Here is a 144,179-nt window from a genome sequence, read left to right as displayed (position 1 = left end):
CTGTTCCCTAATTTGCATTTGCCTTTTAGACCAAATGGATAATGATAATAATTTCTGAAATGTTAGAATTTACCACCATGGTGAAGCTTGATTTCCACACCAGTTCTAATGAATTGAATCATTCAGTTCCTCTAGAATTATTATTATTTGTTGTTTTTTTTTAATTAACGTTGTCCAGAAGGGCCTCTAACTTCTCAGAATTCAAAAGTCAAGATGAGTTAGTTTTCATTGGTCAGAAATAATATGTAGTGGACATTTTGCTCCCTGATTTTGAAGGATATATATCTTACAATTATGCCCACAGATTCAAAATTATACCCTCATAAATGCTTCCTAAAATTTCTTCATTATTTTTGTTTTAAATCCTGTCATTTATGTCTTAAATGAATATCCATGACAAAATTAATATCCATCTAATAAAAAGAATGAAGAATTTTTTGAAAAATATTGTATTTTTTTCTCACTCTTTCTTCATATTTGTTGTAAGGGCAGTGCTCATTACAACTGTTTCTAATTATCTTAATGAAAATGATTAATTAGAATGTAAAATTTAGAAAATATTCTGCTCCATGGGAAGCAACATTTTAAAACTAAGTATAAAAGTCCCCTCTATATTCTCCAGTTCAGCTCCAAAACTAGTTGTAAATTGTCTTTGGTGGGGATACTCTTCACATGGCCAGTGGGAGCAGAAGCCACCTGTTCCAGCTCTCCTGGCCCACTGAAAGTCTGTTCAGCTGCAGTGATTTATCCCAATCCATTGCTGTGGTGGTTTTCTACTTCCAGTAGAACATCTATCAAAAGAAGAGACATAATTTGCAAGCCTGTGTTTTACAGGATTTCCAATTTTTTTTTTCTTAAAGTTATCAATTTCACAGGGCAATCCTTTTCATCTATTCTGTGTCCTACAATAAAGAAAGAAAACTCACTCAGAGCAAAACACCACAGAACAAAGCAGAGTATGCCTCATCTCTCAATCTTTCCATAACTGGCAAGACAGGATTACTAGGCAGTTTCACCAAAGCAGACTACAAAGTCCCAAGTTTTAAAATTCTTACAATTTGCTTTACCTCAGAAGAGCCATGTCACCCCAGCCAGTTTGTTCTGCAGCAGGTCCTGGAAAGGAGAGAGCTTCATCCTCCAAGCACGCAGGTTCTAGTCATCACAGACTGCTCTATAGTTCTGCCCATCATTGTAATGGTAACAAAGGACAGAACATTAGTGCCCAAAAAATGTATATAACATACACACTTTGTTCTTTCTCATTGTGCCCCTCCTCTGTTATATGAGAAGATATGTCTGCAACCATGAAAGTAAATACAGAAACATATAGGGTTATGTCTAGACATAGCACTATGTCCAGTAAATGTAAGAACTTTCTGTCTTGTATATCCTCCTCGAATTTGTTTTCCAGTGTGTTCAAGTCTTTGTAAGCTTCAATGACAAGTGATTGATTTGATTCAAGGTGCTTAATTTGAGGCCAGAATGAGTCATCTGTCTCTCCCCATCCTACTCCTTTTGTTTTTTTATTTTTTAAGCCTTGCTGGGAAGAAAAAGAACATGCTTTAATTCTTCTCTGATCTAAGTAAAATGTTCAGAGATCTCTGGCAAACAATAAGTCATAAAGCAGGCACAGTAATTCAAACAGTAATCTATGGGCATATATATCATCCTGCAGCGGTACATTAATCATTACTCTTAAAGACAGCACAAGAGTGATGAAGTTTTTTCAATTGTGTCTATTGCAACTCAGCTATACTTGTGTTTTTAATCTGTGCCATTACATCAAAAGGTAATAACTGTATTTTAATCTGGAAATCTTTCCTATCCCCTTCCCAAGTATGATTGGAAAGAATGATAAGCAAGGAGAGGTGACTTCTGAATTCAGCAAGTATGTGAAGGCACAAACACTGGCATGCACACAGGAAAGTTTTCTACGGAATGTAATATTAACATTGCCTCTAAAAGAGAAATTCATTCGGGTCACTGAAGATAAAACTTTCTATAAAGAGAGAGAGAGAGAACAGACAGGCAAGAGGTGTTTTAGGCCAGTTGCAATCCTGAAATCGATTGCATCTTCTGTCACTGCACTGTACCTGGTTCAATATACTTCAGTAAGAAAAGGTTCAACTGTTAGGGAGGGATGTTAAAAAAGGAATAAAGAAAAAAGGAAAAAAAAAAAAAAAAGGATAGTAGCTGGGCTGATGAAACACCCTTCATATTCAGAGACATCCAAAAATGATTCAAAAATAATAATATTGTATTAATGCAAGCAAATATAAAACATGCCAGCCTTTCCATATTTATGGCAACTTATATATTGCTTTGAAAGCAGGATTCATCTCAAGAAAAAGTGTCAGCCCTGACAAAAAGGTCTTCCCCAAATTTCTTTAAGAAGTTTATTTCAGAAAGTAGAACCTGTATTAAGGTTTTATTAGAAGGACACCATGTCTAATTAGAGTTACTTGTGGATATTTGATGCATTTTTTGTACCATCTTATTAGTTGCAGTCATGCCTCAGCCCAAGTCTGCAAGACACACAGATAGATATTTTTCTAGACCAAAGAAAGACAAAAATGTAATCCCTAAAGAATGTATGGAAGGACCAAGAGATACTTTAGTGTTTTTTGTTTGTTTGTTTGTTTGTTTGTTTGTTTTTCAGTGCAAGCCTGGCTGAGCTTGAAGGAAAGAGAGAAAAATGGTACTTACTATGATCAATGAGATGCTTACTAATGAAAACAAGCCAGGAGAACCTGGTCCACATTAAGCACAAGTATGGACAGACCGCATACTACCCATCACACTATCCATCCCTAATACCCTCTGTGTAAGCCAGGATCTACACAGTGGTTCTAGATACAGATAAGCCATCTTGCCACATGTAAAATTCCCCATATATGTAAGTTCAGCAAATGCTCTTGGATATATTCCTCAAGAGATTTCCATCATGAGAGACTTGAGATGTTTGACAGTGCCACGTCCACAAGAGCAGCAACCACAGCACGAGACCAGGCTGAAAGGCCAGCACATCTTTAGCCCAGGCTAAGGGGAAGATGAAGGTGCCCACCCAGCCACTCATTCTCTCTGGGGGACAAAACAGGATGAGAAATGTCATTAGTCAAAATTAGAGACAGTAGGATTGCTTACCAATTACCACCAAAGCAGGCATGACTTTTGGAAAAATAATTTAACTTACTGTCAATTAAATTAGGTTTGGGTAGTGAGAACCAAATATTGAAACACCTTTCCACCTCCCTCTCCCAGGCTCAATTTCTCTCCTTCAATTCTGACTCCTCTGCCCACCCTGAGCACGGGGTGGAGGTGGGGGGGATGGTCAGTACCTAGCAGCCTCTCTCTGCATCTCTTTTCCTCTTACGTTTTTGCTCTGCTTCAGCACTGGCTCTCCACAGGCTGCAGTGAATACCTGCTCTGGCACCTGGAGCACACCCTCATGTCTTCTTCGTCCTCCTCCTCCTCCATTTACAACTCCTCCTTCACCCTCTCATACTTTCATTTCCCCTTCTTCTTCCTCTTCCTCTTCCTCTTCTTCCCCTTCCCCCTCCCTTCTCTGACCTAGGGGTTCCCTCTGCTGTTTCTTACTATTTTAATTCCCTCCTCTGCCTCAGTGGCATTTTTTGCCATTTCTTAAATTCATTTTCACAGAGGCACCACCAGCCTTGCTGATGGGCTCACCTCTGGCCTGAGCTGGAGCTAAAGCTGGCATGGGACAGCCATGGGTCTCTGCCCACAGGTCGCCCCCGTAGTCACCCCATTGCCAAAACCCTGCCACTAACATCCAATACAAAATTCCCCTCAGACCTCAGAAGACCTAATCTTTACCCTGAAGACTCTCTTTTGAAATAGGGTAAATATCTCTGAAGGGTTTGGAGCGTTTTGTTTGTTTGCCCGATTGTTTTAAAAGGGAGGAAGGAAATAGACAAGGTAAATGCAGAAGTCCCGTTAAATCACAGGAAATCTCTCCTTTGTGGTTTACACTAGGGGCAGATATGGCTTGCCAAGGAATTCACCAATTACTGATGACAACCATCATCTTCTTATCACATCCTTCACTGTGGTTGGTGTCACCTCTTAGAGTTCTTTGTTCCTCACAAGTACAGTTTTAGGGTTCAGAAGTTGCTCTCTCATCTCAACTGTATGGAGGTAAAGATTTACAGGCCTTAGTTGCAAAAGGTGTGGACAAACATAACTCCTTTGTTATAAGCCAGTATTTGGTACAATCAAACACAACAAAATGTTGACCCTGGGGAATGCTGAGCTGGTTTTTACACCCTCCCAAGGCTTTTGTGGCAGGATAGAAATGAGGCCCATGTTGCAAGCACAGTCAGTATAGCAAATCACTTAGAGGTGTGCCGTGCTTCTAACTTATCGTGCAAACCCTTATACCCTGGCAGGTTTCACCTAAGCCACCTGCTATAGGTGACAAGCCAAGCCATTGCTCCTCAGCCCTCTGTTTCTGAAGAAAACATCCACAATGGAAAGCATAACAGGGAAATAGGCCAAAAGCTGTGGTAAGGGTATAACCAACACAGAAGGATTTTTTTTTCACTTTTTTTTAGGGAGGGGGTGCAAGACTAACAGGTCCTCACTCTTTGAAGGGCCTACAATCAAGCTAATCTTTTGGATTAGCACTACAACGTTGGAACTCTTGTTACTTGATTATATTTCTAAAATAAAATCTGAACTAGGGTTTAACTTGTTCTTAACAGTTCTTGCAGGTCTTTTCCAGTTCTAATGCTCATGAATCTAGAAGGGTAGTTAATCTTTAATTAAAAGAAATAATACTTTTAAAACTGTCAATAATGTGCTCTGCACAAGTGCAAGCTCAGCAGTCTCACAATAAATTAGAGTATGCTAAAGCTCACAGCTGTTAACTGACATCCACACCCAAAAAAAAAAAAATCATCTGGGTTTCATGTTCTCTATCAGTAAAATATTACAGGTATATAACTAGTACACTTCCTCTCCAGACTAGTAGCTATGGGAACATAGCCAATTTTTCTATCACTCTTAGCTATGATCTCTGGCATTTCAGGGGGGTGATACTTTGCTGATTTGAGCAGCTGCTGTGCAGAGTACCTTGAGGCCATCAGTTGTCAATGGCCTGCACAGTGCAGCATCAATTCCTGCAAAGTGCATTGTCAGGAATCTACTTCATTACATGATCTCTTTGCAGGAAGGACTATGCTTCCCTAAATGAGTCAAGGCAGACTCTGTGATAAAAGGTAGATGGCTAATTATCCATAGAAATATTCCAGCTGGAGTCTGGAGTTTACTGGCATGCAGGACAGTTTCATGGGGAATTTATGTTGTGTATTTCTAACCAAAGTTTTTGTTTCTTGGTGGGGAATTTCCCCTCTGGAAGGAAATGCTTGTCTCCACTGCAGCCAGAAGTGTGACTGCCATGTAGAAATAGCTGTGGCAGCAAAAGACAAGGTGAGGTACACAACACCAATGGCATAGACCTTGACAAAAGGCAGTCTCTTGAGTACTCATCCACATTCCCATCAGTTTTGTGATCATCCTGTGCTTCAAAGCTGTTCTGCAAGACTGATACTACAGGAAACAGATGAGCTGACAAGAAATCGCATCCCTCAGGCCATGTGAATGTGCACACTCCTGTTTCCTCAACCCCATGAAAAGGCAGGGCCCACAGAGATGGTAAGCATGGCAAAACACCATAGGGAAAAGACACTCTCTGAAGTAGGGAAGACCCAGGCTCTTTGTAAAGCACAGCTTTACGGTGTCCATGGAAGAAATCCTGCACATTAATTAGCTAGCCAACAAATTCTGCACAAGCTGAAGCTTCTGAACAGATGCAGCTCCATACAGTGTTCAGTGCTGTTGGCGGATCTCAAGGTGACACTGCCAGATCCTGACAGTGAAATATCTCCACCAAATATCTCCACCAAATATCTGCACCAAATTTTCAGCTTTTTAATTATGCCACTTACTATTTTGAACCCTTCTTTAGTCAACTTTTTCCAATCCCCAGCAATATTCACACGCTTGCTGAGGTCACTGGAGAGTGTTGCAATTTCAAGTCAGGAGAAAAAAAGTATATATTTCTATAATCTCTCTTCAGAGCAAAGTCTCTTACAACCTAGGTTGTGCACCTCAGAGCTTTCTTCACAGTCTCTTCAACCTAAAACCATCTTCCCTCAGACGAGACAGCCTAAGCTTCATTTGGCACACTAGATTAGTTGTTCTGGTGGTACAGGGACAGAATACTAAAAAGCCTGAAATGTGTGCACTCCAGAGGCATTAAAGGGTGTGTGCCACAAAACCAGCAACGATACAAAACTCGTGGGGTTTGGGGTTTTGTCATAGGCACTGAGTTCCTACAGAAGCTTTGATCCTTCAAAAAGCTTGCTAAGGTGAAAATATCTTCTGGGCTACCTCTCATTTTATCTCAATAGAAAAATTCCCAGCTGTCTTTTGAAACTGGCAGAAATTCATTTACACGGGGGAAATAGTAGGTTTCTCACTGCTTTGATATTTGAAGTAAAAAAGCTGCCATTTTAGGGATAATTCAGGTAGCTTAAACTACAGAGAACACCAACACTGTCTACAATGCTTAACCTAGCATCATCCCAGTGGAAAATTCCCAGAGCCATACAGCCACTGGAGCAGGACAAAATGCATTTGAGTCTTTTACTGGCACAGAAATCGATTCTATTGTGAACCAGAAGTCTGTTCTAGAAAAGTTCAATTTAAAAAAAGCCTTTTAGGGTTTACTTCCTTTTTAACTGCAATAACAAGAAAAGACAGTTCAAAAATGTTTCATGTTCAGAAAGAACTAGCACTCTTTGGGTCATCAATAGCAGGTGATGGGAAAGTCAAAATTAAAAAAAAAAAAAAAAAGAAACAAAAGAAACAATCAAGAAAAAAATTGGAATCAAGAAAAAAATTATAAAAATATTTGATGAGATCAGTTTCATAAAATTTCTCAGAAATTAGAAAGCCTCAATGAGGCTTTATCAATTTCAGCTGGTAATTTCCGGGACAATTTCTATGTTCGAGTCATGTAAGCTTTATTCACTAATAAAACTATTGATAGTGATCTATCTTCTCACTTGAATAATCACTCAGATAATCACTCCTGCTAGCGCAAAACAAATGTAAAAATGCACCCAAACCAAGACAGCAGCAGAGAAATCTGAAGTTGCACTAGTGAGTATTGCTATAATTGGCAGTCTAAGAAAGGGAAAAATCAAGTTTTGCCTAGAGTCCTTACTGACACAAGTAGACCCTCAAAGCATCCTTATTTTCTCACATATAGAAGAGGTGTAATACATAGCTGGTTACAAATACATTATAACTCTCAGGAAATTCCTCTACTCTTGTTATTTATGCAAATGGCATTCAAATTTCTCTGTAAGCTCTTTTTTCTTTATTTCTTACAATGGAATTTCAAAAATTCTTTTTCCAATCACCTGCACATATCTGAACTAGATTAGAGACATTTGCTAAAATTTTGTCAATCAGATCTGCTTCATTGAAGCCCATGGAGCTAACCCATATTCCAGCAACATCCATCATACATGGAACTGCAACAAACTACTTTGCTGTCACATACAAATTATTTTTACGTGTTCTCCCTGAATAGGAAAATAGCACAAAAATGCAAAATAGCACAATATCACAAAGAAGAAAAGTGGAACACCACCACCCAGATTAGGTCAAGTCATTTATCCTCCCATTTTACTTCAGCAAATGTTTTCACATAAAGGAAAGAGGGTCAGATAAAATGTTATTCTAATTTCCCACCTGAGTCATTCCATCAGTAGTGTCCACAAACTCCCCTTGCCCCTATTCTTCTGCTTCATAATTTATAGTCTTGCAGTAAAACCCCAGATGGAACGATTTTATTGTAATCAATCATCTTCCACAATTACATCCTTAAACACTCTCCTTTAGTTCTGTTATTTTTGGTCTCCTCTGAATTATTGGCTAACAAGTCTGTAAGAATTATACTTTGTGAAGTTTAGATATGGAAATTATTTACACATGAATATAACAAATATATTACCAATTCTGTTGTCCCTTGAATGCTTAGTCATGCAGCCAAATGGAAATTTCACAGAAGTCTATCTGCTACCCCTTTACTATAGGGAAGAGGTCCTCAGGATATTAGCATTTATTGGTTAGAACCTCCTTTCAAGCACCTAGTCCCCCTTTGCAGAGCAGTCTGCTGCTTCCTGCCATCCACCCAAACACAGGAAAATTTTAGGTATACAGGTATATATATATATATATATGTATATATATATATATATTTATAAGATTCCATTTGTAGGGCTAGATTAAATTTCACCCTCACAAGGCTGGCAGACAAGTGGACAGACTTGCTCAGGAGTGCAGTGTCTTTCCACCTTTTCCCTCCAAAGAGAATCCATTCTCTCATCTCAAGTACATGAAGCTAGAGACACCTTCTGCCTAGCCCAGCATTTATCCAAATCTTGGCCAACTGATGCCTTCACAGCCTGCTGAGCACAATGCGGTTTGCTGATGGAGAAGTACCCAATGCAAGTAACATCCTAAATTCTCCAGTAGCACGGCTGGGCATGGCACATGGGCAGGGGCTACAAAGTTTTGAGCTCAATGGACTCAAGAGCAGATTGAAAGTGGTTTATTCCAGCAGATAGTATAGTTCAGTGCCTAGCAGGTACTGAGGATGCTCACCTTTAACCTTGAACATGTGCATGGGAATTCAGAGGCCCCTGGTGTCAGCTTGCTAGGAAGTGTCCAGGCAGGGAAAAGGGCCCTGCAGATCCTGTAGGGAGAACGCGTGTACTTTGTCCACCCAGAGCCAAAAGATGGATACTGGTTTTCCTCTTGTTCCTTTTGACTGTAGTCATTCACTGAACAAACTGAATGTTGTCTCTTTGTCTCTCTCCGATACTTCATTTAAATCAGTCGTTCAGCCTATCCAGCAGGAAAGAAGAGCAAAGGTGGATTAGAGTTAGAATCACATTCACAGTACTAATAATGAAAAAAACAAATATCTTTTTTTTCCTGGAGTAAAATTCATATAATTCAGAAAGCGTCCCCACTCACCACACCATGTTCACCATGTTGCAAAGCCTGTTTTAAAAAATATAACAAAAATAAGGAAGTAATTAAGCAAGCTAGCCAAAATTTTACTGATCTAGATTTATTACCTGATAACAAATCTAAGAATGTGCTTCTAGTAAACACCAAAACATGTGTCTAATTAAACCTGAACTAATTTATTTGAAACTTACTGCTGATCAAAGAATCTTGAAATATGAAAATTTTACCCCATTCAAACAAGAAAGGAATGCTGTATTCCCACAACAACGTGGCTAGTCCAGAAACTGGCCACATACATGCAAAATTAATCCAGGGAGTAATTCTGAAACTAAATCCTGCCCAGTTGAATCTGATGTCAGAACTAGTATTTGTTTCAGCTTTTGTTTTGGTTTGTTTTGGTTTTTTTTGAATACAATAACTTCTGCTAATAAGGTCAGTTATCATTCAAGCAAAATAAAAAATTTCTGGCGAAGTATTTCTCAAGTGGGAAAAAAATCAACTACTAATCAATGCGGAAAATAGGTTTCTTGGAAAAAGTCTGGAATAAGGTTTTTGCTATGTCTGAGCTGTAAAATCTCAGTTCATTTTCTGAAGCTACTTTTTGTATTTATTTAAGAATACAAAATCTGATATAAAAATGAAGAATGCTTTTGTTCCATAGAAAAGGAAACTTTTGACTGACTGAAATAAATAACAACAATAACACCAAACAAATGCTCAGCATCTTCAGTGGTGTGAAATTTTCATGTGTGATTACTCTGTTCTGAACCAGAATACTGTTCTGGGTTTTGCACAGAGGAAATAGAGCATAACTTTATCCCATACCACATAATTTTAGATCAGTATTTTCCCTATGAGTTTGGCCAGCAGCTGAAGACAACGTATGGAAGTTATATCAGGGCAAACACAATACTGGTGCCTCACTGGTGTACACTCCCAGCAGCATAGATATGTGACCAAGGAGAACTCTGTAGGATAAACATTTCATGAATACATCCATTTTCAACAACTTGATATAAGAAGAGATATTTTCCTAACAAGGGTTAGATACACAGATACACCTCACATGCTTTGATTCACAGAGATGCATTTCACATCCAGAGCAACACAAAACAGTCAAAGGATATTGGTCCCGCTTATTTGAGTTATGGTCCCTGACGGTTGTGTAATATTTTTCACAGATAACTTGCTGCAAAACCATCAAAATGTTTTGGAACTACAACCATTTTCACCCATAGAAATAAATACTTTCTACTTTTTTCAAACACTGCCAAGTAGCAACCCAGAATTGAGATTGTAACCTGTCATATCCGTGCCAGTCCAACAGAGAAGCAACCTAAAGATCTAAAAAGAATGTGAAGTTTCATTTGCCACAGCAAATGAACAGAGCCTCTAAATGCAGCATAGGAAATGGAGATGGACTTCAGTCCTAACAGATTGTAGCGGTATGGAAACTATAGATGTGGGAGGCACCTTCTGTCCAGTGGCCAAATTCCTGGCTCACACCGGAGTGATGCCTGATGCTTGTGATGGATTGATGGCTTAATTTAGCTGCACCTAGCTAGGAGCATGCCCCTTCTCACAGCATAGGCTTTTCTTTTTTTCTGCACCAAATTATGCCTGGGGGGTTTCCCTCATTGTTTGCAAATTTGAGGGATACACTGCAGGGCATAATGATCACTCATATCACTAAATCACTCATGTCCACTTCACGATTTCCGGTCCAGGTTATCCAGACTCCATCTGATCCTTAGCTATAGTAAACCCTGGATTTTCACATAGTCTAATGTAATTAGACCAAATTTAAAACACGGTAATTACAGTAGAGGTCTGGCACAGACTTTGAGAAGATTGTTTAAAGATAGCTTTACATCTCCCTTGTCTCTTTTTAATCAAAGCTCCGCTGGAGCAGAAAATCTGTATTCCTAGCTGTAAGAAAGGCTGTGAAGGACCATGCTCCTTATCTTGCAAATGTCATTACTTGGGTGGCAAAGAAGGATGCCTGTTAAATCTCACAGGCTACAAGGGAACCAGGGAAGAAGTGTTTGGAATGACAAGCACATCCACCATTTCCTAGAGGCACAGCACTGTCATCAGAGACTGATTAGCTCCTATTCATAATATATTCCATCAGGACTTGAGGGAAAGTGTGCTTTCCAAGAGAGTACAGCACAGGAATACCACTATTTTAGTCTGCCACTAAAGACAGCTCAACACGCACCCCACCATTTCAGAAAACAAGCTGAACAAAAGGCTGAAGAAAGAAACACACCAGTAATTCTTTCTGGATGAATACATTGCTATTTTGCCTGGAAGAGGTACATGTATTCACAATACAGACTCTTCCTCTGCTGGGGTCACCCAGATCAAAGGGCCCGCAGGCTATACCAAGTGCTCTGTAGCTGGAGCTACAGGTCATCTGGCACGGTCACAGGAGGTGAGAACAGTCCAAGACACCGTGCAGTCCTCTTTCCCCAAAGCATGACCCAAGTGATTTGTTAATCCAGAGGCTGGGTAACGGTTTGTGACTTACAGGTTTACTATTCTTTAATAATAAGAAGGAAAGACCACAGATTAAAAAACTCCTTGGTCTCCACACTTACATTCCTGTGCTGAAGCTGCCAAATGCAGTGATGACTTCTGCAGTTTAGGAATTGGGTTTGCTGGGGGAGCAGAGTGGGATTACTTGCTTCAGTCCGTGAATCATAGCAAACACAGCACTGTCCTCAGGAACTGTGACCAAGCAGGGACAGAAATGTACCTGTGAGCCAGAAGATTCAATCCCAGTCTCACAGAAGTCAGCAGAGGGTTGGCAGTGACTTCAACACAGCCAGGATTTCACCCAGGAGGAGCAGGAGTTTGTATCACAACTCCCTCCTGCCAAACCAGCCACACTCCCTGTGCACGCCAACAGCCACCGATTTCTTGTACTGATCCAAGACAAAGTTGTTGTTCTCCTGAGCACAATCAGCACCACGTGGTAAAACGGCCCTGTGCCACAAAGCCAGTGCTGAACAGATACACGTCCCACTTGGTGGGGAGTGACACAACCTCACATTTCAATCGTAAGAACAGAGCCTTGTCAGCATAACAACAGCAATGCACAAGGTACAGAGGAGAGCAGAATAAGGAAGAAAGCTCAGAGATTAAAAGAATGGAGATGAGAACAGCCTCACAGTTAAACAGTTTACTTTTCAAAGGCAACACAAGGACAAAACGCTTTGTGCGAGGAGAAAATTAGTTTCCAAGGTGTGTGCTCTCCACAAAGAGTCAAGTTAATTATTCAAAGCAGAAGCCCATGAATTCTCACAATTTAGTCATTCTGTTCTGACACATTCAGGCCCAGTGAACTGCTTCTTATCACTAAGACTTTGATAATTACCTTAGACATATCAAATAAACTTTCTGGAGAATTCAGTAGTAAGCAGGTATGACATCCTAATAGGGGTTTTATTAGGCATTTCTCTGCATGGTAATGTATTAGCAATCACTGTGACATTTTCTGCTCTGAGGGGTTTTGGCCTTGCTCATTTTTTACACTTGCTGGGAAATAAATTTATTCACGGCAAAGATCTAATCCACTACAAGACTCTGTTTACCCTGGTTTCTAAAGTAGCCGGTCTCTCAGAATTAATGAGAAGTGACATATACATCATAGAAGAAAACACAGTGTCTTCAGCCTGGCATGACTGAATAGCAATGATCTCTGCTAGGTCTGCAAACAGAGGAAAAGCATTCCTTACTGTCTTGGTCCTCACATCACAGCTGACATCAGCACATGAGAGCAGAAGAGATTTCTGCTTCCTCCTTCCCAACCAAGACAAAACTCCAAAAGATGGAAGAACCATCTACTAACCTTTACAGATAGTGCATAGTGCTCCCTAACTTCAGAATAACACCCAACACACCTCCCCCCCACCAAAAAAAAAAAAAAAAGTAAAATGTTAGCTGTATGATGTGACTTTCAGGGCTTTACTTACTCTTCTGTCTGTGAATTACAGCAAAGTTAACTTTGTACTGGTTACAGAGCAACTTATGAAGAACCCAGAGGTTTTTTTTAGATGACTCACAATCTGGTAGTGCACTGATGCAGAGTTTTTGCTTAGCATTTTGCAAAGTCTTTCTTACAACTGGACATAAAAAGAGTGAATGTGCCCCACAATTTTTGAAAAGACAGCTTTCTCTGGAATAGGAATTTCTCTTTGGAATTTGGAATGTCCTGAACAATACATCTTTATCTTCTCACTTCATGAAGGAGAGATTTTCTTCAAAAGATATAGTTGACTTGGCAGAATGACAATGCCCAAATATTATTGTCTAACACTTGTACATTGCCAGTGGGCAATCAGGAAGGTCTTGAGCAATTTTGTCCCTCGTTGTTCCTTCACTGTAGTTCATATGAAATGAAGCAAACTCATAGCCCTAATACCATTTTGCCATTCAAATAATACTGCTCACATGGAAGATTTTCAGATATTCTTTTCTGAGGTTTTGACTGAAATTTCACTCATAAACTTGTACCTTGCAGAAAGATAATCCTAACAAAGTCATTATAAAGTCATTATAATGTTTTTGTCATTATAATGACAAACAACAATCAAAGTCATAATGGTTTTGGTATTCATTGCAATGACACCTTTTCCTAAATTTACAACACTAATGGTGTCTCTCAAGGCACTTCCATGTTAACTTTACAGAAGCTGTCCAAACTGGATGCCATATGTGTTCAACTGTGTTTTCATGAATGGTAAGGATTGAGTTAGTCTTATTGTACTCACCCTTCATGATAACCTTAATTGCTGTTGTGAACAGACTTGTTCTAGGAAACTTTAGATCACATTATTGTCAACCCCTACCATCTCATGTGCAAATTAATTTATTTCATCTTCTACTATTCATTTTGTCTTTCCCAGCTTCTTTCCTTGTTGCCCCGTTTGTTTAGAAACTATCCCTTCCAGGTGAAGGGCAAGAAATGCACGCTGTCAAGAGATTGCAACAAAAAGCGATCCAGAATTAACAACTGGAAAGTATTTGGAAATCTCACTGTGGAGAGAGACTGTCACAGAAAATATTCTTTCTCCTGTGCCTTGCAAAATGGAGGATACAGGTACAGCTTCTAGTTTTGGAGTATTTGCATTGAATAATGCCCTCAAAAACTTTTGACTTTTTTCCTCCAGTATTCTGGTCCCATACCATATATGAAGAATATTTAGAATGCAATTAATTTTATTAATTAGCTACTTTTGTTAAGGTGTTGTTGCACCTCCACTAAAAAAAAAAAAAAAAAAAAAAAAAAAAAAAGCAGCCGTTAGTTCACACAAATACTTGGAAGTTAAGCCATGGTTGTTCTAACTAGATATATTGCAACTCTGAACTCCTCGAAATTGCAAGACCCTTACTCATTTCTTTCTTATTCAAGCCAGATCCATAAACAAATTACCAGCAATGAATCTGCAGAAAAATATACTCTGGAAATTGTGGTGCAAGGGGAAATAGATCATGCTGATGTCTTAAATGTCTAAAATAAGTAACAGAAGATAAGTAATAAAATAAGTAAGATAAGTACAGACTTGGAAATCAAAAAAAAAAATGCTAAATTGCAATATATGAGAGAGAACACTGCATTTGCTTTACTAGTACTAAAGAAAGGCCATATTTTCCAACTTTTATGACAGGGAACAGTAGATTTCTCATGTTTTCTTCAAGAACTAGGGATGAAACTTCATTTTAATAATGGTCTTGATAGAACAATAGCTGACAACAATTAGGCTACGAAGGCCCTGAAAGTGGAAACTCTCTGCTATGCGAACTGATACAGCATTGTTTCCTTGGAAACTAGCAGTCAGGGAATACATCTGTCTTGGTTCTGCCTTTCTATCTTGTCTGAAAGTTCCCTAGGAAAAGGGCCATCCTTTTAGTGTTTGTATATTCAGCAGCTCAGGAATAATGGGCACACGATTACAATTGTGATAGCAAAATAAATAACAGCAACACTGTTAATCAGGTGCACAGTGCACTATTTCCATTTGTTAATGGCTGAAAATATTTAGTTCTATAGGTATTCTTACATCACCAAATACAAGGCTATCTCATCTTTTCTTTTTATGATTGCCTTTGTAGGATCACCTGCTCAGTACTCCTAGGTTACTAAGTGTCAGTTATTCTAAAATTCCAATACAAATAAATATGGATCATTTCGGGTCAGATTGTGTTAATCTGTTGACCAGAATCATGCTGTGATCAAGATTTTCTTCCTTTAAAACAGGACTACCTATGATCTCTGTAATATAATCTGAATATCGGGCACTGAGGTCACCTTGATGCTTAGAGTTATCTTACCTTAAGTGAGCAGTCCCATATTGTATAGGTTCAACAGGGCAAAGTTAAAGCAATAATCCTGTATTTGAAAAGTGAGTGACGGAAAGTATAAAATGCTAATTAACTTGTCTATCTCTGCTGCTGACATGGCTTTGTTTAGCACTCAGTCTTAAGAAAAATATCAGACATCAGTGGGTACCCATCCAGGTGCTCTGCACTTAGAGAAAAAAATATAATATTTTTATAAATAATGATACTTTCAAGACAAAAAAAAAAGCTTTCAAGTAGGTTGTACTGTGTGGGAACAGTCAAATTTATACATAAAACTCAAATTTCTAGTGGTTAGCACCAAATAATATTTATTAGATAACCTCATGTTAAAACTGGCAGTGGCAGTGCGTTTTGGCAGAGTGTGAGGCTAATGTCTGTAATTAGGGCTTAACAAAGCTCTGTGAAGTACTTAGTTTGACAATTTTCATGAAAGTAGATGTACTGGCTTGATTATTTGTTCCTGTTTGTTTATGTACTTACTTATTGCCATGTATTAAAGGTTATGGAGTGCCTTTCCCTCTCTTCTACTTGTATGGCGTTTAAGAATGGGATGCAAGGCCATTTTTAACACAAAGCACTGCTTCAGTTTGTGGAAGGTTTGGCAGGTCTTTGCTATGAAGGTTCTGACATTGATACAATTTAGTACATCTATTTTTACATAAATACCATTAAAAGTTTGTAAAGAGGCAAAAGGAGCAAGCTCTGTCTCATAAGGAGCAAGGCAAGGTATATTGGCGACATTGAACTATGGCATGTCCAGAAAGTAAGTCCCCAGTCCTTCTCTGTCCTCCATAAAATACAAAGTCTGGCTCCTCATTTCAAGTGCTCTGAGTCTCACCTCATTAAGTGTGTTATAGACTATACGTTTGTAAGGCATGCAGTACAGGACACCCTCCAGCAGTCTGATCCTGCAGTGCACCTAGAAGTGCCCTTGGAAAGAAGGCAGTCCATAGCTAGGCCATTTACCCTAGGAGGGCAATAAAAATACCTTTCATTTCAACCTGCCTGGCCTTATACTTATATGCTAAAAGAGATATTCAGTTCCTTTGCTCCTTGCTGCTATGTCCAACAAAAGCATGTGTTAAGGCATGATGCCAGGGAATATCTGCCAGTCTAAAGAAAAAAGGGTTATCTGGGATAATGAACAATACTTGTGGACGTACAACATATGGAGGTTGAGAAGAAAAGTGAAGGATCAGATCCATGGAGGTAGTGAAATAATAGATATCTTCAGAAATCTCACCATATGTGATTTTCCCAAGGTAACACAGGAAGTTTCGTAACACAGCAAGAACTGAATTTTGATTTCCCAAGTCCTGAATTATCACTCAGCCACTGAATTTTAATGATTTTTAAATGATCCTTACATAGACTAGATTCAAACCACTGACTCAAAAGTGAAAATTTCTTAATCACATTACTCTAGGGTTACCTCATGAGTGGTCTCCTGAGTCATCCAGTATATACAAAGATATTTAGGAAAAGCAAATTACCTGTGGATATTGCTGTACAATAAAAGCCTTCTCATCTGCACCTACAAAATTACATAGTAAAATCTATGTACTGTAACCTGGTAGGGTTTCTCTTGACCAATATATTTTCTGCTGCGGATGATAAAAGGAAGCTTTCTCAACAGAATAATTCTTCCTCTGGCACTGCAGTACTTGATAATGGAAATGAGAGAATCTGTAAAAACACTCTGATCTTGGAGAGTCCAAAGTAAAAGCAGAAGCTTCTCTGAAACTGAAAAAAAATAAAGAATAAAAATAAAAATTGAAAGAGCAGAAGAGCATGAAACGACAAATAAACAAAAAGAAAAAAAAAAGTTCTTATTTGAGCATTTACTGTTCAAAGTAAATTACCCTGACTTATTCATAGCACAGCGAGACTGTAATATTATAAAACACTTGACTGTAATCAAAGGGCAACAGGATTAGCAGTTGTTTGTAATAATTTTATTTTACACTATAATAGTCATGACAAGTCTAGGATGTTTTTTATTCTGAGCATAAAATGAAATCTTATTACATTCTGCTACATACTGCAAACACAGAAGAATATATTATGGATCTTGAAAAGTGCTAATAAAAATGTTCTTTATACTACAGAACTGATAAAAACAAAATAGGGAATCTAATCCTGTGTAATGAGTACACACACAAAATCTCTGTTAACATTGATTGGGGTTTTGCCTGAGTAAAGACAGAAAGTTAGAGTCACAATTTGCACTTTTCAAGCAGCTGACAGATCTATGGTTATAGAAGATATTCACTTTTCACCTAGAAAAGACTAAGATGTATTTTCTTCTGATGTGGTGACCAAACATCTGCTTAAAGCTCTACGTGCACCCTTTCTGTCTGTCAGCAGGTGAACTGATGAAATAAGACTTAGAATTTTCAGATATCTTGATGAGTGCTTACTTGCCATTATGTTTTTAGGAAATAATTAATCTCTTCTTGGGTTCAAGTACTGCTTCAAACAGTTCAAGGAAGCTCAAAAGCACAATCACCTTGGGAAAATAGTAGAAAACAGATATTCTGCGCTATCCTTGCACAGGTTCAGCAGAAGACCTCTGTCTCCATCTTGGGGACTGCTATCTTCAGCTAGGTTCTGGAATGTGCAATTTGTTTTATTAACAATCGCCACTTATTAGACTCATTAGAAATCACATAAATAATGGTGTCAACTTTCACTGCACTCCTTTACTCTGAGTAATCGCTGAGCAGCACCTGGTAGCAGGCATAAGGCAAATTTAAAAGACCACAATCAAAACAAAGCTAAAAGTCTTCCACAGCTGAAACTCTTGGGGAATGTGGAGTAAAATAGTGTATAAGACAAGAAGGACTTTGTGAACGCATGGCACATGAGCAAGTGCAATTCAGACTAACTGTAAAGTAATCATAGAATCATAGAATGGTTTGGGTTGGAAGGGACCTTAAAGATCATCTAGTTCCAACCCCCCTGCCATGGACAGGGACCCCTCCCACTAAATAAGGTTGGCCAAGGCCCCATCCAACCCGGCCTTGAACACCTCCAGGGAAGGGGCATCCACAGCTTCTCTTGGAAACATTTTCCAGGGCCTCACTACCCTTACTGTGAAGAATTTCTTTCTAATGTCTAATATAAATCCATCCTCTTTTAGTTTAAGACCATTCCCCCTTGTCCTACCACTATCTACCTGAGTAAAGACTCCCTCCCTTTTTATAAAACTCCTTTAGGTATTGAAAGCTCACAATGAGGTCTCCCCAGAACCTTCTTTTCTCCAGGCCAAACATCCCTGGCTCTCTCAGTCTGTCTTCATAGGAGAGGTGCTCCAGCCCTTTGATCATCTTTGTAGCCCTCCTCTGGACCATCTCTAACAGCCCCACATCTTTCTTGTGCTGGGGGCATCAAACCTGGACGCAGTACTCCAAATGGAGCCTCACAAGGGCACAGTAGAAGGGGACAATCACTTCTCTTGACCTTCTGGCCACCCCTCTGTTGATGCAGCCTAGGACACAGTTGGCCTTCTGGGGTGCAGGCACCCACTTCTGGCTCATGTTAAGCCTTTTGTCCACCAGAACCCACAAGTCCTTCTCTGCAGGGCTTCTCTCAATGAGTTCTTCTCCCACTCTTTGCTCATGTCTGGGATTACCCTGACCCAGGTGCAGCACCTTGCACTTGGATCTGTTGAACCTCATGCAGTTCACACAGGCCCATTTCTCCAGCCTGTCCAGGTCCTTTTGGATGGCAGCCTTCTTTGGTATCAACCGCACCACTCAGCTTGGTGTTGTCTGCAAACTTGCTGAGGGTGCACTCAATACCATCATCTATGTCATTGACGTATTGTAAAGCACCAGTCCCAAGACAGACCTGTGAGGGACACTGCTCGTCACCAGTCTCCTCCTGGACATAGAGCCATTGACCACAACTCTCTGGGTGCAGCCATCGAGCCAATTCCTTATCCACCAGATGGTCCACCCTTCAAATATATATGTTTCCAATTTAGAGATTAGGATGTCATGTGGAACTGTGTCAAAGGCCTTACAGAAGTCAAAGTAGATGACATCATTCAGTCTTCACTTGTCAACTAATGTAGTCACTCCATCACAGAAGGCCACCAGATTGGTCAAGCATGATTTACCCTTGGGGAAGCCATGTTGGCCGTCTCGGATCACCGGCTTGTCTTGCCTTAACATTGCTTCCTGGAGGATCTGTTCCATGATCTTGCCAGGCACAGAGGTGAGGCTCACCAGTCTGTAGTTCCCTGGGTCCTCCTTTCTGCCCCTTTTAAAAATGGGAGTGATGTTTCCCTTTTTCCAGTCACCGGGGACTTCACCTGACTTCCATGATTTTTCAAATATGATGGAGAGTGGCTTGGCGACTACATCAGCCAACTCCCTCAGGACCCTGGGATGCATGTCATCAGGGCCCTTGTAGTTGTTAGGTTGCATCAGGAGGACCCAAACTTGCTCTTTGCTTACAGTGGGAGGGACTCTGCTCCCCCAGCCCCCACCTAGGGGTTTGGGGACTTGAGGGATATGGGAAGCCTGACCATTAGTGAAGACCAAGGAACGAAGTTGTTAAGTACCTCTGCCTTCTCCACATCTGTCATAACCGGTTCTCCATCTTCATTTGTCAGAGGCACTACACTTTCCCTAGATTTTCTTTTGCAGCCAATGTACCTGTTGAACCCCTTCTTGTTATTCTTTGCATCCCTGGTCAACTTTAGTTCTGTCAGTGTCTTGGCTTTCCTGATTCCATCCCTGCACGTCCAGGTAGCATTTCTGTACTATTCCCAGGACACATGGCCCCATTTCCAATGTCTGTGCATTTTCTTCTTTTGTCTAAGTTTGACCAGCAGGTCCTTGTTCAGCCATGGAGTTTTCCTACCTTCCCTGCTTGATATTTTTATATATGGGGATAGAGAGCTCTTGTGCTTTAAGAAAAAATCTCCAACAAAAACAAATCTCCAAGAAAATGACTTTGACCACTGCGTTCATGCATTCACACAAAGACACTATCCAGCATTTGCAAAAGACATAGGAAAAAAGATAGAATGGATTGCATCCCAGTTGAGAAGGCATTCAATCCCCAGTCGAACTGCATGCATCATGGATGAGGCAAACAAAAACAACCAAATTCAGGTGAACATCTCAGAGAAAAAATGGACAGTGATGAAGCAGAAGAATTATGTAAATGAAGTGTTTATTTGCTTGAAAATGGATAAAAGTACACTGGCCAGTGAGGTGCCAGAAGTGGGTGGTATCAGCACTGAAAGGAAAGCTACAACCCATGGACAGTAAAATTGATGAAACTGAGGCTCCATGGTAGATCTATCGTGTTTACTAAAGGACTTAATTTATCTATCTTCAGATCGCATAATTATAGCACCAAGGTAGAAGGCACCTATCCTTCTTTCTACACTAAACATTAAAATACTAGCAATAGGGACTTTTTGGCCTTAAGAGGAGCAGAATCTTATTAGCATGTGACAAAAACAACTGATGATGACTTTGCCCAGTCTCAAAAGAGTACTGAAACGCACAAAAATAGACCTGGTCTGTTATCATTCACAACACGCAACACCATGAAGACTTCCCTTACTGTAAGGAAACTTTACATTAACTAACCAACATTTAATTAATTAATTTTATATTAATTGTATTTATAATATTAATTAAGAGATTAATTAATAAAAAGTGAGTTTGATTTGTTACACCTAGCAAGTAAAAAAGGCAACTAGCTCAGTGGGGGGAAAAAGTGAACTCTTTCCTCTGTACAGACACAACAGGAGCAAAATTAAGAGCACAATGAAGTTTTCCACTATCTACAGCAGAGAAGCCTGGGACAAGGTATCCAGTACAGGATGAGACACCCCAAGATCAGCACACAATAATGCAAGAATGAGTGTAGTTACAGATATCTGACAGCAAAAATGCTGGTGCCTCACAAGAGATCAGTGGTTTATATTTTAAGGATCTGGACTTCTGTTTTAGGTTCATTGCATTCCCTATAGAGGATTTAAAGAAAAACAGATGCCACTTCCTTACAACTAGATGCTTCCCTATTTTAATATCAGGGCTAAAACTGTGAACTGGGTAAGAGTAAAATGAGCCCATTGTTTCACTAAGCAGAGCCTATCTGTGTTGTGAATCAGAGTCATTGGTCCATGTACTTTTATAGCGTGGCTGAAAAATAAAATCTGGTGGCAATACTTTCTTGTAGTGTAGTGTCAATAATGCAAATACAGAGAAAGTGTGTTGTGCTACTTATGTGCATAACACATGCCTAACCATCACAATCACTGGAGGAAACACTCCATGGAACAAATAAGCTGTGCAGTCTGCATGAAGGTTTTCTTTCTTACAGGAATATGTGCATGCTGGTATACTTGTTGCTCTGTCAATGACACTCTTCACATGTAATTTCTCACCCAGAAGAATATACTATATTTATGGAAAAGTAATAAGAAATGTGCAATACATTTGTGGATTATGTTATGAGGTCCATAAATACTTTTTTTCTTCTAACATTCTTTAGACCAATTTCTTTAATTTTAGAAGATTTTGGAAATATGAAAAAGACTGACTACAGTGCAGGAAAATATGGAGAACAGGTGCTTTACCAAAACTAATTCCAATAGCACACAAGTAGTATTTTCGCAGTTTTTCTACCTGATGTAGTTAAAGTAGTGACGGCAATCACAAAGGTACAAATTAGCAGGTAAAGTCCATTAAAGAACACTTCAGTTGGTCTAGAGGTTGTAATAGTGCACAAAACCTATAAGGATTAAAATCCAGTCTGATGGATGAAAATTTTGACAATACCACAGGATATCTGGGAGGGAGAACTGGTTAGGTAACAAGAAACTTTTTTTTTTTTTCACTAAAATAAACAGGTTTTTTTAGTTAGCAATAATCAAAATTACATTATGCAGCAAATATATTGTTGATCACTACCACCAACATTTTTCAGTGTTCAGGTATGGAATAAAGGTTAAATTCCTTATATTTTGAGTTGCAATTTTGTTGCCAAATGTAAAATATTTAACTATTAAACCTGTCATTATTCTCCTGCTGTTCTGGTCTGATTAGTTCTTATAATATTAAATAGCAATTCATTTTATCCCTCCACATCACAAATCCAGCTGAAGGAGATAAGTGGCTGATAAAAGATTTCTGAGAACAGTTATAAATGATTCACTTTACAAGAATAATAAAGCAGATATGCAGAGCTGAGTAAACCCTCCATACATTGCATGTAACTAATTTAGTTAGAAACCTTCAGCAAATTACATTCAATAATCTTCACTGTCAACCTGCTGTTCCCCAAACTTTTAAGCAGAAACTTAACTCTGAAATGCAAATGTTTAATTAGTTTTTAATACTGAGGTTTATTTTTACTAAACTTGGTCATCTGTCTCTATTATTTTCTCCATTTTTTATAGTTAACAAGTAATTGCCATTTCAGGAGATTTCTTTCTCCTTCTTTCTGCTTTGCATTTATGCAGACTTCAGTAGAATTGATGTTCCTCTATTGTAAGCTTAGCCCTATGCCATGCTGATGTCCTCCCAGAGTCAGCACACTCCTCCTCTAGGAGGACCCACTACAGGGACACTTTTTAGGGACTCACCAACAGTCTTTTTCTCTTGGGACAAATGTGGAAAGCTTGAGGGCTGAGGTGTGAGGGAGGAAGCTGGTACTAAGCTGAATCTACAGGACATCATTTACATACATATGTAAGTGAAAGGCAATGTATCATGCTTTGTTTTGATGTAAATAACTGATTGCAGAGAATAGGAACCATTGACGTAAGAATTTAGACATTTTACAGCTCTTAGATCTCAGTTGTGATGCACATTCTGTCCTGGAGGGGAAAAAAAAGTAGCAACCCACAACTTTGGTAACTGAACAGCAACAGTCTCTGTGTTTGGTTCTTATGCCGCGCTGAAAATAGGGCTCAAATTTAATAATAATATTAGAAACACTTTTCCATACTATATGTATTTTGCCTCCTTTCTGTATCTAAGGAATGTGATACATCTGAAAAGTTCAGAAAAAAAAAATTGTTTCTTTTTCCCTAGGCCAGCAAGTAAATGAAAACATTTGAAGTAATTTCTTTCTTCCATTAAATTTGGTCTAAATAGTAAAAATATCACAGCATTACTTATTGAATTGTTTTATAACACAGTGTAGCTCATCATCAGGCAGATGATGTCATGGCCTGTGTCCAAGTAATTACACTTAGAAGATTTGATTTTTAATGATGCAAACATTATGCATGGTACATGGGACTTCATCTCCTAAACCTAGAGTCTGAGATCAGACAGCCACAAAGTTTTCTCTCATCTCTCCCTTGCCTTCTTGTTCTGTGACTGTCAGAGTGGATTTGTCTAAAACCCACTGGCTTAAGTAGCCTGGGCAGGCTAGTAGAAGAGCTCTCCATGCTATAAGATCACCCAAATGCTCCCGGGGCAATTTGGAGGACCGTAATTCAGTTATTTTGGATGAATGCAAGCAAAATCCTCCAGCAGCCCTTTCCACCTGCTTCTGACAACCAGAAGAAAGATCTTACAGTCTTTAAAACACATAAATCCTCCTCTTGAAATGCTCAGACACCACAGCAACCAGGACAGACAGGTAGACTCAGACAGTTGCGTATTGTTAGAGGGGAAATGTGGGAGATGGACAGGCTATGTCCCACCAAAGCTCTTGGCCCCACAATAGCCTTGTTCTGTTGCCATCAGATGTAGCTATTGCTGTGGTCACAGGAGCTGACCCAATTAAGAGAGCAAAGGATTTGCAGAGAGTGCATGGAATACAAAGCACTGGACTCCGCTGTCTCTGTCTTTAAGGGAATGTTATTACAGTGTCACAAGCAGCACCTGTTTTGGCTTAGCCCCTCAGTACACAATTGGAATATGTTGAAAGTAAAAGAAAAGTAACCATTAATAGGTAAATGCATCATAATGAGTAATTGTTTGCCAAGTGTGTAATTTAGATACCAAGTTGGAGCCATGAAAAATCTGTAGTAGAGCGATGATCTGACAGAGTTTAGCATAGGAATAGGTCATATGCTTGTTTTTTTCCATTAGGAAGGAAGAATTACTACCCCCTTTGTTCTGAACGTGCACCAAATATAAGATCACCCCCCTTTCAAACCAAGCTTGGTTAAGAGATGAAAAAGATTTATCTTCCACCATGTAAAAGTGATCCTCAGCACAGTAGCCAGTTGCCACAGGCATGGCATAGAAAAGAAACTGTATGCAAAAATGAGTTGGTGGCCTGAGTCCAGTTGCATTAGAAAGATGCCCTTCTCAGAACCGGGTGTGTTTGGCACTTGCTGTCAATCTCACTGGACAAGTTGACAAGGCCAGGGAGGGTGAATAACTGCACCACTCCCAGTAGCAATCCCTTCAGGTCTAAACAGAGCTTGCCCCACACTGACCACTCACCTTGTGTTGCAGTTCAATCAGTAACTTCAGCTTCAAATCATGTCAATTCAGCAGTGTCTCCAATAACAGCAATATGCACATGCTGGGCAGGGGAGCTTTATCATGCTTGATTTCAAGAAGTCAAACCCCTGTCATGTCTTAAAGGCAGCAAAGTCCACAGGCAAGTCCCCAGACGGGGGCTAAGGAAGGGACAGACCCCTCCCATTTCCTTGGGTGACAGAGCAACCACGTCTGTTCCCCAGCATCTCTTCCACAGGACCTGCAAAGGCAGAACTGAAAGGTGAGTTTTGAGACTTGTCATTCTTAAACAGAACAAATTAAATCACCTCTCAAGTGGTCATTTCTGGAGTCCTACACTCTGTTGAGTGACAGGCCCTCCTGCACTATAGTCATAATTATTAACCTTGAGGATCACGTACTCAAAAAGGAATTTTCAACTGATAATATTTTTTGCAAAGAATGAGTGGGTGATGAAGCTGGATTTGCTGCTCTGAATACTGATTGTTCAAGAAGAAAATTGGAAGTTCACTCTTAGTACTGCTTATGAGAAACTGACTTAAAATGATATTTTTACAAAGAAGTTCTGTAATTTCTAGATTCCTGAACTGGTGGCACTTTTAAGCAGCCCTACTACCACAGGGTTGTTTCCCAGCTCCAACACTTTCAGCTTTCTCAGACTGTGCACTCCAAAAACAAAGATAGGAGGCAAATTCAATCCAAACTCAAGGCCATTATAATAGCAAAAGAAGCTGGCTTTTAAACACTTATCTTATACAAGGATGTCTGAGAAGACATTTGTTGTCCTTATAGTCATATAGTGCTGAATGGATTGAAGAATAAACTTTCGCTCTTTGCCCTTTCAATCACTTCTCTTTTAATGCAACAATCATCATAAACACAGGGAACATTTTATGGGGGTTCCTGATATATGACATTTAATATCCCACAAACATGTTATCACAAAGGAGTTTATGGAGCAATGCATTATGTTCCTGAACTGCACTGACTTGCAAGTATACATACCAGCCCTGTTGTGAAAAGAGCAAGGCTATCATGAATTTTTGTACTACTGGCATTTAATCTGCAGTGATTTACTGAGTGAAGGTATATTTGTCAGGACACTGAGCCCACGCTCCGTTCCTTTGTTGAGTTGCCTCATGGGACCTTTCAAATCCTTTGCTCGCACATGTCAATAAGAAAGGAGCAAGAAGATTAAACATCTGTCTTTACGCTTTTTCCTTTCAGGTATTCAGTTTTTCAAAAAAGGACATGAAAAAAAGTCTCATACAGTACATATCTTGCAAAGGAAAGGTAAGATAATGGAATTCATATGTCACAAGAGAAAAAAAAATATATATAGATATAGATATATTTTTTAACTGCTAAATATCCCTAGATGGCATTGAATTAATTTTTTTAGCAAAGATCCTCGGTGCTTTGCAGGAATTGGATCTTTGTTAGTGTCACACTAAAGTAGCACCACATAGAAACAAGATTATTTTATTATTATTATTATTGTTATTGTTATCGTTATTAGTATTTTATTTTATTTTTTCCCAATGCAAAGGATGAAGCAGACAAAGTACGATCCTTTATGGAACATTAGGCCTCAATTTCTACCATGATCTCTGGTGATGTAATTCAACTTTAGGCTATGAGTTTGCAGCTAGCCTTTATCTTTGCATACAATCATAGACACAAAAGATAAAAAGATTTCTAAAAATCTCCCTGAGATAGAGAACATTAAGGAACATTAACTATATGAATTTTGCACTACAGAACAGGCACTCTAAGAATAGCCCCACCCACCTGCCTACATTTCCTGCAAATACTGTACCAGACTAGTACTCATTCCCGGAAGTTAACTTACGTGATGTTGACTGTGTGTAGAGGGATACTGAAAGAAAGGTGGATAGGAGTCATGTAAAGAAGTTCAGATAAGCTGGCAAGATTTCCAACAATGATTTGAGGTCTCAAGGATTAGGCTTGGGTTGCTAAGCTAACTTTATAGACCTAACAGTAAAATTATTAGCTAAATTCACTGAAGTTCAACAGCAACTAGCAATGTAAGTTGATGGAGGAAAATTAACTTTGCTTTCATGTTTAGACACAAATCTAACAACAGAGCTGCAACCAGATCCCTTGGTTGCAAGGAACAAATTCCAAGTACCAGATGGACACAAACCTCAGTGACCCAGGGGGATTTCTATATTCCCAGTTAATGCCCATATTTTTTGACCTGGGCCTGCCTCTGTTGTTGAATAGCCAACATGGTGAAGATGTGAAATGGAGAAGTGCTAAATTTGACCTTTTATGATAACGACTTCTGGTGATAAGAACCCTGCTTCTCTTCTCAAATTATTTCCAAAGGAAATGAACAGGTTCAAAGCCTTACATTATTGAACTTTAATTAGGAGACTAGTTTGCATACATTTTAAATGTTAATCACTGTTCAGTGAGCTGGTGAACTTTGATGGGTCACAACATGCTCACCACTGGAATAGTTTGTAGCTCTCACTGCCTATTGGAACTGATGCCAAGTCAGAAGCCAAATAGAATAGGACATGCGTGGACAGCATAGCATCCTCTTCAGAAGTACGGAATCATTACAGAGGTAGAGGTATGAAGCAGATTTGAATTGAGCTGATTTGAAAATGACTTCTTTCTGAACTGTGCTCTGCTGTCTAGGTTTATTCATAGGCATTATCTGCTGGCTATAATTTCAGACACTAGTTTTAAAATGGTAAGTTGCAGCAGATAAACAATACAGAAAATATATTTGCTATGTTATGCAAACAATGAGTAGAAATACAGATAATGCAACTCAAATTATGGAGTAAAAAGTGAAGAAAATCTGTATCAGAATAATAATTTATAGACAGCTTCCATTGTTCTCACCTGTTTTTATTTTTAAAAAGCAAAATAGCATTTCAAGGGATATGTTTCTACATTCTAATTCAGCCAGGCTGATGAGGAAGGACAAACACTTGAAAAGTGCTGTTACACAAAGTGCTTGAAGATAGAAATTATTTCCTTAAAGTGTTTAATCATGCTTTCCAAAACCACTTCCTCTGGTGACCTAATCACATAAATCATAGTAAAAGGTTAAAGACGAAGTTCAATTGCACCAAATTATGTGTGATGGTTTCTCTGAAATGGATTACTTTGTATTAAAGAGTGAACTCATTCCAAATAACCATGTTCTTTCTACGGCCTCTGGACTGAAAGTTCATACTTTGTCACACACTTGTATGGATGGACTTTTTACCTCCTCAAAACTATGCTATGTGGGAAAATAACAACCACTCACATACCAACTTTGTTCTAGAAAGGAATTGCTTTACTACTGCCTTAGTCCATGCAGTGAAAATGTTAAGTGCGACTGATCTCTCCAGAATTTCCTTTAAACTCCACAAGTTTGATAGCGAGGGAAAGTAAAGCATAGAGAAAAAACAGGAGAGCATGTAGATGGGAAATGACCGCACCCCTAGACCTGAGTGTTATTTTCTTCCTCTCATCCCCCAGAGATGTTTCTATTTAAACTTCTTATTCTGATGTATTATTTGGGTGACATCATGGTTTTTACTGGGTTCAAGTTTGAAAAGCCAAGGCCGCCATGTTTCCAAGAACTGGTGAAAGCCACCAAATTGTGCTGGCTGTATGTGGTACTGAAGAAATGTCAGTCCAACTGCCCTCTCTGAAAACTAATGAATTGCTCTGTCTGGGGAGCAAACATGGAAAAGATGCCATTCACTTTGATTTTGCCAACACAGTAAAAAACAAATGGCACAGTAAGGCAGAGCTGTCAAAGGAGTTACACTGCCCCTACATTTAATGGCAGCAGCAACACAAGCTTGAAGAGTCTTTCATTGAAAACATCTTAAAAGATACTGGGTATGAGCCAGAGGTTTTGGCCACTGCAGAGTAGGTGGCAGGCAGTCAAAAATGTGGCAGAAATTGTGTGATACAATGGCAGAAATACATCATATACATGCATCTTCTATAAGATCACCCCTAAGAATGGCTTAATAATCTTACTAGTCAAAATATAATCTCTTGATTACAGGTCCATTCAGTCCAAGAACACTGGATAGGATTCAAATCCCTGAAAATATCTCTAATTTCAGATTCTCCTCTCATCAACTAATCAGCAGTTTATCAATTCAGATAATGGTGTACACTTTAAAAAAGGGTACCCCTTATATGTACTCTTTAAAGAAGTCCACATATCTTAATGTACACTTTAAACAACCAAGGCCAGTTTAAAACATTAAGTAGTACTTTTTGATAGCAAATTTCCCTGAATTTTGGGAAAATCAGTATCAGATATTTGCAATATATAGGAAAAGAAATACAGAATAACAAAATTGTCAGGCCCAATTTTAGCTGAAATTTTCTCCATTCAAACAACACAGAGGAGCTCCAGTACATGTGAAAATCAAGCCAACACACTGGCAGGCAACCAGATCTTTTCTGGTAGCCTCCTAATTACAAAGTAGTTTCAGTAGAACACTGTAATTATTAACAGTTAATTAGGACTTTATAATGTAGCTTTGATAGCACTACTTGAACTTAATTATGAAAGAGGTAACAGGCTTGTTCCCACAATAAAGAAAGTAAATACATCATTACAGAGGAAATCATATCAAGAAATACAATAAATCTAATTGTCATTCAGATGGTAAAATTAATACCAAAGGTAACAAAGGTCATACCAGATTAATAGTATTTTTAAAATCTATCACGTCTAATACAATACTTGAACTGAAAAGGTGGTCACAAAATATGCCACTATTCCAGTTCTGCAACTCCAACCATGGTTTTGCTAATTCCTCAGAGGAAGCTACGGAGGTTGATTTGAATTGTTCAAGACAACCATGGCTACTCAACATTTCCTAGAAGTCTAAGCACTTTATGGTGACATACTTATTTGGACCTGTCTTTTCCCATGCAGAGGAAGAAATGTTGGCAGTATGACAGGCAGATGCATAATTCTACATTTCTGCATTACTTTTACTTTTCTTTGGAGACATATGGGAAGAAAACAACAACAAATACTCAGCTCCAAAGCAGGGAGAGCAATGATTTGAATCAGGTCTCCAAGGCAGTTCTTAGCCTTGAGCTGGCAGGTTCAAGTGCTGGAAAACAGACATTTTGATAAAATTCTATGCATTCAAAAGCTTTTAAGTCCTGTGTTTTGATTGATGCAGAAACAAAACAAATGTAAAGATGCCTGCAATAGAGTTTTGTTGATGACCACTGTCATCATTTTAAAATTGAGTATCTCTTATCTGCTTTAAGAGATAATTAATTTACCAGACTTTTTAATCTAGCAAAAAGTAAAAGTCAGGATTTAATTCATCTTTGATGCACACCATGTCAAAGAAATGCTGGTGTAAGCATGCCTATGAGTGGTGTGGCAAATACGCCTTCGCCTTCTGTAGCCAATGACTTCCAGTGTAACTACAACAGGCAGAGTTAATGAATTACAAGTCCCATTTTCCTTTGATAGAGATCTTTTCTCTGAGATCTCTTGGCATTTTTGGTGTCATTTTCATGTTGTGTTACTTAAACACATGCACATCTTTTGCAAGACGAAAAAGTCAACATTCATTGTAAGCAGTTCTGCTGTTGTGGCTGGCAGGGCTGCTATCGTTGCATATTATGCTAGCTGCCTATAAACAGACCAACCTTCTAACATGTACTTTTATACCTTCAGTGATCCACATCATTTTCCAAGATGGTTCCAGACTATAACAAGCACTTCCGACATAAGTTCTACATGGACCTCTTTTAGTTATAGAGGTATTACACTGAGTGTCAAGAGATGTACTGAAGCATAAGAATGCATGTGGAAATTGGTAGTAGCATTGCTACAAAGCTTATTTCTGGAGATGAGGTTCTTAGAGCACTAGAAAAACTGCACACGTAAGCCATGTTTCCTTGTTAGTTATGCCTTATGGCATGAATTTGACCTACCTGGAAGAAGACAACATGCCATTCAAACAGATATCTGCAAAGGTGGGTAGCCAAGAGCTCACGACCAAGTAAAGTAGATGCTCCATAGGAAGTTAAAAGTAAAATTTATGTCCATCAATAGCCCAGCATTGGTCCCTAATTAAAAGATGTCCTCCTCACAAATACTAAAACTAGGTTGCATAGGCTTAAAAAACAAAGAACCTTTTCTATGCCCATTTGAGGAAATGTATATCCAACTTCAGTGAGGAAGGGTGACTTGAATACAGGCTTCTGTAGTAATATTCCTTCCAACATTTGTGTACATAGTAACCAAATCAAACCACTGTACCCTCTTTTCAGTTTGGCTGAGAAGGTGGCAGAATACCAAATTCAGTTTTGGCTTAGCACATGGAAAAAAGTGGGCAACATTTGTTCAGAGAGCACTCTTGTCTCATTGTTGGCATTAAAATTAAACATAGTGGCAACATTAATCAAGGTATGACAGTGAACGTTTCCAGTCCTCCTTGCCAAGAGTCTTGGACCTCAACTATTGAGTTTCAGGCCTCTGCAACAGAATAAGGAAGGTATGTCATTGACAGATGCACCAAATCCTAGATGTACTAAAACAATATGACTCTGCGATCACCCAGTGAGCACTGGATTTCTCAGCTAAACTTAGGAATTCTAAAGTTAGGTTTGAATCTGGAATTTCACATTTTCACAGCCATTCCAGGTGCAGCTGAGCAGAGTGGAGATAACTTTTCAGAGAGAGACCTTTTCCTTCCTGGTTGATGACACAGCTTTATTTAGTGGCAGTATGACAGTGAAGAACCTTGGACAATAGGTCACTGATCAGATTGACAACTAATTCTGTAAAACAAGAAATAATACAGAAAGCTTTAAATATTGCATTTGATCCAACACTAGCTGCCTTCACATAAGGGTTATGGTCCTGAATTTGCCCTGCATTTCAAGTAGAAAAATTGAAAGTATCTGTGCATACTGAGCAGCTAGGCTTTCCTATTGATGTGGTACATCTGATATGTTCATATAGACTATGCAGAGAAACCTGCACTCATGTTTCTTTTTGCAAACAAATATGTGCTTGTTATGCTCCAGAATTGTTAGGCCCTGAAAACACTGTGCTTAAGGTAATGCAGCAAACCTTGCCAAGAACACCATGTCAGCCTAATGAAGTGACATTGCTTTCAAACTGGTGTTTGTTCCTGTTAGTTGGCTGTGAATGTAATCACAGAGAGTGCAAGAGAGACTGCAAATTCTGGTCAGGGAGGTTGCCAACAGCTCACAGTCAGCGTGACGAACAGGCACACCCCTCGCTATTGAAACAGGCCTTGAACAAGCTGATGGGACCAGCACTGGCCTTCCACACAGTATAAGCTCCCATGACTACCACCAAGAATCAACTCATTGCATTCACAGCCTCCCTTCACAACCAAAAGCTTCTGAGTTTCCAGAACATTAAAGGAGACAAAATTTGGCTAAACATTCTTTCCAAACAGCCTCAGGTCGCTCTATTCCTAATCCAAAGTGAGGCAAGCAGACGGCAACAAGCACAATATGCAGTCTGCGCGCTTCTCTTAAGGCAATTATAATGCCAAGAAGGCATAAAACAAATGAAAGAATCTCATGAAAGAGGACTCAGAGATTAATGGACTGTGGATAGCTACCTACACTCTGTGCTACATTATACTGGCCCTTTTACGCTTTCAGTATAGGTTTCCTGCAGGTGTGGCTCAGGCAATAGCTTAAAGACGAGGGAATTTAAACTTTCTGTTCCTGCTGCTGGAAACCTTTTCATTGCAATTTCTTCTACTCCACTGACACATAAGTAAGCTTCTCTGAGTATTTGGAAAGTACTTCACCGCCTCACAAGATCCAAAGGAACAGCTCAAGGGTGCAGAACTCACAAGTGTTCAGGCTGAGGGATGCACTCACATATCTCAGTCATGCAAAAGAAGAATGTGATTGCTCCATCTGTACACATCTATTCCTATATCATCGGGTCCTTCATTCTTACCTTCTAGTACAAATACAGGTTTCAGACATTCCAGTGACATCATATCCATGAGGAGCAGGACAGTTGGCTCAAAGTGGTTCATGTTCCCTTCAAACTGAAAAGAAAAAGAGGTTTTTCCTTTGCTCATCTCCTTGTTAAGTTCCTGCTTATCATTTTGGTCTGGAGGGGTATTTCTCCAGGCCCACTAGCTTTACTAGCACTGGCAGCAGGGTACCTTTTTGGTCATTTGGTCATTGTTTTGTTGCCACTTTAGTGGGGGGGGTGGACAGTAGAAGTGTTTTGCATGTCAGGTAGAGTGCCCAGAAATGGCCACAGCGTGCATAAAGAGATCTTCTCTACACACAATATTATGCCTTAGCCTACTGCTGCTCCCTGCACATAACTGTATTCCCACAGAAGGGACAAGGTGCTCTGGGTGATCTGACCAAAAAAAAATGATTCTTAAAGGGACTGACTTGCACTGAAACTGATCTATCAGTCATATATGTGGGTATTTGGGAAGTCCAGTGATAGGAATATATGAAGCTTATTGCTTTCAAATTGGCTAGCTGGAAGTAACCTTTACACATTCTGTACAAAATTGCGATGCACTAAAAATCTAAAAACAAAAAGTCTACAAAAGTAGTATACAAAATCTGATGCAACAGAGAAGGGAGTTCTGGGGAGAACTGTTTGTGGTAAGAACTGCTTAAGGAGGCTTACAATATAACACTCCCAATGTTCTGTCAATCCCACTTTTCTAATCCAATGAGCATTTTTGTACTCCATCCTTTCTGCTGTTGTCTTATCTTATGCTTATCTGGCAAACCCTTCACCATAGAATTTCTTTGTTTTTTAGTTTTGAGTCAGTACAACACCTAATACAATGAGCACAGCAGTTGACTATGCTGGCAAGACACTAGTAGTTGTGATGATTTGTTATTCATTCTAATACATGCTCAGCCTCAAAACAAAGTCCATGCCTTTGTGATACTCTGGTTCTCCGCCAGTTTATAGTAGCAAAAATCTAGACTGAACTTAAAAACACTGGACCCTTTTGTATCACCTTAGGATCTAGCTCAGGAGATCATAGAATCATAGAATCATTTAGGTCAGAAAATACCTTAAAGATCATCAAGTCCAACCAACAACCATCCCACCTCTAAATCATGTCCCTTAGTGCCGTTTCCATATATCTCTTGAATACCTCCAGGTACATGGACTCCACCACTTCCCTGGGCAGTCTGATCCAATGTTTGACTACTCTTTCCATGAAGAAATTCTTCCTAATGTCCAATCTAAACCTCTTCTGGTGCATCTTGAGGCTGTTTCCTCATGTCGTATCACTTGCCACCTGAGAAAAGAGACTGATACCTTCCTCGCTGCAACCTCGTTTCAGTTAGCTTTAGAGAGCAATGATGTTTCTCCTCTACTCCAGAATAAACAACCCCAGTTCCCTCAGCCATTCTTCATATGTCATGTTTTCTAGTCCCTTCACCACCTCCATTGCTCTTCTCTGCACATGCTTGAGAAACTACACATCCTTCTTGTAGTGAGGGGTCCAAAAGTGAATACAGTACTTGAGGTGCGATCTCACCAGTGCCACATACAAGGGGGCAATCACTTCTTCAGTCCTGCTGGCCACACCATTTCTGATACAGGCCAGGATGCCATTGGCCTTCTTGGCCACCTGGGCACACTGCTAGCTCACTGCTGGCTCATGAGGTACAAGACAGTGTTTCATACCTCTCCCAGTGCTGTCCGGCTTGGCTGATCACCATATTTTGTAAGCTTTTTATTCCCATGCTTTTGCAGTGGTTACATCTGAAACATTTTTTTCTTCCTTATAGGTGTCTGTGAGCTCTACCTCTCATGCTACAATACAACTGAGAGGATATTCACTTCCATGCAGGGGAGCAGAAAAATGGTTATATGTCTTTTAAAACACTACAATAGGTCTTAATTATGTCACTATTACATTGAGCAAACACTCATCTTTAACTCTGATTGATTTTAATGGAGGCTAAGGCCACTTAGCAGTACTTTTAAGCACTCGATAGAAGGACTGGACCCTACAGACTTCATCCTGCTACGCAGGAGTCGAGGAGAGTTTATGTCATTAAATAAAGGGGGAGCTGAAGCAAACTCCAAACAACTCCCTGGGTTTATCAGGAACTGGAAATTAATTCTTCACATGTTCACCTCAAACTGTAATCAACCAACCAAGAAAAAAAAAAAAAAAAAAGTAGTGTGCAATCTATTGGAAGGAACCTTACACAACTGAATTCAAATCAAAAGTCTGTAACCACTGAAATCGATGGGGTCATTTCATAATGGTGGGTCAAAATATAACCCAGATAACACATCTTTCTTCCAGACTGTCCAGAGTATTTTTACAAAATGTTTGTCTTTTAGAAATACGTAGTTTTTAATAACTGAGTGGGTGTAATGTAAGTACCAACATCACTTTTAAAATCACTATGTGCTACTTCAGAAACAAGTACTTTCTACTCAGCTGAGGGTAACAATTTTATTACAAAAGAGGTGTGTGTGTTTCTGATTCCAAAATGTTACATTCTACTACATTTTTAAAAGACGAAAAGTAAGAGATTACCCTATAGGTATACTCCAATCTTGGAAGAAAAATGTCATGCCAACTCAGTCTTCCTGGTGTTATTAGGTTAGCAGATAGCTTCCAGGTGAAAGACATCCACCTGTAATGATCACATTAAGGCAGAGCTCATTAATTAAAAATGGAGTATGTTTTTATTCATTTGTGGTGTCTGTTGAATAACCCATGGCATTTCTTTAACATAGAAACACAAACAAATAAACAAAAAGATAATTCTGACCTATTCTAATGAAAGAAAAAATGTATGTGCTATATTCCTATATAAGTGTAAGTCAGAATAGCTCCACTGATATCCTATGGAGGGTAGCTATTCCTACCTAAGAAAAATCTGTTCCAAGATTTAGAATAGCCTTGTTTATCACAGAGTTTCTACTTTCTGCATAGAAAACTTAAGTAGTTCTTTTTCCAGATAAAACATAACTAATTTTCAACACATGATATTGGAAAAGATTTTCCCTAAACTATTTGTTTTTAAATGGAGGGACCAAATTTCAGATTTTCACAGGAACTGAGACTTTCAATTCTAGCAGACAAAGGGTTTTTACATGTTGACAGATAGATAATATTAATGGTCAAAATCAAAGCCAATTTCATGTTTAGTTTACTACGCTAAAGAGAAGAAGGACTTTTAATAAGAAATACTTTTAACAGACTTTTCAGGTGAGATCCCACTCTTATCAATGTAAATCCAACATAAAGCAATGAAAGCAATGGCATTTTTTGAATTTATAGCAGCACCCAAGGAATCAATATGTGACCCAAAGAGTTTTACTGCTGCACTTTGAATAAGACTAACTATGAATTTAAAACTAGATCAAAAATCCCACTGACTGTCTTCTAACCCAATTAAATAAGTCCACCTCCACAATATAAATTCTGTACCTTGAATTCTAGAGAAGTTTCATAATTTTGGTTTGATATCTGTGGCTTAACCTCATCCCTCATTTTAAATACAGACTGTGTAACAGTCTCTCATTTTGCCACAGACAGTGGGCTCATTACTAAATCTGCTCACCATCTACTCACTTTATTTACAACAGCACACTGCTCCCTAGCTGCCTCCTCCAGTAGCAGGCAACTCAAGTACAGACAGATATAACCAATATTGCAGTGAGATGCATAAATTGAGCATTATCTTTTGCTGGCTTTGGTAAAATATGTTTCAGAACCAAATGCAAGGGACTTTTCTTGACTGCCCTACCAGTCCTGCAATGGGATTACCCCAGTGAGGGTTTTATTTCTTAATACTTAGTCATAGTGTCACTAACACATCATCAGTTTAAAAAAAAAAAAAAATCCTTCAAATATTTGAAAAAAAATTCCATAGCAAAGTCCATTAACATCATTCCACCATTTGGTATACCAATAACAGCCATGTTAAGTGGATTTTCTCATATCTGTAGGTGATTAGGAAGGTAGATATATAGATAGATTGATAGACAGGTAAATATATATATATATTCATTCAACATTTTTATTTTGTATCAGATCAGCTGGGAATTGTCTGCATTTAACAGTTTAATGCAGCTTGTCATCATTCATGTAGGCAAATTAATGTAAATGAAAATAAATTACATATTATACCCAACAGAAAGAGTACCCCAGATGTAATTCACTAGTCCAAGGAAAGTGCAATGTTAGCAGTGTTCAAATCTCATAAAAACTTCGGAGAGGGGAAACGAGCTTTCCCCTCTGGTGCCTCCCAACTGGTGTCCACTGAATATGTTTGGAGTAGGACACCATTGCCTTAGAGAGTTACAGAAGAAAATATTTTAAGAAACTGCATGTTACTTTGTAATATTCAAGACATCATTTCCCATTAGCTTTCAGTCAGGCCCTGCACATCTTTCCTTTCTCTGCTATTTTAGTGTGCTGAAAAGCTGATGCTAGTAGGGGGGAGGGTAACTGCCATTGTTCACTAGAGGAGAATATGAAGTTTTCTAACCTTGAAATTGGGATGCAGCTAAAATGGACTTCACTTTTACTTTCTCCCTTTTTTTTTAAACCCATTGTGCTCTCCCATCTAAAAGGACAAGTTCAATTTCCCTTCAATTCAGCACTGTTAGTATGGCCCTGAGCAGAATTAATAAATCCACCTCTAATTTATTAACGTCTTTCACAGTTCTCCATTCAACCAGCTTACATGGCACACTTTTAAAAAATGATTCTGTCATCTGGAATGAGAGGATACAAATAATGGACAAAACAGGATCAGAGTGACTGCATTTAATGACTGAACTCCCAAGAAGCTTTATGGCAGGCATCACAAATACCCTCATGTTTCACCACAGCTGAAATAAACCACTGACTTGCATGTGACAGCTGATCCTCACCTTAATTAGCAACACATTTAAATCAGAAAAGCTTCATCAAATGAGGGGTCTGCACTTCATTGGATTAAAATGTATATCTCTTGAGAGAAATCCATGGATCAGTATGAACTCAGATCTTTTACAGGGGTCAGAAGAGGGGCAGAAGCACAAACTATATCCTTTTACTATCTAATTTTGTATGACAGTCTATTATTGAGACTATTCCCAAGCCACACCTTTTTTCTTTGGCACTTTGCAGCAGCCGTGGTCTTCTCCGTGAAATTAGTCACTTGTCCATATAAGAAGTAAGAATCTGGCCTCCAGTTTACTCAGCTATTACACTGCCAAGAAGAAAGAGAACTCAGGATGGAGTGAATGAAAAGATAAATATTAGTAAAATACCATGACATATGATTTTTATCCAGGATCAGATGTTTTTCCCATACAGTTTCATTCCCATTAAGGACATGAAAGCAAGCACCGACAGAAGGAAGAAGATTTTTGGAGAGCAATACAAGTCATAAATGAGCAGAATTACCTTGTATTCTAGCTAATTCACAGTGATGGTAAGGTTAATATATTGCTGGTTCAGCGGCTGCATTTTATGTTCTACATAATGGAACTGGCTCCCTTTTTTCTGCATGCCCTAAAAACAAAAAGCCAGAGAGAAAGGTGTTACACTAAGTGTTTGAAAAGGTACAATACCCCTGTGGATAGAGCATGGAGTGGGCACTGTGTCTGCTAGAAGCATTTACTGAGAGATTCAGTAGCAAGAACATAAAACCCAAAGTCACTTTTTACATACAGATTGTCCACTCAGTCTACAAAACATAAGAAAATGATAGAGGTGCCCACTGTGTCTCTGCAGCCAAAGTGTATTGAAAACAGATCTCAGTGTTCAATTGGCTTTCAAAAGAATAGTATAGGTCCATTAGTCCTGCAATAAAAGCAGGGCATCAGTGTTAAATAGTGAACTTTTAAGTTTTCTTCTTAAATAACAAAATGAAATGACAAAATGACATGACAGCTACATCATGCCATTTGGTTATGCTACCTAGAATGAAAGTCAAAATCATCTTTAACTTTGGGCTGTCTCTGAAATTTCTAGTTAAAGTAAATACAAGCCTCTTGCATTTTGTTAAAAATAGATGCTGTTCTGAACCTGTTCATTAAAGTGATTTATTTGCATACGTGCTTGATCTTTATTTATCCTGGAAATTTCAGGATTAAATATATATATCACTTTTTATCACTTTTTTTTTTTCTGTCAAAAGATTACTCTTCAGTTCTGAAACAACTTCTACTATTAGGATTTTTATAGTTCTTTAGACTATGAAGATTTGGGGAGTTTTGTTGTAGATGATTTCTCTTAATTTAAAAAAAAAAAATCAAGGTCCAATCATGTTTTTCTTTTCCTATTCAAGTAATGGATGGTACTATCCAAAATCACAGAATCACGGCAGGGCTGAGGTTGGAGGCACCTCTGGAGATCATCCAGTCCAAATCCTCCAGCTCAGAGCAGTGTCAGCTAGAGCACATCACCCAAGACGATGCGCAGTTGAGTTATGAATATTTCCAGGGGTGGAGAATGCACAGCCCTTCTGAGAAATCCACTCCAGTATTTGAACACTCTCACAGTGAGAAAGTTTTCTATTAAGTTTACATGGATTTTCCTGTATTTCAGTCTTGACATCACAATATACATCTTGCTTAAGGAGTATTCAAGAGAAAAAAAAAAAATGAGGAAGTTCTAAATTTCGAACCTTGATCTGAACCTCAGGTTCAGATCTCAATTTTTCTCAACCTTTCAAACTTTCTCAAACTTTCCTCAACCTCAGGTTCAGATCAAAAAGAGAATTAAAGAAACTTAGGTTTATGGTCCTGCAACAGAGTGCTTGGATTTAGTTCAGCATTCTTTATAGAGAAAAACTAGGGAATTATTTTGGAAGTTGATTCCATTGTCCTCTAGGGTTTAGAAGACAGAGAACAGAAAATTAAGATATAGTGCTTTGACTTCGACCCATGTCTTCTCTCCTTCTGCATCATGCTCTCTCCTGCATCATCCCAAACAAGGTTTACAGGTTTATAAACCCAAGTACTAATTTATACTATTCTCTGCTGCATGCTCAGCTGTGCCTATCAGACTATTAAGAAATTAATAGGGTCTCTGTATATGTCATTACTACTTTTAAACAGGAACAAAGACATGCCAAGCCATAATATTGATGCATTTGAAAATATGTTAATTGTCCTTCTCATCATTCAGCCTACATAGCTACTTTCCAATACTACTTTCCTAAATACAAATCATGAGATTTCAACAAAATTTTAACATTTTAAAAACCATATCTGAGCTCCTTTGAAATGCCAGTTTTCCCACTAATCGAAAAATAGGTCTTCTAAGGATATTTATAGAGAAATCAACAGAGATAGAAGTTAATGTACATTTGGTACACATTATCAGCTCCTTTTCAGCTTCAATTACTAATGAAAATTAGCTATCCGAGCTCAGCAGAAGTGCTAACTAGCTTTCAATACCAGTAGTTCTCATCCTGGGTCCAGAAGAGCTGCAAACAGCTCAGTCACACTTCTGCAAAATCTCTGGGGTAGATGTGAAATGGGAGGTAAGCAAGGGACTATTTTTCTCCCCGGCAAACCTGAGTAATTTTTGCTCATGCTAATATAGTCATGCCAGTGCAATAATGACTGTGTATTCCTCTCAGACTGCAAACAGACAGTCTTACAGCATATCAGTGTGTATAAGGAAGCACAGTGAATATTCACAATGATTTAATGCATCATTTTCTCTATGGAAACCTGGAATACTGAATGGTCCAACTCCATTTTAGCTTTGGGAGGGGCACTGAGTGGAATTTTGTAGATGTGTATGGAATAGTGACTCTTTTGACATTTAGATGTCAAGTTCCCTATGCTGATATTTGATTTGTAGGCTGAAATATCTTTTGGGCTGCCTGAGAAAATATTTTTCTTGAAGAGAGATGGCAGCCCTTCAAGTAATAAATCAGGAAATGTCCCCCAGTAGTGAATGCAAGCAAAGGAGGAGCACAGGTGGGGGCTGGGGAGGGGGAAATCTCTTTAAAATGAGTGATAATCATCACGGAGTCTATTACTCCTTTGTCTCTTCTCAAAACTTCTGTACCATTCTATTCTCTGACACTGGAGGAGGTGATTCATCCAAGCTGCATAGACAAACCTCATTTCCTAGCACACCAAACCACATTAATTTTTCACGTATTCATATACATAATACTCCAGAAATTCTAGAAATTCTCCATGACCTAAGTATTTGGGCTGCAATTTTCAAAGAAACTTCAGGGGATCTGACACTCAGGCCACACCAAATTTCATGGAAGTTCAACCTCAGGTCAAGACAGACAGAGTTAATGAACTGATTGATACTTGCAGGACAGCAGCGTTTTCAAGGGCACTTCCAAACCCAGCTGGCCAGTGCTTGTTGCTTGTATCTGAAAAACTGCTGTATGATTATGTTGATTACTAGTTGCTGTGCTTTGTATTAGAAAAGATAATATTCTAGAGGTTCTCCCTCGATTCCCTTTCCATCCTTTAGGCAAAATATAGAGTGCAAGCCAGAACTCCTCAACTGTTAGAGACCAAAATATTTCCCTCCTCTCCCCCCATCTGAATGCAGGCATGAAGGTAAACCAAGAGGCAGGGTTGCAGGGACGGTCCTTGGACCACCTTTCTAAAGATATGGCACACTGACAGACAACGTTTTCCATAAAGCCTTGTCTCCAATGAAAAAGTGAAAGATTTGCCATTTGTCAGGGCTTCACAATCTTAATTTTGACAGCTTCTTGCAAACACATTTAGTGTTCTGGCTGCTATGTTCCTTAGTCAATTTTTGTGCAGCAACAGCACATACTCATGGCAAAGGACAGCACTGGTGTTATATTGGGTCCACCAAAACTGATTCAACTACCATCCAAGACAGCTGTAATGCCATAATGAAGGCTGATGTGTGGAAGACAAAGTCATTGCAGCAGAACACTGCAGACTGAAGGAGCTGAATAGAGCCATGAAACAGGAATCACAAGCACTGAGAGGCGGAAGAAAAAAGAACAGGTCATATCTCATCTCTCTCTGTGCCACACATCTTGCTAATATGAAGAACTCATGACAAATCATCCCTCATTTATTTTCTTTGTACACGGTGAATGTCAAATATGTTTGGTTGCTGACCTCCAGCAGTAATGAAGCCATACAAGAAGATACACTAATAAGAAAGAAAACAATGGCAGGAGCACTTTCAGTCTCCTTTTTCTAGATTTAAGAACTCTTTTGTATTTTAAAAAGAAGAAAAAAAAATATAAATCCGTGTGCGTATGTTTCATAAAGTTTAAAAGTGTGACAGGAAGCAAGACTTGCATTTTAACATTTTTTACTTGTTCTGCTCTTGGTTTGCTGTAACATTTTGGTCATGCCTTCCATGCCTTTATTTGCTTTCTTCCTTGGATGCTGCATGAATTTAGCTATAGTAAAAAGCTTTCTGGTGCTACAGTAAGTACAAGATATTGTGATGTAAAAATAAATAAATAAAAAGACAAAAAGACTTGGGTAACAACTAGTTCAAGAGTAAGCAGGCAGCTCCAAATATACTCTGGAGACGCAGTGTTTCAATTTGCAACACACAAAGTCCAAATGCAATCTCAGTAATCAGGAGCTAATGAACTCCCCACACCCAAGATGTTAGGTAAGGGGTATGTTTTCCATGAACAACATCACTTGGGACACCAAATCAGAAATTAGAGCAGCTCCTCGCCACCGATGCTTGCATTCACCAAGCTGCGCAAGGGAGAACTTGCAACAATATGCCACACAATCAGCAGCCCTATCAGGAACAGAAGAGTTTGTCCAAATGAGAGGAGAATATGCCATAAAGAGGTCAGGGAGAAGGCAAGAGAGAGGGAAGGAGAGAGGAACACTCTTCTAACATCATTTTTGGGTGCTAATCCAGCACCTGCATTAACAGCCAAGCCTTGCTGTTGACATAGAAGTAACTAGAGAATGGGTGATGTCCCACCTACAGTTGTACAGTGGCATTGCTTGATTATTATAGCTTGTGCTACAGTAGGGCCAGGACACCCCAAAGGAGATGAGGGTCCTGTTGCATTCAGTAGCATGCATGCATGAAGTCTTCCATGTCCCAGTGACCCAGGGACTGCCAGACACACACACAAAGGTTTTCATATTTCCCCAGTTTTCCATTAACCAGGAGAGACAGCCCTGGCAGCAGCTGCAGAGCAGAGGATGCAGGCTGCTGCACAACTGCACGCCCTGCAAAAGAGCTGCCTGATGCAGTTCACTGCAACATCTGCGGGGAGCGGGGCTCACTACTCCGTGACGCAGCTCGTCGTTGCCTGCTCACTGCGGGAGAAAGGGGGAGAAAAGCTAGTGCTTTTTCACTTAAACAGGCACAGCAACAGAAGAGTTAAAATAAGAAAGCCTGAATGTTTAATCTGCCAGAAACATATCAGAAGAGCAATCAAATCTGGGATAAGTAGCTCCGAATGAGGTATGCTTGATTGCTTTAGGCCATGCTGTTTGTCAGTCTTTTAAAATTCAAGTCATTACCAGATGCTGATCTGCTATAATATTGTGATATTTTATCTGATTACACTTATCTGATTGTGCTGTATCTGCTATTTGCCTTCCTATTTTTCCATGTATATTAAATGCAGGTGGTTTTATTATTCAGAGAGCTAGAAAGTGTTGACTGTTCTGAATATAAATGGGGATATTATATCATTACCTTGCTCTGAAAGCAGAGCCATTCAGTGTGTAAATCATATGCAAGGTACCTAGTGGAGACACAATAAACCATAATGTCTTGAGAGAGAAAGCAATGAGGAAGGGATAAGGAGATAAAAATTTAAGGCATTGTTAAAGAAGGATAATCTTCATAATCCTATTTAGTTCTTGCAAACCACCATTTGTTGATAGTATAACCTTTATATTCAAAACTTTTTTTAAGTTCATTAAGTGTCTCTTGGTGAAGTTATTGCCACATGGAACGTCATCAATAATGGGACTGAATAAAATACAAGATCAGCAGCCAACCAAGCATTTTAGCAGCTTTCTAAAGGATGCAGAAGGGGCACACACATTGCTGCAAAAGCTCTGCAGACCCTTGCTCTCTCCACCACAGTGCTTACTCTGGGTACAGGGCTTCAGGTCTGCCTGGAGAAATATGCAGAATTCACTTAAAGCAGGTCAGGGTGGCAGGGCAAAGGGACTTCCTCTTAGATCAGTATGCAGATATAATAATCTGGGATCGCCTTTTACTTGCTAGCAGAATTTCTTGTGATAAATTTCGCAGTGATAAATTGAGAACATGATCTGCAAGGAGTCATAGAAATGTTACAAAATTACAGACTGTCTGAGGTTGGATGCACCTCTGGAGATCAGCCAGTCCACCTCCCTTGCTAGAGCACGTTGCTCAGGACAGTGTGCAGTTGGGTTCTGAGTATCTCCAAGGATGGAGACTCCACAGCCTATCTGGGAACATGTTTCTGTGTTCAAAAATCCGCACAGTAGAAATGTGTTTTCTTATGTTTAAATGGCCCTTCCTGTGTTCTAGTTTGTGCCCATTGGCCCTTGTACTGGCACTGTGCACCACTGAAAAGAGCCTGGCTCTGTCCTCTTTGCACCCTCCCTTCAGTTATTTACAGACATTGACAAGATCCCCCCTTAGCCTCCTCTTGTCCAGGCTGAAGAGTCCCAGCTCTCCCAGCCTCTACCATAGGAGAGGTGTTCCAGTCCCTTGATCACATTGGTGGCCTTGCTCTGGACTCTCTCCAGTGCGTCCATATATCTCTTGTACTGGGAAGCACAGCACTGGACCTGACACCACAGATGTGGTCATCTCCATATGTTATTCCTCCCCTTTGGCAGAAGTGATGTCAGAACCTAAACAGGCTGCAGCAGAAAGCAGCCCAGCAGATCTGTCCACAGTTTAAAGAAAGAATGAAAGCTGCAATCCTCAGCCTGTGAGGAAGGACTCACCCTGAAAAAATCATCACTTACACGCTTTGCAGATGGCTGCCATTCTCTCACAGGGGAACAAGACTGCCACCCAAGGATAGCCAACAAAAAATACAAAGCAATCGCTAAATTCGAGATGTTCTGTGTTACTGAAAGGAGCATGTGGCCTCCCAGCTGGATGGATACCCCTTGCATTCGTGGTGCAAGTGCCTCTGCCTTGTTGACCATCAGCTGGAGGTGTTCAGGGACAAAAGTTAAAAGTTCCTGCCCCAGCACCTTGTTTGCTGGATGCTATAAGAAAGCATGAGAGTGTGGCATCTGCACACAGTGTGGCACTGCTGCACCCAGAGACTGTTCTTCAGGAAATTAGAACAGCAGGTGCTGCAGAAGGCAGCTGGGAAAAGCCTACCAGGCCCTATAATTAAAACACAGCAGACTCCAGCTTCTTTGAAAAAGAAGAATGCAAAAGGAAACAACAACAACAAAAAGGTTCACAGAGAACTGGGTCTCAACATAACAGCTATGGATGAGATGCACAGACACCCGGAAAGTCAAGAGGAAAAACAAGCAAATAAAAAGCTGAGCATGGGGAAAGAGCCACAGCTATTGAAGGTTAGTTTAAGCTTGCAAGGAAAAGCATAAGGGCAACAAAACAAATGCAGGGATTAGTGTAAGGTGATAGATTTAATAAGAATAAAGATGGTTTGAAACTGAACTGAGAGAATGGTACACTATTATTCTAGGGCCATTACACACAGTGTGAAGCTCATAGGGGTGTCTGTTTTACGAGTAAGTGCACAGGCAGTCTGGCTCCACCAGAGGCATAAGTAGCAGAAGTACTCCTTCTCTTTGTAAAATTGACCTTTAGAAAGCAGGAGCAAAGAAGGCTGTTGAGAAGGAGAAAGAAGATAGACATAGAAGATAGACATTATCCTCAGTGCATGGATAAGAGCTAGAGGGACAAACTACCATCTTAAATGCCACTTTCCCAAATACTCACTGATTTATCTGCCCATATGATTTTCAGCGTAGTGATATTGATAAACAAGTCTGGGCATCAAAGGAATGAACAGCCAGTTTGCTGGAATAAATGTGATTTTCTCATGAACGATACTAAATATGTTCATGCAATTTCTGTGCCTGGAGCCATTTGACACAGGGAAATTCTTGTTTTGTGTTCATATTCCAAAAGCAAGCCTTTATCCTTCCCATCTGTGGAGAAAAGTTTGAAGATGTTAGCCCAAAGTTAAAAGAACAGAAAGCAAATGAAAAGAACCTCATGTGTAAAACATATTTTTTAAAATCTTAGAGTGTCATTTTTTTGGAGATTTTTGTAGATCTTGACTCACACATTTGAGCTCAGTTGCACTCCTTTCTAAAAGCACCTGGACAGAGAAGCTAACAAGCATCATACTGCTTTTCCAGGATACAAATCAGATTTCCCAGTTGCTAGCTGTATGTATACCTGTATTGGTTTTACACAGCACGGGTTTAGTAGCAGGGGGCTGCAGGGGTGACCTCTGTGAGCAGAGCCCAGCAGCTGCCCCATGTCAGAGCAGAGCCAGCTCCAGCTGCTCCAAAAGGGACCCACTGCTGGCCAGAGCTGAGCCATGAGCAATGCTGGGTGGGCCTCTCAGTAAAAAATAACTCTCAGGGTATCCAGGGCAGTAGGCAAGTCCATGGGGATGGGGATGGGGATGGGCAGGGCCAGGATGGGCAGTCAGCTTGTGGGTAGGGGTCAGGAGCAGGTGGTGGGATCCAGAGTCAGACACAGCCCCAGCACCAGTTTGTGATTACTGGATTTGAAGAAATGTCATTAGAAGAAAAACAGCTTGTGCTGGTTTTGTCTTTCTCGTCTTTCTCTTGTATTTGTTTATATGCTAATTACTGTAATATGTCTGCTAAAGATACAGCTTTGTTTTGATTGTTGGTGTTTCCGGAACATCACTCTGAACAGCGCCTGCAAAGCCACTCCATTTGCAAAAGCAGCCACAGAATGTGAAGCCCTTACCAAGCAGGCAGGCTCCCAGACAGGCTGCTCACAAGTTTGTCAGCTACAAGCTGAGAATTGCCTGAGCCTGGTGTCCCACTGCCGGTGCCAGGTCCATGTCACTCCAAGCATCCGTGTCCCACCAGCGCAGCTCTGCAGTGGGGGTCCCATGGCTGCCAGACCCCTGAGCCCCAGTGATGGCAAACACCTGCTCGTCGGCTGTGTTTTCCTCTTCTCTCGGCCTGTTAATGCTATGGCCAGGACTATCATTTTTCCAAAAACCTCAGCGGTTTCACCAAACATGACTTTGTGGCTTTATTGCTCAGGTCACCTTAGTAAGGAATAATTTCAAGAGCATTAGCCATAATTTAGCAACTTGGTCTGTTAAAGAAAGTATACATTAAAAAAAAGAATAAATAAATAAATAAATAAAATAGGCTAACAGTTCCTCTATTAAAAGCTTTCATCTGGAAACTGGGCTTATATGGTAAATAATTGTTGGCATGGGGGCTGCAGGGGGTGGTCTCTGTGAGCAAAGCCCAGCAGCTGCCCCATGTCAGAGCAGAGCCAGCTCCAGCTGCTCCAAAAGGGACCTGCTGCTGGCCAGAGCCAAGCCAACAAGCGATGGATGTCGTTTGTGCCTCTGGGAGAGTGGAGTTAAGGAAGGGAAAGAAGTGCTGTTCAACAGCAGCTGGGAGAGAGGGGTGAGAGCCAGCCCTGCAGCCCCCAAGGGCAGCACAGCAGGAGGGCAGGAGGTGCTCCAGGCACGCAGCACAAGTTCCCCTGCAGCCCGTGGAGAGGCCCCTGGTGGAGCAGGCTGTCCCCCTGCAGCCCATGGGTCCCACATGGAGCAGATCTCCACGCTGCAGCCCGTGGAGGAGCCACCGGTGGAGCAGGTGGATGTGGCCTGGAGGAGGCTGCAGCCCATGGAGAGCCCCTGCAGGAACAGGCCCCGGGCCAGAGCTGCAGCCTGTTAAGATAACTGTTGAGTGATCTCCCTGTCCTTATCTCAACCCTTGAGCCCATTCCCATTGTATTTTCTCCCCCACACACACTCCCACCCTGTTCCTCTGAAGAGGGGGAATAAGAGCACAGTGTGTGTAGTTTAGCTTTCCATCAGTGTGAAACCACCACAGACAGCTGCAAGTACATGTTCCACGTTAATAGTGCTTACAGACATTAGGACACAGTGTTACAGGCTTTTTCTCAGAGGAAAAAGCTGAAGGAGCTCCTGACCAAAATGTCTGTTCTCATTCTTCCCCCATGCTGCCCCTCAGATATGCTGACACAACTGTTCGGTCAGGCTGTACAGCAAGCAGCTCTAGGTTAATGGCAACCCTGTCAAAGGGAAAATCTGGTACACTCTCAAAGCCCCCTTAGTTCACCGACCAGTTTAACACATGGGGATGCTTTAGGACAACAGCAGAACCTCAGCCACTGCTGTACCCAGGCTTTGTGGAGCTACCCAGGCTACATGGAGCACTGCTGCAGGAATATAGTGACCTAGGTCCCTATTCCCAAGGAGAAATTCATCTTCTCAGAAAGGCTTTGGCACTGTTCTGATCTTTCATTAACTCTTAAAAAGTTAGGCGTGAATTTGTGTGGTATAAAGCTGTTGCTAAAGAAGTACATTGTGCCTTGATCATCTCCTCCTATCAAACATATATGAGCAGACTTCGTTCCTGTCCTTACGCTGAATTTTTCCACTCACAATCTGAGAAATTGAAGTGCCCACCAAGGTGTTTGTAATACCCTATTCTTCTCTCTCACCTCACTATTACAGTTACAGAAAGACTCACTTTTAAGCATACAGGGGAAAATTATCATCATGAAGTTCCAGCAATAGTTTTGTCCCCTATCCCATTATGCAACATCCACCCACGCTTTGATCAAAAGACAATGATTCAGAAATACTTCAGAGAACCCTTTTTTCCAAAGAGCCTTTAGCTCAGGCACTTCATTCTTTTGTCTTTTCTCAGTCTATTTAGTCTTCACATGCACAGTATTATATCATGGAATAATTTTGTTGAAGAAAATGTTGACAATCACTGGCTTTATCAATACTTACCACAATTTATCTGTCACTCCTCTTTCAAGAATTCCCATCCAGAGACCTCATCAATCCAGCCTCCTCTATTGTTTTCTAGTCATTCCTTTCCCAAGGAGGCCTTTGTTATCTCCATCTGCTGGTAAAAGTAAGAAACAGAGGCTTCTTATTTATGCACATAATAACATGCTTGTGCATATAAGCACGCACAGGAAACAATCATAGGGTGTTTTCATTTCTCTGTATTCACCTGTAAACACCCTATTATACTTGGCAAAACTTTCACAGCAAGCAAACAGTTTGCCGCATTTTTGAGTTACAGAAACTTGCAACCCTGCAATAACAGCAGGCCTAAACCTTGACAGAAGAAACTACCCCTCAGTCAAATTCTGCAGTGTGACTAGCCTACAAATTTAGGCAGTCTAGTAAATTATTTAGAGAGCTGCTCCTCATTCTTTGCAGATGGATCCTGCAAATTTTATCCAGACATGACAACAGCACATTCATTAGCAGTGTTAGCAAAATAAATATTTTCAATAACAAAAACACATCAAATGAAAAAGAAATATTGAGGCAGAACATTATATGGCATAAACAGGCACAACATTGTTCAGGCAAATTTTCTAGTTTTATTTAATAATATATAAATACAAGGTAACTTGCAAATCTACTTGTTAAACATACAGAATGAAGAGTGATATGCTAGTCATTTAGAAACATTTCATCTCCTGTGGAATAAAAGATTATGCTACGGGCCCCAAAAAGTTATGAAAGTATATTTTTCCAAATGTAGTTGCATATTGGATTTTCTTAGTTTTGTTTTAAGGACAATATTATGTCAAAACACCAAGAAAATGCATTACGATCCTCACTGGATTTAATAACCCAGGTCAACAAATTCTCTGTATAAAATAACATAAAATAATATAACCTCCCTCTTTCTTTTTGTAATATATATAAAGCACCTGTTCAGTACTTTTTTCCCCACAGACCAAAAAGCATGTTAACAACCTCTAGTTGCTGCCAATAAAGTACATGTTGGCTGGCTGTGTACAACACAAATCCTTTCTGTTCTCATTAACTGAGGAGAAGATTGGACTCATTAAAACTAGGCTGTGCTTCACAACCCAAGAAAGAAGAGAGAAAGGGTCTGAAAGGGACAGGGTCAGGAAAAGTAGCAGGTAAGGAGGTTATTTGTAGTTGTTTTCCTCCACATGAGCCTCAGGATTACCCCAAGAACTGTCAGCACTGCCAAAGACAAAAGAGAAACTTCTAGTTATCTGGAAAGGTACATTGGGCAGACCAAGAGAAGAAAACACTGCTAGCAGAAGCCTTCATAGAGAGATGAACACATAACCTAAAACCAAAGAGATGGGAGCAAGGAGTCTGGATAAAGAAGTGCAGGAAAAGTAAAAAAGAAAAACTAATTTGAACTCGAGGGTGGAGACATCCACCCTGTGAAGATGCATGAACTCTGTCCTTAAGAAAACCTCATTAGTATTTCCTGTAACTGTTCTAGCCTTGGAGGCAAGTCTGTAGGATCAAAATCAATGCGCTGGACTAAGAAGCTTTATAGATTGTCAGTTAGCCCAAAAGAGAGAACCATTTTTCTCCCATAGATGCAAAAGAGTTATGTCTATCACTGCCAAACACTAGTCTGAGAGCAGAGCAAGAGATCACAGAAAGGATATCTGATGCCCATTTTGTTGGGTAAATAAAGAGTAAGACTGGGACCTTAGACATAACCCAGAGTAGCAGCTGAAAAAGCTAGTCTCTCTAATATTCAGCATCACATGCCCAACCAGCCTTGTGGATCAATTTCCAAATTTGTGTGCATCAGTTACTCACCTCAGTAACCTGCTCCAAAAGGCAGTTCATTAAGATTCTTGTTCATTCTAAAAGAAGAGGCTGAAATGAGAAAAAAAAGGAAGATTTTCGTCATAAATCGAGTTGATACACGGGCAAAGCAGAAGTAAAAATGTTTGTATCTCAGTGCACCCAAAAGTAAATTCAAAGCACTAATTAAAAGTGCTGGGAATCCCACATCCAAAATAACTGTAATTCAGAATGTAGGATGCTGCTGCAGCACATGCCTGAGTAGTAAAACCTAAAATTATAAAGGAATGGAGAAAGATGTCCTGATGTCCCAGACAGAAGGACCATGTCCGACAGGAGGAAGGGGTCAAAGAGACCCCCACGCAATTCAGGCAGGATCAATGCGAAGACCTGCCCAGGGCAGGCAGAGCCCCAGCAGCGATGCCGGTGGGGCTGGGAACAGCCCTGGAGAGAAGGCCGTGGGCCTTGTGCAGCGAGTGAGCAGGGCCAGAGAGGCTGGAGAGAAGGGAAAGCTTTTTCTCCATGTGGGGAGTAGGACACAGGGAGGTGGTGTCATCTCCCTGCTTGGAGGGTCTCCAGCCCCTGTGGGATAAAGGCCTGACCCCATGGATGAGACTGCCCTGGGCAGGGGTCGAACTGGAGACCTCCTGAGGTCCCTCCTGGCCTGATGTATGATGATCCAATGTTCATAAGTCAAGGAGGCCAGTGGATGCATTGGTCACAGTCCTTAAGTACCACTGTGGAAGCACAAACCTGATACAGAGGACTCTTCAGTCTACTGAGAGAAGTTATGAGAGGATCCAATGGCAGAGACAAAGAAAGTCTCAGACAGAAAAAAAAAAAAAAAAAAAAAAAAAAGTAATTTTGCAGATTGAACATAAGTATTTAATTTGTGGAAATCCTGTAATTTCAACAGAATGTAAGCAGGTTCGATCTAGTTGGCATTTGGGCTTTTTAATCTGGGAACATCAAGCAGTGAATAACTTTTTTTTTTTTTTTAAAGAATGAAAAGAGGAAAAAATTTCTTCTGACCAAAAAAAAATGAAAGATGGATATTAGTCTTTGAATAAGATGTAAAAATAGAGAGTAGGAAGAAGATCTATGGAGCAAAAGAAACCTAAGTCAAAAGGAAACAAAAGTATGGAGGTTGCAAATAAAAGTTGACATGATACTAAAGATTTAAAGACAGAGAGATTGCATTAATGCAATTCTTTCTGGTTTCCTTCCAATAGCTCTGCAGAGTTAACAAAAACACAGACCATCAGCAAATCAGGCCTTGGGTCTATAAGTTTGCAGCACATAACAAGAAATAAACTTATGCTGTTCAGAAACCATCTTCTGTGTTGGGAAGGTGCTCTGCCATTTCGACTGCAACTGGTCAGTGCCATTACAGGAATGCAATTTGTGTTTGTTGCCAACGCAGTGGTGCTGCATATCTGACTGAGTACACACACAGAGCAGTCCCTTATTGTGTCCCTGGCTTAAACCAACACTTTGCAGGGCAGAATTGCACTTCACAGCTCTGTGACAATTTGATAGAAAGGTGAATCAGAAGGTTAGATAAATGACAGAGTTAGATAACAGCATTTACACATTTAATGTTTAAGTGTTTCTAAGCACTACAAACACAACAGAAGAGAGCAATAATTAGCTGAAAATATGGTAACAATACCTTTAGGTATGACATACAGTCATCTGAGAGTAACAGCATGATAAATGAGGAATTTCAATACTGCATGCTGTTCTGATGCTGCGCTAGAATCATAGAATCATAGAATGTCCCATAAGTTGGAAGGGACCCATAAGTATCATCGAGTCCAACTCCTGGCTCCACACAGGTCTACCCAAAAATTCAGACCATATGACTAAGAGCACTGTCCAAATGCTTCTTGAACTCTGACAGGCTTGGTGCAGTGACTACTTCCCTGCGGAGCCTGTTCCAGTGTGTTACAACCCTCTCAGTGAAGAACCTCTTCCTGATATCCAGCCTGAACTTCCCCTGCCACAGCTTGACACCATTCCCACTGGTCCTATATCTTGCCACTAAAGAGAATAGGTCAGCACCTGCCCCTCCACTCCCCCTTGTGAGGAAGCTGTAGACTGTGATGAGGTCTCCCCTCAGCCTTCTCTTTTCCAGGTTGAACAGGCCAAGTGACCTCAGCCGCTCCTCATATGTCTTCCCCTATAGGCCCTTCACCATCTTAGTAGCCCTCCTCTGGACACTCTCCAACAGTTTAATGTCCTTCTTGTACTGTGGTGCCCAGAACTGCACACAGTACTCAAGGTGAGGCTACAGCAGCGTAAAGCGGGACAATCACTTCCCTCGACCGACTAGCGATGCCATGCTTGATGCATCCCAGGATATGGCTGACCCTCCTGGCTGCCAGGGCACACTGCTGGCTCATATTCAACTTGCTGTCAACCACAACCCCCAGATCCCTCTCTGCGGGGCTGCTCTCCAGTGTCTCGTCGCCCAGTCTGTACGTATAGCCAGGGTTGCCCCGTCCCAGGTGCAGGACCCGGCACTTGCTCTTGTTAAACTTCATGTGGTTGGTGATTGCCCAGCTCTCCAACATGTCCAGATCTCTCTGCAGGGCCTTTCCACCCTCAGCTGAGTCTACAACTCCTCCAAGTTTGGTGTCATCAGCAAATTTGCTCAAAACACCTTCTAGTCCTACATCCAAATCGTTTATAAAAACATTGAAGAGGACTAGCCCTAAAATGGAGCCTTGAGGGACCCCACTAGTGACCATCCGCCAGCCAGCTGTGGCCCCATTTACCACAACCCTTTGAGCCCTGCCGTCAGCCAATTGCTCACTCGTCATATGATGTTTCTGTTTAGCTGTATGCTGGACATTTTGTCCAGTAGGATCCTGTGGGAAACCGTGTCAAAAGCTTTACTGAAATCCAAAAACATCATATCAGCTGGTTTCCCTTGATCAACTAGATGGGTGATCTTATCATAAAAGGAAATCAAGTTAGTCAAACAGGACCTACCCCTCGTGAACCCATGCTGGCTGGGACCAAGGACTGCATTGTCCCTCAGGTGCACTTCCGTAACTTCAAGGATAATCTTCTCCATAATTTTATCAGGCACTGATGTGAGACTGACAGGCCTGTAGTTGCCAGGGTCTTCTTTTGCCCTTCTTGAAAATTGGCACAACATTTGCCAGCTTCCAGTCCAATGAGACCTCTCCAGATGTCCAAGACTGTTGAAAAATAATTGAGAGAGGTCCCACGATGATGTCAGCCAGCTCTCTAAGCACCCTGGGATGAATCCCATCCGGACCCATGGACTTGTATGGATCCAGGCGGAGCAGCAAATCCCGCACACATTCAGGGTCGGTTGGGAGTTTATCATTCCCACCGTCATGGTCCTCCAGCTCAGGGCACTCTGGGTCCCAAAGCCCATCATCAGTGTTGAAGACAGGCAAAGAAGGCATTAAATGTCTCTGCTTTGCCTAAATCCTTGTCTGTGAGGTGACCTTCCCCATCAATTAGCAGACCTATGTTTTTTCTGATCCTCCTTTTTCTATTCACATATTTAAAAAATCACTTTTTATTGTCTCCCACAGACCTGGCCAGCTTCAACTCTAATTGGGCTTTGGCCACACGAATTTTCTCCCTATTTTTTTTTCAGCAGATTTAATGTTCGCTTTAGTAAACTGAACACTTCGTTCATCCTGAACACTTCAGGAGGTCAGAGGGGGAAAGGTTAATTGCTGTGTTTTCAGGTGAAAAGTAGTCACGACTGCCTTTTGCAAGGAGTTTGACCTCTCCCTGCAGGAGAGGCAGAAACCATTCTGCCCCGGTTTTGGATCCCAGAGCACCCAGCGGAACATGCTGGTCTATGGTTTGGGGTTTAGGCACCATGTGTATCCTTTTTCTGGAGATGGCCTGGTACACGCTTTGCTGACTCCAAATGATACTGTTAAAATAATGAACGAAGCTGACATTCTGATTCCCCCACCCTTTGTCTCAGGCAGTTGGAAGCTTTTCTCATAAAAAAGGATATTTTCCTGTCACCTCGGCTACATTCATTAGCAAGAGCACAAGCAACCAGTGTCTTTCCAGTTCCTGGTGAACCACAAAACAAACAGCCTCTTGGGGCTGACTATTGAATCTCTCAAAGGCTTCTGGATAAAGCAGTGGAAAAATGACCATCTCTTTTAAAGCAGCAATGTGTTCAGAAAGACCACCCATGTTATCAAATCGTACCAGCCAGCATTGACAACCGCAGACACTCCACTCCCTTTCAGAGCCCCACAGCTGCCTCCATTACACGCCTTATCCAAGTAATTGCCGATCTCCAGTGCTGCACATCATTGCTGCCACTGCAGCTCATGGCCCCACCCCCATTGCATCTCCCTGAGTTGTGTGCTCCCGGCGGGGTGGGCGATGAGCCACCAAATCCCAGCGCCACCAGCCACCAGGGCCCTCGCCTCACCACCCACGGTGCCCATTCGCATTCTGGCACTTTTCAGCCCCCTGGGATGGTTGAGTGGGGAGGGCCAGGCAGCAGTGGCCATGGTGCCTCAGCCTCCCCTCGCAGAAGTAGACGCTACAGGCAGCACCTGTCCTAACACCAAAGTGGCATTAAGATTCAATCTTTTAAAATTCATGGAAAATAAGTAGCAAACATCTTTCTTCATAGCGTAGCCTATGTTGGATGTTGCTGTATTTGCAGTGGAGGTGTTAGCATGGTGGAGAAAAGATCTCTGGCATAGGAAACTGTAGAGTTATTCTTATGGCAAAGAATCACAGAATCATAGAATATCCCAAGTTGGAGGGGACCCACAAGGATCACCAAGTTCCTGGCTCCACACAGAACCACCCAAAAATAAAGCTATATGTCTGAGCGCACTATCCAAATGTTTCTTGAGCTCCAGGCAGGCTCAGTGCCATGACCACTGCCCTGGGGAGCCTTTCCCAGTGCCCGACCACCCTCTGGGTGCGGAACCTTTTCCTAATGCCCAGCCTGACCCTTCCCTGTCCCAGCTCCATGCCGTTCCCTCGGGTCCTGTTGCTGTCCCCAGAGAGCAGAGCTCAGCGCCTGCCCCTTCGCTCCCCTCATGAGGGAGCTGCAGGCCGCCATGAGGCCTCCCCTTGGCCTGCTCTGCTCTGGGCTCAACAAACCCAGGGACCTCAGCCACTCCTCATATGTCTCCCTCTCTAGACTCTTCACCATCTTTGTAGCCCTAAAAAATGAATTCCTCATAGGTATGGTGTCTGGTGCAAAAAATTCTGAGGATGCCTTCTGGGCATTTAAAATGTCTTTCATAACATTTATGCATCCAGCTGGCAAGACTGGTTGTATCTTAAAAGGCTAGTAAATTTGAGCACCCTCCTTTTCATTAATGGTTCTTGTTTCCTAAGTGCCACTTGGATCTCTAACGGGTATGAGGCTGAGCTGCAGGGGCAGCCATGGGAGAGGTCAATTCATAGCTTTGGAAATGGTCAGGGTAAGCAAAGCCTTATGCAACAAGGCTCCGGACACAAGGGCAACTCGTGAGCCGCCACCATCTCCTCTGCAAATGTACTACCGCAGCTGCTCGAATTATTTTTGATGAAAAAGTCTTTTGACCAGATAGGCTCTTCAGACCCAAAATCCTGAAATGAATCCACTTAAAGAAATGGGCTGAATATCAGCACAGTGAATGCAATAAATTTTTCAGTCTGAATAACATGTGCAAGTTACAGAAGCCCTATATAAATTTCATTCTGGCTCTATCCATTTAAAGCTGGTCTATTATTCTGCTATTGGACTATACGATGGAAAGTTCAGAAAAGCTGAGTTTTAGTTTTCCTGTTCAGTTTCTTGCTTGCCAGTCTCTGTGGCAATGACCCCCATTTAAAGTTGGTAAAGTACAAGATATATTAAGCTATTATGAAAACATTCTAAATGGTGCACTCAAAGAACTGACCAATTTATTTCATAAGTGGTTATAAGTCTGACAGAAAAGAATTTTAGTGAGAACTTGGTCTGTATTCATCCTGTTCTTGAATGATGAGTGCTAAGTAGAAGCCTACTAAAATCATGATTCAGTATTAACAATCTCTTTTTCTGAAAAAGTAAAAGAACCTTGCCTATCAGCAGTGTTTTCTTCCTATGAAGCACACTGAATCATGGTGAGATGCATTTTTGATAACTGATTCTGCAGGGATTTATTTATTTATTTATTTATTTATTTTTGTAAGCAAAGAGGAAGCTCAAGTTTTAATTGCTGCATTTTTATTTATATTAATTCCATGCATTTAAAAGGTTGCTGTGGCTGGAGTAGAAAAGGTTATTACACTATCAAGCATTTCTCCTGTAGGCTGACAAAAAGAAGCTGTCTCTTAACCTGATGGCAATGAAAGACAGCGAATGAATCATTGCTTGAGGAAACCAATTTATTTAGTCACTCTGTGTCACTGTTATTTATTACTTGTCAGCACATGCTGTTAGTTCAATTAAATATAAAAACCTGAAGTTCTCTTCCAGTCCTTCCCCCACCCCAATTTTTAAAAACACACAACAAACAAGAAAAATGACATGAATCTTTAGTGCTAAAGCAGAACCCTTTGGGTTTATTGTGCTTCTCGTGTTTTAATTAAGCTTTGTTTATTAAACTTCTGCAGCTAAGGTATGGGGATTATTAATCTTCTTCAGTAGCTAAAGATAAAAGTTAGCAGAGAGAGGACATTGTAAAAATACGGTTTAGAGTTCCCTACTGAGATGTACATAAAAAATGAAATGAAGTAGTGAGACAAAGTGTAGATTGCAACATTTTGTCAATAAAAATAAAGGTAGCTGCAAACAGTAATTATTTTCTATCCTTTGCATATAAAGGAATAAGGAATGAAAACTCCTAATTTGTATATGTGGGCATATATGTCATTTATAAAATAAGTAGTAAACATGCATGACATCTCACAATATAATCACCTCATGCATCTGCTGCCTTTAGGACATGATGGGGGTAGATCACAGAACTTTGTTCCTGAGAGCATTGACTGTTCTTTGCTTAACTGCACAATTAACATGAAAAGCCTTCCTTAGGAAATACAAATATAAAACAAAATAAAATATAAAACTTATTGGTCCATAGAAAATTTGGCATTTGGAGATTTTCTTAATCTGTTTTCATTGCTAACAGTAAATTAAAGGTATTAGGCCCTTACCAACATTAAAGTGAAAGTCTCAATTGCAATTCTGATCAGGTTGATATGTTTACTCTGTCTAGCACTGCCTACTGATTACTGACCCTGGTTACAGTTTTTGATGATAGGCATATATCATACCCCAACAGCTTTAGGAGCTGCCTTTCTTCATTGACCCCACTCTCATTTTTAAGTTTGTTTCTTTTGACCTACTGATATTTCATGAAAAATATTGACATCACCTTCCTCTGCAGCAAAAGGAGTGTGTATACATATATATATACATACACATATATGTGTGTATGTATATATATATATATATATATATATATATATATATATTCAGCCCAGAAAGCCAACTGTATCAGACTTACCTAAAAGCCAACAGTATCCTGGGCTGCATCAGAAGCAGTATGGCCAGCAGGTCGAGGGAGGTGATTCTGCCCTACTGCTCTGCTCTCGTCAGACCCCACCTGGAGTGCTGCATTCAGCTCTGGGACCCCCAGCACAAGAAAGACATGTATGTATTAGAACAAGTCCAGGGAAGGGCCACAAGATGGACCAAGGGCTGGAGCACCTCTCCTGTGAAGACAGGCTGAGGGAGTTTGGGTTGTTTAGTCTAAAGAAGAGAAGAGCAGATTCTGAGGAGACCTCAGTGTGGCATTCCAGTCCCTAAAAGGGGGCCTGCAAGAAAGCTGGGAAGGGACTCTTTGTCAGGGAATGTAGTGATAGGACAAGGAGTAATGGTTTTAAACTAAAAAAGGGCAGGTTTGGATTAGACATTAGGAGGAAGTTCTTTACTCTGAGGGTCATGAGGCCCTTGAACAGGTTGCCCAGAGAAGCTGTGGATGCCCCATCCCTGGAATTTTTTAATGCCAGGCTGGTTGGGTCTTTGAGCAACCTGGTCTATTGGGAGGTGTTCCTGCCCATGGCAGGGGGTTAGAATTAGATGATCTTTAAAGTCCCCTCCAACCCAAACCATTCTGTGATTCTATAACTAGTTGCCCAATAGCTGTTCTCCTCCTCTGTTGTTTATGGCTTGCCTTCCTGATAAGACTTTCGGTATTAATTTAGGCATAAGGCAATAAAGTCACATATTTTCAAAAATAGGTCCACTAAAAAGTATTTCAACCAGTATCATTTTTGACATGCTATACTGTCATGAAATAACAAAAATCTTAGAAAATTTCATTTCTCAGTTCATGTGCAGCCAGTGTTTTTATTAAGCATCCCAACATGGCAAGGATTAAAAGAACAGGATTCACCACACTAGAATGATCTGAGCCTTTGGACAGACATGGATGCATACACAGCTTCACTATTTGTGCTACAGGACCAAGATTCAGCAACTGGAGATTAAGTCCGTTATCTACCAACTTCTCTATTAGTTTATTTTGAAAAATGAACATCATCATGCCAATACATATATAAAGGCATACCCTTCAATGCTGAAAACGCAGAATTGCTGCAATGTTTACTAAACTTCTCCTGCAAAGCAGATACAATCACTGCATTTCTGAAAGGCATGTGCAGGTTAGTTAATGAAACAACTGATTAAACTCTTGTATTGTGTTACCAGACACCAATATTTAGCAAGACGAGACTAATTTGAATGGCCTAAATACCTAATTTTAAATGGCCTAAAGGTGGAAAAGATATTACCTGCCTTTACAATGCCAAGTGGCCCATTCTGTTCATTTTTCCAATACTGCACCCTCCTTAGTTTCAGTATCTCTATACATCAACATCCTGATGAGGTCTGGCAAATAAATTGGAGAACATATTTAATCAAACAACTAATCTTAATTTTGTTTGGGAGATAAAGCAGACAGCTTCCTAAAAATATAGTTTAGGGAGTGCCTGTATTTGTAAGAGAGTAATCTCACTACACTGCAGCGATTCAGAAACTGGTGCAGGCCAGCCAAAGATGTAGGACACTACACCAGAAACAGTGGGACATGCAGTATGTAGAAATTTCCCTTTACGGAAGAGAAAATGCTAATGTCACTAAATGTTGACAAAGAGCAACCTACCTGTTCCCACTTCCACCAAACTGAGTTGTTTGTCCTTAGTCTCAAGTGCCACTTTAGGTCTGAAGTAACCAGGATTCGCTCGTATCAAGTCAGGACAAAAAGTACACCTCTTCATCCTTAAATTTCAACATCTTATCTAAATATACACATTACAAAATGTCCTTGCTCCTACCTTATATTTGTCTAAATTGCAAGTCATTCCCCTTTACTATTCTGTTCCCATCCCTTTTTATGCAGGGAAAAAATGTGCTTAGAACTTGTTTATACAGCCCTAGTTGTGCTCTTGGTATATAGCTCTCTGACACTGACATTGTTAAAGCAACACAGCCCCCTAGCGTGGACACGATTAAAAAGTTTTACTTCCATACCATTATGAGACGCTAGCTTTGTGCAGAGTACATATGGTACCAATTACAATGCCTCTACTTAAAAAAAATATCAATTATGAGTAGTACATAGACGGGAAATTTAATAACTAAAGTAGTTTTATTTTGGAGCAGTTTAACTAGCATTTTTGGGTGAAGATCTGTATTACCTCAACAAGCCAGAATTTAATTGCAGACGTTAATTCTGATGCCTCAGATTTCAAGTGGAAGATGCCGGACTGGCTATCACATTTCTGTCATACAATCAGCGCCATTTTCAGCAGATGTATTTTCACCTAAGTAGAGCACTGTTGAACCCCCAAATACCAAGTCCGTATTTAATAAAAGTTTTTCAGCAGCAGGGCCCATTATGCAGCCTCAACTCTCCTTCCACTTTCAAGCCACTTTTTCCCAAGTGTCAACATAGCAAACTGTATTAGCATGCTGATCTAGGTGGGGAGGAGCAAAAACCATGGGATATCCTGGTTCAATCAGCTTTCTGTGTACACATGCCAACACTAGTAGCATGTAGTGGTGTGGAAGTGAGGAGACACAAGGAGACAGCCAGAGAACAAGTAACTAAAATGCCTTCCTAGCCACCTCATAAGCATTCGTTCTTCACCATCATTCATATTCATTGTCTTTCCCAGTATTCTACTTCGGCCTGTCTTTATAGGCAGAAAAGATATTCCCTCAAAGCTTTAATATTTTTTGACTAAACTAACTTTTCTATTAATGTCTCTTGTCTTCTGTTCCTTTGATAACCTTTGAACTCTGCAGTTGTTCCACTTCCAGTAGACGTCTTCAAAGCAGACACGCAGAACTGCACACAGTATTCCAGGGAAATAAAGCTGGAATTTTGTAAATAAAATTAGATTGAGTGGAGTGAGAAAATGGAAGGTGGGAAACAAGATCAGAGATTCAACTGTTAAAATTCAAGAACAACGTTCAGAACCGTGAGACAAAAGACAAAAAATCACCTTTGAGCCTGACAGTGAAGACAGATCTCATGAAAAATTACATTTTTTCCATGTGTTTAAGAAAGCAATGGTATACTTACTGTATGAGCATGCATTTTTAACAGAGATGATAACTTCTGCTCCACAATTTAACAACAGTGCAGTATTAACAGCTATGGTTTTGAGTCTTTTCCTCTCTAACTAGAGTCAGTGTGATTAACTGGTATATGGCTAAAACATTTTACAAGCTTCAAGTTTTTCTTAATCTTTTATCTATCCTGTTTGCATATTTTAATATTAATGACAAGAAAGGACCATAAAACAGGAGACAACAACAACAACAAAAAAACTGCAGCATTTTAACTTTTAAATTTTGTTGTAAAGAAGGTATACATTTTTTCTCTCCACAGATTGCAGACTGACTTAGCAATAAACATGAAGCTTTGTATTACTGAGAATAAATTGCAGGACTTCATAATCAGCTTCTGATCTGGCGCTTTTGTTCCTAAAGTTGCGTTGTTCTTTATGTCAGTGCATGAATTAACCACCTCATCTCCCTGCCTTATTAAAGAATCTATATCACAATTCCTCTTTAACTGCCTTCTGTGAAAAGGGCATGTCTACCTACTTCAATGATCCCATAAAGCTAAATCAGTGCTTATAAATTTAAGATGGGCACATAAATTCCATATAACTTATTCACATGCACAAAGCCTTTCTTCATTTACTGTTTTACAGAAAACCCTCGATATGTTGTATCCACAGATGAAAATGAAGTAATTTAGTTAAGACAACCACTTTTTAAAAACTAATAGCAATAACCAAGCAAACACATATGGAACTTTGTAGATCTGAACGTGCAAGGATTCAGCTGGCAGAGATGTGTTGTCACATTAGAGGGTTCTTAAGTGGTGACTGCTTTTTCTAAAAACATCCTCTAGGATGTTTTCTAAAACATCCATCCAGGAATAATAGATACTTTGGGTTTTCTGGGGAGTCATGTGTTTTTATTTACCTAATACAATCAGCCCTCCTCCCCCAAAACACACTGTTTCATCTATTAGGACAGCCAAAACTAATTAGAAGATATTTATATTTGAAGCTGGAATATAATAAGGAGCTTTCTCCTTATGCTGACCAATATCCAGTGTACAATATTTTTTGCCAACCAATTGATTTATCAAAATCCAGTAAAATTAATATTTCATTAATAATTAACGGCTACCTTTTACATACAAATTGCCTCTTCCTCCAAGTGGAGTAGATTTCTTTTTAAAGGAAAAAGAATAAGAGATATTTAGAAGAGAACAAAACAGCTGTGTTAAGATGTATTTTAAATATACTGTTGTGTTTTAACTGTGCATTGATGTTTGCTGTGTACATAATTAGTGCAGAAACCCACATAATTTAGCTGATCTGTTTTTAATCTAAGCAACAATAGTACAATATCCTAAAAATTAATTACCACTTGTGCAATCAATCACATGAAGTCTGTCTGAATATACACACACACACACACAATTTGTAAACAGCTTAATTTAATTTTCTTGGAATCCTTCTCTTTTAATTTCAAATTTAACTGAGCTGTAATTACACACCTCCATCATGTGCATAGCAAACCTGTTTCATCTTTGTCACACTACATATTAAAAAATTTAGCATATGCAATTTCTTGATACAGATCACATGTTGAAATAATAACCTTTGACAGTTCAACACACTACAAAGTGATCTTTTAAGATACCCTGGGAAAAAAAAAAAAAAAAAGGCATGAAAAGGAAGCTCAATTCAGAAACAGTCACCTCCAACAAGTAGCCAGGAGAACTGTGTTCTAATTTATCATTACTTTAAAATTACAGCAGTACTTCCTTGCTTCCAAACAACTGCAAACGCATCATTCTGCAGCATCACTGTATGAAAGCCATACATTTGACTGCCTCAGCCCTTCTGGTGATGTGTGAAACCTAGTTCGACTTAAACTTGATCTACATTTCGCCTTCAAAAGAATTCTGCATGAAGTAAGCTTTAGCTGTTCAGTGATTGCCAGAAATACATTGGAGCCACGGGAGTTTGCAGGCAGCAAGGAATCAACTCTGCAGGTGAAAGGGTAAATTACTGATGAAGCCATAGGTGTTAAAGAGTTCCAATAAAAAGGGAAGGAAAGATATAAGTCTATAAACATTTGTTCTGTCAATCAACTGTATTGTCCATTTTTCTTCAATATTAAAAATTGATTTTTGTTTATCCACATAACTTGGGATTTTATAAGCCTCATCAATGCAATGGCAGGTTGCAGAACTGGCAAATGAACCTTGAAATGAAAGAAGAGAGGCTAAAAATAAGTATCAAGTTTTGCTACTGATTGACATGTATAGGGTTGCATAGTGCAACTAGGATTCAAATGCCCTTGCAGGCGAGATTTTTCAGTTTCCACAGGAGGCAAGCGGAGGAATTCAGTGCCTTAAGGACAGGGGTTATCTACATATAGCAGCAGTAAAACGTCTTGCCACAGTCTAACACAGTTCCATAAGCCTCTGTCTTTACAGTCAAAGAACAAGACAGCACACAGTCTTCCCAACTATCTTTCTCCCATTATCTGCTTTTGTTTCTCTGTCCTCAAATAAATCACAGGTTTCCCAAACAGCTAGATGACATCGTCTGAAGACAACACACACATATTCTGAGCCAGTTATCTGTTGAACTGGGCATATATATATATACATACATATATATATATATATATTCTAACTTACATCCTCTGATTGCTAAAAAAAATAATAGAAAAATGTTGCTGTGAATCAGTGATTAGTCAGGTATAACTTACTCAGGTTACTGCCATCATTTACTGAATGCAACCATACTTCTCTCAGCTGTATTTAATGAGAGTTTTAGTTCATAATCAAATTTATGCTGCATTATGTTACTACCATTTTACTCTCTATACTGTTGATGCTAGAGGAAATCAATTGTACTTTAAGAAATATATAAGAAACTTGCTAGTAAAGACAGCGTACTTGACCATCAACAAAAATGAGAAAAGAGTGGAAAAAGGGTAAAACAAAAGGGGGAAAGGAAAGGGGAAAAGGCAAAAATGAAAGGGGGGAGGGGAAAAAGGAAAAGAATTATAAACCTTGCAGGATAGTTAAGAACGTACTCATTAGAACAACCTATGCTGTAATAATTTCCACAAACTACTCTTAAATATCTATGGCACTATTACAAAGTATCTACTTTGCTTTCCAAGTTACAATCAAAGGAAAATCACATGTTACAACATCATTTTACTTACAAAGGACCACAACCACAAACCTCATACTGTAATAAAAATTGATTTGTGTTTATATGTAAACACACACACATTTTAATAAGAATTTGATTAGCAGTCAAGTAGGAAAATAGCACTACTCAACAGAATCAGAATTTTTGTAATTATTTCAGGAAATGATAAGAGGAAAAGTTTTCATTCTATAATACAAATTACTTAAAAATAAATACCTTCAAAATGAAAAAATGTAGAATTATGATTTTGAAACTGTATATAAAATTATACATAAGTGCCTTTTCTAACAAGCATTTACTCTGAAATTAGGTCGATAATACTATTTACAGGGGACATGAAATGACAAGCAGTTACATACTAAACATTCAGGGACTTCTAAGTAATCTAATCTACCACATTGTACTAAATGTTATACCAAATATTCAACAAAAAAAAAGCTTCACAATCAAGAAAAAACTCCATTTTCTTTATTTCAGTTGTGACACAGAAGACAAACAGTGGAGGAGCGTAACAATTAGACAACCAGCAATATAAAAACCCTGGTATTTGTCACTTTCAGGCACTTTCTCTGAAAATAACAGTTTAACTGTTTATTAAAACAAAAAAAAAAACACTCTCTAACAAATTAGCTTTTTTAAAATTAACCATGCCTTTAACTTTCTCAAAATAAATCATCATTCAACTTAACTAGAACATTTACATTGCTATGAGCTGGGCCTCAAGGAGAAATAAGCATCTCAGAGCACCTTGCAGAATGCTGAAGGCTGTCACACCACAAAAAATTCTTCAAAATGGCATTTTTAAAGAAGCGTATATAAATCAAGTTTCTCAAGTAGTTAAGAAGTTGCTAATAAATAAAATAACTGGTTAATTTCTAACCATGGGGTTATAACGAGCTTGATTTTTCAAACCTGTCCTGAAGGCACCAGGTTCACAGCACAGCTCTGTACATTGTACCTCCTCGAGGAGATAACACAGCAAAGACACTGCTCAGCGCAGCATCGAACCAGCCCATCTGTGCCAGCGATGCAAGCAGCACACCAAAGGCAATGAAAACAATCAATGGCTTAAGCCGCAGGTCGGGATACACGGTAAGAGTCTGAATGAGGAATGTCATACCCAACCCAAACATACTTTAGCGCTGAAGAGAAAAGATATAACGTTCTTCACAACATACTGAAGCTTTAATCTAAGCAACCTTAGGGTTGTTTTTTTACATCACCAGCTTTCATCAGAGCCTTAATAGCTCTGGCCCTCATCTCGAGCTCCAGGAGCTCCAGCTGCTGTGCTGATGGCTGAACACCTTCCGATGGAGGAACAGCTACGCTTGCCGTTTTGGACTCCTTTGGGCTAGATTCTGCCAACCCCAGTATCTCATTCACACTTTTCTCAATGTCCTTCTGAAGGTCATCTATCTGACCGGCTCCACTTCTGATGGTGTTTTCTTGCACATCTGAGCCGTCCTCTTCATTGCACGGGCCTTCTATATCACTATCATATGCATCTGCGTTTATGCTGAGGACATCGCTATCTTCTCCTTTGCCTGTAACACAAATGTAACAATCATATAGCGACCTAACAGAACAATTTTTCTTTCAACTTACAAATTCGCTTCTGCTTAAAGCACTTCTCTGTAGATTAAGAGTGGCAAAAAGATCTGTGAATTTGAGACAACTAATTCCTCCTCTTTTTCTTCTCCATCTTTTAAGGCTGATCTAATTTAGACAAGTGTTAATGCATTTTTATGCCAATTTAGAAGAACATATAGTATTGCAAAGCTGTAGTACCAGGAGAATTTATTCCATCATATGGAGTTACATGATCTATTTTCCCCAATTAAAAAGCCATAAGGTTTTATATCACAAGGAAGTTTCTGCAGTACAGAATTGATTACTGTTATCTTTAAAGTAAGCTTAGTTTTCAAAATGCAATTTTAAAAACACTTTAAAACTATTTTACTTATTTTAAAAGAAGTGGGACACTATGTCAAGCACAATACTGAAGATTAATAGAAAATCCTACTACAGTATAACTATTCAGAATCTATCACACAACTATTTCAGACATCTTTTAACTCATGTCAGTAAAAACAGCAAAAGTTACGGTATTGGCTTCTAATGCTGGCAAAAAGTTGGGAGTTTATGAAGAAGAACAATTAGATGAGGCAGTGCTATAAGATAAAAGCCAAACTCTGTCAGAGCTCAAGTAACCGATCTTACATTTTGGCTACAGGGAGACTATTGCTTTTGACACCTTGGCATCAGAAATTATTAGTGCATTCCCAACCTCTGTACCTTTGGAAACTTACCATTCATTGCTTCAAATGAAGAATTTATAACCAAACGATGATAAAGTTACTGACTTCAAAAGGCTTTATAATTGCTTTTGGTTGCACCACTGTGCAGAAGTACCGCTGTGTTCCTTGTTAATTAATATTGAGAGCTTACCGTTAAAGACCTCTATTTTTGAAATAAGTATAATTACCATAAGTATTTGAAGAAAGTTTCCATTCCTATGTAAGCTACTGTAAGCCACAACGATCCTCTATATACAAAAAAAATATTTAATAAATATCAAGACAGTACTGCAAACCTGTTTTTTGTTTTTAATTTATCTAATTCCCCTTTAACAATATGGAAAACCATGAAGGCAAACAAGCCAGGCTCAGCAGTGCACTCTATGTTACCAACAATGGAAAAAAATTAAAACATGAAATTCCATCTGAAAATAGGAAAATACTTTTTTTTTAAAAAAAAAAAACACACCATGAGGGTTGTCAAACACTGGCACAGATTGCCCAGAAAGGCAGTGGAGTCTCCATCCTTGGAGACGCTCAAGATGCAGCTGCATAGGATCCTTAGCAGCCTGCTCTTGCTGCCCCTGCTTGAGTATGGGGATTGGGTTAGATGACATCAAAGGTCCTTTCTAACTTAAACCATTCTGCAACTCTGTGATTATCAAAATTAATATTTTCATGTCTGGCTTTAAAAGGTTCTCTTTCACTGAACTGTGTTTTGTTGGTTTTTGTTTGTTTGTTTCAGGGGGTGGGGGTGCAATTGCTAGTTTCATCTATTGACAGTTTTAGTTCCTGAATCACTGATCTGCAGGGCTAGAAGCATCACTGATTTGCAAGTACTGCTTTCAACAACTAAACACCTGATATACTGGAAACCTAAGCACTTCCTCTGTGACTGCTATCTTTGAACATCAGGCACTGCAAAGCCTACTAAGGTTCAGATTATTAAAAAGCACGGATGATGTAGTCTAACAAAGCACGGACCTATGACTTTAGGTATCTTTAATTAATTATCTTCCTGTCATTGGCTTTTTTACTCAAGATGCTCACATTTACTGTTTTATTGTTACAAAAATTCTGGAAATAACTTTGTTGATAGTTCTCCATGCTCCTTTGAGGACTTGGGTTTTAATTCCAATATGAACAATTATCTCCTCTTTCAAAAAAGGGTAAAGAATCTTTGAAAGGATATTTTTAGAAGTCTTTGTTTTGTGCTGTTAATGTTTCAGTGTCTTTTACTGTATAGAAAATATTTTAAAATACAGCAAAGAAAACATGAGACTGTTCTTGAAAACACAAGGATGAAGCAGAGAAGAAAAACCTTTGGAAAAGCTATTTTTCTTGGCTTTTATGACATTCCTGCTATCCTGAGGGCATGAAAAAAATCAATACTGAACACTAAGGAAGGAATAAATGCATTTTCCATGCTTTAAAAAAAATGGGGGGGAAAGAAGCAGAGAAACCTTTTTTTCACGTAACTTGAAAGGTTTTATTTATTCAGTACTGAAGATTTTTTTTTTAAATATCTGTATATTTTAAAAAATATACTCAGTTCTTTACTCCTGATAGACTATGACTTAGGATAACGTTTAAGTCCCTGTTTTGGAATATAGCATATTACCCTGCCTGAGAATTCACTCCTGATTCAGGGTGTTGCACCATCATCAGCCACGACCCTCCAGCACCTCATAACGCTGTTTACAGTACACAACTGCAAAAACTGCCCACCATGTTTCTGAATACATCAGATGTGGGAAATACACAGCTAATGTATGCAGCATCTCCAACATCCTCATCAAAGCTGTTAAGAAAGTATCCAGCTCTGGAAAATGCAGGATTAGCCACATAAATAAAGTTTACATAGAATTTTTGGTCTTCAATTTTTGCAAAATAAACTACAATTTAGAAGCCTAAAGCACAAATGATTCTGAAGCTATACAAAATCCTCACAGCAATGTGTAAAAAGTACTCATATGAGATGTGCGTACCACAGCCTTCTTCAATCCTAAGTGGTTTTGCCATGTTTCTACTGTAACAGTAGCTTCAAGGTTAGTATTTCAATTTCAGATGCAGTCTGCCCCGTTTCTTATACTAAAAAATCAACTTTGTACACTATCTTCTCAACTCTACCCTGCAAGATACAAAATACGTGAAAGATCAGAAGTAATGAGAATCAACAGGATAAGGATAAGGAAATTCTTCTGTCTTGCATCAGTCAGTATTTACCTGACATGCTGCTCAACTGAACAGCATTTCCATGGATCAAAAACCAGGTGCATCAATGGATCCTAATTCAATACCTGAAAGTTACCTCCTGAATATATTCATATTACCTAATTCACTGCCAAACGTAAACTGACTTTGTACTGGGCCTGGCTGAACAGGTATCAATTTTCTTCACAGATGCCCCAGTGGTGTTATGTTTTGGATTTGCTATCAGAAGTATGTTGATAACACACCATTGTCTTGACTACTGCTGAAAAGTGCTTGCTAAGCCTTGAGGCTTTCTCTGCTTCTCACTCTGACCCCACAGCAAGTAGGTTAGGGATAGGCAAGAGGCTGGGAGATAAATAGAGCCAAGGCAGCTGACCCAAATTGACCAAAGGGATATACCGTATTATATGACGTCACGCTCAGCAATAGAAGTTGGAGAAAAGAAGGAGGAAAGGGTGATCTGCACGGTTATAGACAAATAGTTATTTGTTTTCTCCAGTAGCTGAGGCTCTGCTTTCTAGTACATGGCTAAAAATCAACCTGCCAATGGGAAGTAGTGAATAAATTCCTTATTTTGCATTCCTTGAGCATGCAGCTCTCCTTTACGTATTAAAATGTCTTTATCTTGACCCAAGAGTTTTTCTTGTTTTTGCTCTTCCAATTCTGTCCCCTGCGCCACTGGGGGAGGAGTAATTGAGCTGCTCTGCGGTGTTTAGCTGATAGCTGGAATCAACCCATCGCAAAACTCTGTGAGGTACTGGTCAGATATTAAACAAATAAGTCATTTAAAGCAGCCTTGGGTTCCATTCAGAATTTGGGCCTTCCAAAACTGCATAATACACAATATTCATACATGCCTATTTGCCTACGAATGTTGTTTAACTAACTGGTGGGCTACATTTCCCTCTTTTTTTTTTACTTTTGATTTTACCCAGTAATAAAGCTCATGTTTGGCATTTCTCATTACCTTTTTCGATTTGATAACTTTTACTTTTTCCTTCAGCTATATTTGTGAAATTCATTCTAACATGTTTTATTTGTTTGGGGTTTTTTTTTAGGCCCTTTTGTTTAACCCCTCAATCTGTTTTTTCCCACAGCATCATAAGCTGAAGAAGAAGAATGATTAGAATTACATTTTATGATTTATATTGATATTCTCATAAACTCTTTAAACCTAATATCTGGAGTGAAGTCACTGTTGTAGCCCTAAGCCATCATGATACTCTGGTTGATAAAGTCATAAAAAACAACAGTGAAGGAATCACCTGCAACAGTCATCAATTCCCATTGATAATACAAAAGTGGAAGAGATCTGCAGGAAATCTGTCTGGTCTACGGTTACTCTATATAGTACAGCAGGGAACACTTACAGCATTCCTCACAAGTCACAGCAATCTGCTCCTAAAAGTTATCATGTTATCATAATTCCCTTCTCTGTTTAATTCCCTTCACTAATTACCTCTAAAAAAAAAAAAGACACCCTTCATAGAGTTCTTACAGGGGATATCTTTAAAGACAGCATTCTGAATTGTAAAACAGGAGCTGCAGGAAGCCCATAATGCTAGATCTTCACAGAAGAGAAATACAGCTTATAAGAAACTGCAACATTCTCTGATTGGAAAAGCTATTTCTGATGTTACTAAATAGACATAGTCCAAATGAAAATAGACAGACAGAAACACCTACAATTTGGTGCTTCATCTACAAAATAATACTGACAGTCATTATATGGTGTTGTTTTAACGACTGGAATAAAACAAATGCTGCTGCTGGTAAAGCAGCACAACAGTTACTCCCTTACACAACAGTTACTCAAATGAGTACCATTAACTTGCCAACTTTTGTATTTTCTATTCTTCCAGTCATTTTAGTACCTGAATATCTCACCTATTGCACTTTGCATTTAAAAAGAAAAAATACACAAGACAAAACTTTCCCTCTCAGAGATCCAAAGAGTTGAGTACTTCTACTCTACTTTTACACTGTAAAATGCACCAGTCATCAGGAGTAGTGGGTGTTAAGCACCATTCCCAGAGACCTCAGCTCCGCACAATCAAAACAACCTATCATATATCAAGACTGAATACAAAGATTAAATTACAAGCAGTTCTTTGGCAAACAGTTATTATAGTGGATTTCCATGAATGTCAAAACAGAGTACTCTTATGATCATTTCAACACAAAGTAAAACTGACTCTCAGAGAATTCAGCAAATGGCAATGGCAGTTCTAGCAATCACCTACAGATCAAGATACTGAAATAACTGAAGTTCCTCTTCAGCTGATAAACTAGAAGAGAAAAGCCAAATGAACCTTGCAAGATCGTTCGGTCATGTTCTGGAAGCTAAATTACCGAACTCTGAAGAGCTAGTTTGCTTCTAGCCACAAAAGCCTCCGGACTTAAAGTGCTGAGAAGCAAAATTTCCAACAATGTCTTCTTCAGTGTTCCTTTCTGCTTTTGTGGAATTGGGCCCAAGGGAGAGGTTGAAACCGTTCACCAAGTGATTTCTCTGAGGATGCATCTCTGTGATTACAGATACGGCTCAAGAGTTAGTAGTTATCTTGAACTAGTCACTGTTCAATACCATTCTAGTGGGAGGTGTCCTTGCTCATGGCAAGGGGGTCAGAATTAGATGATCTTTAAGGTCCTTTCCAACCCAAACCATTCCACGTTTCTATGATCAAGAGAGCAAAGTTTCAGCTTTCTCCACTTACATACCTTGTTTTGATTCCTGACCTTCCAGTTTGTTGTCATCTCTTAAGGAAGAAGTAGAGTCTATACTGTTGTCCTGCCTGGAAACAAATGACACCACATTTTAATCTACATCTTTTACAACTTAAGAGGATTTTTCAAAGAAACATTAACTAAAAAGAAACCATGTGGTGGTAGGGCAATAGGAACGTGCTATCTCTTAGCATTTGAGAACGAGCTTTTCTTTGCTTTCCCTCGTAACCTACAAGGAGATGAAGTAATTATTTCAATACACCCCTCAGACTACCAATACTCACTGATATGCTCCCCCTTGAAGCACTCCCTAGAAGCTTGTCTCTAAAGCTCAGAATAAATTGTCACAGAGTTAAATATTTTAAAAAACTACTGTTTCGGTTGCATTCAAATACTATTTACTCTTTCCTTTTGAAATTAAGAAGCTATTTTCATGAAGTTATTGTCACCCTACCACCATTCACCTTTTCTACATCACAATCATTTTCACTAAGGGCTGCTTTTTAAAAGGAAATGTAACTTAACCTTTAAGTTGTATTCAATATCCATGTTTATTTCTTCAATTTAAAGATTTCTACCCTTGACCTCTAAGGTTTCACCTGCTTTATGCAAGGGATAAGGAAAAGATACTTCTGTGAAATGTTCATGTCCTTCACACATTTTGTGCACACTACTCGGACAAATTGTGAAAATACTGTGAAATATACAAGGCAAATAAAGGATAGCCCTCACAGAAGGACCTAGAATCACAGAAAAACTTCAATTACCATGTTTAGCAAGCATTTTGACAGTAGAATTGCCAATTTCCTACCCAGAACGTTATTGTGGCATTGATTTCTTACGAGTTAACATGCAACCACCCTGCCCGTTGGAGCTAAACAGAGCTATAAAAACGATAGCAAGATTCTGGTATCACAGATTTAAATGTAATCATTTTAACAACTTGTTTTTCAGTAATGGCCTGAAGGGCTTTTCTGTAATTGAATACAGATCTGTTTTCTCTAGGCTCTCAAAGATGTTTGGTGTGTGTTTTTTTTCCAGGTGTCCAATGATCATGTCAGGAGAGAGAACACCATAATACTTCTTGACAACTTGGTCTGAGAGATGGAGTTATTTTGATGCCTATTTCCTTTCCTATGGTAGTAGAGGTTACAAATCAATTGACTCTGTGTTTCTCCCATGTTTGCATCCAATGCAACATAAATGTGTATGGAATAGTGCAATAATTGAGGAGAATGTGCCCACAGAAAACAGTTATACAACACATGAAAGATTTTAAGTGTTCACTTTAAGTAAGGAACCCCCAAAATAAATTTACTGCTCAACATTATTATACTAAAATATGAATAGATTATTTACCGTGATGCATTTTTCTCAAAACATCTCAGTAGTGTGTATCCTTAAAGTTTGCTTTCCTGCTTAGTCAACTCAAGAAGTATTTTCCCAATCCTTTCATTTCTGATAGACTTTCCATTCCCAGGAAGGACTGAATGCAAACTAGATGTTCACATAGGTATGCTGAACAGGAAGTTGTGTATACTTGCTAACCCCTTCACAAAATCATTTAAACTTTGCCTCTTCACAAATAGTTGCTCATTTATTTTCTATTTGAGTCATCAATCTTGTACCACAAAGGCCACAGGTGTTGCAAGATTGATTACAGCCCTCACATGCTAGATGTAAAATAAGCCGAGGAATTCTACAATAAATTAGTTTTGCTCTATGTGACAGTTTAGACATGTTAACCAGAATCTCAAACTTCTCAGTGTAACAACATGACATTACCATTTATTAAGTGGAGCAGCAAAGGGTAGGCAGCAAGGAAAAGTCTTGCACACACGCACACATACAGTTAGAGATAACTGAGACCCATCACAATTATCAGTCCCGTGAGCCTGTGGAGCCTAGTGTGGGGGAAATCACAGAATGGTTAGGGTTGGAAGGGACCTGAAAGATCATCTAGCCCCAACCATCCTCCCTGTCACCCACCACCCAGTGTCAGGTCCAGGCAGCAGCTCAGAACCAAAGCTTGTATGGTCCTACATTTCGAAGCAGTGTCACAACTCCTGGCGAGAAGCACTTCCCCTCCCATCTTCACTCCATTATTGAGAGGGGTTAGGCCTGACGTCAGCACAGAACACCAGTTAAACCTGCCCACAATGCTATCACAGCACACTTTCCCAGAAATTTCAGGTTTTGTTCTCCTGTCACCTGCTGAGCCGAAGTTGAGGCTCATCATACTCAGTTGTTGGTTGTGTTCTCCTGTCTGTACTTTTAAAGGTCTGGGGAAGAGAAGGAAGTTATTAACCTGATCAGCACAGGGGGATCACCCTGCCCAAGTTGCTCCAAGGGCTGTCAAAGGAAAGCAGCAGCCTGTTTGCCTGGAGAGAAACTGACTAAGGGCAGTCAGCTAGAGAAGTCACCTTACAGACTGAAGGAAGTTACTGCCAACAACAGCACAGGGCTCCTTATGGGATGCTGGGGAAGAACACTTCAGGATTGTGTATAACTTACTTGGGGATATGTTTAAGGGGACTGTGGGACTATGCAGGGCATTATCAGATGTTTAGAGGAAGGACCAAGGATGGTAAAAGGCATAGACCTATGCAGATTGGTGAAGAACAAGCACAGGGAAAATAGAGAGAAAATAAGATAAAATCAGTCAGATGAACATAAACAGGTTGCTGGTCAGTACACTTGCCTTGCAAAACCCTGCACCTGGCCACCAGTCTGCCCTGCCTTCTTGTGGAATTCCATAGCTAACCATTCTTCCAAATGAGAGGTCTGCGTGTGTCTAAGAGCCAGCAGCTGCAGAGAGGACCACGGGTGACAGGGGCCTGCAATACTGTGCTGCCAGAAAATAAACAGAATGGGAAATGTGCACACCTCCTCAGGAAACTTCAGTGTCATGCATCAGTTCTACAGCAAACATCAGGCGAGTCTAGCTATTAAGTAGGATGAGATGTTTGAGAGTCAGGTACCAAAGAGACTGCAAAATTAGAGGCCAAATTCCAGAGAGACCAGGGTCTACAAGTACTTGAATCAAGGGACCACGGCTCTGCTAGTTCCCCAGCAGATAAAGAGTCTAGGAGTCAGCTACTGGGGACACCACAGGTGTGGACCAGCTACTGGAAAGGTCTGTGTGTACACAAGGAGGTCAGAGCAAGCAGCTGGAGTGGGGCTGCAAACCTTGCAGACTTGCACACCTTAGTGTCAGCAGCTACAGAGACATGGGGACCGTGGACCAGCTACTGGCCAACCAACTGCCACAGGCCAGCCACTGGAGGCATCTTTTTTTTTCAGCATTTTTTCTTTTATTTAGTCACTGAACTCTTGACCAAAATAAGGTTGTGACACCCCCATATCACCTGCTTATCACCAAGCGCAAAAGCTGCTTAGGCTCCTCACACCCCATCCTCCCCCCACACACATTCTTCATCCTTTTCAACTGAGTAGTCACCTCTGCACTGGACAGCAACATGTCTTTTAGCAACATGTTACTGTCAGACCTTGCACAAGAATTTTCATGAGGAAAGAAGACAAGAAGTTTCACATCCTCGATACCACAAGGAGCTCTGAAGCCATATTTCATCAAGGATTAAAATCACTCATTTGACAGAAAACTCATCCACTTCTGTGGTTCAAAGAAATGGCTGTGAAGTTACATATATCTGTTTTAACAGCTACATAAAAATAAACTCTGAATTGGAATTCACACATCAAAAGTTATTGTAAAGTTTCTTCATGTTGTCTTGACAGTATCACTGATTATGGTAGAAACATTCTTATAAAGACTACCTACTGTCAAAAAAAAATGTATTGGATCCCCGAAGTACTTTTACAGCACATTTTATATTTTGCTGTTGCTTTTTTCAGAATTGGCTGGATTGGACTGTATTACCAGTGACCTATCACCATTTCATTTAACAGGCAGGCTTTCTGCACCATCTTGTGGCCAAGCAGATGCAGTTCAGTTCACAATTCAATTTCATTCTCAGTTTGTTAACCTTCGTTTTTTTACAGGAAATATTTTTACAAATTATCTATACTGAGGTACAGGTTTAAGAAAGGGCAGCACAAAATCATGTCTCCAAATCATGGGAGCAGAAGATACGTTAATCTAAAAGTAAGGCAATTTAAATGTAAATATAAATTTAAAATCCCTTTCTTTCATGCATATTAAATTTTCAAAGCAAGAAGTCATTTGCTCGCATTATACATGTGAACATATGATCACTGTAAATTATAATAGCATGTTTCTTCTTTTAATATATGTTTTATTACTACTGCAGGGAACATGAAAGAAATAGCTTAAGAACCTGCTGATAGCTTATCAATGAGATGAGAATGCCCACCTGTTTTTTCAGGACATTAATTGGCTAAATCCTTTCAATTAAATGTCTACCATTTAGTTGGAAAACTTAATATACATCAATTTTCTTGTTTTAATGGTATTCCATTGCAGACTAACACAAACAAATATCTGAAAATTGCAGTAAAATATCTATACAGAGCTCACAAATAATCAAGCCCATCTATTATGGAAGCCTTTTCCAGTTTTTGTTAAACATAGGCCCTGATCCTGCATGCTTATTTCAGAATTTATAGCATTTAACTCTGAAGAAGCTGGCGACAAAATAAAGGAGTACATTAAGTGGCAATGGAAACAGCTGAAAATTTTTCAGAGCTGAACTTTAAGAAAAAAACTCAGGACTTCTGTTTTCAGTTAAAAAACATGTATAAACTGTAGCTCTGAAACACCCTGAACTCATAGAATTGCCTTCCTGAAATCTAGCAGCATTGAAACTCCCATACCTCTTTAAGATGTGAAATATTACATGTATTTCGCAATAGTACATATCTTTTGAATTAGATCTTTAAAAAAATCATAAAATTCCTCTAGACAAAGTCCTGGGACATTTCTTATGGTTTCCTTAGCAAACAAGGCTTTCTTATTTAATTCAGAAATTCACTTGCAAACCATCAATCATCAAAGGGACTCATTTATATGAAGAGTATTTTATATTGTTATTTTACATTTTAAATAGCCAGCAGAGGGTAAAGATCAAAAGATAAAATGAGATTACATAAAGGTGTGTACTGACACCATTCACAGACCATGAAAGAAAGCAAAGGGGGGAATACCGTCACAAACCAGTTCCAAAAGGAACCCAAGAAAAAAAAGTGTCACAGGGCATCAAACCTGTATCACGTGAGAAAAACTGAAACAGAATCACAGAATCATCTAGGTTGGAAGAGACCTCCACGATCACCAAGTCCAACCTCTGACCTAACACTAACAAGTCTTCCACTAAACCACATCACTAAGCTCTACATCTAAACACCTTTTAAAGACCTCCAGGGATGGTGCCTGAACCACTTCCCTGGGCAGCCCATTCCAATGCCTAACAACCCTTTCAGTAAAGAAGTTCTCCCTAATATCCAACCTAAACCTCCCCTGGCACAACTTTAGCCCACTTCCCCTCATCCTGTCACCAGGCACGTGGGAGAATAGACCAACCCCCACCTCGCTACAGCCTCCTTTAAGGTACCTGTAGAGTGCGATAAGGTCACCCCTGAGCCTCCTCTTCTCCAGGCTGAACAAGCCCAGCTCCCTCAGCCGCTCCTCATAAGACTTGTTCTCCAGACCCCTCACCAGCTTCGTTGTGACCTCAGCCACTCCTCATAGGTCTTCCCCTATAGGCCTTTCACCATCTTAGTAGCCCTTCTCTGGACACTCTCCAACAGTTTAATGTCCTTCTTGTAGTGAGGGGCCCAAAACTGAACACAGTACTCGAGGTGCAGCCTCACCAGAGCCCAGTACAGGGGGACAATCACTTCCCTAGACCTGCTGGCCACACTGTTTCTGATACAAGCCAGGATGCTGTTGGCCTTCTTGGCTACCTGAGCACACTGCTGGCTCATATTCAGCTGCCTATCAACCAGTACTCCCAGGTCCTTCTCTGCCAGGCAGCTTTCCAACCACTCATCTCCCAGCCTGTAGCGCTGCTTGGGGTTGTTGCGCCCCAGGTGCGGGACCCGGCACTTGGCCGTGTTGAACCTCATACAGTTGGCCTCAGCCCATCGGTCCAGCCTATCCAGATCTTCCTGCAGAGCCTTCCTTCCCTCAAGCAGAAACAGTATCACTCCACTTTCTAGAATATTTGTGGTTTCACAAACCTGGTATATGACGAGATGTGATCAAAGAAAATTACTTCATTCAATAATTTCATAATTTGTTCTGAGCCAAAGAAATGAGGTCTCCGTTAAATCAAAGATACTGACCAGCACACAAAATTTGGATTACTGTCATTATCTTTCCCACCTCTCTCTTCCTGTTTAGTAAATCTAGATGAACTTGCCAAACTAGCAGCTAACAGATACCTTAATCAGCCCAACACTCGTGTAAGGCCACTATGTCTCAAAAGGCTTGTTAAGTTTATGCACTGAATCTGTGGGCCAGCTGCAGATGGGTCAGCAACCAAACCAGAAAAGCTTTTGGCTTTCCTACATGCCTTTTGTTTACTACAAATACATTTAGACTCAAAATTTGACACATTTTGGGTGATAACTATTAACATTCTTTTCCCTCTCAACTACTTCTGTATAGACTGTCTTTATTAAAGGAGTGACTTAATAATACACTACACAAAAATTGTCTTTTTTAAAAAAAAAGAAAGTATTTTAAGAAAAGGTTAAAAATGTTGGCCTTTGCAAAACTGACAGATGTCAGCCTAATAATGAGCAACTAGAAACCTCTGTACTTCAAACTCTAGACATTAAAATAACATCGCCAGTAGGGAAGATGGGAACAGGCAAGCGTCAGCGCTGCTTCAGCTGGGACAGGAATGATGGACCAGAAACAAGGATGCAAGGAACACGATACATCTCAGCTGAACTCAAAATACTCTTTACCAAGTTCATGGATTTCACTGGGAAGGGTTTTATTCAACCTGCTCTAGTTCAACTGAAGAGGATTAACCTAAATCACATTACCTCACTTTTGGCTGCAGGTTAGGACTGGGCATATGTTCAATTATCACAAGTTAACTGATGGGCAATAATGCCAGTTTAAATCTCAGTGATGTGCTTATGAAACATCTGATGTTATCAAATAACTAGGCCATGTCTATAAGTGCAATGCTTCCTAGCAGTAACAGCTCATTGTCATTCTACCAAAAAAAAACATATAATTAAGGATATAGCAGTTGGGTCTTTCAATGCTACAGTTGATCATTTCTTGTGAAAAATTCCAGTATCACTCAATATTTTAAAATTAAGCTTTGAACTGTTTTCTTTTACTCACTGACTGACTGATTCACCTCCAGTCTTGTCTCCTCCATCTCCATCCTCGTCAGTATCAGAATCAGCTCCACTCTTGCCTAGATATACACAATTTCAAATGTGCAAATTTAGGCACCTAGTACAATTAATGCTACATAGTTAGCCTTACTTTTAATGATTAACTCTACTGAGATCAGAAAAGGGTTTTCTCCCCAGCTGAAACAGACATTCTAAAAATCAGACTTACACAGAAACAAAAAGCTTATTCATGAGATGCCTGCTAGCCACATGGTTGCCATTTTTCAATAACACTGTATTATGGAAAAACAGAAAATAAATAGTGCTACTACAATATTACAGGCACTAAAAATAAAGCACAGGAGACAAGTAATAGAAGGTACTCTCTACCACTCAAGATTCAAAGGGCTCCACTTAATTGAGAAGACAGCAATTTGTTTACAAATGAATTCTATGGCCCTTAAATACCAAGTGGAAGTTCATTAAGACACTGATATGCTGGAATATCACATCCTTAATCAAAGTATATGTATTGTGCGTCTCAGCAGAGCAAAGGCATGCACTAAGAATCCTTTAACTACACTGAATGTTCCAGTGCAATTGTTAATACAATTGAACTGGTATTGCAGTATATCTGGTTTCCCCTCCAGAGAACTAGGAGGCAACTTAACGCCAATTTAACTAAAGCAATGGATTTCAAACAATGCTTCTAAATTCCTGCTTTTGTTTTACCACCCCTCAAGTCAAAAGCTTTGTTCTTAGTTGGAGTACTAGGGAAAGGAAGCTAATACGACTGTGATCTGAATGTATCCCTAATACCTTCAGGATTACTGGATGATTTCACCCAAGATTAAAAGATCAAGACCAGCATATATACACATATACGTGTCAGTACCTGGAAACACAGGCGCAGTTTAATGCAGACTACTTTTGTTTTCCTTATTCTCTCTGTGTACAGTGGTGCCTAAAAGTTGCATTCATACCTTCAAGTATCTTCAAAAGTTTTTTTTCAGATAACAGCTCCAACTGCTCCAAGCAAAGCCTTTTGATTTCATCCATGGAACAGTTCTAAGAAGACAGATAAGACAGACCACAAGCCACTAAGATTTCTGAGGACAGAATAATTATGAAAGCTAAGTAGTTCTCCAGCCCTAATGAGAAACTCAGATTGCAAGTTCTTTCTCTATTCTTATCTGCATTGATGCAACTATCAAAGAACATTAGGTAGGCATGCCAACCACCAAAAATATTTTTGTTTGTTTTGGTGTTGTTGTTTTCAAAATTAAGCAATACACAGTATCAGTTACTTGATCTTTGCCTGAGAGCTTTCACTGCTGTTGTGACACTGAGCTGTAGAAATAACAGAGTGCAGGTGTAAAGCATGAAACAGTAAAACAACAGCAGCCCAGATCACTCCTAATTTTCCATCACTCAGGAGCAGGTGAATTACATAATTAAGTCTCCAAAGACCAAAGCCAATTGTTGAACCCAAGTTCATGAAATAAAGTGAACAAAAGTATCAAAAAAGCACAAACAGGAATCATACATCATATTGCATGCCCTAACAAAGAAACTGTAAGAAACATGTAATTTGTGATCCACTTCTCATGTTTGATACATACCACACACTGAGTCCAGCTAGTTTCACATCTCTTGTGCTTCTGGGTATGCTCTTGGTGAAACAGTGATAATTTCACACTCATAAATAAGCTATGTACACTTACACGTACCAAAATTATTAAGTGTTGAGCATACTGTAATATTGACCATCCTACTGCAGGCTTGGTTCTACACCACTAGAGAACTGACTTTCCAATTCAGTTATGCCTTTGCCTCCGGCCATTCTAGACCTCTTTTCTTCTTCCAGAGGTGAGAAATGGGTGAGACTGTAAGCAATTCAATAAGAGTTTAAAATGAGTAAGTCTCACCTCAGTTGTAACCTGTCTCGGAGATCTGGATAAAATTTAAGACAGAAATTGAAAAACTACTAATTAACAAACACTACACAAATGGCATTTCACCGGAAGCCTCTTCCCCTGCATAGACCGTTCACCTACTTTTCACCAAGTCCTGCTGTTCGCAACACTCAAAAAGCATACGTTTTAAGTCAGTAAAACTCTAGAGGCACTAGTATTAAATTCCAGAGCAATAACAGCTTCCAGAAGCTGTTTACCAAGAAGGGGCTTTATGGCCTCATCTCAGACATTAATAACTTATAAAGAAATTTAGATAACGCATAAATAGAACTCAGACTTTTATGAACAAATCAGCAAACTTGTTACTGAACAACACTACTGAATTCACTCCATGCAATTAGAAACTCCTTTTACATTAAGAATAACCAGTACAGACAGACAGTACAAAAATAATCAGCCTGCATTCAGCTGCAGCTGAGCTGTGGAAAATGGAGTAGGATGAAATAACTGTATCAAATCTTAAGTGTCTCACTTTCAGAGACTTTTCATAATCTTCATTTAAGAAAAACACAGGCAGTTTTTAAGATGGGAAGTCCACTAGACTTGAGAGATGTGCTTTGTTATGCAAGCATTCAAGCTTGTAAAAAGCATGCAACAAGTAACTGTACTTCAGTACCTTTAAAATATCAGGCAGCATCTTCTGTAGTTTCTTCTCCCCTATGACACAGAAACACTGTTGAAGCATTTCTTTTTTGTCCGCGATGTAGAAACTAACCGGTTTGAGTGACACACTGAGATCTAATCCTCCTTCCTCTACATCACTGGGTTGTTCAGCTTCTTCCAATTTTTCTCCAGATGGCACATTGCATTTTTCTTCCTAAACATCAAGAAGACAAGTAGAATTTTCATTTTCTATTGAACTACAAAAGAAGGAAACTTAACACCTCATCTGTGATAGCAATAGTTTTTCCCTCACAATTGCAAGGGACATCTTAAAGTAGATTTCTGAACTTCCAAATACTGTTTTAGCTTACACGGTAACCGCATCACAAAAGTTATATTTTTGGTTACTGAAATCATTTTTATGCTAAGAGAAATTTTAAAACTTTCAAGAGACAAGAAGTATTTTTCAATATTAACTAGAAAGTATATCTTAAGATACCTTGCTGTTGCTTCTACGTCAAAGCATGCTTTAAGGCAGAATAAATCCATTTATATGATTTCCCCTGCAATTAAATGACCAAGTCGATAATCTACAACTACCTTGCTAAGAAAGAAATTCACACACAATTCCATGTGGCACAGTTTTCTGAGAGAAAAAAAAAAAAAGTGTGTTTCATATGAGAAAATATATCTTCCATATCAGAAAAAAACTGAACCATTAAAAATCAGATATATTTTGAAGACAAAGACATTCACTCATGATCATGTATCACGCGGTCATCTTTGTATTTGAGCACCACAACTGGCTAGGACACAGAATGACTGTGATTTGGGTCATCTCTGAGCTTGTGCCTCACACCACTTTGGACTGGGTCTGGCCAGGATGGAGTAAATTTTCTTCACAGCAGCTCGCATGGTGCCATATTTTAGATTTGTGACTAAAACAGATGCAGGTAACACCCCACTGCTTTAGCTGTGGACAAGGAGCATTTGTGCAGCACCAAGGCTGCCTTTTTGCCCCACCAGCGAGTACGCTGCAATGAGCTGGGGGGCCCGCCACCAGGCAGAGACCCAAAGTAACCATGGGGTATTCTGTGCCTATAACACCATGCTCAGCAACACAAAGGGCAGACAGGTGAAATAAGAGGTGAGCCACCTTTTTTGCTCAGGAACCGGCTGGGAATGTGAATGCTCCTAGGAAGGGAGCGCGCGAGTATCATTGCATTACCTGTTTTGTTTCACTTCTCTCTTCCTCAGCTCCCTCCTCACCTGTTAAGACGTTTTTACCTCAGCCCAGGAGTCCTCCCCTGCTTTTTCTCTTCCTTTCCTCTCCCCTGTCCCACCGGGGCAGGAGGTAAAAGGGGCACAGGGCCGCAGCAATCCTTCCCAACCACTCCCAACACACCCGGGGCGCAGAACACCGCCACCGCACCTCGGGGGCGCCGCGGGCGGACTCCGCGCTCCGCCGCTTCCTCTCGCCGCCGTCCGGCCCCGCGGCCCCCTCGGGGCAGCACGAACGGGACCGGCGCCTCTTCTTCTCCTTCGACGACTTTCGACCCGCCATCGCCGCCGCCACCGGGCCGGGAAGGGCCGTAAGGTGCCGCGGCCCCGCCTGCTTCCCGCCGCGGGCGGCCGCCCCTTCCGGGCCGCCGACAGACCGCCCAGGCACCGGCAAAATGGCGGGCGCTGGCGGTAGTCTCGTTCTGTCCCCCACGGAGGCATTCTGTGCACTGCCCCCGACTGACTGGATCTAGGTGGATCCCACCAGGCACGGCCCCCTGACTGACTGGATCTAGTGGGAAGCTATTAACCCCCGGCAGAAGGCAAAAACTCTCTTGCAAGAGCTCTCAAAAAATCCCAACCGTGCTTTTCCCCTGGTGAATTTAGACAAAGCAAGCTCAAATCAGGAGCACTGTTTTGAGTGCACAAGTTATTTGAGGGTTACCGATGTAGATAGAAGGCCAGCTTTGAGTTTTCTGCTAGGCATACACCTGTTGCCAGCATCCTCTGGTCTCAAGAGGTTGCACAGTGTGGTCCTGTCTTTCCCTTTTCCTGGGCATAGATTTAACATCCTTTCACTGACGTGAAGCCTTAAAACAAAGCAAAACAAAGCGCTGGGGGGTACTGTAACTTTTCTATTTTCACTTTACCTCCACTGGCAGCTACCACTGCATGTCTCTATGGAGACACCCTCCAAAGAAGATTCCTGTGGAGATGGAATCAAATGTTCCCAAGTTCTTTGTTGCCTCACACAGTGCAAAATTACAGAACTGTCAGATATCACAATATGCTGTAGCAGAAGCTGGCCTTCTATCCAAACTTTTTCATGCAGCTTGATTTATCTTGATATGTACTGCTGCAGCCCCCAATGAAGGATTTTTTGCTATGCCAAATCATTTCCCTGCAAATTACATCTAAGTGCATTTTGTATCATCTTTTAATATACCAATTGCTGGAGTTGCCAGAGTTTGTTTATTAACATAAACATCATTTTTGGTCTGGGAAATTCATGACAATTTTCACACAGAGGTAATCAGTAACAGAGTAATCCCACAATAACAGAACCAAAAAGTTAGATGAGTATAGGTTTCTTAGGATAGCACAAGTACAAACACAGTTAAAGAGCACACACTATGTCAAAACTAGTTTCAAGAACAATTGTATACTAGGCAACCAAAATTCAACAGACAGGCACATCATTTCACAGAAATATTTCCTGAAGATAGTTTCTTAGGATAGTTTCCTAGGAAGATCATGTGGTTTTTTTTGTTTGTTTGTTTTTCTATTATTTCTATTTCACTGTAAATCCTGAATAATGTCATGGAGTGCCTCACGCTTGAGCCCACAATGGATCAAACATGAAAAATGGTGGTTAAGGCCATGATCAAGGCTGTTGACAAGGATACGTATCTGAAAATCCATCAGAACTGTAATGACACAAGAGTGCAACTACGGAGCTGAGTATGTATATATATAGATCTGGCAAACAAGGTTTGCTGGAAGTAACATACTAATTCACATACTTTAGTGGAGATTGAGGAAAAAAAAGCTCTTGGTCACAATACCTTTCATATCTGGCACAGCTGATGCAGACAAGTATTGTGATGAAGAGCTCATATGCCAGATAAACTTATCCATTTTTCCATGTTTCCCATCCATTAGTCTAACTAAAAATGCAACTTAAGACTTTTTTTTTTTTTTTTTGTTAGAAGACATGCGGAACATTGACCATCCTAGCTTTATCTTAACCCTAAACAAAAGTGTAACATAAGCAGTTTTGCAGTTTTTCAGTCATTCAGGCACAAAAATATGCATAGGAAAACAGAAATTGTCACTAGTAATCTTACTAAATTTTAAGCAGATAGAGTTGGAATGACTAGTAAAAAATAATATCCCCTTTTTGAAGTGAACATCTTAGATCTGCTGGAAGACCCGTAAAATATTTCCCCTTTTCAAATTCACCACAGGTATTGTGTTAAAGCTACTTCATAAAATTTAATTTCACATTTCTAGTTTCTGCAGTTGTCTGTACTCTACACCTAAGTTTCCCCTCCCACTCTCTATGTAACCCATTTTTTATTGTCTAAATATATTCTGCCATACTTTAAAATAAGACTGTTTCTATACTAATAAGATGTTCCTGTGCATTAAAAGCTGAAGTCGTGTAAAAGACTTGTAGAGGTTTAGGAAGTTTTGCAAACAAGATATTCACTTATCACTGAAGCACTATGTCTATACATCAGTTCAATGTTCTACCCCTCAAAAAGCCACCTATTTCTAGGTTTAAAAAAAAAAGATACAGGAAGAGCCATATTAGGTTTTATAAGGAAGTAGAAAAAAGCTGATAGAAAATTACATGAATGCCACTTCCTTACTAGCATATTTGACCAGAGTTAATACAGCCAGTGATAACTAGTAAAGTGATGAAGAGCACCATTGAACTTAACAGCTCTCAGGGCTCCTTCTCTGCTGCCAAACATCATGGTCAAGAAACAGTCCTTACACTGAAATGGAGAAACTTGGCTTGGGTGCAGGTGAGATGGTATCACTGGATCACAGCCATTTCTTAGATTTCCATCTAGATGACCTTTAAGCACTTGCAGATCTATTTCAATCTGAGCTACAACATAAGGGCTTCCTACAAAGATCCTGTGCACTGCAGACTTCAGAAAAGCAGTCAAATGAAAAACAGTGTAAAAAGTTTTATTTGCTCTGTAACTCACAACAAATCAAGTTTAAGTCATCCACAGTATTTTCTCAGTTATATTCTGTCACAAAATATGAACAAAAGCATCTTTTCTTCTGCATACACTGTATTTCCCAAGTGCTAATTAAAACAATTACAGCAGATTAAGAACAAACCTACAGCATTCCTTTACTTTAGCCGGTTCTGATACAGAGGCATATTTTTTTATTTGGGAGTCAACTCCAAGAGACTTAGCTAATTGCACAGCATTTGTATCATCACTGATTAGCGTCCCCAGAGCCACAAGCAGTCTAAAAACAGCTTCAAGATCTTGAACAACTTCCATAACTGTGTTGATTACTGATAAACATTGAGCTTTGCCCTCAATGTTGTTGACTTTATGTAAACATACAGCATAGTTCAATGTCAGTGTGGCAAGTGCAATGTGGATATTCTTATTATTGCCTGACTTCACTTCTATTGCTTGGGTCATTATTTCATCCCTTTGTTCCATCAAGAGCTTCTGGCCTGCCTGGTTGACAAAGCAATTGCAAAGAGCTCTAAGTGCCAACAGCTGGTTTGCTTGCTTTCCTTTAGGGTTCAGAAATTTGAGGAGAAGGTGGATAAATTGCACATGATCCTTTTCACCACAGAAGTTCGCATTCACAGTGGGATGCCTGACAGACAATCTAAGAATGTCTAGGGCTGGAAAGACAATATCTAAGAAACAAAAAAAAATGTTTTAGTATTAGAATTGCATTATGTGCAAACATGCTGGTGAGTTTATTTCTGTTGGAGATACTCTTAAGTCCCTAGCTTTCAGAACAGACAGTAACAGTTTCATGCAGAGTCAGATAAATCACAAATTATCAAAAAATCATAAAAGACAGCACTGACAAACCCATACTAATACTTCCATTAATGACAGAAAAAAATATGCTCCTTCAGACTGACAAAGTTCTTTTTCAAACAAGTCTTAGAAATTCTTCCTAAAAGCTAATCGCTAACACTGAAGGCAAGCACTGAACACAAAATACGCATAGTAACAAATCCAAAGAAGTTTCTCAAAACTTCTCAGTTACTGAACACTCCTGTACAGGCAGCGTATCAATTTGTCCTTGCTCTGTATCTTACGGTTTAGTGTAACTACAGAACTGCCTGCAGGAAAATAATGCTTTTAGGCTATCTTCAGCTTTTAGACATAATTTAGAAGAAAAATAAAAGATATTCTCAACTGATCTGCCGGGTATCATTAAGGAACCCAAATTTATAGTTCAGTAGCTCCTCTCAACTTCCCTGAATTTCAAATATATTTGGCTCTTCAAGGCTACCACCAGTATCCCAAGCTTACAAACACAGCAAGGAAGCTGAACCTGCTGAGCTACCCATTGAGCAGTTTTTCCTGCCGATATGAAGCATGTTGAGAATTAAGACTTTGTACAATATGGTCTGATATGAAGACATTAGCCACCACCAGTTCCCAGCTCTACAGAATATAGCTTAAGTAATGTTATCTGATGAACAGCAATTTTTAATAAAAACAGTATTCTTCCTGTTAATAAACTTTTAACCACAATTTTAAGAAAGCTAAATATGCAGTTTAAAATGAACTGCTATCTGAACATGCAACATATCCTGTTTTTCCAGAATGTATATTTACAAACAAAATAGTCTTTCCAACTGGTCCATCAGTACTGATAATGTTATGTTATTAAATCAAATTAAATTGCCTCCACTTGCATTCATCCAAAAATGTTATTTCAATAATCCAGACCACATAAACTAACTTCAGTAACTTCCACCATACTAAACAAGATATAAATCTGAGATTTTTCTTTCCTATAACTTACCTCTGTAATTTAATCGCTCATTTGATAGCAAGTTAGGACTCCAACTTTACACTTCTTTGCTCTATTTCCTAACAAGTTTCACAGCTCTGTCTTGAGGAAGCTCCTACTAATGAAATAACTGCAACCAATGTTTACATCAGGTGTCTCTTATCTTTACTGTTGTGCCAACAACAGCAAACTGACTGCTAACTACCAATTCTGAGTTCTATTAGTATCTGAATGTCCTCTTCTGGGCTCTGTTTGGGTTACAGACTCTATGAGACAGACTGTAACAGCCAGCAACAGTGTTCTGGTTCATGTTGAAGTACCAATGAGACAACAATATAAAAAAATAATTTCAAGTGTCTACCTTCTGGCCAGTTAACTGCTCTCCATAACGTTTGAAGTTGTTGTGCAGTAGGCATTTCTGCAGAGGTATTACATGTTGCAGACAATAACTTTTCTAGCATTATCAAGTCATCTTCTGTAAGCTTTTGTTCTTCAGTTGCAGTACCATTAAGTTCCTTTAGTTTGCCTGTAAGACCAATAGAAAGGTACAGTTTTCTGTTTTCTGACATTACAACTTAAATCCAGATCTTCAATAAAATACTGCATTACAAAACACTTTAAAAAGAAGTTACAACTATTAAGATTGTTTAAATATCTTTAAGGAAACATTACTTCTCACCGTTTCATCATGTTTCTAATTTTAAGTTTAATCATCACAACAGATGCTACTATAAAGCTTCTTCAATATTGAAGCATAACGACTCAACATTCGCATCTTAGCCTATGTGTAGGCACAGACGCAGAAAAGAATCCTAAGACCAACAGTTGTCAAAACTGAAATGTGATTCCTCTTTACTATTAGGGAGTAGAAACAAACTATTGAAACAAATGTATCAGGATAGTATGATCAGTATTTGTAGTTTCATTTGCTTGAGTGCCATACGCAAAATATGATTGCACCTTGTCATGTATTCAAACTTCAATCTAACTTAAAATCCAAGTCTTGGAAGTGGTATTATAATGTACACCATTGAGCACCTGGCAATCATGGTTCTTCCAGAATTGATGAGGGCCATGTCAATAAACATGCCAGCAGGCAGCATTACATTAGTACACCTTTATGTAATGAGTTTTAAAGCATGCACAAAAGTGAACTGTCTGTCCGTTATGAAAAAAACATACAGCTATTAAATGTATTTAACCATGCACTGTTACAGGACTGCAGGAAACTCAGTAAATGTAGTTGTCAGATTTCAGGCCTAAAAAATAGACACATTAGGCCTATATTTAATTATCCCTGAAGAACACCGGACAGAAAGAAACAATTGCAGTATGTTTTGGGGATTAAATAAAAGTTGTTGCTTTGCTGCAACAGAATATGAAAGTCAACCATTCTTGAAGTTCTCCTTCTTATTAAGTTCTGGACAAAGTTTTACTGCAAAATGTAAGCAAAACTAGGAGGTGGCTAGATATATTTATTAGTGACAACCTCATAAAAAAAAAATCAAGTTTGTGAATCTCTTATCTCCCTGAACAAGCAAATACCAGCCCACCGTAAAGAATTCAGGGAAAGAGGGCATGGCCAACTGAAGACTGACCAAAACTTTTAAATAGAAAATGAATCCTGAACAATATGTAGAACAATAGAAAAAAGGTCAGCAGCCTGTCCTCTTCAAGAAGTTGGATAAAGGTGAAGGTATATGTTTTCTAAAAAGCAGTTCTTAAGTTTCCTCATCAGACTACCTATAACATTTTCAAGTTCTGTATATAAAGGGGAGGGAAGGAAGGAAGAAATGGAAAAAAAATGAGTAAAAGAATTTTAATGTGGAGATTCAAGGCAGGTACTGTATTTTCCTGCACTGTGAACACAAACTAGTACACATAACCATACTAAAGCACTCCACAGAAACACAGTGAAACAAACTGAAGACAAATGGTACAGATTCTGTGGAATAGCTATGGGAAGTACAGAAGAGACTGTGGAATAGCAATAAAGATGGGAAAGAGGGAGAAATAGAAGGCAACAGCAACATTCATTCATCAAAAGTGCATAGTATTACTAAATATTATACACTATTTTCTTTTTCTGTAATGCTGAATGATCTGCTTAAATATAGAAGAGACCATGTGAACCTGTAAAACTGCAGAATGCCTCACTTTAACACAGCTTAGATTACACTGTATGGCAACCTAGTGAACTGAAACTTTCAAGTGCAAAACCAGAAACGGACTGCATATTGTGCACATATCCAGAAGCTGGGAAAAAAAATGCTCAGTGTTCAAATGTACCAGCTTGGTAAACAAAACATGGAATAGCAGACATAAGCTAAGGGGGGGGAAAAGAAATTATATTCTGCATTAGATAGGAGTTCTTCTGAAAATTAATTGTATTCCTAAGCCTTCAAATCATTAAAGTAATTAATGTAATTTTAAAAGGTCAAAACTGAGAATGAGTAGGAAAGCTATGGGAAATAATTTAGCTTTTTGTAAAGATCAAAAATTAAGTTACTTCAAACAAAATGGAAAAGCCATCCTTGAAATTAAATTACTGACCCAATATCTGTGTAGGATTGGCCTGGTCAAAGGTGACAGCATCTTTCTTCGGGAAATAAATATTTTCAGCTTTTGCTGCAGAAGATTGGTAAGCGCCCATGCCTACATAAAGGAAATATAAGAAGTTCAGCATATCAAAGTGTTTGACATAGAACAATACCCTACCAGTAAGTCTTTCCTGTTGTCCATTACTCAGGCTGGGTTTCCTAAACCTAGAGTAATGCCTCCACAAATTGTTCATCCCCCATTTACAAGTCTATTATGCAAGTGTGAATTATTACATGATTTCTGAATTACAGTGAAACGTAATACAGTCATAGGAATTGACACCGCAATTAAGATATGAAAGTGTTCTAAAATTAGAATACTTCTTATGCCCCTTTTTATTTTCATAATAAATAGGAAAAGATTTAGTTCTGCAGATATGACCAACTTATGTCAGATGTAATAGTATCCTAATATCTCTTCAGAGAAATAATAAAAAGCTTTAATTTATGATTTTCTAGAATAACAGGTGAATTGGTAGCCTATACTATGTAATTTCCATTTAAACCGCATATATTAATTTCTTTGATCAACAACAGTAACTACTGGCACACCAGAAATCAACTCAAGAAAACAGGTTACTATCATACATGCTAAAGCTCGTGGTGCCACAGTATAAGAAGGACATAAAACCATTAGAGGGTGTCCAAAGGAGAGTAACAACGATGGTGAAGGGCATTGGAGGGGAAGATGCACGAGGACCTCTGGAGTCACTTGTTTTCAGCTCAGAGACAAGGAGACTGAGTCTGCAGCTCCCTCACGAGGGGAGCGGAGGGGCAGGCGCTGAGCTCTGCTCTCTGGGGACACCGACAGGACCTGAGGGGACGGCATGGAGCTGGGACAGGGGAGGGTCAGGCTGGGTGTTAGGGAAAGGCTCTGCACCCGGAAGGTGGCCAGACACCGGGACAGGCTCCCCAGGGCAGTGGTCACAGCACCAAGCTGCTGGAGCTCAAGAAGCATTTGGACAACGCTCTCAGACACGTGGTTTTATTTTTGGATGAGATGGGAGGTGGATATGATGATCCTTGTGGGTCCTTCTGACTCAGGATATTCTGATTCTCTGATTCCTACATGTAAAAGGCTTTGTTCCCCCTATTTTCTCAGTAATTTCTAAAATATAAGTGGTTTCAATCTGCTCATTACACTTAATTAAATATAAATTTGCAACAGCATAGAACTCATGTCAAAAGAAAAAAAACAAATAAAAAGATCAGTGATGCTTTTTATAAAGCAGGCCTCATTTCTTACCTGTGTATGGATCAATCCCACCCACTGGAGCTACTGCATTTGATGCGGAACCAGGAACATAGCGCCCAGCACCTGAATGGGGAGGTTAGACTTTTTAAACACCACCATTGATAAAGAGCTAACATACCTACTTTCAGCCACTAGTCTTGAAATATCACTACTAAGGGTGTTATTTTGCTCTAAAATAATTAAAAAGAAGTCCTTCAACTCTTCCTGAAATTTACGGATTTTATCTAAATGCATGTGTGAGGGTGGTGCTGGTGGCAGCGGCAGCACTCACAAGCTAAGTGACCCACTGCTGAGAGACATTCTGTCATGCTCCCTGGCACCACTGGTGCCAAAACCCTTGGTGCAGGCAGAGGGTGCTGCTGCCCAGGCCTGGCCTTTCCCTCTGCCTGGGGTACTGTTAGCACCTCCTGAAGGAGCTGGGCTTTGGATGTGGTGCTGAGCCCTCAGGTGAAGGAGCTGCAGGGACAGGTGACAAGGCTGTGAACCATCAGTTCAGAGGAGACTGGCAAGGTCTTTGTATCTGCAGACACCAGAGCCTGAGTCACAAAATGCAAGGGAGAAGACAGCTGGAGATCATGGTAGAAGAGGTATGGAAAAAGACTGTCAAGATGGGGAATACTGTGGCTTTTGGCAACACCAGGAAAGCTCCATATGTAGATATGCACCTGCAGAGCAGACACTGTGCCCTGGCAGTGCTGAGGACAAATACCCAAGAGGGTGTTCGAGATCAGAGCCAGCTGAGACTGCACCTAGCATCTGCAGAAAGGGGAAAGGCAAGCAGTGGTAGGTGGCCTCCTCCTGCAGGGTATGGAGGCACCTATCTACTGATGTGAACTGGTATCTTGAGAGGTTTGTTGTTTGCTAGGAACCAGGATCCAGAAAGTCACAGAGAGACTGCCACAGCTTGCCAGGCCTTCAAACTTTTACCCCTGCTACTCTTCCACCCAGGTATCAATTATAATGCCATGAAAGACCTGGAGAGTATCAAGTGGCTAAAGAGCCCCAATGGCAAGTCTATGACTACAGGACCCTCTCCAAGGAGCAAAAACTATTAAGAAAGATGGGATGTCTTTGTAAACAAGCTCTCCACTATGAGAAGGGCTTTAAACTAGCTATGGCAAGAAGGGTTGGAATCTGAAATTTAGTATGGAAGGTACCAATAATGGCCACATAAGATAAAAAGAATAATAGGATAAAAAGAAAAATAATTCTACGAAAATAACCAATCCCAAGCTGGTTACACATATAAGAGATGACAAAACATAAGGTTTAAGAATTTAGTCCTCTACCGTAAAGGACAGAGTGACACGAGGCAGACCAGACAAGCAGAGAGCTCTCTCCTCTACTAAACAGGTCTGGACAGGCTTTGACGTTTTCCACAGCAGTGGAGACCACCTAACCAGTCTGTCCCACATAGCTGCCCCACATGGAGCACTGCAACAAACAGGGCTCTGGATCTGAACACACTGCAACTGAACACGGTAACATACCTTAAATGCTGGCAAGACAAATTTCAATAAGGAGTATGAATTTTACACTACCTGTAAATGGATCTGCCCCGGGTACCGTACTTGATCCAGATGAAGAGCCTGGAACATAACGTCCAGCACCTGGTGAAACATACACAGCTTGATGTTACTAAAGTACTAATATTTTCAGACAGGTGCAACTCAAAAATGAAGCCAAAAACATCGCGCATGTCTCATGTCTTATTGTGGCATTATGACAAATTTAATCCTCTCCACATACAGTTCTGCCAACACTGAACAAATTCTTCCTAATAATTTCAAGGCCCAAACTTTGTTTTCTAGGATATAACCACTATGCATTTGGACACAGACAAATCAAAGGTATATGCATAAGTTTATACAACTGCAGTTCCATGAGATACATTTGAACCTGACTAACGGCCTGTATTCTCATTTGTAGTTCAATGCAAGAGTAAGATCTAGAATTATTTTCACACTTTGTTCCTACCTTCAACTTTGTAAAACTGGTTGCAATGTGGTTTATTTTGTAATACAATAGACAGGATGTAATCAATTAGCACATTTCAACTGGTGAGTAATTAACTTTTTACAGTTCTCATTCACTCTCTGAAAAAGGGTCATTTATGTATTTCATTCAGTTTCATCCTTTGTCTAGTTAAATTTTTGTATTTCTTTCATTGCCTTAACAGCATCTGGCTACCTGTTACCCTAATATAAAAGGTCGGATTTTCTTACATTAGAAAATTAAGCCTAGGCTGAAAAATACAACCAGCTTGATTAGCATTTTGTTGAAAGATTTGATCTGACAAATATCTCACAGAGTTGACCAGTTTTTGCATTTTTGTCACATCTATCTGTGCCATGCCCTCCATGATTTGAGGACATGAAAGTCCTATACAGGAAGCTGAAGTTGAGGAACTGGGACACTGAAGTCTGGATAATCAGACTGAGTTGGACTGAAAACTGGCTGAATAGATGGGCCCAGAGGTTGGTATTCAGTGGCAGGACAACTAGCTGATAACCAGTAACTAGCACTGTACCCCAAGTGCCAGTACTGGACCCGATCCTGTTTCACATCTTCATTAATGATCTGGATGATGTGGTGGAGCGTATCCTCAGCAAGTTTGTACATGACACAAAAATGTGCGGATTGGCTGATTCTCCAGGGGGCTATCTTACCATCCAGAGAGATCTGGACAGTCTGGATACATGGGCTAACAGAAACCTCTTAAGTTTGACAAGAAGTCCTGTACCCGGGGAGGAACAACCACCAAGCACCAGTATATGCTAGGGACTACTGAAAGCAGGTTGGCAGAAAATGGACACCAAAGTTGAACATGAGCCTGTAATCTGACCATGCTGCAAAGAAGGCTAATGGTATCCCAGGCTGCATTAGGCAAAGTACTACCAGCAGGAGGAGGCAGGTAATTCTTCCCCCTTCTACTCAGCACTGAGAAGGCCATGTTCGAAGTGTTGTGTCCAGTTCTGGGCTCCCTGCTATAAGAGACATGGACATAACGGAGAGTATAACAAAGGGCCACAAATATGATGAAGGGAATCATGGCTGAAACATCTCTCTTATGAGGAAAGATTTGAGAGCTGGAACTGTTCAGCCTGGAGGAGGCTCAGGTGGAGTCTTAGCAATGTATATTAATAGCTGGAGAGAGGGTGCAAAGACAACAAAGTTGGTCTCTTTTCAGTGGTGCCCACTGACAGAACAAGGGGCAATGGGCATGAAACGAAACACAGGAGGTTCTGTCTGAACGTCAGGAAATACTTCCTCATTGTTCAGGTAACTGAGCACTGAAAGAGGTTGCCCAGAGAAGCTGTGGACTCTCCCATGCTGGAGGTACTGAGTAGTCACCTAGACAACTGACTCCAGGTGCCCCTGCGTGAGCTTGGGGGTTAGACCAGGTGACCTCCAGAAGGTGGCTTTCCAACCTCAGCCATCCTGTGACTTGAAGTCTGCTTGTGAAGTGACCCAAGCTGCTAGTCAAGCACTCGATAATAGGTTTTGAGTTGCACTACAGTGTACAAAATACTCTAAGCCATTCTGCCAGGTTCATTTCCTACCCTTGTGAAGAAATATACTTACAGGGAAACTCAGTGCATAATATAACACGTTACAGTACACAGTTATCCCTTTGTTACTTGACTTTTTAGTTGTGCACCACGAAGTTTAAATTTTTACCTGTAAAGGGATCTGAAAATTGTGTATTTGTATTCACCAGTGTTTGCCCCTTAGTGTTGTCCATAATAAACTTGGCCACCTGATCCAGAAACATTGGATTTAGATCATTCTTTTGCAGGAAGTTGTATGCAGTCAGCCAAGGATCATCAGTTATGTTATACGGCAGTTTGTAGGAAGGTCCATTTTCGTTTACATCAATTGTGAAAACATAATCATACTCCTTTAAGTAGAATAAAAACAAGAACAAATGAGAAATTTGTCAGCACATTTGGCATAGAGATGTACCACATGCAGACTAATAAAGACCCAGTGCTAAGCCTGAAAACATTAATAATGCTACTTGCAGACTGTATCAACAGCAGTCTCCGACAGAGGCTGCAAATAAAAACCATTGAAGCTGTACCTTACACTTTCCAGAATTTTGTATCTCAAGAAAAGCAGGCTAGAACAATAGATCATAACAATTTATGTATAGATATATTACAAAGTAACAGAATGCATCACGTAACACTCATGGTCAGCTGTGGCTGCCTACAGAGGTACAGGGTAGTCAGATGCCTCAAAAAACGTCAGGCCAGAAAGCACATTTCTACTACTAAAAAAGAACCAAGTCCTAAGGCTTCTTTAAAGCATACAAGAGAAAATGAGTCTCTGAAAGGCATTTTTTAAGTGGTGGAACAACACAGATTTTTCTGTGTACATGTCACTAAAGGAAACGTTTACTTTTTGGATTATCTGTCTTTACACTCAAAAGACAAAAGAAAAGGGACACATGAAGTCTGGTACCTAATATTTCAGGTGACCCTTGCACCTCTCATTGTACATTGTAGGGTTCTCTCCCTTTGGAAAGGCAGTTAAAACTAACTTTACAATGTATTAGCAATAAATACTAGAGATCTTGACCCTTTCTTTAATAGCTGGCAGTTGACCTTTCTGCAACGTAATTTGTCTCTGCTGGCTTGCTGGTTTTACAAAATGCATTTCAAAGGTAAAACAGAAAATACTTATAATTCTACCTCTCGGTTTTAACAGATCAAAGACATACAAAAAAGTATCAACAAATCCCTGTTTCCTAATTTACATTTTAGCTAAGTAAAGACCGGGATTTTTTTTTATTTTTTTTTTCAAATGTGAAATTAAGCATTTAACTTGAAAGGAGTAAAGCCTATTAAAGGTTGTATATACCTTTCCTTCAAATAAAACCTTTCCAGATGTTTGTTGCGTGGCTCCAGAAGAACCAACGACATCACCAATCTTTATCCATCTTCCTTCACTAACACTCCACTGATATGCTTCAACTTTCCCATTGTCTTTAATGAGCCGTGTCTGTCCATCTCTTGTTCCTGCAGACAGAAATATTTAACAGTTTTAAGAAATCTAAGAGTATGATTTACTGGAGGAGAGAAAAAGAATGTCTTAAATAGCACTCAAATTTAAGAATGAAAAGATAGTTCACCAAGATTTGAGGTCACAGTGCAGAAAACTACATACTACATGTTGCAACATGAATAGTGGAAATTCTGAGAATAGCATTTTACAGTTATAGTAATGGTATATGCCACCAGACTAAGTTGTGAAAGCAGTCCTTAAGTATTTTAAAAGTTCACCATTTTCCCAGGGAGGTGACAATCAAGAAAGGTGATACCCTCCCATGGTCTAACAAGATGGGAAGCTTCATACAATTGTATGATTTATACCACTTGCTAATCAGAGCCAAGGGGTGAGGTTACTTCACCTGGGGAAAAATATTTGTGTATTTAAGAGTAATCCTAACTACCAATGCTTCCAACTGTATCCTCAGTAACCTCCTGAGTACCTGGAAACCGTAAACTGAGTTGATCAAGACAAACTGTTTTTCAAGTTGAAAGCTAAAGCAGAGTATTTGTCTACTTTTCCTTAGGAAAAAAATTCTAGTCCTTTTGCAAAGTACATGACTGTCTCTTATTATTGACACAGCTGGCATAATAGATACAAAACATCTTGAATACACTGCAGTGTCCTGTAACTGAGATTTTTCTAAGTTATTTTGTAAGAGAAGTATTTTAGCCACTTTAGTCTAGAAAACACACATGTATATGTTAGGATGTATACATACAGACACACACACCTAAATATTTAAACTACAGTCTTGCCTCCAAAAGAGGAGATGAAAGGAAAGCAGAGCAAAATTGAGCTGTTTTCTTTAGTAACTCTATTGAACATGGTCAACCCCACCCCCCCCCAGCCCCGAACTTACGGAAAGTTTCGGTACCTCAGAACTAAGATCCAGAGGCAACTCTAACATCACAGAGGTAACATAACTTACCAGGTTCCTTAAGATGTTCTTTTCCAGGAAGGTCTTCAGCATTAATATCCCCTAAATCACCAGTTTTAGGGTCAATGGATGCTTGGGAAAGTTCATTTTCAAAAGCTTGAATCTCCTCAGCACTTGCTGTTCTTTCCAAAGACTCTGTAAACACCCTTACAAATCCATCACTGAACAGAGACAAAAATATTCAAAGTGAAATATTATTATAAATGTCAAAATGATTACATACATTCTAATAGTGACTTCCATGTCATGAGAAACCACCACTACTTCTAATAACCCTCTCCATTTTTTTTATAAAAAGAATTTGCCCTCATGCTAAAAAAAGCCCATAGGAAGACTTACATGGGTAACTTGAAACCCAATCTGTAGTACAGCTTTAAAGTCAAATTAGGATACGCCTATCAAATGTGTTCTTTATACAGTATCTGTAAGTCTATTCTCATTCTACTCATAGTTTACCACATTACCAAAGAACTTACTCTTTAACTGTGTAATTCAATACACAAAGAACGACTTTTTGGCTGAATTATAGCACATACATAAATTTAATCCCCACACACACTTTCATGACTATATTTTCAAATATAATCAGAAATGAAAATCAAAGTGATGCATAAAATTTCACCAAGAGTTTTGCAAATTTAGATTTGAAAATGTACTGAGAATAAAACCTGGATACCTTGCACCAACTACAATGTCACCATTATCCAACACGCAGCAGCACCACACAGACTGAGCTGGGAGTCTGATTGTTTGAGCACATTCCCCTCGTTTCCATATTCTAAGAGATCTGTCCTCTCCAGTAGTTACAAAATCTGCAAAGGAAAAAATAAAAAAGCTTTTAAAGCATATTTTCGTGTACTGTGATACTAGATGCCTTTTTACAACTCAGTATCTAAAAATTAAAATAGCAAAAGAACTTTTCTACAATTTAATATTTCTCTCAATCACAAGAAGAGAGCTAAAAGAAAGCCACTGCAGAGCTATCTTCTCAAAAAAAAGAAGTGCATAACTTGCAGACTGAGCAGCCAGACAGGGAACAAAATTGTTAGTGACAAAAGATTACCTCCTCCTTCAAAACAGTTTAAACAAAGAACTTGGGAACTATCACTGTTTTGTCTTAACACTGCGCTTCCAGAGTACCACAGTTCAGGAAACATGCATAAAGCATTCTCAAAAGCAGACACCTAACTTCAGGCATCTCCTCTACGAGGGGTTTCAAGGCAGAAGAGATTTATGATGTACACGTCATACCTTTTCCATACCATACATCCACTTTACCCTCCGAACAAATGTGCAAGTCCATTTGTACACATACACCACACAAAGGTCACTGACTAAGAATTTCTTCTGCAACCATCTGCAAGTTAGTTCTGAACCTCCAAGCCTCTAGCTCTAAAAACAAATGCATAAGCCATATAAAGAAAATCGCTGAACTAAACTATTTATAAGCTACTTTCAAAACTTTCTGTGCAAGTATCGAAGTTTGTATTACTTCAAACTGCTAAGCCACGCATACCATTTTAACACTCTGAAACAGTGCTCAAATACAAGTGGCAACCCAGATGGTAGTTTTGTCCATTTGTTTGCCAAAGTTTCACTTGAGCTTTATAATTAGGTTTAATCTAGGACCTTTCATCTCACCTCAAAGAGCAATTCTGCCAGAAACATGATTTTCTGTCAAGCACAAAAATTTCTTATTACTTACACAAAAGAAAAAAGAAAAAAAGTGAATGAAATGCTACCCGAGTTCTTTGGTTACGGCAGCTCCACTGAACTACTGAATGCCTCATCTGCCATTTTATTTTGGAACTATACGGGCTAAATCTCAAAAAATAAACTTACCTTTACAATGAGGGAAAACAGATATGCTGTATATATAATTTGTATGTCCATAATACACCTGCAGACACTCGCCAGAGATCTGCCATCTTCGAACACTAGCATCATTAGCACAGGAAAGGAATTCCATTTCACTGAGAATGGCTAAACCTCTCACACAATCTTCATGTCCTTTGTAAAAGAAAGGAAAACTTTTAATGCAGCTTTTCTTTCCATTACCAGCAGCATACCATTTTACACATCTATATCCTGGTAACCAATTTTCATTATGGAAGCACTCAAAAAAAAAAAAGGCAATTTATTGCTCAATATCCTGTGGAAAAATATATAATGCTTATAGAAGGGATGTGATTTCCAGGCAACTTGAGATACTTTAGCAATTCTGCGTAAAAATTGTTCAATTCGTGGTTTCTGATTTATTTTTTTTTTACTGTTTTTAATAGAGCACATGATCTTGACGAAACTACTAACTGCAACAATATTTACCAGTGAATGTTCTTTCACATCTGCCTGCCTTCCACAGCTTTATTGTTTTGTCAGCTGAACCGGTCAACATTAATCCCTGTTCCGGCAGTATTTTTACTGCCCATATTGCAGCTGTGTGACCCTGAAAAAAAAAAAGGACAACAATATTGTTAGACTTGTAAAAGTCAGTATGTATTTTATATTCATGCAGAAGAACTTCATACCTGTAATGTCATCATACATCTGTCATGCAACCAGACTTTGGCTGTTGTATCCCATGATCCACTTAATAACGTGCCAAATTTTCCAGATGAAAGGCTGCAAACTGGAATAAATGTTCAGATCAACAATGACACGTTTCTTGCGCTGTAGCAAATCTTACGCTAGCAATTTTAAATTAATTATTTAAGGACTTCTGCTTGGTATTAAAAGCATATCTAGTGTTGAGGAGTTCAGGGAAAAATTAAGTAGAAGTGTAGACGTACAGCAACCTAGAAAGGAACCACTTAAGAATCTCCTCACTTCAGATGACAAACTTGCAAATCTTTTTACCATTCATATTTTATAATTTCTTTCAGTACCTGATCTCTTCCCAAGCTAAAATATGTTGACAAGCAGCACAGATAGTCAAGAAAAAATATTAATACAAAGATTTAGATTTAAGATTACAAAGTCAAGATTTCATCAACATTATCGGGTTATGTCCTCACAAAACAAGACTTCATACCAAAAATACTTTGCTCTTCTTCTTGGATGGCAAAATAATACCACCGAGAAACTGTACTAACATTCAAAGATTTATTTAAGATGGATATAATTTGCAAATGCTCCACTAATACACAGCTATAAAACTGAAAAGGCATGGTGCTAATAAAGCACAACAAAAACTATACAAAGTATCAACAACAAAAACTATACAAAGTATCAACAACAAAAACTATACAAAGTATCAACAACAAAAACTATACAAAGTATCCACAACTATATAAGCCATAAACAGAATGCACCCTCCACCTGAAAATTCATAAACGAAAGCACAGCCTTTCGTTTCTTGACTCTGTGATTCCACAGTGGGAACTGGATAGTATTCTGCTGCTATGAATTGTTACTCAGGTACTAGTTTTCCCACTTCTAAAACATGTTTTACAATTAATCTGATTTTCCATTTTTTAATGTTCGGCATTACTGTAAGAATTGCCACAAATACTTTTTTGTAATGGAATCCATAACACACCTCATATAATGCCTCATCCTTTTTTGCACCTCTGGAGGGAACATGCCAAATGTTCTTTTATCTACTCAATCATCCTAGGTTTCCTTTTATACACTGTAAATTATTCCATATCTTCTGACACACTGACATTATTCTGGCATCATTTTACCTGTTTCTCAGAGCAGACCAAGAGGCTTATAATGCAAAGACAGAAATTTTTGGTGCTGTGTAGCAATCCATGTTATTTTCAAGATGGTCTCGAGAGCCCTTCTTTAATATAGTAAAAGAGACCCAAAACCTTCAAGTCTTGAAATGATTAATTCTGACATCCCATAATTACAAGATGAGGCTTTTCAAAGGTCTTTTAAATACTAGATCAGCTCACGAAAAAATAAACTTAGCATGTTAATATGTAAATTGCTCAACCTTTTATTTTATGGCTCAAGAAAAGTTATCCGTTTAATATGTCACATGCTGCACTGACCTGACTAAAGAGCTGAAGTTTCTGCAATGACCTTTTAGACTTCACCACATATTTAAAGTACCAATTAATATTAGATCTCCATCTAGGTAACAAAATGAGCAGTGAACATTTGTTTATTTAGGAAACTCGCTTTTTCTATTTCTATGAAGTTAGATAAAAAAATACATGGAAGATGAAGTTAACTGCTTCAACCCTTGGCAAAAGGGCCACCATTCTGTGAATTGCCATGTGATCACTTATGCAGCAAATGCTCAAACACTGATCAGTGTTAACTCAGAAGTCATCGTGACAAGCTGTCACTGTGTGAAATGAAATTATAAAAAAGCTATTTTACAGAGGCCATAATCAAAAAGTTAGGTACATTACGTATCAAAGAAATTAAAATTGAGTTTTATAACTTAATTTCCTGTCTAATAAATCACATTTATACAATAAACTCAAAAAAATTACTACATACCTGCGTTCTTATGACCCTTAAGGACATAAAGAGGAGCTGTGTTGTCAACTGTGAAAATGCAAATATTATGATCATTGCCACCAGTTGCAATCAGCCCACGAGGATAGAGGTCACTTGGAGGTATGATGCACACACAAGATACAAAATTTGAGTGGCCACGCATACAGTGCATTTCAGTAAAACCCCTGTTAAGACTAAACATATGCAATAATCAGTTGAGAGTCACGACAGAAACAGTACTTATTTGAGGCACTGAACTACAACGGGCATTTTACATTCCAGCTCTTGAATTAGTAACTATCCTTGCAGTGTGCTTACTATGGATGACCTAGAAAGAACGAAAACTTGGAGAAAAACTACACTCCACCATTCCAGACCAGTAAGCAGTATTTAAAGCTCTCCACGTATTTTTTTCCAGCCACAGAATCCTGGTATAGCTTAGTTTTGTTGTCTACTGCTCAGCTGCAAACACTATGCCCAATTTCACAGAACCACAGACCAGTTTGGGTTGGAAGGGACCTTAAAAATCACCCAGTTTCAAACCCCTGCCATGGGTAGGGACACCTCCCACCAGACCAGGTAGTCCAAAGCCCAACCCAACCTGGTGTTGAACACCTCCAGGGATGGGGCATCCACAGCTTCTCTAGGTGTTCTGGTGCCTCACCACCCCCATGGTGAAGAATTTCTTCATTATATCTAGTCTAAACCTACCCTCTTTCGGTTCAGAGCTGTTACCCCTTGCCTTGTCACTCCTTGATAAAGAGTCCTTTCCCGTCTTTAGGCACATGAAGGAATTTAATCAGAATTTAATCACAAGTAGCTGCAGCTTGCATTTGTGAGATCTTTTGCTGTCCCAAAGCTCGAACATGTTACTCCAGCACAATGCAAAATATCAGGGCACATAAACAAAGAAAGTTTACTGCTTACAAAATCTATACTCATGAGCACTGTAGAGATTTAAGAATTAATAATTATGTCTGATTCAAGCAGCGCCTTTACTTTTTCATCATGACCCAGCCTCAACAGTGAGCGCACTCACTGGAAAAAAATGCTACTTACATTAAAGGTATTATTTTTGTTTTCGTCAAAAACTGTATTATAAAACACTGCTATTCATACTTTGTACTGTAATACTTGGAGTATGTAGGGAAATCATGATATTCTTGTAAATTTTAAAACATTTTCTCTGCTGAAAGCACAGAGAACTAGGCGACACCTTCCTATGAAACTTAATAACGAAAATAACACACCGCAGCTTGCTTAACCCCAAACCCTCCGTACGGCGACCCCATTGCCGATGCTGTGACTAATTTACTAATGCCTAACGCTTTCCCATCACCGGGCCCTTCGGGGCAAGGCAGCTCACCCGTCGGGAGCCCAGAGCCGCGCGGTGCGGTCCCGGGACACGGAGACGAAGCCGCCGTCGGGGAAGAGGCCTCGGGCGAGGCCGCGCACGTCCTGCTGGTGGCCTGGCAGCGAGCAGCGCAGCCGGTAGACGCCGCCGGCGTCGCCCGCCATGGCCGCAGGCCGGCGGAGGCCCTGACGCAGCAGCTCCCTGCCCGCCGCCGCTGCCGGAACGCGCCGCGCTCCGCGCCGGAAGAGGAGCCACCCGCTGTGCCAGCGGCGGGGAGGAGCCGAGACTATAAGTCCCAGCAGGCAAAGCGGCGCGCGGAGGGTGTAAGAAGCCGCGCCGCCGTCCCGAGGCATTATGGAAGTTGTAGTTTGAGGGGTGTAGGCAGTGTTGCTGGGATACCCGTGGCGGTGCGCGACATGGCGGTGTCGGCGGGCCGCTGAGGGGGCTGGGGCCAGCGGGTGCGAGGGGCCCGGCCGTGACCAAGGCGTCCCACAAGGTGTTGTTCACCCAGGGAAGGGAGGCAGCTGAAACAAGGGGTGTCCCGAGGGGTAACGGGTTAATAAACCAAGGGGTAGCGAACGGAGCGCTGCGGGGACCGCTGTGCCTGCGTGCTACCCCGTCAGGGCGCTGCCCTGGGGAGTTCCCCATCAATCCCTCATAGACCCGTGCTGTGGCTCAGGTGGAAGGGGCATTAAAGATCAGTGTCAGCTATTGGAAGGGGGGAGAATTAATCTCTAACGAGTTGGCCTCTGGTCACTTCAAGCCATCTTTCCACGTGAAAGGACTGTTATCCTTCTCTCCTGTTTTCCTTCTTTCCAGGGAGGGATTCAAAAGGAAACAAATATGGCCAGTGGTCACAGACCTCCCATAGCTCGGCCCTCTTCAAGAGCAGGAATGGGGCTGACAGCAAGGCCAGCCTCTTCAGCACGGACTCCATCAGCAACCAGGATAGGAACAGCGGTATGTTAACAAAAGCTGAACATCAGCTTTGGTATCTTTAATTGTTATTCAGGTTTTTGTACTTTTTAGTACCATGACTAGAGAGAGATTTTCTCAGGAAAAGTTGAAAGATTTTCAGTCATAGAGAGTTTTACTTTGTGATTTTGGCTGAAAGAGGTGAGGGAATTCTTCCATCAAGACTTCACCTGGGAGATCTTGATAATGTCACATACGGTGAACAAGGAACACAGTAATCTTTTACCTCAAGATGTAATCTTGTACCTTTCTACAGCAGACATTTCTCTGAAGCTTTGTTTACCTGAACAGGTGTAAATCTAAAAGTTTGTCACATTAAGAGTTTAGAGAGTGATTCAAGCTTTGGCAATTACATAACGATAAAAAAATCATAATTCAGCGTTGGGATTTTTGGTTTGGTTTTGTGTGTGTGTGTGTCTGTCTGTCTTTTAGATGCCTCCTAGTACATCAAGACCTGGTTCTCGTGGTGGTTCTGCAACTGCTAGCGGAATCTTGTCATCTCAGATTAAAGTTGCAGACCGCCCAGTGACACAGCAAGGATTAAGTGGAATGAAAACTGGAATGAAAGGTATTTTTTGTTGAAAATAGCTATCTAAGTGTCTGAAAAAGTTCTGGAGAAATATTTATGGTTTAAAAGAAAACTGTTCATAGTTATATAAATTGCAGGGTGCATAGCTATGACTACAAAGAGTAAGAGAAAGGAAAGGAAGATTAATGCATCCTCCCTCCTTTGCTTTTGGCCATTAGAGAAGACAAAGGCTTTTCTATGCCTAAGCTTGCTATATGATTTTTATGTCTATTTAAAAATCATTAGAATATATTAGAATACAACAGGATACACTGTATCTTCTTTCAGAACCACAGAATAATTAAAATACTTTGTTGCATCATAAATATTCATACAGCTAAAAAAAGTTGTGTGTTTTCACGACAGTCCACAATGAATTTCTGCCTTCATTTGTTTTAACGAAGTAAAATCTATTGTCTCTGCTTGTAAAATCTGCATGTTGTTTTCCTAATTTACAGTTAATCAGAATGTGTTGCTTTCTAATGAACTGTCGTCATGCTCTCCTTTGTCAGGTCCTCAGAGACAGATAATGGATAAAACGTATTATCTTGGACTGCTGAGGTATGTCTTAAAAATACATTCAAACTTTGGAAGGCTTCATGCTCTGTTCCCTTTCTGGCATAAAGGTAGAGCTATGCTTAATAATAACATGGGATGAGTGGTGTTCTCTGTTAATGAAATCTGGTCTGTTATTACACATAAGAAGGTCATTTTACAGGGAGCTTGTAGGAGAAGAGGAATTTTATGCTTATGTCCAAGTACAAGATTTCTTTGAAGTTTTGTTATTAGGCTTGCTAAGTTAAATGCGCTCCCACAGCATTAGTTCCAGAAGCATCAGTGATTTTGAACTTCCGTCTGTAATAGGTCTGATAGCTCCAATTGTAAGAAGTAGCATCTCAAACTAAGTAGTTTTTTAGTGTATGCCTCAGGTGGTTTACTTGAATTATGCATTCAGATGGCAATGACAAAGACGTGTGCTCCTTTGTCAGCTGGCCATATTGCAGTATTGAATAATCAATCCTAAAAGATGTTGTTCTATACAGGGATGATACAGCATCCTTCCACAGATTGTGGATGATATTTTTTTCCGGTCCATCTGAGAAGGTTTCACGTATCTTTCACCAGAAGGAACAAAAAAATAATTAAAACATTTTATTTCACGTCCAGGTTTTCTAATAATTGCTTACAATTTTATCTGATAGAACCACTTTATTTTTTCCCCTCATTTCTCTAGCTTTTCTCAGAAATAGTTGGTTAGAAATATGGTACTGTGTGAAAAAGAGATACTGATTGCACATCGCTTAGAGTAAAATGCTGTTTCTGTTTTATCTGTGTTTTAGCTGTATATTTAAGTTTGAGTAACTCTTTTGTTTATTTTTTGCAGGAGCAAAACAAATGAACTCACAACAGAAATTAACAAGCTGCAGGAAGAAGTAGAAATGTACAAGCAAGAGAAATCTGTCTACTTGTCATATGAAAAAAGGTGAGCTGTGCCGTAGCTAATACAAGGTTAACTTTCTCAGTCACAAGACTTTGTTCTAGGCTTCAAGGAATCATTAAATAATTTTTTTTCTCATTAGTTCATTTTTATTATATGATGCTTCCTGTCTTAAGTTTGGCTTCTTGTTTTGTATTTAGGGCAGAGGCTTTAGCTGGTGAAATCAAAGAATTTCAAGGTCAGCTAGCAGACTACAACATGGTATGCTGCTATCAGCTTCTGATACTGAACACTCCCTTTTCTCCTTTGCTTCATGCTGTTTTTGCTTAACTTCAACATCTTTTTTATTGATGTTCCTGTTTAAAAGTTTACTGGTTAGTACTGTGTTTATTCAGTTACTGGGAAAGGAAAAAATGGGAACTAAGGAAAACAAGAAAGTTAGGAGAAGCAGTTGCATTTAAGAAATTACTGCTGCGTATTATTTGTGGGTTTGTACACCTACATATAATGAGAATTACTTCTGAAAACTATGTGTAATCTATTCAGATTCCCAAATCACATTTTTTTTCCATTTGCAATAATAGATATCTGTGGTGTTTTCATGAGCGTTTTGCAAGTTGCTCCTTTTCTCTGTGTGTATAATTACAAAAAAAAAAAAAAAAAAGGAGAGTGCCAACAGGTTGGAATTCTATCTCATTTCAGGTTGTGGATATACTTAACACCAATACAGACGTTGCGGAAGTGATTCATGATTACAATATGGTAAGAATTAGGATGCTTGCTACATTTGAACAATGAAATGGTGTATATTACGTTTTTGGTACTTTGAACATGACATATATAAAAAAGCAAAGCACTAATTTAAAACTTACACATTTTTTTCCAGTTAAATTGGCTATACTACTTGACGGTGTTCTTTGTTTGTAGGGAGACAGCTGTCTGAAGCATAGTCTTCAAAACCACATGACAGCGCTTCTGTGTTTTAGATTTGAGAAGGCTGTGTTCCCAATTCAAATTTCAAGTGTTAAAATAAATTATTTATTTGACTAAGAAGCATAGAATGCTAGTCTTATGAAAGGCAAGTTCACTGGATTGCACTGCCTTTAAAGCTACCTGATCCTCTGGAAATTTATTTACTTCTCTTTTGGCTTCTGCCTTTTAAATGCCTCCAGCATAATAAATATGAACTAGGTCTGAAACATGGACAACCACAAAATCAATCAGCTTTGTTCTTTAATTTTCTTTATTTTCCAAGATAGAGTTTTTATGCAAGTATTAAGGCTATACAGGTATTAAGCACTTTCTATTTCTTGTGATCACTTTGTCCTTTAGCAAAAGCAGCTAGTCTTAGAAAAGGTTATTTTGGTAGCTTGAAAAAACACCTGAGTATTTCTTGGCCATTTATTTTTCTCCACATTTCATTGAAAAATAAAGTAACATTGTCTGCATCATAAAGAATGCTCTTTAAAGTATTATATTTGCATTCTGTCTGTAGGTTTAAGCAGTATTTGCTGATAGATAGTAATACTAATTGAATTGATTTGTTACAAACTTGATAGCATTTCTTTTTCAAACACAGAGAGAGATGTCTTCTTACTTCTTTTGGTTTCCAGTGGCAGACTGCAATTTTAGAAGCTTTTCCTTCAGTACAGCCTGGGAACATCTCTGGAGTAGGAGATATCTGCTCCTCCTTTCTGTACTGCATTCTGAGCAGCTTCTTGCTCCCTTAAAGCAAATTTTGCACTTGTGTATAAGTATTTTTTTTTTTTATTATATATTATATCAAAATACTTTTTTTTTTTAAAGTTAAAGGTTCAGAATGACCGAGACGCTCAGAGTGTGGATAAAATTTTCACAGAAAGACAAGCGTGAGTACATAAAGTATATGCTTCTCAAAAGCTGTTAAAATCATACCTGAACGTGGTAAAATTAAGAGATTATCTAATTAAGAAATTGTTAACAGTACAATCCATACAACAAGGGACATCCCCAAACAATTTCAAGATCCTATACCAGTATCAGGATGGAGCTGGGGTTCCTGGCTTTAAACTATTCTGAGCAACTGCTGTGGAGATACTTACCATTTCATCCAGGAGGAGCTAGGTGGCAGTGAAGACTCCTGGCTTGTGACGACCTACTTTTAAGGTCCTGGATTTTGGAGACTGTGTTTCAGTGGCAGAGTGGAGAAAGTAAGCAGAAGTGGGGGCTAGAACTGAGATTCCTGTCTGGTAAAGTAAGGATGTGTGGAAAGGAAGACGAGATCAGTGAGATGCTTGCAGTAAGAATTTGAAAGCCATGAGAACGGCTTGTGTACTGTTAAGCTGAGAGGGTTAGTTTGAGATGTTTAATTTAGGGACAGGAGATGTAAGGAGAAGTAAGTCTGATCCTACTGGGCGCCAGAAAGAACAATAAGATTTTATGCATAAATAAATACTTTTTAAAATAATTATTTGCCATTTAATATGCACTTTTCATTAATACTGTGGTTTTCAACAGCTTGTAAATATGTCTGTTCTACCCCTAAATGCATTTTTAAGCGTTAACAAAATGTGCAGAGAAGAGACTTGGTTCGGTGTCAAACTAAGGCATAAAGGCATGGTTTGGTGGATAATATTGGTGCTAGCAGGATGGTTGGACCAGATGATCTTGGAGGTCTTTTCCAACCTTAATGATTCTATGATTCTATATGCAATAGTGATATTTATCATTTTACTGTATGTAGACACATTTAAGTGAGTGGAGAAGTTGGTCTTTGTTACTCTGCTAATGCTGTGACATTATTGATTCGGATTCAGTCCCCAGTCTGACTGTGGTCTGCTTCTTCAGTGCTTTAAATAAATATTTTTTTCATCTCTGGCTTCTTCACCTCTTGAGCATCAGTAATTATGGCAGCTTCACAAGCTGCTTTTTGAAGATATGGTCATGTTAAGCAGTGTACGGTATGCTTTTTATCCCCCATAAATAATAACATGATCAGTGTTCTTTCATGTTTTGAAATACTTATTTCATGATTCATGAAGCAATAGCTTGTTTCAGACTTGATGAGATGAAAGCAGATGGACTGCTTAGGTTCAGTTGGTGTTGTACATAAGTAGCAAAACGTGGAAGGCTAAGTAGACGGAGCAAGTATACTACAGTTTTGAAAAGTCAGTTCATCATCCATTGTGTAGGACATTAGCTCTCCTCGGTTATATATGAATCTATGTATTTATCCTCAATAAATCCATCTTCGCCAGGCTCAAACTCAGTAGTTTTCTCAAATATTACTATGGGATCTTCATTGCTTGTATCTGATACTGCAGGAAAAGAACTCATGTCAGCTGAGAACTCCTGTTCAGTTATCTCTGGGTCATTTTCTTTCAGACGACGGTGACTGTAGCTGATCAAATAGTGATACCATGTTGGGCATTTTATGGCAGTAAAAATCAGGAATGTAGTGCTTAGGACAAACCCTAGGACTCCCACTAGGAACGTCCAACTTTTGCCAAGGAGCGGAAGCTCTTGAAAACAGGGAAAAAAAAAAAAAAACAGTCATCTTTATGTATAACATCTGAAAGAACTCTGGTATTAATTTTTGAATAGATTGAGAACTCAGAAAATAGAAGATTATACGGGAATAAATAAGTGTCTCCGAATTGTTAGTTTCTGCTGTTATTGGAGAGCTAGTAAAATCAAAAATGCACGTACATCTCATATTTCATAGCAATGTAAACTCACCATGCGTATTTATTAAAATTAAACAATTGTTTAAAAGTCATCTGAAGTTCTGGAGGCATAGATAAAATAAACCTTTTTTTTTTTTTTTTTTTTTCAAAAAAAATTCCAGGACTGGTTTTGAGAATGGAAAAAATAAAAATCAGTAATTGACATTAAATTCTATTTCCCAGGCTTAAATTTCTACATGGTGATAAAGTCTGCATCCTGAAATACCACATTGTTTGTTTGTAATCCTTTTAGTTACATTACTTTTATAATAAAAATTTCAGTAGACTGTAGGTATCAGTAGTCTTTGTTTACAGGTTGGTTTTTATGTGCTGGCCACTGTCACGTGATACATTATAGATGCTGGCTACAGCAAAAGAAGTCAGTGGCAGTGGTGGCTTACGATTTGTGTGTGTACCAGAAGATGGGTATTCCTGCTTTAGCCAAAAGCAGGAAGTGGAGTATTTCATTATGGGAAAGTGGAGAACATTAATTCGGATGTAAGAAAAAGAGAAATTTGATTTTTACCAGAAGGAAACTTAGAATCTTACCAAATAATGTTGGAATTAGCATCAAAAAACGATGTAAGGAGGCTATTACTGATCTTTTTTTTTTTTTTTTAAAGAATATGGGGTGTGCACAGCTGTGTCCCTTCCACTGAACACAGTTGAGAGCAGGACAAAAATTAATATACTCAATCTTTTACTTTTTAAGAAGACTACATCTTGTGAGCAGTTAGTTTGGAATTTTTTTTTTTTTTTTTAATGCAGACATCTGGAGAATTATCTGAATTTCAAGCCATAGAAATTTTCACACCATCAGTTTTTAGTGTTGTTTAAGGTGTGGTTTATCTGTTTTGTAGCCTTGCTTAGTAGAGCCTAACATTCACCGCAGTATCTAATATGGTCTAACAAAATCTGGAAATACACTTGTTCCATAGCCCTGACTCTTATGGAAGAATTACAGTGTACTAGGAATGCAAAACCATATGAAATCATGGATCAGCAAATAAAACATTGCAAGCAGTAACGGGAAACGTCATTGTATTACCTGCATGTGTTCCGTTGTTTTCAGTGATGTTGTTTGGAGTCGGAGCTGTTAGGAAGGCCGTGCTTCTGCGCTTAATGGCAGAATTGGAAGTTATACTGGTTTCCAGAGAAGCTTCTTCAGTTTCACAGTCAGCTGGTTGTATAGCTGCAGCCCTGATGGACAATTTTTCCTTTGTTTTGGGGAATGTACAGATAGTGTTGTTTTCATTTTCTGTGAATATGAGCAATGGAGAGCCTATTAGATACCGTTAATTAATCTGTACTCTGATCTAAAAAAATCACCGATAATTAATATATTACTGCAAAATACAGAATACATGGTGGATATTATTCACATCAGGAATAGCTAAGATAGGATGCAAACAGGTATGAAATGCTGCTCTTAGCAGAACTTACCCATCGTCACATTGGAAGCAGTTAGCCATATCTGTAAATCAAGGAGGGCACAGGAGCAGTTCCATGGGTTTCCAGCTAAGGTAATTGTAGCCAATTTAAAAGATGATTTTATATGAAAAGATTTCAAAAAGTTATTTTGTAGATTCAAAACTCTGAGACTTTTTAGAGAAGAAAATACATCTGAATCTAATTGAGTAATCCTGTTATAGGACAGATTCAACACTGACAGTTGATTTAGTCCTGCAAATGCTGCTGGATGAACTATGCTAATATGATTGTTGCTGATATCCAGAATTAAAAGTTTTGTCAAGTTGTAGAAGCTGTTATTACACAGTACAGTAATCATGTTTTCATTCAGATAAAGTACAGTGAGGTTAGTAAGCCTTGGAAGAATATCTTTGTCGTTGTCTTTTAAAGTGATTTTATTATTTTTGAGGCTTAATGTAGTAACGTTTGGCAAAAGATCAGTGGGGATACGAGAGAGGTTCTTTCCAGACTCCTCACAAATGACCTGTTGAAAAAAGATAATGTTAACAATTAAAATACTGTAGGAACGTCTTGTGATGGAGTCCCAGTGATGACATTTAAGGGAATAAAAAATCCATTTAATGTCAGCCCTTTACAAGAAAAATTCTGCTGGTCTTCCTGCCTTTTTGTTTATGCTTTTCTTAATATGCTTGTCAATTAATGATACAGGGGAATGAATCATCCCAGTGTGTAGAAACTTGAAGTGCCAAGAAACTTAGTGCTTAAACTCTTAAAGTTGCAATGCTTATGTGAATAATATCCAAAGTATAACCAGTCTGACATGTTATTTTGGAGGTAATAGGGCTGTCTGTTTTGGAATTCTACTGTGAAGTCTGGCTGGGTAGGAAAAGGATTCCTTTGTCACAAAATAGAGAAGCCACCAAGTGAAGTTGTCAGAGAAAGTAGACTCAAGCCTGACAATTAATTTATATGTGTTTTTTCAAATGGATTGACTTGTTTTAAAATAGCTGTGTTTACTGTTGAAAACATCTTTGGAGCAGACCTTCAACCAGATTGACTACATATTTTTATTATAAATATGGCATTTAAATTCATTTTGGTTTTCTGAGTTGAAGTTTAGCATAGCTGTAGACTTTTCAGGTTTGAGAGCATTTATATTCTTAATGCCTAGAAACATTCTTCCTTTCTGAAAAGATTAGATTTCCTTATAGGTATGTGTATGCATCACCGCAGCTTGCACTGGAAACAGGTTGGTTTATTGTTCCTCTTGATAGGGAAGTAGCCTATGTTCAAGTTGTTACTGCTGTTACCAGGCTGAGTCTAGATAGCTTATTTAAAAACAAATTAGGTGTAGTGTCTGCATATGCATTTTTTCTTCATGTTTGTCCCAGCAATGAACAAACAGTAGAAACAGTACTGAAGCAGCAGGCAGTGAGTAAGAGCAAACTGTTCAATAACGGTTGTTTTGTGTTTTTTTTTCTGCCAGACTCTTAATTCTGCTATATATAGATACGATACAAAATCCATTAAACTATTCTCTAAAAGAATCTTTCAAAATATCTTGTACACATTTGGACCTGACTTGGGCAAGTGCTAACTCAAAAAATCTCTCAAAACAATCTCTCAAGAAGTAGTTGGCCTTGTCCAAATAGCTGTTGTGATTTAGGCCTGTTGGAAAATGGTGTAGATATAAAGGAGGCACTCCTGTTGTCTGCAGAGATTTAACTGAAATATAAAACCATCTCAAATATGTTTTATTGTTACTCCCCCACTTAGAATGATTGGTAGCAGCAAATTCCCTTTTCGCAGGAAAATGTGTCATTTTATTTGTCTCTGTCTGCTTCTATACTCAGGAATTTCACGTTCGCAGGCTTTTAAAAGTCTTTAATTTCTACTGTATCTCAAAAATAAGGGTAATTTACATGCACATAGAACTTACAGTTTGAGATGTAATGTTGCAGTCAGCAGTGACTGGATTCAAAAACAGTGTTCCAGCCCAGATCATGAGCCAAGAGAACTTCATGTTCACTGCCTAGCAATAAGCAAATAACGCTTTAAAATATCAAGAGTACCAGTGTCTTTTGTAGCAGCAGTTTAACAAATTAATAAATAGTTATTTCCATCATAATGTAAAAAAAAATTGTTCTGCACAGATATTGTAAAATGTAAAGTTAAAAGAGAAAAATCATGTTATCAGCCTTAATGCATTGAGCTTTCACTGGATCGAGACAAACCTAAAATCCAGTGGACAGTATCAGAAGATAGAAAATGGATTGATTAGACAAGTTAGTAGACAAGAGTTTCACAAATGGTTAAAATCAATAGGCAGAGGTATACACATTAATACCCTATTAAAGCAGTTTGGGGAACTGGAAGTCTACGATAGGAATCAACTGAAAAAAGTACCTGGGCTTGGTTACTGTCCCTATTTTCTTGCCACTGGTAGAGGCAGAATGCTGTACTAGATTGTTGGTTTATTTGGCCAGGTATCTCGTATATTCTTATGTGAATACACAGGTTTTGTGAACATTTAATGAGTAGAATGATCTTCTAATCTCTTTGTTATCCATACTATAATATATGCCATAGGCAATGTACCTCTGTGTTACGAAGGTGTAGTGGTTGCTCTGATGATCTTTGGAACTAAGTAAGCACGGTTCAGTCCCTTGTGCTGGTGTTTTTGTACAGGTTTGTACCTTGTTTTCTGAGAGTCAGGAAGGCTTTTTTGACAAACGGTATTGACTGCAATATTAACTTCTCTGAGAGAAACTGGGCATTATTTGCAAGATCTACTGAGAAGGAATGCTAAATCTTGTCTTTCAGATGTTAAACTTATCCATGTTTATGCCAGATTTGAATTAAAATGTTATGCAAAAGGTAGATTATTCCTTTTGTAGCATTTTTCCAGTTTTGCTTAAGCCTCTGAAGTCTCATAGAGAAAAGGTAGTAGACTAAATGAACCTCAATATCTTGTTTCTAGATTGCGATCTTCCAGATTAAAGAAGGCAAAAAAGATAAGGTTTAAACTGATTATTGTATTTTGAACAGTAGAGAATTCACTGAATTTAACAGAAAAGGGAGTGGGGACAGAATTACATAAGGAAGCTCAATTGTACCAACAAGGAGCAATGCTAAATATAGACAGCCAGTCAGATAAAAGAAAAAAAAATCTGCTTGCTTCTATGCATTTGTGTCTCTACAGACTGACCTTATTCACCTCAGTGAATCCGTATCTAAACTTTATAACTTCCTGGAAAGAGTTTGTATGTATCCTGATCTACTACTGTGACCCACTGTGTATGTTTAGTGCTATTGGAAATTTGCATTAAACAAAAAAAGACATTATCGGGGACAAGGGGGTGCTAGCCTCAGTGGTATTAAGTTCCTGTATTAGGTACTGTTCTTGTCAGTAATAGTATTGGTGGCTGCATGGTTTTTGGAGGCAATTTGCATATTGCTAGTGGAAAACATGCGGTAGTTTGTGAACTCCCAATATCAACTATGGTATTGGGACGCACTTGGACTTCAGAGAGATCTCTTCCAAGATGTTCAGAAACAGAGCAGACCTTAACCATGCTATCTAGAAATACAGATTAACAGCATTATTGTAGTTTGCAGGTTTCAGGGAAAAAACATGCTGTCATTAGGAGAGTGGGAAAATATATTAAGATTTTTTTTTAAAGTTTCTCAGTCTGTAAGTTGGTCAATAACAATCAAATTAAAAATGAAAGTTATTTTTTTTCAGAAGTTCAAAGAAACCATTAGCATATTCAAGTAACAGGGATGCCGTTAACTAGAAAAATCTTTTTTCTGTCTAAAAAAGCACTGCACATATGTCTAAGTCAAAAACACAGTTTCTTCTTTTTTACTTTACTACTGTTGAAAAATTAGGGTAGTTCTTACAATGTTGATTTCTTGCATTGTGTATGGGGGAACCCAAGTAATCAATGGAAAAACAGGAAAGCATCTGTAATTTTAATAACACTGTAGCTTTTTAGTAAAGCCAGATTTTAAGAATTGCTGCTTAAAGTTTTGGAAAGAAACTGAGCCTGGCAATGCATTGATAATACTTTGACATTTGTCATTTCAACTCAGAAGTGTTTCTTTAAAAGGTTTTCCTGAGAAGAGTTTTGGAGACTTTTACCATTTAATAGTAATGTAACTTCAGTTGCTTTTGTTGCATTTGTAAAGAAAATGGCAGATTTGGGGAGGTTGAGTTTGTATAATCAAGTACTCTGGTTTCCAGAAAAGAATCAGACTGTTCCCTGGCTTTTAACTGAAGCACAGTTTACTTCCTTTGCATGTCAGAGGTTCACAGTAATTCCTGAACTTTTAACTTATCTCAAGATATACTTGTTTCCAGTCTAGCAGAAAAGTTATAGTAATAAATCTTCGCCTACATTTTGAAAAAGGTATTCCAAGTGTCTTACCTTTCTGTTGCTTCTTAGAGGCAGCATGTACACTTTTCAGTGCACTGACAAGAAATAATATCATGTAACAGCACTTCGTTTTTGTCCAACCTTTGTACCTAATGAATAAGCAAGCAGTGTAAAAAAATAAGGAAGCTAGAACATCTTTAGCAAACGATTGACTAGGTTGAGCAATTTCTTATAATCATCTAAGATTTAATTGGTTCCGCAGCCAATAGGGAAGGGTAATGGAAGTATGCCCAAGTGTCAAGTTCCAGATCACATAGGAAGCACTGAGTTAAAATGCCACAGGGTATTTAGAAGCAAGCTGTGTTTTATTGTCAGTTAAAGAAATGTTGGAGACAGATAAAGACTTGGATTTATTTTTTTTATAAGACCTATCTTCAAATGAAGAAAGTTTCATGAGATTTGCATACTGAAGTAAAGATCTCTAGTAGAGATCTCTAGTAGATCCCCAGTCTAGTAGATCTCTAGTAAAAATCTCTAGTAGAGATCTTTACTCTTAGCATAAGAAAAGCTATGGAGTATGTTGAAAATAAAGCTCATTGTTTACAAAGGATTACAAGCATTTAAGGACATCTGTTATATGTGCTATACTTCAGGAAGAAATTCTAAAAAAGGAAAGAAAAAAAAAAGGTATTTGCTCTGATCTGAGAGCATGTCTTTACGCAGATTGACAAAGGGATTATATTGATACGCAAACACTATGTCCACTATTTTTTTTCTTCTGATGATGCCCATTCTCTCAACTTCACTCTACCCAATGCACAGCATGAATCTACAGAAGGATTCACCTTCCTCTTCTTCATTCTTCTCAGATATGGGGCTGAGCAGAAACCTTTCTACTTCAGTAGCTGTCTTTGATGTTACTGCCACTTTGATTTTTGTGTAATATCTCAGAATGTTCTGTGACTTCCAAGTCTCAACCTTGTTTCAGCTTCCCCAGTAGTCTTTAAGTGTTGTGCTACCTGTGGTAGTGAACTATCCTCCTGTTACAGCCACTGATGATCATTGTAGTGCCTGTTAGAAAAGCACTGTGCTTTAATTTTCTGTCAAAACACTGCTATCAGAAATGATGCATCACATCTAAATCAGTCATTTCTAGTCTTGTGAAGATACTGGTGTATCTAGCCAGAAGTCCACATCACATTAAAAATAGACTTGCTGCCGGTAAAGAGACTACTCAGTTATGTGGCTGCACCTACTTTTACATCAGTGGGGCTGGAAAAGTAGACTGTCTTTCCATATTCTATCAGTCAGATTTGCAATCTCAGACATAGATGAGAAAAATTCAGTAGAGCATGGAGATGCCACTGCCCTCAACAGTGACAGCTGCTTCCATGTGCTGTTTTGGAACATGGGAGGAATGTATCAAGCTGTATTCTTCTCTTCCTCCATAAATGCCCCAGTGATCTTCAGGAAAAGCCACCTGTTGTATGTAGAGACAAGTTCCCTATGATCAGTACTAATTATGATCAGTCTCTCCAGAGAAGGTGCATCTGGTGCGGAGATTTGTTCTGGAAATTAGCAACCTTAAGATTTTCTTGAATTCTTCCTTGGAATGTTTCTTTTTTCATTCAACCATGCCTTCAGTTGGGCTTGATTTGTTAGAAATGGTCACTGCTGAGACCTTGCAACAGTTTTCATAGGCATGAGGAGCCTCCAATAACAAAGAAACATGAAAGCTCTCTGCCAATTCTAGTTCCATGCCTTCCAGAGAATCTTGGATAGTTTACTACTTGCATAGTTTAAAAGCATGCTTCACTTAACAAATTACACCTTTCCCAAGCATAACATAATAATCCATTCATATACTGGTGTACTTACAGAAAGGGCCTCATTCTTTTTTCTAGGTTTGAACAAACTATTGTTACTCTCAAGAGGATGTTCCATTTACCTTCATGTTAAAACCATCCAATACATCAAGTAAAGTCCCACTGCACTGCAAATTTGCCAGGGGATGTAGAATATCATCACTTTCACTTACTTCTTCATCATCAGGTTCCAAAACATCTTTGCAACACAGGTTGTTATCCTTACAATTTATGCTTAACATCGTCAGATTCCTGGAGGTTATAGGTCTTTCCTGAAATCAGTTGCAAGATTGGTTACACTTCTGAATCTTTCCTCAGTAATCCTCAGAAACGGTGGAAATTCTGAGGAATGGCTGAGAGAGATGGAATTGTTTAATCTTCAGAAGAGAAAGGTTAGGGGGTGTCTTATCTGATGTGCAGAAATAAAGAAGATGGAGCCAATCTCTTCTCAGTGATGCCCAAGGGCAAGATAAGAGGCAATGAGCACAAATTGAAGTACAGGAAATTTAATTTAAACAGAAAAAACTCTTATACAGTAAAGGTGGCCATACCTTGAAACATTTCCCAGACAAGTTATGGAGTCTACATTGTTCAATGTAATCAAAAGCTGCCTGAACGAGACACTGACAACCTGTTCTAGCTGATTGTGCTTTGAGTAATGGGGCTGCACAAGCTGACCATCAGAAGTCCATTCCAAGATCAACTGTACGTGCTTCAATGAAATGTTCATTATTCTCTTATCCCAAGGTTATCCTTGAGCAGTTCCGTTATTTTGCACCATGTTTGAAGCCTGAGGGCATTCTTGTCTACTGTCATGGATCTAATAGCACCAGTCACACAATTTTAAATTTTTGGTGTCTTGCAACTCAGGAAGAGTTAATGAAAAATGGATAAAAATAAAGCTAATTTTGCAAGAAGCACTCTGAAAGCCAGCAGTGTAAACAATATTTTATGAACTGTAAAGGAAGGCCTTTTGAGGAAAAAGACTTACTGTTCAGTGTCTCAGGACTTTTAGTTCTTTTCCTTTATCTTCAGCTATGCTCTCAAAGTACTTGACTCACTAGCTTTCAGGAGTTTCATAGAAATCAGAAGACTTTACATTAAGCAGTGAAAACAACCCTTTATGCCTTCCTTAACTGCTAATACATCTAGCTGCAGCTTATCGCAGTTGCAGTGGTAGAGATTTTTTTCTGGTTGCAGTTACTTGATTTTCTAACAGGTTTACAGTCATTAATCAAGAATATCAGGAATGGCTAATTGCTTAGTTCTTGCATGGATAAAAATCTCCACGCTCCTTAAGGCTACAAAGCCACTTTCTGTTCTTAAGGAATCCAGCAATTCATTGCTAAAGCAAAGTCTTCTTATCATCATTATCCAGCACCTGGTAACTGTATAGTATGTTCTCTTCATGTGCATTCACATATTATATTCCAGGTTCTTTATTTCAGACTGCCAGTTCTCATTCCAAGAATTCACTGATACAGACCAAAGAGGGGAAGAAATACACTTCTGCCAGTTTTGAGGACTATGCAGGTAGACAGTGTTGTCACATTGGGAAGTACTACATGGGTACAGTAAGGGCAAAGAATTCTTTATCTTCTGCATTCCACGATATGAATGTTTATATAGCTAATGCAACTCCAAGGAGATAGATATAAGTAGGTAACTTGTTTTCTTGAATTCTGTGAAGTTTTTGTGTTAGAGAATCACTTTAGGGAGGCTGAAGGAATAGCAGAGTTTTAAATGTGTGTTTAAAGTAAACATGGACTAGTAAAAATAGCACCATTTTGTAACTTTTACAGCACAGAAAAGTTAATTCAAGCTGTGGAAGAAGATATTGAACGTGAAAAAGTCGTAGCAGATGACATAATAAAAGACATGTCTCCGGAAAATCAAGCTAAATATATGGAGATGAAGACTGCAAATGAAAAACTCTCCCAGGTTGGTTTGTTTCATTGTACTTAACCTAAAATGTTTCTAAACCTGGCCCTGTTAGTTCCAGATACAATTTAAATATTAAAGTGAGAACTGAGCAATATAATAAAAGAACTTGCTGGTATCGTAAGCAATTGTAAGAGTGCCTGAAAAATAAACAGAACAATGGACTGAAAACAAATACTTTGTATTTTTGTATTTCTTAAGAACAAATTATGTTCATCATTTTCTTTTCTTGTTTGGGGATTGACATGCATATTTTAAAAGGCTCTGTAATCCTTAGGTGTTTGATCACATGTAAAAAGCAAGCAAAAGGGAAAAGACAATCCCAGTGGTTTTTTCACTCACTTCAGTAGAAATTTTTCTTCCCATGCCTAAAAATGAATCTGACTGGGATTTTTTGTGCTTCTTGTATGTTTGCATGTATGAGAAAAGTAAGCTGGGCCTTTTAAAATGTTTGTGGGTTCACTACTTATAATGTTAACAAAAGCAATAAAATCTTTAGGGTTAGAATAACCTCATCTATGTTCAGGCATGCAGTCTTAGAATGCTTCCCTGTAAAGTCTATACAGAGAGATAGATATCTTTTAAATCTAGTGCTTCCTAGCTATCATAGGATGAACTGAATCACTAGTCAGGGCGTATCTGTCCCTTTATTGACTGAAGAAACTGTGGTGACTATTTCAGATTTTAAAATTTGACTTTAAACTTCTAAAGCAGAAATGATAAATTCCACCCTCAGTACTGATTTTAAGAAAAAAAAAAAAAAGTGTAAAAAAGGCAAGCAATTCTTGGTTATTGCCCAACAGCAAGTAAGAGTAATAAGTGTTTATTGGAGAATTTGTTTTCTGAAAGTAAGTGGATATTATGTGTGAGCTATTTGGAGAAGCTGGACACAGTCTTGATTTTTAAATTTTTAAGAAGACCAATGGGATATTTTACAGCATCTTCTGGATGCTAGAATGCAGAATAAAAAAGCAATCTAATCACGTAGTTTTTTTTTATCTAAATCTTGCATTTTTTTCCTCTTTAGGAGTTGATTGTTCAACAGCAGGAATTGGATGCACTAAACATGAAGGAGGAGTCTCTAAGAGCTGTACGTATGATAAAAGCTGTTTCTGTACTAACTCTACTGTAATAAATAATACCTTTCTCATTAAATTTTCACGTACTGTAGAATTGTGCTCTAGAATGAGAAGGCAAAGCTGCCTCTCTGTTTTCCACCAATAATTTATAATTAGCTGTGGGTTAAAATGCTTTTGTTAGATGCCAAGTACAAAGCTTCCTAGCTTTAGTTAGCCATATGGTTATCAAATGTTTTGTGTGATGTGTGGAATTTGGAATTACTCTCTGAAGATAAATGTGAAATTACCACTCACGTTTTTCTAAAGGATTTGTGATACCTAATTTTTCAACATGATGTGGGAGCATGATTTTCTTGTTTCAAATGCAAATGTCGTTTGAAGCACAAAGTGGTACCAGCTGAGATATTTTTTCTCCCACAAACACGTAAACACACACTTCTAATACACTGTTTTACATTACTAGAATGAGAAGCTTCTCACATTGGGTCTCTCATGGATCTACAAGGATCCATAAGCTGAAACATACAGTCATGTATGTCTTCAGAAAATACCACTTTTGAATACTTGTAGACATTTTTCTATTCTTTTGGAATATTGTATATGGTTTGTGTTTCCCTAGAAGTGATAAAATAGCAGTAAATCTACTCAGAAAGTTGGCCTGAGAATGAACTCATAGAGCAAGAAATGCTGACTGGGATATTCTGTTCCAGAAAATGTGTTTTTGAGATTACAGTTTATATTCATTCTTTATACTGCCTCTGTACCGTTTGTAACAAGTGAGCTTCACTTTCAATGTATGGTTAAGTGTCATTCAATTAAAACAATTTCTACAATGTTCTCTTGCAGTCTGGAAGTTGGTAGTAGGTGTTTTGTTTCTCCCAACAGGAAATAGCACACTCCCTGGTGAAACAGGAGGCTGTGCAGCTGTATGAAAAGCTCCATGAGCTTGAGGAACGTCGAAATCAAATGATTGCTGAGGACAGGAACATGGAATCTCCGCAGGAGGAAAGAGAGAGATTACTAAAGCAGGCAAGAGCATAAAATGGTATCATTTAAAGGATTCTCTAAGTCAATCCGTATATTAAGGGATGATGGAGAAAGAAAAATACTTGGTTTTCAATCTTGCCATTATTTAGTCTTTAACCAGCACAAACCATCTGGAATTAAGTTCAGGTAATGAATGGGCTGGAGGGGATGCTTCAGGTTCAGCCATAACAAAATTGTCACGGTCAGCTGCTCAGCTTGTTCAAATTCATCAGTTCTGTTGGGATGGGAAAAATGATCCTATTGAACAGTATTGTAGCATAACTCTAAACTGCATCATTTTGGAATAGTGTGCAGATGTAGTAATCAAGAAACAATTTTATTACTTTGCAAGGGACTGTGCCATGTTATACAGTTATCCGTGCATACATACTATGTGGATTATTGTACTGAACAGCACTGATGAGTATATCTGATTTTTAAATGTGTATAGAGAAAGCAGGGGAGCATTTGGAAGAGATCAAATATAAATGATAACACTTCTCTCAGTGAAGAGCTGTTGTTGGACAACGTGACAACAAGTTTGTGATCTCATATGCTGAGTTTCTATTCCTCATGTACTGAATTAAGAAATATTTTTTGGATTTCTCCTTTCTTCATTTGTAGATTTTATTTCATATGTTAAAGTTGTTATACTTTTCTTTAGGTTAAAGAAGATAGTCAAGAAATAGCAAGTATGGAAAGACAGTGAGTAATCCCATTTTATTGTTGTTACATATTATGTTTAGCCCCTACAGAGAGATAGATTAATCCTATCACATTTTCACCACATGTTGCATCCTCTACTGATTTTAACCTTACACAATGAACAAGATATATCCTTCTGCTGCAGCTAAATGATTTTTGTAGTACTGGACCATTTAGGTTGGCATAAGATACTTCCTATCTTTATGAATGTGCCTTAATAATAGCACTGACATAAATTTCTTTAGGGTTGCAGAACACATTCGAAGAGCTGTTCGTTGCAAGTCCATTTTGAAGAGTTTGTTAGTTTGTTTCAGTTTCTTAAGCCTGTAGAGTTACAAAGTTGCTTACAGAAATTTCAATTCTGAAGAATAATTGGGCATTGCTTCTTACTTTTTGGATACTACACCTTTCTGTAGATGTGCCAGAAGTTCTGTTAATGTTATAATATATAGTAATATGTTACGGGGGACAGATAGAGTAGTATATTTCTGTGATCTTGTCTTTTGATTTTTCTTCCTTTACAGAAGATTTTAAATAATTCTTGTATTCTCCTAGTTTTTTAACTAAAATTTTAACTTAAAAAATACAATTTAATTAAAATTTAAACAATTTTAAATTTTTCTGACAAGTACTTTCAGTTTTAATCATTAGTTAATTTTTAATGCATTGTCACCTTTTGATTGGCTAATAAGTTACTTAACAGAATTCTTGGTAAGAAGCAGTAATGGAGAACTGTTTCAGAATTTACAGAAAAATGTTTCTAAGGTAGTTTTCTTCCTCATTTCAATTGATTATCTATAGATACAGTGTTTTATTTGGCAATTTCTTAACAGATTGTAGTAAGCACATAGGTAATTTTTACATAATACAGTCACTTGATGGAGTTTGCCAATTATGTTGTACGTCTGCAGAGCTGTATAGCAACCAGCAGAGGGGCCAACTGAGTAAGGTAATAGCTACTGATGACTCAAAAAAAGGTTTTAATGAAAAAGAGCAGCAGTACTTATACTTACTAAGAGGGACTATCTATATCTAATATAGATTGTGACTAAAGTGAAAGGTACTTTGCATGTATGTTTTATAATAACAGTAATCCTAGTGTTATCTTGTTTTTGAGAAACTTAGGTTTGTTATTTTGATTCTGATTCTTCTCTCCATTTTTCTTTTAAAAAAATAAGTATTTTACAAAGGAGTTTTAACCATGGATTTCATAATCTGTTTATTAGGCTGGCAGAAGTAAAAGAAAAAACAAACCACTTTAAAAAGGTTATTCAACGACTCGATATGGATTTGGAGAATCATCAAGGTAATATCACTTCAGTTGTGGTAGGCCATGCAGGGCTTTACCTGGAAAAGATTTCACGCCTGCGTTACAATGTGGACATCAAGTGCTTGAAAACTTTTGAGTTTATGCAAATACCCAGTGTTCACTATCAGAAGAAAGGTTTGTGTCTAGGGGTGCAGACTTTTCAGAGAAGCTGAAAAATGAGAAGCTGAGAAAGTGAAAAATGGCAAGTACCCACTTGATACTGGAGCATTCATCAACTTTGTTGTGATTGGTAAAACTACCATATAAAAAAATAGTACAGCTGTCTGGCTTTCTGTCCTAATATCTGTCCACAAGTGTGAGAATGTTTAAACTAATAACGATGTGTAAAGCAGCTGGAACGCAGTTTGATTTTTTATCTGTCTTGGACACTCCTTATGTTGATCTCTGCAAGAAGAGTTCGAGAATTGCCTAAAAATTGTGCTAGCTTAGTAACTTAACTCCTGCAAACACCCAGTGTAGTTATATTAGTCTATGTGAGGTTGGGATTTGTTTTAGCACTGGAAGTTACAGTTCTGGAGAAATACCTTAGTTTGAGTATAGGCCCTCAACAGCTCTGGCAGATTCTCCTTAAAATGGAAATTCATACCATGGGAAACCTATTGTTTAATTATAGTGGATTCTGGTTAGGTAGGAGTTAGATAAATACATGTATATATTTTGGAAAATCTTGGAACAAGTTATTTAACTTCTATAGGACTGATAAATTAATGTTTTTGACCTTTTTACTTTATACATTCTCATGGGTAAACAGTGTTAAATTTAGCTGTGAATTTCTTCAAAGTGAACAGATATTCCAAAAAATGACCCTGAATGATCCCTCTCATCTTTTGCATTATGAAATATTTCATATTTTTCCTGATATTTCATTATTTTTATGCAAATAATTTATTAAAATTGTTTTATTAGCTTTTCTATTTCCAGACAAAATAAATTTCAGTTTTACTCTCTTGCTTTTATTTTTCCCTTTTTTTTTTTTAACTCTTTCTTTTTTTGTTGTATCTTTGGAGAAATGCAGAAGGTAAGAAGTGAGTTGCTTTTCACATTTTATAGTTAGATTTGCACATACAGTAATTCATTGCTGGTCTGTACTTCTTCTGGCATTCTAGAAGTTTTATTGACAAAGAGGATTTATCTTATCAGTAGCAGAAAGCACATGCTCTCCTTCAACACGTGAGTAACAGTCAGGATATGCAGAATAAAGCTACCTTGTGATCCTACCTTGACCTGAAAGTCTGTATTGAGCCAGAGTTTGTTTTGCCACAGTGTCATAGAAGAAAATAAGTTTAAGGCTCATCAGTTGCAACCTGCAAATAGCTACAGTTTAAAAGTGGGTTCTGCCTGGTCTTTTTCGATATAAGAGATGTGGCATGGTCAAACACCTTATATTTAAGTCTACAAAAGGGGCAATATGCTGAGTGGGAAAGCATCTGCTTTCAAAGTCTGGTTGTCCTAGTGCTTGAGACTGCTGCTGATACGGTCATATCTGACAGTGCTGACACTGTGCTACCCTGCATTAGTTGTATTCATCTGCATTGTTTTACCCCATTTAGGTAGAAAGAATGTGTGCCTATAACATATTTGTGGAAGTGGTTAACATGTATAACGTGATTGTAGCAACTGTGTGTAGCAACAAAAAGAATAACTAACTCATAAAAACCTTTCTTAAATTGTCAGTAGAATCAATAATTCTTTTATGTGCTAAAGCACTTATGATTCTCTCATCTACTTCTTTGTCTTTGAGATTCCTGTCCTCCCTCCTCCCCCAGTCAACTTACTTCTGGCTCAGTATTTAAATTGCATATTTCAAAGCATTCACAAAAATTCAGGTGTTAAAGTTTTCGAGTAAAATTTAAGATAAATTAACCAGTAAAAAAAAAAAAAAAAAAGGAAGTTACAACTAGGAAGTGTTGGAATATTTTAGGATGAATATTTCAGTGCTTGGAACGTTTTTGAAAGTGGGAAAAACAAAATAAGTAAACTATAAGTAGGGTGTTTTTTTTTCAGTTTTCACTTAATTGGGTAAGTTTTTTACTTGTTTATATTGTTTTATTATATCTTTAATTATGTGCTGCATATATTAGCAGCTAGTTTTAGTGATTAGTCAAAGTCAGCATTAACTGATAATGGAATAGACATAGCATTTCATAAATTGAATGAAAGGCTAAAACATTGATGGGATAATGCCAGCTTTTAAAGAAAAATTCTCTGTAAAGGCATTTTAAAGATAAAGGTCTTTAATTCAAATAGCTTTTTATTTAAAACTTTGGATGATCACATAGCTCTATTTCATGGCTGAGTGTAACTAGTCTTTTTGAAGACTACAACAGACTTTAAGTTATCAAGTATTGGAGACTGGCCTTGCAAAATGAAAGAGAGAATCTAGCAAGGAACAAAGCCACAGCTACAAGGAAGCTGAAGCAGAATTACTGTTCCTTGGGGGTTTGGGGTGTTTGTACATACTAGATAAAAAGGAAAGCAGGGGAGTATACAAGTAAAAAGACCTCGATAAATTTGCTTGCTCTGTTATATCTATCTCTACTGTTATTCTTTTTCTTTGTATTTTTTAAAGTCACAACCTCAAGCTGAAAATTAATCAATGAACAAAACTCAAACAGTCAAAAATTTAGATGTTTGCAACTTAAGGTTGTTGATAGGAGCTGAATTTTCTCAGCTTCTTGAAAGCTGTGGCAAATACAGCAACTCTGCCACTTTACTAGTTCATTTTAATTAAGAGCTGTTTATAGTCAATTGTTAGATATAAAGATGGACTGATTATATTTTGTATGATATTCATTACTCCTAATAGCACTACAAAGAACATGTTAGAAAGGGTCTTTTAAACATTACTGTAGAAAACTTTCTGTGCGTTTCATTTTCCTATACCAGTTTTCTTGTTTATTTCCTGAGATTATCACACTAGTTTACAAGCTGCATATCCTTACGAAAGTCCGTTTTAATATGTGAAAGTGCCATTGAATTGTCTTCATGTGTTAAATGAAGACACACAAAGTTAACTAACCATGGTGCCCAAAAACATGAAAGCATTCTTTCTCTCTTGTTGAAATTCATCTGACTTAAGAAAAATCCTGCCAACTTCCTTTGTTCAAACCAAGTACTTATTCTACTCTTACTTATCAAAAATCCTAACCTCTAAAAGGTTCTAAAAATTGCATTGAGACTGGTTTATTAAGATAATTATCTTATTTTTTAATGTAAAGCTGTGTATGACATATTGAATTGAATGATGATAGTAAATGACATGGAATGAGTTCTCTACTTTTTACACATGCTTCATTTTAATTTTTTTAAATTTGAGGACTGAGATAATAGAAATTTGAATCAATGTTGCATCTCTTGCAGGAGAGGAAAATTGGAAATACAAGGAGCTGAAGAAGAGAGAAGAAAGCATGGACAGTAAGTTGTCTAACATACTTTAATTCCACCAAAAACAGTTTTTTTTGCACCATTTTCACTTAGTTAATTTAGAGCTGAAAAGAACTAATCTCCTGATCTTTGCATAAAAGTTTCTGTGTTCTGTCTCAGGACAAGATAATTGATAACTTAAGATTTACAGGACATTCACAAATATTTGAAGTGTCTTTCAAGGCTTTTCATCAAATGTTAAATGTCTTAGGAACACAGCTTTATTTTGTGAAATAGTGCTGAATTTCATTTTAAAGTGAATTTAAATGAGATACATAAAACCAGCTGGTCAGGTCTAATTAATAGAAGCAAAACTTAAAAATTGGGATGCATAAATATCACATAAACCTTTAAAATTAAGGCTTTTCATATTTGTTTATTCAAGATGAATGAGATGAAGAACTAAAGTTCTGCTCCATATTAAGAAGTTCTTATGTTATGAAGATCTCAGCAGCATCTAGCAAAAGAATAAAAACAGAACTATTTTTAAAGTATATTCTATAGCTACTATATTGTAGTAGGAAATTTACAAAAACTGTTGGTTTGCTCCTCAGCAAAAGGGGAGAATGATCAATAAATATGCCACGAAGACCAAAGTGTCTAATACTTCTGTGTAACAGTGTTCTCTAACACTGTTCAGTGTAACTTAAGGCTAGCACGATTGAAAACAAGGTCTCAGATGACAATTAGGAAATATGGGGGGGAGCATACGAACAGAGACACTGGATTTTCAAATTACTTGAACTTAATCAGAGGATACTGATGCAGCTCTAGAGCTGTTTGAGATTAACTGAGAGATTTGGGGTAACATATACGAATCTGGGAATAGAGCAAGTATTGTAACTGTCTTGAAGAAGAGTAGCCAGAGAAATACAGACCAGACACCTTAGCATCAATTTCCAGAAAGATTGTGGAAAAAATAATCAAGCAAACAACGTTAATGTTACAGAATATGATTATGAGTAACGATAACATTGATTATTCAAGAACAAACAACTGATTTCCTTTTTTGACTGAAAAATACAGCAGACTAAGGGAGGAGAAGCAGGTGATGTATACATATATCAGTACATCTTCTGTCTCATGTAATTTTCTGAGAAACAAGGAATGTAAATATGGTCCAATTTTTAGCCTATATTGTGAATTTCATTAACAAATTATTGATTATTAAGGATTCACTGTCAAGATGGAAGGATGTGTTGAGTAGAATTTTGCAGCATGTTGGATGTTTAGGTTTGTCAATCTTTTTTTAGTCAGTTGGATAACAGGAGATAGAGTAAATAAATATTTTCACAGAAAAAGCTACATTGGGAAAACTGAAATCATGATGGAGAATAAGGTTAGAATTTAAAATACGGCAGATTTAAAGTGATGTAGAAAAAATTTGATGAGGGTAAGTGTAAGATGATACACTTGGGCAGAGGTAATCAGCCATAAAGAGCAAGGAGCAGTTCCTCAGGCACAACTCTGTAATAACGAAGTGATCTTGTTCTTTGTGCATTAAGGAAGGCTTCAGCTGGAGTACTGTTTTTAGGTCTGCTTAATGCACAGGAAGGTAGAGGTTGTCCGTCCTGAGGTGTGACTGACCAAGGATACAGAAAACATGACCCGTGAGGAAATTTTAAAGAACTAGTCTTTTATTTTAGAGAATTTAAGAAAGTCATCAAATACATGAAAAGGCTGTTTCAGAGAATAAGTGAATAATATATCTGTACATATACATGGGGGATAGAAAAGGAGAAAAGGAGTAATACACAAATAGTCACGGAAGGATTTCAGGTTGCATATTAGGAAACACTTTATAAGGTTAAAACTAACCAAGCATTGGAATAGGTTGATGAGGAGGATTAGAGAATGTCTTTCATGAACTCTCTGTTAAGATGAGTGTATACAAACATCTGAGACAATTTTTTGTGAATCTGTAGAACATGTAGCAAAACATGTAGCAGAACATGAAGCAAAGTCAATCAGACATGTATGATAAAAAGGAAGGAGGTTTGCTTGCAGGAAGACAACGAGATGAGAGATAAATATGGACCCTATAGAAAGTCTTTGAATAAATGCAAAGAAGGTTTAAAAACAACCTAAAAAGGTCCAGAATGGCAAAGGAAAGAAATGCTAATGAAATCATATAGGTACAATGCCTAGGACCTAATTCCACAGTTTCAGACCCTGTTTTATAAAATGGTTCATTTGTGGATATAAAGTGCTTTAGTTCCAGTCTCTAGAGATTACTAGCTAATAAAGTCTGCTGTGTGTATCTTTATTTCACATTTTTGAATATCTATTAAAAAAACCTTTTTTTTCATGGAGTTGCTTTAATATCAGGCTATTAGGTTTTGGCTTTAACAATGTCTCTAGTTACAAGTTCACAGCAGTGCTGGCAAAAGGTAAACCTTCTTATATTCTTGCCAAGTACGGTTTGTTACAGGTGTTTTTCAGTGTGTCAACAGGACCAAAGCTTTATCTCAACTTTTTGAGCTAATTAAATTTGCATCAGAACTAGTAATTATTTTTAGCAATTAGCTGTGCACATTACAGATGTGCTGTCTAATTGGCCTCTAAGAATTCCAAGTATCTTCTGCCTCAGAGATAGACTTTGTGGTATGTAAGTATTGTCCCCTTGCTCCAATAATATAAATTATTGAAGCACACTCTCTTAAAGTTTTACAAGCTGTGATCTGTGAAGCTTTTGTATTAATTCTTTGATGGAAAGCATTGCAGATCATGTTCAGCTCTCTTACTTATAAATCTTTCATTAGTTGATAATTTAAAAGATATTCTTGAAAAATACTGGTTGCTCCGTGATCCACATTGCTCTAGTCAGTCCTCATCCCATCAAGATTTGTTAGTATTTCCATTTAGTAGTCCCTCCTGTCATATATCTCTCTTCCCAAATGATCCATCTTGCATTTACTATCATCTAATCCCCCTTGTTCAAATAAGCACTTCTCCCCTTTTTTGTCCAACTAGAAATTTAGCAAGCTCTTAAGTTTCCTCTATGCTCCTGTGTATTTAAAACGTATTTCAGGAGAAGAGCCATCAGGTGACGGATGATTATTAAGGTACAGACCTGGGTGGGATCTTGCTGTCCATGTGATGCGTCCAGCACCTTTTATCATTATGTCTGTCACCAGGAATACAATTTCATATGCCTGGGACACAAATACAGACTGCACAGCAACATTACAGCTGTCTTGTCAGATTCAGTTGGACGCTTACAGGAATGATGGTAAAAGGTAGATGTTAGCAAAGGGACATTACAGAGCAAGGAGGAGATAGTACCAAGTGGATAAGAGTCTCAGGTGCTTAGCAGTGTTTGTTATTTAGTCCAAGCCTTTAGAGATAGTGAAGTTACCTGTTTCCATTAGTTGGTAGCACGTTTTGCTATTACTCACAAAAATGAAGACCAACAGCTGCTGGGACAAGCATTCAGAAAGGTGTCAGAAACGATGGTGATGAAACTCCTTTCCCATTGAATGGCAACCCTCATCTAAACAATTTCAAAGAATTTAGTGACCTCATGTCATTAATTAGTCAAATATGTGTATATGTGAAATACAAGTATGTGTATATGTATGTGTCTGTTTTTCTTTCCAGCCTCTTAAGTTGACAAATTTCAATGATTGTATCACCTGCTTTTTAAGTAAATTATTAATCTCAAAGTCTGAAAATGTACAGTTTATCAATTTAATACAAAGATTTTACTGAAAATTACAAGGGCTTGTGCTACACCTCTGTCAGCAGCAGCCTTCTTTATCATGTTTTTTGATCTCTAGATTTTCTTGAGAGTTTTGAAGACGTGAAGAATCAAGAGCTAGAACGAAAGGCCCAAATAGAAGCCAATATTATTGCACTCCTGGAGCACTCAAGCAGGGTAAGTGCATTTCCATCCTCTTGTGGCAACCTAAGCATTTAGAAGCACAGAACAGGAGAATGAATGGATAAAGCAAGACTATGTTTTTTATATTTTTTTCCAGAAAATATCTGCATAATAATCTCTTAGGAGGATCAAACAAGTACCTTACATCATTGTAGTAAAAAGATGTAATTAATTTCTCTGTATCCCTGGGGAAAGTCTTTTGAATGTTATATTATGCATGTGACTGGAGTAAAAGAAATTCAAATATCATTCCTGTAACATACCATCATTGTTATAATGAATATCATTTTATTTATGATAAACATTTCAGAATGTTGCAAATAAAACTACTGCAACATTTTGTTTATCTAAAGTCTGCAAATCTCAGTTCATGGATATTTTGTCATCACTAATAGGTAAAACTGACAATATTTCAATTGTTTCTCCTCTCTATTTGAATTATGCCTGAAATACCCTGTCATGTATATTTAATGTAAACACTTCAGAAATTGTTCCCATTTGCAGTCTGCCATTTTTTGAACTTTCAAAACATTTCTCCTGTCAACATATTTGGTTCCTGCAGATTTTTTGTTATTGTGGTTGTTGTTACAGAAATCTTTTAGCTGAGTAATATTTTGATTGTCATTGCTTTAATTGTGTCTTGTTTCAATATAGTATACTGTTAAGGTATGTGTAAAGCAATAACAGTTTAGAAGAGATTTATGTGGCAACACAGTTTATCCTTACTGCATTTCTCTTTCATATTCATTGGTCTATCAGTACATTTTTTTATCAAAAGCTGACAGAATGAAAAGTCATTAAATTTAAATTATTTCAGACTTTTTCCAGTATTTTCAATCCTTGTGATAGAAAAGCCAAATAACAGACTATGAACTTAGAGAAGAGGGTTTTGTAATTGTCCAGTTACCATTTGTGGATTCAAAGATACAGCATGTTCTTGTTATTTATACCACACAGAATGTGAATTGTATGAAACAAATTTCATCTGTTACCAATCAAGAGTTGAAGATTATGCAGGAAGACCTCACTTTCAAATCAAATGAAATGCAGAAGTCACAGAGCACTGCAAAGAATCTGATTACAGGTGAGACCAACAACGAATTTTCAAATTAATTCCTTTAAAAAGTTAAAATTACCTAAGTACAAGTAAAATTACACTAAGTACAAGATCTGTGTTCTGTACTGACCTTGAAATGCTGTTATAAGTTGACAAATATAAATTTGTATAAGTAATAAGTTGTTTATATTCCTCAAAAGTATTTTACTTACTATTAGCAATAAAAGATGAGCTTGCTTGCAGAAATACATGTTCAACAGATGTATTTTAGTATATATGCACAACGTTCCATGAGACAGAAACTTGATTTTATTAATATTCACCTTGAAGGAAACATTCTTCACAATGTTAAAACAGTTTTTCAGAAATACAAGTAGGGACTTGCAGTTACCTAACCACGTATTATTTGTAAATGTCATTCTTAGTATCACTCACAGTTTGTGTCTTTCTAAAGGGAAGCATCCCATGGGAGAATTAACTGGCAACAATGGTGAATAGCTCTCAAATTCATATTCTCAGGCTTTGATTCTTTGATTCTGAATTTTCATTTTGTCTTAATTTTGGAAATACTCAAGCACTCAATTTTCAGCGTAGGATTTTGCAGGACCTGTAGTTTCAGAAAGCAGACAGTACTTTTCTTTCATTTCCGCAACAGGTATCTATTTAGTTCTTTATTTGTACTGTTTATAGTGGAATTGTTCTCCTAATTCTAAACCTTTGCCAATATCATTATTGGTTCAGCAAGCCTTTCCTTGTTTGTTTGGCTGAAAGGAAGGGGCAGGAATGAAGAACCATAAATCTTTTTGTTAGAAGGCTATTACGTGCAGTACTTGGTAGTAATTTTCAAAATAGGGGCTTGTATTGTAACTTAAAGCAGGTATGTGAAAATGAAAAGTTATTATTCACAAAATACTGCAGAAATTGATTGTTTGGTTGTACATTTGAACATTTACTGTTCATTTGTCTGCAAATAAGCATTTCGCAGTTCTAGTTTAGTTTTAAGAACTGGACCAGACCTTACAGGTTCAGATACGACTTTGTTCTTTCATGTTAGCAGCAATTCTTGTATTTACAATATAAGGATGTTCCAGAAACGCAAAGCACTATAGAAGACGTTATTGAAATATGTAGTTCTCTCTTTGCAAGGGGATAGAAAGAAGTCGCAGTATATAATTTTCAGCAGGTAATTTAAATTATTTAGAAATACACTTTTGAAAGGAAGGAGTCACAGATACACTAATAAATATCAGATTATTTCAAAAACGGAGTGAACGTTCCATTCGCGCAGTTGAAGTTCTTTGTAGCCCCTGAATTATAGCATGGTCATCTTCAGGACTCTTTTGTTGTTACTAAAATCTGAATTTCCATATATTCGTGCCATAACAAAGATATAAAAAGTCCATCGGCAAGCCCTTTTTTTTTTTTTTAAAAAAAAAAAAATTTAAAAAAAAAAAAAAGGAAGAAAGGAAACCATGAAGAGTAAACAAAAGTGCTGATGGCATAGTTTCCCAAAAACATTTCCCTGGGTCACAGTAGTTTGGTCTCAGAGTTTGCTACTGTGTACACACTGCCTGCGAGACGCTGCAACTTCATGGCGTATCAGTAGGAACTGGGCTGCATCCTCTTCCTGTCTCTTCCCCTAGAGGAGTTTGGAGGTTTTTTTAGTTTTTTTTTTTTGTTTGTTTGTTTTTGTTTGTTTTTTTTTTTCATTGAGGTTGTCGTTAGATAAGGATAAAATTCATCCCTTCCAGTTTATTCCCTTTTCTCCAAAAAGCGTGAATGGGTAGGAATAGCCCACTGCTGCCTCACCATAGAATACCAGTTTATAAACAGAGCAGTCTAAAAATCCTTCCAGGTATTTTGGCTTGTATGTTGTTATTATTCATTGCATGCAAAATAAATCCTATTTAGTCAACTAAATATTATTTTGAAGTAATAGAATATTAATATTAGACTAATTATATTAAAAGCAAAAATGTTTTCATTAGGTCTAAGTAAGTCTTTAAAATCTAAAGTTGTTTTGCAGCTGTTTCCCTCTGATTAGTGCCATAGGAACAGGAGTAGTTTGGTGGTCTGTTCAGTTTTGTTTTAGGATCTGATATTGCCCAATAACAGCCACTGCAAAGTGAAGCTATGGTCAGTTATTCTAGATGCAAGCAACTTGTTTTCTTAAACCCTTTACAGTGGAAGAAGGCATAAACTTTGCATCACAGACAAGCATTTCGGTTCCAATACTTTTATTTTTAAATCCTTCTTTTTGCCAGTATAGAAACGTTTAGAGTCTATATAAATGGTCTTTTCACATATAGGAACTTTTCAGTCTTACCTTATTGAACCATGCTACTCAGGATGTGCAACACAAAAATCTTGGCTTCCCTTTTTGTTTGTTTATTTTGAGGTTCCTGAAGATACCACAAATGTACTCTATTGTAGGCAAAAAAAAAAAAAAAAAAAAGTTGACTAAAGCCAACATTTCACTCTAAGAAATGAATATATGGCATAAATACAGAGGAGGAGAAATGAGTACCAAAATCTTGCTATATTAGAATTTTGATCAGGTGAGATTTTTCCCAAATACTTCCAATAGTGAAACCATACCCACAGTTTTCAGAAAGGTGAGCTCTTCCTCTGTCACATATGCACATCCATTTCCTTCTGCTGTAAAGATCTCTATTGCCTTGGTGAAGTTGGGAGAAACAAATTTCTACTGTTTTTCCAGGGAATCTGCATATACCTGAGTGTGTAAGCATAATGTTCAATGTATGCCAAGCGCAGTTTCTGTGTGTTGTCTCATCCCTTCCAATAGCTCACTTAAGTATTTTAGAATTTAGAAGAAAAATGCATTATTTCTATCATTATTCTGAGTTAAACACAGCTCTGAATCATAGGACTATGTAGCCATGTCTTTAAAAATTCAGGAAAATATAAGAATGAGAAGGCAGACACCCATCCAAAACTATTCTACCCCTATCTAGTCCTTCCACACTTCTAATTCCTTTCATTACCTATCTCTCTATTGTTTCTTTTCAGAGGATTGTCAGAAGTAAATGCTGAATATTGTAGCACATGCTCAGTTTGTAAATTATGACAACTCATATTACTGTGGAAATATGGAAGAATTTTCCTTTACAAAGCTCAAGGAAAAGCTGGCAATTTAATCTCATAAAACTGGGGCTTACCATATACAAACAACAGAAATAAAGGCAGTATGATACTAAAAAGCTAACAAAAATAAATTTAAAATTCTGTCTGCATTGTAAGTCAACTTCTGGTAAGGTATTACCACTGCCTTAAAACTTGAAATTGACTGAAGTTATATGCAACTTTAACAATATAAATACCACGCTGTGATGTAGAAAATCACCACATTTCCATTATTGTTCACTTATGGAGTATAATACCATAACTGTAATTTAACAATTTGAAATACAGGATGATTGTGAAGATTGGATTTTGTGCTTTCATTCATGTTAACATTCCTATGTATGTGAAAATCAGGAAGATAGCAAGAGCTGTTTGTATTGCTCAAGTATAGCATAAACCTTTATATCTGGATAATGTATTATGAAAAAAAAAAAGTCCTGTTATTTAGTGATTGTGCATTTGTTGGTCTAGAGAGTCAAAAATTGCAGATGGACCTGCAGAAGATGGAACTCCTGGAGGGAAAGATGACTGATGAACTGGCTTCTCTTAAAGAGAAAATAGAACAAACAACAGCAGAGTTGGAAGTCTATAATAATTTGCCAGCTCTGAAAGCATCAGGAGAAGAGAAGAAAAAGGTAGTAATAGGGGTGAAGCATGGAAGTACATGAAATACATGGGGATTTGTGTGTTTTTGAGCACCTGGAAGAGGGGAATCCAGGCCTGTGACTGGGAATCCTGACAGAAACAGGGCTTGCACAGCAGTGTAAATGAATCCAGATGCTTCTTGGCTTATATATGTGACTTACTAACTGGGTACATGTGGCAGGCTATCAGCTGGATACCTTCTGATAACTTCCTTCCCACAAAATTTCCCATTTGTTTTACCGATTTATCTGATCTTTCTGCTGTAATTTATGACTACCCGTAAGATTGAATGTAGCAATCTAACCACAGAACCCAAACAAACAAAAAAAATCATCTCGTCCTTTCTTTGCTCTAATATAAACTCCATCTAGAGCAGTTCCCATTTCACTTGTGATAAATTTTCTATAAATTCTTAACATCAGCATTCACACTTGCACTGCTATAGTACATTCTAAGCTCACAGCTTGTTCACCATAACTGTGGAATGTTTTCATTGTGATCGAGCATGCGTTGTTAGAGAAAAGCTTTATGCATATGGGGTTGGAACTGGATGATCGTTGAGGTCCCTTCCAACCTGAACCATTCTATGATATATCTTGTTCTGAAAGGAATTAAAACCAGCATCTTGAAAGTTGAATAAAAATAATCTGTCTTTAGCCCACAGCAAATGAACTCATCCATTAATCTGTTTGTGTTTCTTTTTCAAATAGAGACTACAGGATGACAAAGAAAAATTAACAAAGCGTAGTAATGCTTTCAAGAAAATAATGGAACTCTTGAATGCAGAGTACGAGACCCTAAAAAGAGAGCTTCAAGAGAATGAGACACATTCTCAGGTATACCTCAAGCAATGTATCATCACTTCGGTGGTTTCTGTCCTAGCGTTGTTTCCTCATATGCACAGTATGGAATGAAATCAGCTTACTCCTTCTCAGGATTTGAAAGTATGTGTTGTTCTGTTTTTAAACAGAAATTAGTATCATGCCAATAAATTTATTACAAGCTTTGGATTTCAAAGTTACTAAGAGCAGATCCTTCTGAGCTTAAGAATTTTGTGAATCTTTTGTTTAAGTGTTTGCATTAATTTTTCTCAGAACTCTCTCCCTTCCATTACTTAAGAAGTTTTGAGAACTTAGAAAGCAACTAAAGAAAAAAAAAGTCCCTGTTAATTAGATCAGATCACTTTCCTTTTTAAAGGTATGCTCTTAACTTTTTTCTTTGCAACCTGTGCTATTATTTTCCTTTCTTTTTCCCATTCCTTCTGGTCCTGGTAGACCACTAAAATTTTAGGGTTTGTTTGGGCTTCTTTGACCCCTAACAACTTTTGTATATATTTACATTTACATTTCAAAAGTGAATCAGAAAGGAAGATGTTTACCAACTCGTGATCAGCTTTGAATCTTCTATTATACACTGTAATTAATTCTTATCATTTTGGCAACAGAACTTTACTAGGTGTGGATGCACAGAAGTAAAATGCATAACCTCAAAATAAGTGGAGAATGGGAATTGAATATTTTCTGCGTTTCACTCATTTTTACTGTTTTAGGTTATTGAGAGCTTTGCCATTGTCAGAAGGGCAAATAAAGTATATTCTTAAAACAGCTGATTGCTCAACATGCATCAAACATTTTGAAGCACAAATAGAGTTCACGTATCTTGAGGTTTGGGTGATTTTGCAAGCAATCAAATGTATACGTTTTGGCCTTCAAGGAATTACTATAAAAATGCACTGATTATTTCCTTTGATGTGTATCACATATTTTAAACCTAGGCCCAATTACTGGCTGTATTGCAAGTAGCTGCATCTACAAAGGATACAAGAAAAATTCTTAGTCAGAAATATCTCACAAATATCTCATGCTGTGAACCAGTGCACTTAGATAACTGATTCTTTGCTATAAAATTTATTTGGAGTAAGATAGCAAGATTTCATATCTTCTAGTTTAAGAATAAGCTTTTAAATAAAATGTAGCAATAGCCTCCTAAATTGCTGCAGTAGTTCTCAAAGTTTAGTCTCAGAATGATTTTCAGATTTTCTATTTAAAAATAACATCTGCATATCTTGAAAAGTCGAATCTTGAACAGTAGCATCAGAAAAACAAATATTATAAAATTGTATTGTAAGGAAGCAGCCATCGATATAATGTCCACATTAGTTTCCTGTTGATGCTGAAATTATTGAAGAAGTGCCAGCAGTTAACCCACACTCTTACAATCTTCTCACTGCAGCTCTGTTCTTATCACAGCTTCTGGCATCAGACAGGAAACTTAACTATGGAAGAAAGGAAATTTCTTCTGTATAGCTCAAAGTCCAAGACATTGTCAGGAAATATTGTATCTTTGGTGATTTTGGATCTTACTGATTTTAGGAAGAGATCTCTTTAATGATATGAAATATAATGAGAATTAATATCTTTCTACCGTGTCCATCTTTCTCCCTCAGAGTTGCATACACATTTCCCTGTATGTACCATTGTAGTTATATGCAGTGCTTTTATATAAATACAGAAAAAGTAAATGTATGAAGTGCTAAATTATGTACAGATCATTGTATCATTGGCAGCTTAAAAATCATGCTGCCATTGGTTATCTTTGTTTGTTTGTTTGTGAAGTAACCTTGATCTTATCAGGTGACAGAATGCAGGGTATTGAAGCATTTGGGGGGAGATTATGTGTAATTATTTTCATTTTTGGCTCTTTTTTGTTTTCAGCTTACAAATTTGGAGAGGAAGTGGCAGCACCATGAGCAAAATAACTTTATGATGAAGGAATGTATCCTTTTATTTAAGAAATACAGTAAAATTCACATACTGTAGTAATTGAGGAAGAAGGCTGTTTCCTCCATCAGAATACGACAGGACGGAATGGGGAGCAGGAGACAGAGGAGGGCGGGAAAGGCCGTGCTTTGCAAGTATCTGGTTAAACACTAGGTATTATATATAGCAAAACTTGCATCTGTTGTCTGAAACAATTTTAAGCTGTCTTAAAGTACAAGATTTGTCTTGCAGACTGCATTTTTCCTGTTGGGTCAGTTTTGTAATAAGATTTCATATTAAGATCAACTTTGTATCTGTACAATCTTACCTGAATTTATCCAGCAAGTGTTGAATTATTTGAAAATTTATATGGAATGGTGAATGATGAAAAAGTAAATGATGTGTTTTATGCATTTAGGGATTTCTTATTACATAAAAGAGGAAGTTCATATCAGAGGGAAAAAAATCAGATAAACACACTAAGATCTGACAAGGAGATGCTTTAGCTAGGAAAAAAAATGGGCTGGGATGGTAAACTGTGTTGTTGCTCTCTCATTACATGGTGCTAATTAGAGGTACATTACACTGTCTCCCTGACTAATCCTTCTCTGTGTAAGACCTTCCAAAACACCAGCAAAAACTTGCTGCAAGTCATTTTCATAAGATAGTTTTTTTAACTATCAAAAGAAGTGAAGTTTTTTAGAGTTGAAAGTTCTTATCTTTTACTATTTTCCATGACTATTGTAGAGATCTGAATATGGCATGGTTGCACATTTATTTTATTTATTTATATTCAAAGTTAGGGGCTTTGAATTCTGTGTAGCAAAATCCTTTCTTTAAAATTATTTAGAAATCAAAAAATCTGAAATCTCAATGATGAATAGAATCATTATATGTTTATAGTACAAATACTGTAGTAAAAGTGAAAGCAGAACTAGACTGTATCATCCAACACTGTGTGTTTGACAATGGATATTACTATACACCTGAGAAAACATCCAAAAAACATATTTCAGGCAATTCTATAATAGTCTAGCCATCAGGATGAGGAAAAAAATGGAATGTAGGATCTGCATATAACTTTATTTTTTCATATAACAAATATCCCATTTCTTATATATGATAAGTGCTCTAATTCTTAGGAAAAAAAAAACATAATACATCTTGGACAAAGATATATTTTATTGTCTTTCTCTTTGCTAGTAGTGAATTCCTTTTGTTATGTGTTTATATATTGTTGTTTTTTAATTATTTCAGAATATTATGTGGAAAAAATATATTTTTAATAATTGCTACTGCATTTAAAGGCTAGTAGAATTATTTATTTCAAGTGAAGTAATTTTTTTCCTTTTTTACTTGAAAAACAGTAATAGGCAGTTTAGTGCAGGTTGGATTGTTCTTTGCACAAAGCAATGAGGAACAAATGTTAATGACTTTGCTTTTTCAGGTTCATAGGAGAAAATACAACTATCTTAGGATATTATGTACTTTTGACCTGTGGGCATCCTGCTGTTCTTTGAGATAGGATTAGGTGAGTGTATGCAGACAGACCTTTTCTAGGCTTGTAGAAAAAGGGTCTTCCTTTGCCAGTGATTTGAAGCCTTCTGATGAGCTGTGGCTCACCACCTCATGGCCCCGGTCATTCCTTGACAGATAACAGGGCTCACCAGCAACTACCAGAAGAGACTGCTGACATTAACAGAATAGAACTGCAGCCGTCTCCCTCTGTGGAGAAGGCTATGCAGGAATATTTTATTAAGGCAAGAATTTTAGATCTTATGATAATCTAAAAAGAAGAAAAACTTAAGAAGAAACAAGAGAAAAAATGTTCAGGATATTAAAAGTTCCTCCTAACGTGGTACAATGTATCACCTACCTATGCAAGTGCAGATGCTTACTTAACACAGGTTTTTACATCTGCTTTGGCTACTGGAAAGAAGGGTCCTGTTTTTTCGGACTGGGATATTTCTGGCTAGAGACCTGAAGTGCCAGAACATATAGCTTTAAATAGCTGAGTGCCTTGGAATGGTTTTGTTTGCAGTGTAACAATGGACAGAGTCTTCCACAAGGGACCTATTGCCTATATATATGAAAACAAAATTGACTCGAGTATGTAAGCTCTTTTTTATCATGTTTGGCATGGGATGGTAGCTGGTAAATTGCTGTAAATCTTTTACATCCATTCAGAGTTTTTTCCATTATTGGCAACTCTTGATAGTTTTTGCAGAAGGAAACTTACTGTATTATGTTTCCCTTATGATCTCTAATTATGCTAATATTTATACTGGCAGTTTGTTTCCTTAATTCTTTTAATCAGTCATAGCAACAAAGAGTCAGGAGAGTGACTACCAGCCAGTAATGAAGAACGTGAGAAAGCTGGTCACGGAATACAACAAAGCTCTCATAGAAGCTTTACAGAACACCAAGAGCTGAACCCAGGCACTTCCTTCCTGCCCCCATGGACCAACAATGAGGGATGTGCATAGGCAGCATGGAAAGCTGAGCCACTGAGCTCATGTGCTCACCACAGCTGTGACAGATGTTCTTAAAACTATTTTTCCAAGTTTACAGAAATCACAGATTTTAGTAGTACTCCTTTTTTTGCAATGTTTGAAAATATTTAGAAAAAAAATTACAAATTGTAGAAACATGTAGAACCACAAATACTGCATAATAAGTGTAAAATCATAAGAATGTTTTACTGAGGTGCACTGCTGGATTGTGAAGATGAAGCTTCAGTATGCTTTACACAATGAATGTCTAATTGTCTTTTAGTCCTACCCCTGACGAACAGAATGGGATTCTTCCCTGAATAAGGACTGCCCGATGGACTCTCAGATGCATTATCTTAAATGAAAGCATGTAAAATAAGTAGTAATATCAGCATACCTTCCCTATTTAAATAGCAATTCATAACAAGTAAAGGAAGTATGTAAGGACAACAAGCAGCCTCTTATGACAGAATTCTTCTGTATTATAAAGTCTTAAAATAAAAGCAAATTTATTTTAAGGATCTGTTAGCAAATTTTCATTTCCCAAGGGAAAACTGATTAACTTGTAGAGCATGTCCTTATTTCATCTTTTTAATATAAGGACAGAACTATGATAAAATGTAGTGAAATACAGCTAATACTGACCTTGTGCAGAGCATTTTAATTCTGTGGTATTCACCAATAAAGGAAGTGAAAGGGAAAATTATTTGTATTTTCTGCAATTTTTTTTCCAAGTTTTTTCTTTTTTCTCAAGCTGCAGTGTCATATGTAAACTCAACTTCGAGATTAAAACATTGAATAGAGATTCAACATAGAACAAAAATAGGACTGGTCCAGAAATAATGTGCATTATGATATATGCATGTCAGAAAACATTAAGCAAAATTACCAAGTATGTATTTCCCTCACATTGTACCTGTAATGTAATTATAAACTACCTATTGGTAATTTCCTCTACCTTCCACATTGTAAACTAGTCCTGATAGAGAAAAAAAAAAAAAATTGACTCTAGGTACAAAGCCTAGACAGACAGTAATCTTAATAAAAAGTAGTTTAAAAAAAAAAAAGTGAGGGGTTGGATATAGTTTTAATACTACCTTAGGAGAGTTCTCATGTAAAAGTAGAATACTGTGTGCTTCACTTCATAAAACTGGGGTTGACAAAGACTTAGAAAATTATCTGTCTGTTAAAATAGAAGTTGGGTGTTTTTGTCCTTCAGTTTCTCCAAAACTGTGATCATCGTTCTGAGTGTATAGCAGAAATATGTAAAACAAACATACTGAAGGTTCTTGCAGAGAACACCGTGTTTCCAATTTCAGCTCAGTAAATGCTGTTGTTCTCTATATTTATGTCTGTATAATATTTAGAGATAATGGAACAGGATTTCTATAAACCAAGGGATGTTATCTAGGGGAAATTCCCACTAATGTCTCTTCCTTCCTGACAAAGTTTCAGCTATTCCAGAGAGAGCCCATTATTTGCTGAGATAAAGTTGAAGTCTGATATTCTCACCAATCAAACCATCACCTAGTGAGATCGCCTCCTGAATTCCACTTCTGCTACAATAACATATTTTAACAAACAATGGAAAGAAGCTGCAGACTGAATAAACAGGCCGCTTTAAATTCGCTTTCACTCAAGGCAGGGAATGGTTTTATTCCTTAGCAGTGATTCTGTAGGATAGCAGAGTAAAATTTACAGGGTTTAGTTGTGTTTTGTAATGTTTCCTTGTGATAAAAATGCTTTCTCTAGCACCCTGATTTTTCTTTTGTTCTGCTGAAGGTCTCCAGGTTGCCTGTTTCTGTCTGAGAATCTTGTTGATCGTGCCTTCTTTTAACAGCTCATCCTTATGGTCCTCAGTCATGGTCATAACCTTTGGCTCATCTACAGGGCTCATGTTTGTGCCATGAAGGGGGTATTAATCTCCTGGCAGGAGATTAAGTGTCCTCATTCATAAATCGTTCCCAGCTGTGATCTGACTTAATTGTATCCATATCTAGTTCCTAAAGTCTCAGTTAACCTTTCTTTAACTCTTATCATTTTTTGTAGCCAAGTTTAAGTACCAAACATACACACAGCATTTTTTCACCAAAGCTACTGTATGTATGTCAAGACTCTTAGGACAATATCACAGGTCTCACTACCTGGCAATATTTTACGCATTTTACGCTATGCCTCCAACCTGAGAGGACATGGATTAAGTGGCAGTATGTATGGGGTGGAGCAATTTAGAAACTGTTCTGTTCACTTGTCTCACAAGGGCTGAGTAGAGGGAAGGATCATCTCCCTCAGCCTGCTGAAGACAAGTCTTCTTAATGCAACCCAGGATATTATTGGCCTTTTCCACTGTGAAGGTGTGCTGCTGGCTCATGGTCAGCTTCTTGTCCACCAGAACCCTCAGGTCCTTCTCAGCAAAGCTGCTTTCCAACCAGTCAGCTCCCAGCCTGTGCTGGTGCCTGAGCTGTTGCTCATGGGGTCAGGACTGAGCATTTACCTTTCTGGAACTTCTTGAGGTTCCTCTCTGACCATTTCTCCAGCCTGTCAAGGTCCCTCTGCCCAGTGACACAACCAGTTGGTGTATCAGCCATCCAGCCCTGCTGTGCATCGTCCACAAACTTGTTGAGGGTACACTGTCCCACCATCCAGGTCATTAGTGAAAAGGTTAAACAGTACTGGCAGCAGTACCTACCCCTGGGGGCACCACTACTGACTGGCCTTCAGCTGGACTTTGGGCCACAGATCACACAGTGAACTCTGAGCTAGTTTTCAGTCCATTTTACTGCCCAGTTACCTAACCCATGCTGTATCTGTAAGTAAGTTATGGAAAAGCAGCATCAAAAGCCTTGTTAAGGTAAACAATATCTACACCACTTCCCTTGACCACTGAGCTAATTACTCCATTGGACAAGTCTGTCAGGTTGGTTAAGTACATTTTCCCCTTCATAAATCCATACTGACTCTTCCCAGTCACCTTTGCATCCTTCATGTGTCTGGAAATGATTCCAGCATTAATTGCTTCATCACCACCTCAGAGATCACGGTGAGACTGACAAGGCCGTAG

At 38.4% G+C, this 144,179-nt stretch overlaps 3 protein-coding genes across 7 annotated transcripts; 1 reads left to right on the top strand and 2 right to left on the bottom strand.

The window, feature by feature from the left end:
• Window positions 1-64,918: 64,918 nt before the first annotated feature.
• Window positions 64,919-83,215, bottom strand: CAAP1 (caspase activity and apoptosis inhibitor 1). 4 transcript variants are annotated; one of them, XM_040540348.1, is made up of 7 exons: window positions 83,021-83,215; window positions 81,602-81,802; window positions 79,993-80,077; window positions 79,014-79,089; window positions 74,409-74,552; window positions 71,702-71,775; window positions 64,919-66,016 (listed from the first exon to the last, which is right to left on the bottom strand). In XM_040540348.1, the coding sequence occupies exons 1-7, from the start codon at window positions 83,150-83,152 to the stop codon at window positions 65,673-65,675; spliced, it is 1,056 nt and encodes a 351-aa protein (XP_040396282.1). In that variant the 5' UTR covers window positions 83,153-83,215; the 3' UTR covers window positions 64,919-65,672. The 4 variants fall into 4 exon arrangements, with proteins under 4 accessions (XP_040396282.1, XP_040396284.1, XP_040396286.1 ...); XM_040540350.1 differs by lacking the exon at window positions 83,021-83,215 and adding an exon at window positions 82,858-82,877; XM_040540352.1 differs by lacking the exon at window positions 83,021-83,215 and adding an exon at window positions 82,088-82,105.
• Window positions 83,216-84,357: 1,142 nt separating this feature from the next.
• On the bottom strand, window positions 84,358-103,564 carry PLAA (phospholipase A2 activating protein). The gene is made up of 14 exons (XM_040540345.1): window positions 103,287-103,564; window positions 101,921-102,114; window positions 99,991-100,091; window positions 99,788-99,908; window positions 99,305-99,472; window positions 98,139-98,274; window positions 97,454-97,623; window positions 96,334-96,491; window positions 95,149-95,368; window positions 93,009-93,077; window positions 91,459-91,530; window positions 90,166-90,267; window positions 87,974-88,138; window positions 84,358-86,494 (listed from the first exon to the last, which is right to left on the bottom strand). Exons 1-14 carry the CDS (start codon window positions 103,436-103,438, stop codon window positions 85,929-85,931), a joined length of 2,394 nt encoding a protein of 797 aa, XP_040396279.1. The 5' UTR covers window positions 103,439-103,564; the 3' UTR covers window positions 84,358-85,928.
• A 59-nt stretch (window positions 103,565-103,623) lies between these two features.
• IFT74 (intraflagellar transport 74) lies at window positions 103,624-141,821 on the top strand. 2 transcript variants are annotated; one of them, XM_040540346.1, is made up of 21 exons: window positions 103,624-103,770; window positions 104,094-104,234; window positions 104,682-104,817; window positions 105,330-105,378; window positions 106,202-106,300; window positions 106,456-106,516; window positions 106,958-107,017; window positions 108,062-108,123; window positions 119,437-119,575; window positions 120,603-120,665; window positions 121,540-121,683; window positions 122,345-122,385; window positions 123,612-123,691; window positions 124,731-124,733; window positions 127,076-127,129; window positions 130,918-131,015; window positions 131,979-132,105; window positions 135,694-135,857; window positions 136,578-136,703; window positions 138,582-138,642; window positions 140,944-141,821. In XM_040540346.1, the coding sequence occupies exons 2-21, from the start codon at window positions 104,118-104,120 to the stop codon at window positions 141,057-141,059; spliced, it is 1,800 nt and encodes a 599-aa protein (XP_040396280.1). In that variant the 5' UTR covers window positions 103,624-103,770; window positions 104,094-104,117; the 3' UTR covers window positions 141,060-141,821. The 2 variants fall into 2 exon arrangements, with proteins under 2 accessions (XP_040396280.1, XP_040396281.1); XM_040540347.1 differs by lacking the exon at window positions 124,731-124,733.
• Window positions 141,822-144,179: the final 2,358 nt, after the last annotated feature.

This window comes from Cygnus olor, chromosome Z (genome assembly GCF_009769625.2).
Source record: "Cygnus olor isolate bCygOlo1 chromosome Z, bCygOlo1.pri.v2, whole genome shotgun sequence".
NCBI classification, from domain to species: domain Eukaryota; kingdom Metazoa; phylum Chordata; class Aves; order Anseriformes; family Anatidae; genus Cygnus; species Cygnus olor.
This window is presented reverse-complemented; position numbering and strand designations above follow the sequence as displayed.

Excerpts from the sequence above, each read along its gene's own strand:
- CAAP1 (XM_040540348.1), bottom strand. The coding sequence starts at position 83,152 with ATGGCGGGTCGAAAGTCGTCGAAGGAGAAGAAGAGGCGCCGGTCCCGT. Across the intron at positions 81,803-83,020 it reads CCGCCCGCGGCGCCCCCGAG|GAAGAAAAATGCAATGTGCC; the intron begins GTGCGGTGGCGG and ends CTTGATGTTTAG. Across the intron at positions 74,553-79,013 it reads GGAGGTGAATCAGTCAGTCA|TATTGCAGGCCCCTGTCACC; the intron begins GTGAGTAAAAGA and ends CTGGCAGCACAG.
- IFT74 (XM_040540346.1), top strand. The coding sequence starts at position 104,118 with ATGGCCAGTGGTCACAGACCTCCCATAGCTCGGCCCTCTTCAAGAGCA. Across the intron at positions 121,684-122,344 it reads GAGAGAGATTACTAAAGCAG|GTTAAAGAAGATAGTCAAGA; the intron begins GCAAGAGCATAA and ends ACTTTTCTTTAG. Across the intron at positions 138,643-140,943 it reads TAACTTTATGATGAAGGAAT|TCATAGCAACAAAGAGTCAG; the intron begins GTATCCTTTTAT and ends TCTTTTAATCAG.
- PLAA (XM_040540345.1), bottom strand. The coding sequence starts at position 103,438 with ATGGCGGGCGACGCCGGCGGCGTCTACCGGCTGCGCTGCTCGCTGCCA. Across the intron at positions 102,115-103,286 it reads CGGCTCTGGGCTCCCGACGG|TCTTAACAGGGGTTTTACTG; the intron begins GTGAGCTGCCTT and ends GCATATGTTTAG. Across the intron at positions 91,531-93,008 it reads CGGGGCAGATCCATTTACAG|GTGCTGGGCGCTATGTTCCT; the intron begins GTAGTGTAAAAT and ends CTCCCCATTCAG.